Below are 144,179 nucleotides of genomic sequence, written 5' to 3'. Positions count from 1 at the left end.
TCTTAACTTGATATTTCTATTGAGCTGTGCAAAAAAACACAGGTAGATAATGTCTATGGACCTAATCATGAGACTCGCGGTGGCGCAGCGATGGTGGTCCTGCGACTGCCCTATTCACAGTTGGCCATTTGTACCATTCACCACTGCGCCGGCTGTGCCAGGGAACTTCTGTTCCCTGGTGGTGGCGCCGCGCAGAGGGCCATATAAGATGCAAGTCTGTACCGCCACAGTCTGTTAAGCATATATTATGAGTTTCCCCTCCGCCAGCCATTTCATTGCGGCTCACCACCAGGAAAAGACTGGTGAAGGGGAAACAAAGGTGGCCCTACAGGGCACTGCCGTGGGAATACAAAAGAAACGACAAAAAAAAGCACGCCAGATGCGAGTTGTAGTCGTAATCTGGCAAGTCGTCCTTGCACAACTTTGGTGTTGCTGATCTGGCGTGGAACCGGAGCAACACCACCAAATTAGAAATCAGACCCTTAGATTTTCTATTTTACTCACCCACCCTGTCACAGTCCAGCACCTGCACTGAGGTATACCCCGAGCGCAGTTAGATTAGTAATCTTTCCCCCATCACTGTCTAGCACCTGCCCTGAGGTATGTTCCAGGTAGAGTTAGAATAGTTATTTGCCCCCCAAGTCACTGACCAGCACCTGCCCTGAGGTATGCCCCAAGCGGAGTTAGAATAGCAATTTTCCTCCTTAGTCACTGTCCAGGACCTTCTCTCAGGAAAAAGTATATTTAAAAAAAATGTCTTTTATATTTATCTTTTTGAAAAAAATAAATGGTTAATAATTCTAATTAAAATATTGTTAAAATGTTTTGAATCCTGACTTGCATTAATAGACTTCCAGTTAGTGCACCGTAAACAACTAATGTAGATAATCTGTCAGTAATCAGAGAATTTAGAAGAACAAATTGATATATGTTTATCAGATTTAACTGGTTAATTTTATGTGTTTTGTGTTAACATTGCACTGATAGATGGCAGTGTCTCCACAGCAAACTGTCGTTCCTCTCAGAGTCTCGCAGAACGGACTTTTAATTCTTAAAGAATATGTGCTTTTTTCGTTTGGTTGAAAATAAAGTTTTTTGGACTCCCTCATATACATCGACTGCCATTTTACTTTTGAAAAAGCTGCACTCAAAGGGTTAAAGCAAAGAAAGGACTACTGTAGACACAGGATTATTGGAAACATATTTATTTAAGTAATAGGTGTATTGTGATATGTTTTATTAATAATGTTTTACCTAAAATGTGTTTTGGGTAACATTACTATGCTGGCTATTTTTTCGTACTTTTCTAGATTACATTTTTTTTCTTCAAATTTTACTACATTTTGATATTAAAAATACATTTTAACATATAATTTAATGACGTTTTGTAACGGTATGCGTGGTAATAGTATCAATAATCAGTACTTGTAAAGCACAGCTTATCACCCGTGAGGGTATCCAGGCATTGGGTTGCTGGGCTTAGTCGAAAGGTCAGGTCTTGAGTCTCTTCCTGAAGTCCGTCAGCAAGGGAGATGGTGGTGAGGTGGGAGAAAGAGAGGCTTTTGCTGTGGCTATGGCGAATGCGTGGTGTCTGTGCAAGGGTGAGGGAGTCAGAGCAAAGGTTTCTGGATGGTTGGTGGAAGTTCAGGTGGGGGTTCATGTTTGCTGGTCCTTGGTTGTGGAGGGCTTTCTAGGTGTGTGTCAGTAGAATGAATTGGCTTCTTTTTCGGATGGGTAACCAGTGGAGGTTTCTCAGGTGTTAGGTAATGTAGGACCATTTGGGCAATTTAAGGATCAATCTGGACACTGAATTCTGTATTGTCCAGACAGCTGGTGATTAGGACTAGTGCAACTGTTTTTCTTATGCTTATAGGGAGAGATGTGAAGATTCTAAGAAGTATGCAAAGATTGTGGAAGCAGGCAGAGGAGACTGTGTTGACATGTCATTTCATGGTGAATTTTCTGTCTAGGATGATGCCTAAATTGTGGGCATGGTCTTTTGATATTGGGGTGGGTCCAAGTTCAGCAGGTTACCAGGTGTCATAACAGACGGAGGCATGGTTGCCAAAGATCAGCTCTTCGGTCTGGTTCATGTTGAGCTTCAGACAGTTGTCCTTCATCCAGGCTGCAACGTTCCTCATGCAGTTGTGGAAGTTTGTTGTGGTGGCGGTGGGGCCTGCTGAAAGCGAGAACACGAACTGGGTGTTAGTGGCATAGAATATGATGTTGATATTGTGGGATCTGACTATGTCGGCTAGAGGTGTCATGTAGGTGTTGAAGAGGGTGGGGCTGAGGGATGAGCCTTGAAGGACGTCGCAGATGGTGCTTGTGGGATTTGAGGAAAAGGGGGGTAGGTAAATTCTCTGCATGCGTCTCATGAGGAATGGCACAATCTGAGTGCATCTCCCTTGATTCTGGTCTAGTGCAACTTTTTGATGAGTGTGTGGTGGGAGATAGTGTCTGAGACTGCAGAGAGGTCGAGGAGGATCAGGGCTTCCGATTCTTATCTGTCGAGTAGGGTGTGGATGTCGTCTGTTGCAGCGATCAGGGTGGTCTTGGTGCTGTGGTGTGCACAGAAACTGGATTTGGAGGCGTCAAGCAGGTTGTTTTTCTCCGGGTGTTCAGTGGGCTGTTGGTTGATGGCCTTCTCCAGGACTTTGCCGGTAAATGGGAGCAGATCGATGGAGTGGTAGTTCGGTGTTCGCCGGTGTCTGCGAAGGGTTTCTTGAGAAGTCTGACCTCTGTGTGTTTCCATATGCCGGGAAAGGTGGCTGTGGCGATTGATGCGTTGAGGATGGTGGTTAGTTGGTGGCTGCTCTCAATGTTTCCTAGGTTGAAGAGGCGGTGTGGGCATGACTCGGTGGGTGTCCCACAGTGGGATTAGTTCATGATGGCTGTGGTGTCTGGTGGGGTGAGCTGATCCCATGCAGTGACGTGTTGGTCGAGGGAGGCTTCTGTTGAAGTGAGGAGGTCGGTGGTTGGGGGTCAAAGTTCCTGTAGATGGTGGATATCTTGTTGTGGAAGTGATTCACCCAAACTTTGAGGAGCTCCTGTGAGAGAGGAATCATGTTCTCAGTGGCTGTTGGACAGGAGAACTCTCTGAAAGTGGTTTTTGGCATCTTCGAGTAGTTGGTGGTATATGCTGAGGGCTGAGTTGAAGGTGGATCGGTCTTTATTGTCTCTGCTGGTGCACCATCTTTTCTCCAGTTGTTTCAATTGTGTTTCATAGTGCTGAGTACCGGTATGCGTGGTAATGGTATGTTTGGTAATGGTACCTTTAATGTCTCACTATGTGTAAGTGTGACAGTGACATGCGTGGTTAAGATGTGCATTGTGCAGGCAAGTTCGAGGTAAAGACCACGTTGTAAAGGCTTGAGTGGTAAAGACATTCATTGTTCCGCCATGTATCCGAGTGGCCAGAGTTGATTGCAGTGGCATAGATTAGAGTGGCACAGAGGGGAGTAGAATGGCGGGAAGTAAAGTGTCATAGAGTGCAGTGGCGTTGAGTTGATTGTTTCAGAGTAGAGTTAAGTGGTGCAGGGTAGAATTGAGTGGTATAGAGTAGTGGCATAGGGTGTACTGGCGTGGAGTGCTGTGTTGAAGAGTGGAGTGGCATGGAGTAGTGTAAAGCGCTATGGCAAAGAGTGCAGTGGTGCCAGAGTGGAGTAGAGTGCGCTGGCATAGACTAGAGTGATGCAGAGTAGAGTAGAGAGGTGTAGAGTGTAGTGGCGTAGAGTGCAGTGGTGCGCAGTAGATTAGAGTGGCGTAGTGTGCATTAGCGTCGACTGCAGAACAGCGGCGTAAAGTTGTGCAGTGGTATAGAGTAAAGAGGCGCAGAGTAGAGTAGCACATAGTAGAGTGGCGTAGAGTAGACTAGCATAGAGTTCAGTGGCAGAGAGTGCAGTGCTGAAACTAGAGTGTCGTAGAGTGAAATGGTGTATAGTAGAGTGGCGTAGAGTGCAGTGCCATAGGGTAGAGTGTAATGGCATACAGGGCAGTGGTGCAGAGTAGAATGACGTAGACTGCAGTGGCATTAAGTGTATTGATTTTGAGTACAGTGGGTAGGGTGCATTGGCATAGAGTGCAGTGGCGTAGAGTGCAATGGAGTGCCATAGACTGCAGTGACAGAGTAGATTGTTTCAGAGTAGAATGTAGTGGCTTTGAGCGCAGTGGTATAGAGTGGCGTAGAGTGCACTGGTGCAGAGTAGATTAGATGTGGCTGAGAGTGGATTGGCATAGGATACAGTGGCATAGAGTTCAGTGGCGTAGAGTGGCATAAAGTAGAGTGTCAGAGAGTACAGTGTTGCAGTGTATAGTAGAGTGGCGTGGAGTTCCTTGACGTAGAGTTTAGTGGCGCAGAGTAGAGTGCGTAGAATGCAGTGGCACAGAGTAGAGTGGCTTAGAGAACCGTGGTGTAGAGTGGTGCAGAGTCGAATAGAGTGGTGTAGGGTGCAGTGACAAAGAGTATAATAGAGTGGCATGGAGTGCAGATACATAGAGTATAGTGGCGTAGGGTGATTTGGTGCACAGTAGATTGGTGTAGAGTGCATTGGTTTTGCGTAAAGTGGTGTAGAGTGCATTGGCAGACAGTGGTGTGGCATTAGAGTGCAGTATTGAAGAGTAGGGTGGCATGGAGTGGAATGGAACAAAGTGGTGTAGAATGTACTGGCAAAGAGTGCAGTGGTTCATAGTAGAGTAGTGTGAGGTAGAGTGCATTGGCATAGAGGGGAGTGGTGTAAAGTAGAGAGGCGTGGAGTGGTGCAGAGAATAGTGCAGTGACAGTGTGGAGTGGAGCAGAGTGGTGTGAAGTGATGCAGAGTAGAGTGAAGTGGCGTGGAGTGGTGCAGAGTACAGTGGAGTAGGGTAGCGTGAAGTATGCGTGGTATGGTAGAGTACTGCCATTACAAACAGTACATCTTCAATTGAAATGGCCATTACATTTGCACTCACATACAGTTTTACTGATAAAAGTACACAGGGCACATACGATAATATATTGATCATCAGCACAGTACATTTACAGATATTTTAATACTGTTGTGTGCTAGAAAAACAAAATAACATCTGTACAGCCTCCCTCAAGCAGACCCCCAATAGCCAGTACGATTCACACATAAGTCCTCTCACTTTAAAGTCAGAGAAAGAAAAATAAACACTAAGCTCCCTTGAAGAGACAGTCTGACATTTGACCTCCGTCTTTGAAGGCACAGCATATGTGACAAGAAAAGTAAAAGATACTAGCGAGTTGGTGGAAGAATACAGTGAACAAGGTTCGGGCAACGGGAGGGACGTACTTGAGTTGGACAGCCTAAAGCAAATAAAGCCTGCAAATAGAAAGCCGGAAAATATGAGTTACAAACCACAATGCCAATGATAAGCAACGGGTGGAATGCATTCCTAGGTCAACTTTCTGAATGTCTTCAAGATGTCTTTAGCAAACCAGACAGCTGCGCTGTCTGGCAGGCTGCGACCTAAAAAGGGTGCACAGGGCCTGGCCTTCCAGACCACAAAGCCCATTTCGGGTCACAATCCGTGATACCGGAAGCTTTCAGCACACATGTATTATAGTCATGTGTGCTGAAGCAAAAGTCAGAAGCTTACAGGACTTGCCATCATGAACACAAAGCAAGGGCGCATGCTCTCCCAAACCATACAGGGGCATATTTCATTCAAACAATGTGTCTGTATAGATCGGTCTCCATCTGTTACATTCGATCTCACAATGTGTGTCTCTATCGTTCTCTATGTTCTCTGTCTCTCCCTTGCTATCTATATGTTGTTATCTGTTACTATTCATCTGTGGCTATTCATATGTTATCTCTATCTCTGTCTGTCTCTTGCTGCCTCTGGCTATATCTGTCTCTCTATCTCTATCTGTCTCTATCGCAGGCTATCTCTATCCATTTATATCCATCCATATCTAGCTCGATCTCTGTTTCTATCTGTCTCTGTGTTTATCTGCCTCTGGCTTTCTCTATCTCTTCCTGCCTCAGTCATTGCCTCTAGCTAACTCTCTCTAACCTGTCTCTACCTGCCTGCTTCTGTCTCTACCTATCTCACCCTATAGATCTCAAAGCGCTAAGAGACCTGCTGGTGATTATGCGCTATAGAAGTAGCAGTTAACATTAACATATCAGTCTCTATTTCTATCTCAACGATTCTCTCTGTCTCTCTCTATATGTCATTCTCTATCTTTCTGGCTGTCTCTTTCTGTCTGTCACTGTTTACTTCTACATCTCTCTGTCTTTCTTTATTTCATTCTATCTGTCTCTTTGTCTGACTCTATTTCATTCTCAAACACGATTTTCTCTATTTTACTATTTTTACAAAGAAACACAAAAACATTATGTCAGGACCTATTGGATTGTCAGTGTTTGCTGCTGGCTTGGCAAGTAAAACTATTTATATTAAATCTCTATTTTAGAAAATGTAAACTGAGCACAACATAGTTTGTGCACAGTGTGTCCAAGCTATATCTGGCTGATGAACCTTAACAAGGGCAATACCGGTCATGGGCTGCTTGTGATCTGGTTCAGGGAGGACCTGGCCAGGCAGTTCTGGCTGCACTGTTACCATTGAAACAGGGTCAAGACTGATCTGTGTATGTGTGGTAATTGACTCCAGACTGGTAGAGGTATTTCATGAAGATTTATTGTAAGTTGTTAAGTAGCCTGGAATAAGCCCCACCAGGAGCAGCCAGCAGGCAGCTCAGCCCCATCATAACTGTGGCTTATCTTCAACCAGCACCCAACATTCCGTAGTGCATCACAGTGCAGAGGCATTCCACTAGAAGGGCATGAAGTGGGTAAAGGCATACATAGGAATATACAATAGGCAGGATACAACTGTATGGCTGCGGCCAAACTGAGGTGGCATGGTGTGCAGGATAACAGTGATGCAGCCTGAGTAATTAGAAGTGGCTGAGATTAAACCAAGCATTCTATCCATCACTTTTTTGTTTACAACATCATTCTTGAAATCACTGTCAGGAGCTGGAAATTACAATGACAAATCTGTATTATAAAGAATCCAGGGGGGTTGGACCAAAATCTGGGGTGGCTGGATCGAAAGCAGAGGGATGCTCTGTCAGCAAAGTGGGAAACCTCCTAAAGGGAGGCAATCTGAGGAATCCGAGGAGATCTGAAAAAGAGGGGAAGGTTGAATAGTATCATGGAATTGGAAGTGTTGAAAGTGATGTTCCTGATAAGTATGTGATATATAATTCAGATTGGAACTGCCCTGCTGTCATGTGTCTTTGTTCTCCCATTATTCTTTTCAATAAAAAGATATTAAAAAAAAAAGAATTCAGAGGGGCCCATTAGTTACAATTTAGAGCCGGTACCCTCCACCCTGTGAGTATGTTCCTTTACATAAGTACTGATTAAACCCACAAGATGTTGCAGTAATAATCCATACATGCATGATACACCAGCCTGGTCTTTCAATAAAGAGAAAGATACCTTTGTGAGGCCCAACACTCATCAGGAGCCATCAAAGTCTGTTTTGTCGCTGTTTACATTTGGCTCTGTCCTTGTGGAAAGTGAGTTTGCCATTGCTGCCCACCATTGGCGAGTATAAAAGTTAATGCGAAATTGTAGCCTCTCTGTCTTACCTTAACAGTCACAGTGTCCAACTATGAAAATACTTGCATTGCTTTTGACTTCCTGCCACTAGTGCCAAGCTGAGCCTAGCTTATGTATGTATAGTGTTCCTGTCAGAGGTGGGGATTAGCCTGTTTATTCAATCTATATAGTGTGTTATTGTTCGTAGGAAGCTGGTTCTGTATTTGATATACCACTAAGTGGTTATATCATGCTCAGAGTTCAGAGATTCCCCTAGACGTGTACAGGGCTCATTGTTAACCCAAAGTGCTCCATTTGTGGTCGAGTAGCCTGTGGCCTAGCACAGAGGAGTGTAAGACATGTGTTATACACACATTGACTAATAAATGACAGGACTCAAAAAGGAGATCCACACCAATTTGAGAAAAGTAAGCTTCTTTCAAGATCTATTTTAAGACCAAGATGAATGCAAAAAGGTAAGTACGTTTTTCAGGAAATATATTCTTTACACTTTAAAAAGTTGACACAGTGCAATTTGCAGGCTGTGCAATGTTAAACTATGGAGGAAAACAAGAATGCATTTTCAGGTATGTATATGACTTACAGATTCAGTCTTCAGGGTTTCAGGTCAACACCAGGTAAGGTTCAGATTGGCACTGGAACTGCACCACCAGCGTTTCAGGGGTGGCCAGGTGCAGAGGTCAGATTTGTGGTTGGGTGCCCAGTGTTAACCAATGGAGACTACTGGTGCTCGAAGATCCCTGCTTACAGGTGAGTGAAGCAGTGTCAGGGGTCAATGTCCTGGAGTTAAGGTGAGTACAAGGGGGGCCTCAAGGCAGCACCAGACTTACACCCTCAGTGGCACAGAGTGCCAACATAGCGTCGGGTGCACCAAGTGTTAACTAATGGGGAAGATAAGTCTTGAAAAAAGTCTGCAGGCTCAGGCTAGGAGGCAGGACGAAGAAAACCCACAGCTTCCCAGGTAAGCAGAGATGCTAGGGGGCGAAGGGACACCATCGGTCAAGATCCCCAAGGCCCAGGGGCTTCAGGTGCAGAGGTGTCCTTTGGCAATGGGAAACAGCTTACCAGGCAGGTCGTGGTCAGGGGGCGTCTTTGAGTTGAGGCTGCAGGTGTCTAGGTGATGTTCGGCAGGGGTCAGCCCACAGTGGACCCTTGCACAGAAATGCTGGAGAACCTTCACAGGACCAGTGGGCCACTTGGACTCGGGCCGTGGGTGTTGGGTGCAGAGGTGGATCTAGCGATGGTTTCGTGGTTCCTCAGGGAGGAGTTCTTTGTTCTTTAGAGTTGGATTCTTCTGGACAGGTCCAATGTCCACTGGAGATTAGGAGTCTTTTTAGGAGGCAGGTAGTCCTTCCCAGGTTCTGGAGGTTGCTGGGCTGAGGGCTGCAGACAGGCCAAGTCAGTGGGTGTCTCCAGTCTTAGCTGCTGCACGGCTCTTCTTTATTCTCTTCTTTGTAGGTCATCACAATCTGATTTTAGGGTCTGGAGTTGCCACCTAAATACTAGATTTAGAGGTGTTACAGGGGAGTGACTGGTAGGGACCAATGGTTTCCTTACCTGGGGTGTCTACACCCTCTATTATGCCACCCTACTGTGGAAGAGGGGCATAACCCTAGCCCTGTGTGGAAAAGTCCCACCTTGTTCAAGATGGTGGACACTGCAAAATGTGCTTCGCTTCGCCTCCAGCACCTGTGAGGTGGAGTTGAAGACGGCGGGCACTTCTCTTTTCCTCACTAAGGGGCATATTTACAAGCCCCTATCGCCACCACAATGTCACTTTTAGTGACGTTGTGGAGGCATTAGGGGTTTCGCCTTATTTACGAGGCAGTGTTAAGCCACTTAACGTGGCCTAACGCTGCGTTGTAAATAACACAACCTTTCACACTGTACTTGGTGTGAAAGGGGAGGGCTTTGGATGTTGTGGTGGCTGTTCCACTGCAATACCCATTGATTTTGACGCTGCCCCCTATTTACAAATGTGGCGTAAATAGGAGGCAGCGCCAAAATTAAGACCAGGGAAAACCTCATCTTAAACAGGCGAAATGAAGAGCAATGCTTTATTTCTCCACGATTTTGCTGTTTTCATGTTCTGCGTTGTGCCGCACACATAGAAACAGCAAATTGCCATTGATTGTTTATGTGCAGGAAGGTGACCCTTCCTGCACATAAACAATCCCCAAAACAAAATGACGTTTTGCAACTTCTATGTGCGCTGCATTATGCAGCACACATAAAAGTTACAAAACCCCATTTAAAGATTGTTTGTGTGCAGGTAGGGAGGGACACCTTCTTGCACATAAACAATGTTCCCCTCAACGCAGACAGTCTTGCACTATGGTACAAGGGTGCCTAATTTGGCTCTAGGCGGCTAAGTTTAGTGCCGGTACAGGGGGTAAAAAAAGGGTTTCACAATATTGTTGTAAATATGGTACAGTCCTGCGTTTCTGCAGTTTCTGTATGGTCCTCCCACCAAAAGTGAGGGTTTGAACCAGGGCTGCTAGCAGCAAGGGCGGAGTCACATTACAAAAGCAGCAAGGCCCTTAAAGCTTCCCTCTCGTCCTGGGAGAGAATGTGTGACACCTCTGCCCAGGATGGGCTTTGTTTCTGTCCTCAGAGAGCAGGTGCTCTCACCCCGTGGGTCCAGACAGGGCCAGTGCTTGGTATGGGAGTGTGGGCAGCTGCCCAAGGCCTCGCGCTCAGTCCACCAGCATGGGGACCCACACCAGTTTAACACACCACTAACCCTCTTGTACTCTTGTCGATTCAATTGAAAGAAAGTCGTCTCTTTGTAATTGGGCCCATGAGACGGTTGGGACCCTCCCTGGGCCTACTAGGAATGGTGTCCCAGTTGCAAGGAGACACATTTTGCAGGTTTGTCCTGCAATTAGGCCTCCTGCCTGGCTGCCCATTCAGGGTCACTGCAGGACGCCCAATGTCAGCACTTTAGCGCCTTACAGGTTTAACTCTCAGCCCCCAAGCAATTCTCACACCTTCAGCCGAAATGGGCTGTAAAAGAGGTGCTTGTAGGTGGCTGAGAGGAGGAGCTGTGGCCCAGGAGAAGTCGGAAAAAAGCAGCTTCTGGAGCCCTGAATATGTCATGTATGCAAATTAGAGGGGCTTTGCCTATTTCCTTTCGACCCAAGGCCCCAAAAATTCTAGAACCAGCTCTGGGTCCAGAAACATGTCAGGTGGTGGCAGTATACCTAAAGGCTGTCAGAGACCACACAAGGGTTGGTAGGCTTTCAGGGGGCGCATCTGAGTGCCCTCTGGGTACATGTTTCAATAAATCCCATACTGGCATCAGTGTGAGGTTATTGAGAGGGGTTGTTTGGTACCAAACACTCCTGGGTTCAGTGAAGCCATCATGGTGAGGGGCAACTCGAGTTGTCGAATTTCCAGCACATGTACTCTCTTTGGTTTCACTGACACTTACAATATTAAGAATAGATTTAAATATTGTATGGGAATATCTGCTCAGGCAGATATGCCCACACCTGAGATATAGTACCCCTGCTAGAGGGGTGACTTACGCATACTTTAAGTAGTGCTGCTTTGACATGGCACACAGGCAGTGTGCTATGTTGACTTTGTCGTTTATGTCTGTACAAAGGCATGCAGGCTGCAGTTGCAGTTTGCATTGCCTTGGTGATGGTTTCTTAGGGGACCCTCTTCAGTCCCAAAGATGTAGGTACCTGGGGTAACATTTACTAGGGACCTACAGGGGGTCTGAAGTTGCCAATCGTGTTACAGTTTTAAGGGAAAGAACACTGGTACTGGGAACCTGGACAGCAGGGACCCAGTACTCTACAGTCAAACTTTGCATCAAAAGCCAGGCAGAAAATGCAGGGGGACTGCAACAGAAACCCACTTTCCCACATTGTTCCTTTGTAAAATACTAGTCACAATTCAGAGTGGGTTGCAATCTAATCTCCCTCATTATTATTCATGAGGTAGGTCGCAAATTTCAATTGAAGGCCATCAAAGGGATGGGGACCTACTGACCAGCATGTTTGTGATTGCCTTTTGTAAGAAAGTGGGTTATTAGTTGGGAAGGATGAGGGTTCTTCATATGTAAAAGGTCTGAAACCTGTTTACTGGGAACCAAGTACCCCATTATAGCACTTAACTCCCCCAGGGTAGCGAAGCAGAGTAGTCCAAGAGCACTCAAGAGAAGTGATGTGGGCTAGTACCCCAGTCCGCGGTAACACAACAAACAACACCCAATAAATAATTGTCCTGGCAGTGCTTTTAGTTATACCAAGAAAAATGTCTTTATTACACACACACTACACATTTCTACCTCTGGATAGCCTCCTAACAGATAACACTCGCAGTGAGTCCTGAACCCCATGACATCAATAACCCCCACATATATTTGAAGCATATGTGGGGTTTACGGTTATCAAAAGGCAGGCTTACTTGCTTAGTCATGGGATCATCACATTAATTAAAGCATCAGCATGTCATGATAAACCAATGTAACACCATTAAGATCACTAAGGATGGTACCCTCTAACAATGACATTCCTTAATACCTCCAGAAATTCACTCCATGCGCTCCAGCCACTAGGAGTGGGTTCTTCAGGCCTCCAGACACTCCTGCAAGAGCAACCCACAGAAGATCCAAGTAAGCCCTCCTTGGTACCTCCGAGCAGGGCCATCACTCTATTGTCCCTGACGAGAAACAAGTCATCGTTCCCACAGTGCCAACTGAAATTAGAAGTCTTTGAGATCATCTTTGCAGTGGGATCTGATGTCTTCCCTTCTCCAGCTGGACAGTCCTCAGCATCGCTTTTCCCAGGTCTAAACTGTTCTCAAGGAATTTTAAGTGGGAGTGGAAAGATCCTGATAAATGGGAGTGGAAAGATCCTAAAGCCCCTTAGTTCATGCCCTGCCTCAACCCTCCTGCACAAAATCTTTGGAATTTCCAAGATGGCGCGATCAAGTGGTATGTTGAAAGATCTACTCTAAGAGCCTAAGTTCTGCTCCAAACTGTCAAAGCTGCTTGGTCCCTTCCCTCCAAAACTTCAAAGGGCAGAGCCTCCTGTGATATGACTGGCTCCAACGGTCTGGCTACCCTCCTTTGTTTCTGTGGGACTGAGCCTTCCCAGTCAGGTGCAGTAGGAATAGTAACTAGCACATGTATATTCTGTCCCACCCTTTCTTTTACCAAAAGCAGGCCTCATTTAGCGACTAATGGCCATATTTTGTAGGGAGGCCTTTGATCCTCCAGCTGGCCAGCAGGGTATTTACCTTGGCCTGGTAGGGTGTTTCAGATAGCCAAATCTAATTAGGAGTTGAAGCAGTGAAAAATTATAATTCATGAAGTGCCAAAAGGAGGGCAGATATGAGGAAATTAATGTAACATCTGCATTTGCTGTTCTGCATCACACTGGTCTCTGCTCTAAACTATGGCAAAACTATACTTTGGTGCAGAGTGTTAAATAAAGTAAGCACACATTATTTTCATTAATCTCTACAGATGTACATACTCACACTATTAATGCCCACTCATATTATAATGTAAAAAATACTTACAGTAGTTCCATTTGAGTTATTTAAGTAAAAGACTGTCACTTTTCCAGGTGCCTAACCGCACATCAAAGTCCCATGAAAAAGAGAAGCATACATGGATAATAAATTTTAAAACAAGATAAACTTGCATTAATATTTTTCAGTAAAAGTATATCAAACAAACAAGTGCTTCATGTGCAGAAGCAGTACAAGTGACCAGTGAGATAAGTGTAGAAATGCACAGCAAAACAAAAGAGAAGAAAAAGAAACAAACTGTTTACTGCATAAACAATTAATTTGCAAGTGGCAACCAAAATGTTGGTGAAGGCTTTTACACTGCACACTAAAAGTCCAGCCAATAGGTTAAGTATGTTGACATTTCCACCCCAGGAATTATTTAAATAGACTAGAGGGTCTTCATAAGGACAACAAGATGATGGTAGCATCCAACACTACTTAACACAGCAAAACACTTATTACTCTTCTGTGTAACACAAGAATGAAAATGTTGTTAAGGCATACATTAGGGTTCTACCTCTTTGTCTGTAACTTTGTATCAAATACAATCTTGAACAAGTACAGAAACATCTAGAATAGAAATGAAATAATAAAAAAAATGCATTCATATTTAAAATTCAATGCCTGTTATATGTTATTGTATTACATGTATTTCATCAAAATTGTGTCCTTATCTTTCTCAAAGTCAAGTTGTTGATTGAGAGATTAATCTATCTGTTCTGTGCACCAAGACTACTTAATTTGTATAATTTGTCATTATATGATTAATAAAACAGGTGGTTTGTGAAAAAAGGATTTGCTGAATTAAAAAGATGTCATCTGCGACTCTGTTTGGAAATTTCAATTCGAGTAAAATCCGGTATAGAAAAGGAGAAATTTATTTATTTTTGGAGTTTTATATAGCATGACCCTAAGAAAGGGTATCAGAGCACTTTACATTTACATGTCTTTCAACTTGAAACAGCACTTACAATATGTGAATTCGTAGAAATAATCAATGTACAGCGAATTTCTAGCAACAGTTGTGCTATCAGGTCCTGAGTAACTATACATTAATTTGTAGAAGAAACATTTGTGTGTTAACACTCATAAATACCAGTCCAACATAAAGGTTAGGCGACACTGTGGTGCCGATTCGGATCCTGGAAAAATTTCCCCCGTCCGAATTGAATCTGGACTTTTTACCGTCCGAATCGTACAAGAAGCGTACAAACTGCCAAGTACGATTCGCATGGGAAAAACTCCATACGAATCACATCCGGAAAAGTCCCCCACACGTCCTCGGGTCGGAAATTGTGTCCGACACATCCCCGGACGATTTACCGTACGAATCGGAAAAATGAAGTCCGACCGCGCAAGTACGATCACTCCCGTCCTTTCGATTTCACAACTGTATGGAAAAAACACCGTACGGACCGAACTCCCATAGCAAGCATGGAGACACGTGCCCGCATACGCGCTGAACACCCCACCACAGACCCCGCATGTACGGGCAAAATGCCCCCCGGCCACGGATGTACGCACCGAACCCCCACCAGTGTATGCATGGAGCGTACCCCCACCCATGTATGCATGGAGCGTACCAACTCCCCACCCGTGTATGTACGGACCGTACCCACACCCGTGTATGTACGGACCGTACCCCCACCCGTGTATGTACGGACCGTACCCCCACCCCACCCGTGTATGTATGGACCGTACCCCCACCCGTGTATGTACGGACCGTACCCCCACCCCACCCATGTATGTACGGACCGTACCCACACCCGTGTATGTACGGACCGTACCCCCACCCGTGTATGTACGGACCGTACCCCCACCCCACCCGTGTATGTACGGACCGTACCCCCACCCCACCCGTGTATGTACGGACCGTACCACCACCCCACCAGTGTATGTACGGAGCGTACCCACACCCGTGTATGAATGGAGCGTACCAACTCCCCACCCGTGTATGTACAGACCGTACCCCCACCGTGTATTTACGGACCCTACCCCCACCCCACCAGTGTATGTACGGACCGTACCCCCACCCGTGTATGAATGGAGCGTACCAACACCCCACCAGTGTATGTACGGACCGTACCCCCACCCGTGTATGAATGGAGCATACCCCCACCCCACCAGTGTATGTACGGACCGTACCCCCACCCGTGTATGTACGGACCGTACCCACACCCGTGTATGAATGGAGCGTACCAACACCCCACCAGTGTATGTATGGACCGTACCCCCACCCGTGTATGAATGGAGCATACCAACACCCCACCCATGTATGTACGGACGTACCCCCACCCCACCAGTGTATGTACGGACCGTTCCCCCACCCGTGTATGCATGGAGCGTACCAACACCCCACCAGTGTATGTACGGACCGTACCCCCACCCCACCAGTGTATGTACGGACCGTACCCCCACCCCACCAGTGTATGTACGGAGCGTACCCACACCCGTGTATGAATGGAGCGTACCCCCACCCGTGTATGAATGGAGCGTACCAATACCCCACCAGTGTATGTACGGACCGTACCACCACCCCACCAGTGTATGTACGGAGCGTACCCACACCCGTGTATGAATGGAGCGTACCAACTCCCCACCCGTGTATGTACAGACCGTACCCCCACCGTGTATTTACGGACCCTACCCCCACCCCACCAGTGTATGTACGGACCGTACCCCCACCCGTGTATGAATGGAGCGTACCAACACCCCACCAGTGTATGTACGGACCGTACCCCCACCCGTGTATGAATGGAGCATACCCCCACCCCACCAGTGTATGTACGGACCGTACCCCCACCCGTGTATGTACGGACCGTACCCACACCCGTGTATGAATGGAGCGTACCAACACCCCACCAGTGTATGTACGGACCGTACCCCCACCCGTGTATGAATGGAGCATACCAACACCCCACCCATGTATGTACGGACGTACCCCCACCCCACCAGTGTATGTACGGACCGTTCCCCCACCCGTGTATGCATGGAGCGTACCAACACCCCACCAGTGTATGTACGGACCATACCCCCACCCCACCAGTGTATGTACGGACCGTACCCCCACCCCACCAGTGTATGTACGGAGCGTACCCACACCCGTGTATGAATGGAGCGTACCCCCACCCGTGTATGAATGGAGCGTACCAATACCCCACCAGTGTATGTACGGACCGTACCCCCACCCGTGTATGAATGGAGCGTACCAACACCCCACCAGTGTATGTACAGACCATACCCCCACCCGTGTATGAATGGAGCGTACCCCCACCCCACAAGTGTATGTACGGACCGTACCCCCACCCGTGTATGTATGGACCGTACCCCCACCCGTGTATGAATGGAGCGTACCAACACCCCACCAGTGTATGTACGGACCGTACCCCCACCCGTGTATGAATGGAGCGTACCAACACCCCACCCGTGTATGTACGGACCGTACCCCCACCCCACCAGTGTATGTACGGACCGTACCCCCACCCGTGTATGCATGGAGCGTACCAACACCCCACCAGTGTATGTACGGACCGTACCCCCACCCCACCAGTGTATGTACGGACCGTACCCCCACCCCACCAGTGTATGTACGGAGCATACCCACACCCGTGTATGAATGGAGCGTACCCCCACCAGTGTATGTACGGAGCGTACCCACACCCGTGTATGAATGGAGCGTACCCCCACCCGTGAATGAATGGAGCGTACCAACACCCCACCAGTGTATGTATGGACCGTACCCCCACCCGTGTATGAATGGAGCGTACCCCCACCCCACCAGTGTATGTACGGACCGTACCCCCACCCGTGTATGTAAGGACCGTACCTCCACCCATGTATGAATGGAGCATACCAACACCCCACCAGTGTATGTACGGACCGTACCCCCACCCGTGTTTTAATGGAGCGTACCCCCACCCCACCAGTGTATGTACGGACCGTACCCCCACCCGTGTATGAATGGAGCGTACCAACACCCCACCAGTGTATGTACGGACCGTACCCCCACCCGTGTATGAATGGAGCGTACCAACACCCCACCCGTGTATGTACGGACCGTACCCCCACCCCACCAGTGTATGTACGGACCGTACCCCCACCCGTGTATGCATGGAGCGTACCAACACCCCACCAGTGTATGTACGGACTGTACCCCCAACCCACCAGTGTATGTACGGACAGTACCCCCACCCCACCAGTGTATGTACGGAGCGTACCCACACCCGTGTATGAATGGAGCGTACCCACATCCGTGTATGAATGGAGCGTACCCCCACCCCACCAGTGTATGTACGTACCGTACCCCCACCCATGTATGCATGGAGCGTACCAACTCCCCACCCGTTTATGTACGGACCCTACACCCAGCCCCCCTTGTATGTACCGTGCGAAACACCACCACCGATGGACGGTGCGGACCAACACCCTGCCCGTGTTCGTACGCACCCCAACCCAGGCCCACACACCAGCACCCTCACCCAACATCGGGCATGTACGAGTCGTACTAAGCCATAGCAAAGGACAGCACTGTACAACAACATGGCCCATGTACGCACCGTACAGAGGCTAAAAACACTCCTACTGAACCAGAACTAACCAAAAAAACACAAGGACAGTCAATTCGAGGCACACAACACCACAAAACATATCCAACAAGGCCAAATACATCCTATACTCTGGTTCTGATGGGTTGTCAAGGCAAGATTAGTGTATTCTGATTCTTGGAGGAAAAAATTCCAATTCAAAGCAAGTTGATTTAAACGTGAGCTAGTCCTTTATTTGCACTCATACATAGGGGTGGGTATGAGAAAAAACCAAGGGGTGGCACAGCCAACACGTGTTTCGCCCCCTACATGGCCTATAGGCCTGGGGCTTCTTCAGGGCTGTTCATTTTAAGGGTAGGTAAAAAACATTTGGGATATGCGAATGCATATGACATGTTAAGCACAAGAGTTAAAGAGAAAACAGGCCAGTGAGTCAAAATGTAAGAACGTTAATGGGAGAAGAAAACAGAAAGAACAATAAGATACACATTTAGGAGTAATGTTTAACAGCGGAGAATTAGTAGGGAAAAGGATAGTGCGTTTTATAGAAGAAAGCCAAAGGAAAAAAGAAGGGGGGTTTGTTTTAATTATTTGGAGAGGTCACGTGAGGGTTAGTGTGGACGGTACAGTAGGTATCAAGAATAAGTAAGTTAAAGGTACAGTGTGTGACATATTATAGGATACAATACAATATTGTGCATGTCCATTTTAGAGAAAGAAGAATCACAGGACGTAATGGAGGTCATCAAGACCAAAGAAGTCAAAGGTTCCATATGCCACAGATCATTCGAGTGTATAAACAGAAACATTGTCATATATCGAGAAAAATACGTTATTTGTATCAATTTACAGGGTAAATGTAATGTGATCCACATACGCGTAACGGTATGAAATTTTCGACAAGTCATAGAGTATGGAACACGAGAGTGAATAAATAACAGTGCCAAAAAAGTATACATTGGTGAAGAACGGCAATGACGAAACGTATATATGACACATTGTGGGCCAACAAAACATTAAAGTTTGGTGTGTAAATAAGTAAAAGTTATATATTTACAGGTTTGTACCGGGTCATGGGCATCAGGGTGATGAGTTGATATTGCGTCGGTAGGGTTTGTCACGAGAGAGAGGATTTAAATTAGTCTTTATAATGGAACTGGTCGTAGCGCATGCAAGGCGAGTATGGTGATATCTCAATTATAGACGAGAAAAGTGAGAAGGCTTAAAGCCAAGTGGTCGTGATTCAGTGATCAGGTAAAATCAGGTGGCGTGGTTGTTGTGTAATAAAATGCTCGAGGTGAGTATCTTGGTTGGTTGTACGCGAGATCGTGAATAGGGTAATCAAGGAGGGAATTTACAGGCGTCTGAATCATTCGAAAGAGTTCATTAACGTGCACTAGGTATTTCATGCGTGAACTTATAAATCGGCCGTCAAAAAGTCGAGGTCGGCAGCACGGCAAATTGTGGTCCCAAACGGGATAGACGTATTTATATTTACGTGGCGCGGTATTGTGAGGGCATATGTAAAAGGTTTAGCGTGCTCTTGAATGATGAAGTTAAGTAGAAACTGATAATACAGTGGTGACAAGACTTGACGTGATTACAGCAAGACGTGATCAGAGAGGCGTTTTCACTGTGCGTGTTTAATTTTAAATTTAAAAGTATAACAAAATACGAGTATTGTGGTCGTGCAGATTTATATTTTACAGTGATGGTATTCGTGACGAGTGAGGTATTTAAGCGTTAGAGGCAAGGAAGGGCAGAGTAGAGCTTACCGGGTATTACTGAAAATGGACGTTTCCACGATGTGCTAGAAAGATATAGTCGGATTCTAAGGGGAGGGGATCAAAAAGGAGAAAAGAAATCCTTAGTTCAAAGAAGGAGGTAAAGCCGACGGGAGTAACTGCTTCGTTGCAATGCTTACCTCAAATCTTGGCTAATGCCCGGTACGAGTGTTCTGTTTCATTCAGTTCTGTTTGTGCGCTTAGCGGAGGCAGCGTAAATAGCGGGGCTCATGGAAGGACATCCGGGTCGGGACCCGGAAGTGGCCTGGTTCGTGCGGGAGCGCCATTTTGGATAGGGAAGGGGACGGGGGAGGTAGATTGGCCGTTTAAATGTCATGTTAGTAGTCAAGGACAAATAAAGTTTCTAGTAAGAAAAATTATAAGGATTTAGTTGAGTTGAAAGGGGCCAATGGATCATTGGCCATTCAAGAAGGTGCGTAGAAATATAAAGCGAAATTCTAGGGGATACCAAGGGTCGGACTGTGGAATGGTTCTGGATATATAGTGTAGATTTTGTACAAAATACTATTCAGACACATTTCCAGGGGAATGAGAGGAAATTCTAGGTTTTAAGATAGGGATGTTAATCATAATGGTTTCACACCCTAGGGAGAAAAAACAATCAGAAAAGGTGGACATTCAGTTAATACAATTAGTCATCTCCCAGCCATACATGCATTTCTGCATCTTTGTTGAGTCCTAGTTCAGTTGTTTTGAAGTTCATGATCAGCTCGCTTTCGCGTCTGCGAAGTCTCAGTTCTCGGTTTCCTCCTCTTTTGGTCTGGTGTACAATTTCCAGTCCATAGAAGATGAAATCCTTTTTGTGTTGATGTTTGTCTGCAAAATGTTCCGTCAGGGGGTGACCGGATGTGTGTTTGTGGATATTACGGTAATGTTCTTGTATCCGGATACGTAGGGGTCGGATTGTACTCCCGATGTATGGTAGGTTGCATGGACAAAGGATCACATAAATGCAAAATTTGCTATTGCAATCAATCCATTCTTTTATTGTGAATTCTTTTCCTTGTGTCATTGGTATCTTTTTGGTTTTGTCGCGGCTCAGTTTACAGACACTACAGTTCTTGCAGGTATGGTATCCTGGCGGTCTGTCTAGAAAGGTGGTAACTTGTTTGCGTTTATCCTCAAATTCTGATTTGCACAGTATGTCTTTTAGGTTCGGGGCACGTCTGAAGGTTATCTCCGGATAGGTTTTGATTTCATCAGCTAGATTTGGAGTGTGTTGTAGCAGGTGCCAGTGTCTTTTCAGGCTTTGCCTGATTTGGTGATGACCAATGCTGTAGTCTGTAATAAATCTTATTGCTGAGTCATTCTTATTTTTTCTTTTACCATCAGTTGTAAACATCTGTTTGCGATCTAACTTTGATACTGTTGTCATGGTGTTTTTAAGTGTGGACTTCTCATATCCTCTTTCGGATAGTCTTGATATGATCTCATTCCCTTTGGTTTCGAAGACTTCATCCTCGCTACAGTTTCTGCGGGTCCTCAGAAGTTCTCCTTTAGGGATATTTTTGATGTTGTGACGTGGGTGGAAGCTGTCAGCTCGCAGGATGGAATTAGCTGCAGTGTCCTTTCTGTAAAGTTTGCTTTGTAACGTATTGTCTTTGACATAAAGAGTAACGTCCAGGAAATTGACCTCCTTTTTGGAGAAAGTGTGAGTCGTTTTGATTCCCCAGGGGTTTTGGTCGAGTTTTTCCAGAAATCTTTTTAGAAGTGTTTCATCTCCTTGCCAGATGCATAAAATGTCATCGATGTATCGTCGCCAGAGTATTATGTGTGAGGTAAAATCGGCGAAGTTATGGTCCCACAGCCAGAATTTTTCCACGTGGCTCATGAAGATACATGCGTACGGCGGCGCGAATTTGGCTCCCATAGCTGTCCCGCGTCTCTGTCTGTATATCTTCCCATTGAAGCTGAAGACATTGTTTTCCAAGCAGAAGTTCAGCATTTCAAGAGTCATTTTGTTGCATTCCAGTAAGTTGGCTGATTGTGTCCATAATGAGAGTTGTGCTGCAGTTAGTCCATCGCGGTGTTCGATGGATGTGTACAGGCTGACAATGTCAATAGAGACTAGTATGAAATCTGGTTCCCACGTTATATCTTGGAGTTTGTTCAGAATGTCTTTTGTGTCTTGGATGAAAGACGGTATTTCTTTCATTAGTCCCTGTAGTTTTCTGTCCACGTACTCTCCTATTCGTGAGCAGGGCGAATTAATTCCTGCTATGATGGGTCTTCCTGGTGGAGAGTAGGTGCCTTTATGTATTTTGGGAAGGAGGTAGAGGGTTGGCATGGTGGGGTACGGTATGTACAGGAATGATTTTTCTGATTGGGATATAAGTCCCAAGGTATACCATTTGTCAAGTCTGGTTTTAATGGATTTGAGGATGTCTGCGGTTGGATCATTCGTGAGAAGTTCGTAACAGGTGTTATCCCCAAGTTGTCGATTTGCTTCTAGTATGTAGTCATCAATGTGTATTGTGACCGGGTTTCCTCCTTTGTCAGCCTCTTTCACAATCAGGTCTTTCCTGTCTTTTAGTTGTTTTATCGCTCTCCTCTCTTCTGGAGTGGTGTTATGTGGGAGGTATTTTAATTTTCGTTGGTGTTTAGTGTATTCTTTTTCCAGATCACGTGTAACTGCTAAGTGAAAGGCATCTATGTTGTTCCCTGCCGGTAGTTGTGGTAGGAAGGTAGATTTCTTGGTTAATTTGCTGTCTATGGAAATGTTGGTTTCAATTCCTAGTTCCAGCGCAGTTGTGGTCAGTGTATCTGAGTCATTTTCTTCCTCGCTCAGGTGAGTTAGTAAATCCACATTTTCTAGTTCTTGGATTGATAGTTCCGAAGTGGTAGCTATGAGTGGCGCTTCCTGTCTTATGTCCCTGTCTGCAAAGAAAACCTTGAGTTTTAGTTTGCGAATGAATTTGAAGAGATCTATTTGTGTTTTGGTCAAATATCATTGGGCAGTTGGGCAGAATGAGAGTCCTTTGTTGAGTATGCTGGTTTCGTTTTCGGACAGTTGGATGTGGGATAGATTTTTTATTAGGTTGCTGGACATTATGTTCTTCTTTCCATCTCCTTTTTTCTGGATCTCGTAGTTACGCCGATTGTTGGTGTCTGTTGGCGTCCAAATTGTTGGGAACCTCCCATGGTTGTAGTATTTGTGGTGTTTGAGGCTTTCATACCGAGTCGGTAACGTAGTACTTCCTCTAAAAAATTGACCTTGCATCTTGGATTTTCACTTTCCGATGCCGGTGCAGGTGAGTCGATGTCAGAGCTAGTAGTGGTTCCTGGGTATTGCTCAGAATTGTTCGTATTTGGAGTATCTTGTGGTTTCGTGTCGTACTTTTTGGCAAAAGTGTACACTCTTCCGAATTGGTAGTCAAGTTGGTCTCTCCTGAATTTACGATTCTTTCTTTTTATGATATCCTCTTCGTATTCGTCAATGATTTGATTAAGGATCTCGTAGTTCTTCTTTATGAGTTCTCCCCAGTTAGAATCCTCTATGTGTTTGCTTAATGAGTCAACTTCAGTTTTTGCTATATTGTATTCCTCTTCTGCATGATCTATGAGTTGTCTGATCATGTTATTAGAACATTCTTTAAGGTTCTCCTCCCATTTCTTCATGTATTGAGGGTTGGTGGAGTCTGAAGGGGGAAAGATTAGTATTCTTAACCCCCGTGGGATTCGGTCTGCTTCAAGGTATTTTTTTAAAGATTCTGCTTCCCACCATTTGCTGGTTTCTCTTTTTACTGCGCGTTCCAAGTTTTGAAATGTATTTCTTGCTGATGTAGGGTTTGGTTTGGACGTTGTGCTCCTATTGGTTAGAGGTTCAGTTGAGAAAGTTTCCTCAATCCTTGTTGAACGTTGTGCTCGTCGGTCTTGGCACGATGCCATGGGTTCTGTATTTGATGTATTTTACAAGTTTTCCGATGTCACCTGGTAGGTGGTGTTTGTTAGTATCTATTCACAGAATTTCAAGCTTATCGGTTTTCGAGGATATGGCCTTATGGTAAAGTTTTTCTTCGGAAGAGGGGAGAAAGGCCCCTATCCCTTACTCGCCAGGTAATAAGCGTTAGTCGAGAGGTACTGGTTCTTGCCCAATGACAGGGGGAAACCCCTATCCCCCTAGTTTTAGCAAAAGTTCTGATGGGTTGTCAAGGCAAGATTAGTGTATTCTGATTCTTGGAGGAAAAAATTCCAATTCAAAGCAAGTTGATTTAAACGTGAGCTAGTCCTTTATTTGCACTCATACATAGGGGTGGGTATGAGAAAAAACCAAGGGGTGGCACAGCCAACACGTGTTTCGCCCCCTACATGGCCTATAGGCCTGGGGCTTCTTCAGGGCTGTTCATTTTAAGGGTAGGTAAAAAACATTTGGGATATGCGAATGCATATGACATGTTAAGCACAAGAGTTAAAGAGAAAACAGGCCAGTGAGTCAAAATGTAAGAACGTTAATGGGAGAAGAAAACAGAAAGAACAATAAGATACACATTTAGGAGTAATGTTTAACAGCGGAGAATTAGTAGGGAAAAGGATAGTGCGTTTTATAGAAGAAAGCCAAAGGAAAAAAGAAGGGGGGTTTGTTTTAATTATTTGGAGAGGTCACGTGAGGGTTAGTGTGGACGGTACAGTAGGTATCAAGAATAAGTAAGTTAAAGGTACAGTGTGTGACATATTATAGGATACAATACAATATTGTGCATGTCCATTTTAGAGAAAGAAGAATCACAGGACGTAATGGAGCGAGCGAGGAAGAAAATGACTCAGATACACTGACCACAACTGCGCTGGAACTAGGAATTGAAACCAACATTTCCATAGACAGCAAATTAACCAAGAAATCTACCTTCCTACCACAACTACCGGCAGGGAACAACATAGATGCCTTTCACTTAGCAGTTACACGTGATCTGGAAAAAGAATACACTAAACACCAACGAAAATTAAAATACCTCCCACATAACACCACTCCAGAAGAGAGGAGAGCGATAAAACAACTAAAAGACAGGAAAGACCTGATTGTGAAAGAGGCTGACAAAGGAGGAAACCCGGTCACAATACACATTGATGACTACATACTAGAAGCAAATCGACAACTTGGGGATAACACCTGTTACGAACTTCTCACGAATGATCCAACCGCAGACATCCTCAAATCCATTAAAACCAGACTTGACAAATGGTATACCTTGGGACTTATATCCCAATCAGAAAAATCATTCCTGTACATACCGTACCCCACCATGCCAACCCTCTACCTCCTTCCCAAAATACATAAAGGCACCTACTCTCCACCAGGAAGACCCATCATAGCAGGAATTAATTCGCCCTGCTCACGAATAGGAGAGTACGTGGACAGAAAACTACAGGGACTAATGAAAGAAATACCGTCTTTCATCCAAGACACAAAAGACATTCTGAACAAACTCCAAGATATAACGTGGGAACCAGATTTCATACTAGTCTCTATTGACATTGTCAGCCTGTACACATCCATCGAACACCGCGATGGACTAACTGCAGCACAACTCTCATTATGGACACAATCAGCCAACTTACTGGAATGCAACAAAATGACTCTTGAAATGCTGAACTTCTGCTTGGAAAACAATGTCTTCAGCTTCAATGGGAAGATATACAGACAGAGACGCGGGACAGCTATGGGAGCCAAATTCGCGCCGCCGTACGCATGTATCTTCATGAGCCACGTGGAAAAATTCTGGCTGTGGGACCATAACTTCGCCGATTTTACCTCACACATAATACTCTGGCGACGATACATCGATGACATTTTATGCATCTGGCAAGGAGATGAAACACTTCTAAAAAGATTTCTGGAAAAACTCGACCAAAACCCCTGGGGAATCAAAACGACTCACACTTTCTCCAAAAAGGAGGTCAATTTCCTGGACGTTACTCTTTATGTCAAAGACAATACGTTACAAAGCAAACTTTACAGAAAGGACACTGCAGCTAATTCCATCCTGCGAGCTGACAGCTTCCACCCACGTCACAACATCAAAAATATCCCTAAAGGAGAACTTCTGAGGACCCGCAGAAACTGTAGCGAGGATGAAGTCTTCGAAACCAAAGGGAATGAGATCATATCAAGACTATCCGAAAGAGGATATGAGAAGTCCACACTTAAAAACACCATGACAACAGTATCAAAGTTAGATCGCAAACAGATGTTTACAACTGATGGTAAAAGAAAAAATAAGAATGACTCAGCAATAAGATTTATTACAGACTACAGCATTGGTCATCACCAAATCAGGCAAAGCCTGAAAAGACACTGGCACCTGCTACAACACACTCCAAATCTAGCTGATGAAATCAAAACCTATCCGGAGATAACCTTCAGACGTGCCCCGAACCTAAAAGACATACTGTGCAAATCAGAATTTGAGGATAAACGCAAACAAGTTACCACCTTTCTAGACAGACCGCCAGGATACCATACCTGCAAGAACTGTAGTGTCTGTAAACTGAGCCGCGACAAAACCAAAAAGATACCAATGACACAAGGAAAAGAATTCACAATAAAAGAATGGATTGATTGCAATAGCAAATTTTGCATTTATGTGATCCTTTGTCCATGCAACCTACCATACATCGGGAGTACAATCCGACCCCTACGTATCCGGATACAAGAACATTACCGTAATATCCACAAACACACATCCGGTCACCCCCTGACGGAACATTTTGCAGACAAACATCAACACAAAAAGGATTTCATCTTCTATGGACTGGAAATTGTACACCAGACCAAAAGAGGAGGAAACCGAGAACTGAGACTTCGCAGACGCGAAAGCGAGCTGATCATGAACTTCAAAACAACTGAACTAGGACTCAACAAAGATGCAGAAATGCATGTATGGCTGGGAGATGACTAATTGTATTAACTGAATGTCCACCTTTTCTGATTGTTTTTTCTCCCTAGGGTGTGAAACCATTATGATTAACATCCCTATCTTAAAACCTAGAATTTCCTCTCATTCCCCTGGAAATGTGTCTGAATAGTATTTTGTACAAAATCTACACTATATATCCAGAACCATTCCACAGTCCGACCCTTGGTATCCCCTAGAATTTCGCTTTATATTTCTACGCACCTTCTTGAATGGCCAATGATCCATTGGCCCCTTTCAACTCAACTAAATCCTTATAATTTTTCTTACTAGAAACTTTATTTGTCCTTGACTACTAACATGACATTTAAACGGCCAATCTACCTCCCCCGTCCCCTTCCCTATCCAAAATGGCGCTCCCGCACGAACCAGGCCACTTCCGGGTCCCGACCCGGATGTCCTTCCATGAGCCCCGCTATTTACGCTGCCTCCGCTAAGCGCACAAACAGAACTGAATGAAACAGAACACTCGTACCGGGCATTAGCCAAGATTTGAGGTAAGCATTGCAACGAAGCAGTTACTCCCGTCGGCTTTACCTCCTTCTTTGAACTAAGGATTTCTTTTCTCCTTTTTGATCCCCTCCCCTTAGAATCCGACTATATCTTTCTAGCACATCGTGGAAACGTCCATTTTCAGTAATACCCGGTAAGCTCTACTCTGCCCTTCCTTGCCTCTAACGCTTAAATACCTCACTCGTCACGAATACCATCACTGTAAAATATAAATCTGCACGACCACAATACTCGTATTTTGTTATACTTTTAAATTTAAAATTAAACACGCACAGTGAAAACGCCTCTCTGATCACGTCTTGCTGTAATCACGTCAAGTCTTGTCACCACTGTATTATCAGTTTCTACTTAACTTCATCATTCAAGAGCACGCTAAACCTTTTACATATGCCCTCACAATACCGCGCCACGTAAATATAAATACGTCTATCCCGTTTGGGACCACAATTTGCCGTGCTGCCGACCTCGACTTTTTGACGGCCGATTTATAAGTTCACGCATGAAATACCTAGTGCACGTTAATGAACTCTTTCGAATGATTCAGACGCCTGTAAATTCCCTCCTTGATTACCCTATTCACGATCTCGCGTACAACCAACCAAGATACTCACCTCGAGCATTTTATTACACAACAACCACGCCACCTGATTTTACCTGATCACTGAATCACGACCACTTGGCTTTAAGCCTTCTCACTTTTCTCGTCTATAATTGAGATATCACCATACTCGCCTTGCATGCGCTACGACCAGTTCCATTATAAAGACTAATTTAAATCCTCTCTCTCGTGACAAACCCTACCGACGCAATATCAACTCATCACCCTGATGCCCATGACCCGGTACAAACCTGTAAATATATAACTTTTACTTATTTACACACCAAACTTTAATGTTTTGTTGGCCCACAATGTGTCATATATACGTTTCGTCATTGCCGTTCTTCACCAATGTATACTTTTTTGGCACTGTTATTTATTCACTCTCGTGTTCCATACTCTATGACTTGTCGAAAATTTCATACCGTTACGCGTATGTGGATCACATTACATTTACCCTGTAAATTGATACAAATAACGTATTTTTCTCGATATATGACAATGTTTCTGTTTATACACTCGAATGATCTGTGGCATATGGAACCTTTGACTTCTTTGGTCTTGATGACCTCCATTACGTCCTGTGATTCTTCTTTCTCTAAAATGGACATGCACAATATTGTATTGTATCCTATAATATGTCACACACTGTACCTTTAACTTACTTATTCTTGATACCTACTGTACCGTCCACACTAACCCTCACGTGACCTCTCCAAATAATTAAAACAAACCCCCCTTCTTTTTTCCTTTGGCTTTCTTCTATAAAACGCACTATCCTTTTCCCTACTAATTCTCCGCTGTTAAACATTACTCCTAAATGTGTATCTTATTGTTCTTTCTGTTTTCTTCTCCCATTAACGTTCTTACATTTTGACTCACTGGCCTGTTTTCTCTTTAACTCTTGTGCTTAACATGTCATATGCATTCGCATATCCCAAATGTTTTTTACCTACCCTTAAAATGAACAGCCCTGAAGAAGCCCCAGGCCTATAGGCCATGTAGGGGGCGAAACACGTGTTGGCTGTGCCACCCCTTGGTTTTTTCTCATACCCACCCCTATGTATGAGTGCAAATAAAGGACTAGCTCACGTTTAAATCAACTTGCTTTGAATTGGAATTTTTTCCTCCAAGAATCAGAATACACTAATCTTGCCTTGACAACCCATCAGAACTTTTGCTAAAACTAGGGGGATAGGGGTTTCCCCCTGTCATTGGGCAAGAACCAGTACCTCTCGACTAACGCTTATTACCTGGCGAGTAAGGGATAGGGGCCTTTCTCCCCTCTTCCGAAGAAAAACATCCTATACTCTGACCTGCAACTGACAAACAGAGAAACAGAGGCCCAAACCACTACCACTCCTTATAACACACCCACCCAAAGTTCAAACACAGCCACACCCACAAATGGACCAATAAAAAGGCACAACACACACAACCATGATCCTTTGCAACAGATCCACTGCTGCCAGACCCCAGAGACAACGCACTGCACCATACTTCAACCATCAATACACCTTACACTTGCACTCCTTCACACAACCACCATCACAAACACACCCTCATCACATTCACACACACACACCCACACACCCACACACCCACAACCATCCACACCCACACCCATCCACACCCCCACCCCCACAACCATCCACACCCACACCCCACACCATGCCCAGCAACAAGAATCCAAAGCCCACAAAGGACGAGCTGGAGTCCCTTGTCGACTAAATCATCAGAGTCGAGCCACAGCTCTTTGGAACATTGGTCAGACGGACCAGCATATCAGAAAAAACTGCCATGTGGGAGAGGATAGTCAATTCCGTGAATGCTGTTGAGGCCACCAGAAGGACCAGGCATGAGTGCCAAGCCAGGTGGTATGATCTGCGGAGGACAGTCCGCCGCAAAATGACGGACGAGCACAACCAGGCCAACATCACTGGAGGAGGGCCGCCCCGCAGACCGGTACACTACCATCCCTGGGAGGAGAAGGTGATGGCCACGCTGCCGCCGTTGGTAGTAGACGGACTAGAAGGAGTCCGAGAGCCTGGTGAGTACACAAACAACTCACCTCACATGGGGGGAACGCCATATACAACCCAAATACCAATCATGCACGCAACCCCCCCAAAGCCAGCACCGGACACAACCACACTCAAAAAACACACACATGCCACTAGCGCCTCCATGCCCCATGCCCCAAGCAAGCCCATGCCAAGTCACAGGCCACACAAAACACCAACACAAGACAGGATGTCCCTGATGCCGGGAGAGTGGGCCTCAAAACTAACATAGAGCAACTCTGAAGCACACAATAATGCCCTCAGCCCATATGGCTTAGGGCACAGCCATACCAACAGTGTGTCCCCACACAGTACTGTTTTGCCAGCTAATGGTGGCCGCGTTGCAGGACGACATGGGTATGAAGGCACAATTTGCACATAACAGCAGCCAATGAAGAGGCAGCACACTGAAAGAGTGTCAGCACACACCGCCACAGCAGCAGCGCAGACTCAGACACTCCGCCCAATGGGTGCCGGCAGAGAAGAAACAAACCCACATGAACAAGCCAATGGCCTTTGTAAGACCTGCAAACTGTGTGTGCCCAGGAAGCTGGGCTGAGGTGACAGAGGGTGACACACAGAGCGAGGGAGAGGGGCAGAGAGAGGGACAGAGACAGAGGTGGACACAGGGAGACAGACAGAGGGAGGGAGGAGGCTCACAGAGGGAGGGAGAAGGGGAGACAGAGGGAGACGGACAGAGGGAGGAGGCTGATAGAGGGAGAAAGGGAGACGGACAGTGGGAGGAGGCTGACAGAGGGAGGGAGAAAGGGAGACGGACAGAGGGAGGAGGCTGACAGAGGGAGGGAGAAAGGGAGATAGAGGGAGACAGACAGTGGGAGGAGGCTGACAGAGGGAGGGAGAAAGGGAGATAGAGGGAGATGGACAGTGGGAGGAGGCTGACAGAGGGAGGGAGAAAGGGAGATAGAGGGAGACGGACAGTGGGAGGAGGCTGACAGAGGGAGGGAGAAAGGGAGACGGACAGAGGGAAGAGGCTGACAGAGGGAGGGAGAAAGGGAGACGGACAGTGGGAGGAGGCTGACAGAGGGAGGGAGAAAGTGAGACGGACAGAGGGAGGAGGCTGATAGAGGGAGGGAGAAAGGGAGACGGACAGAGGGAGGAGGCTGACAGAGGGAGGGAGAAAGGGAGACCAAATCACCCTTGGGTGGTGTGGCCATGTCCGCTTGTCAGCAGGTGGACTGTGTGCATGTAGACAAGGTTTGGCAGTGCCTTAACCCCCCCTTCAACCTTTGATAAACACTAGGCCATGTGTCAATCTGTGCACGAGTACCTCCGTGCTGCAGGCACAAACAGAACCTTACACCCAGTATACCTACCCACTGTGTTCGTCAGAACCCTGTCAAAAATTGTTAAGTTACCTACCTGCATTCTCAAATAGCATGGAATAAACACCATTTGGCCACGTACAGTGCAACACGTAAGGCGGCTCTGCATGGCTTGCTACGCCCGCTCACTACACTGCTGACTGCGTTCCCAAAAGATGCATCAACTAAGACTGTGTCACACATAGGTAAAGTGTCAAAAGCTGTGGCCAAGGGACATACCCATGCACAAGTGCACTGTGTGAGGAATGCTAGCCAAATCCAACCACCCAGAGGAACTGTGCCAAATCAAAAATGAATGAAACATGGATGTCGCATGTAACACAATTAACACTGTCTCTCGCACACACAGGTCAACGTCATCGATCTCCCCCCAACACTGGGGGGAAGACTCACAGGACCAGGCTCTGCGTGAAGAGGACCCCACCAGCAGCGACGACTCTCACCACTCCGTGGATGACCCAGACCAACCTGGCCCGTCTAGTGTCCAACCACCTGCAGCACCTGCGTCAGGTACAACTGTGACAACCACCACCCCCATTCCTGCCACATCCCAGGAGAAACCCAGGAGCCCTGCCCACACACAACAATGCAGCCAGTCTGTCCAGGAGGGACAAGGTTCTCCGGGCACCCAGGAGGAGGCAGGCGACACCGCAAATGCCATTCCTCAGGGGTCCCGGAGACCTGATGTGCCCACAACGGCAGGCCAGACGCAAGTGGGCAGGGGTGGTGGGAGTGGAGGACGGCGGAGGTGCGAACCTGACCAGTTGGCTCAGGACCCGGCTATGGGTCACGTCAGAACCATCCTGGACGCATACCGGCGTGATTCCAGAGGCATCGCCCAGGTAGTGGGGACCCTCAATGAGATGAAGGCCCTGCAGGTTGAGCATCATGCCAGGATGGAGGCAAGATTTGCAGAGCTCTTGGCGGTGCACAGGGACGTAAGCCAATCCCTCCATCAGATCGCCCAAAGCCTGGCAAACCCTCCCTGTGCCACCAGGCGTAGAGCAGCACCAGACACAGGGAGGGAGGAGGAGGAGGATACATCTGATGGAGCGTCCCTTGCATCGTCAAGGCAGGCGTCTGAGGGTCCCCGCAGGAAGGTGGGTCGTCCATGAAAAAGATCGTGAGAGTCAGCGGAACATCACCATCTCCCAGGTCACCTGGCCTGGCACCTGACCCTCTGGCCCAACAGCAGCACAGCAGCAAAGGACATTCTCTGCCACATGGCCTTGCTGGTCACTGTCTGACCAATGTTGACAAAGACTGTGGCACAGACTCTGATGACTGTCAATGGCAAGGACACCAACTCCCCCTGTGAACTTTGGATTCTACACTCCCGCCAAGCACCTCTTGTCACCCCCCCCAAACCGGTCCCCCAGCACTAATAAAATTCATCACAATCACAAGATGATGCCGTCATTTAGCATTATTCCACTACATGTCTGTGTTGTAAAGTCAAACCCTGCCTGATTACTGAATTAACTCCAAACATCCATACCCTGGGGTCTGAGTCTGGCACAGGACACACATGGGTCACAACGTACCATCCAAGACAGACATGGAGCACCATACTCACCCGTGATGGGCCCAACCAGCTGAGGGGGTGCCCGCACAACTGTGCCCACAGACCTATTTAGAAGAGCAACAGTCATGCGCAGAGGTCAGGGATCATGTGGAGTGTCCTGGGGTGGGAGTCCCAGGTATGTGTAGACACGTGGCAGAACCATGTCCTGCATGCTTGAGTCAGGTGGATGTGGAGAATGGTGGGCCAGCCAAGGTTGGATGCATGGAGATGGCACAATTGGGTGTTGGATCACAAGGTTGTGTTGTGGGTGTGGGCTGCATCCTGAGTGTGTGCGTGGATTGAGAAGGTCATCCTGCAGCTGGCAGTGATCCACTCCCCCATCTCTGTTGGACGTTGATGTGGCCTGGTCGCCGGATGTAGTAGCAGAGCTGTGCAGATGCACCCTGGATGTGGACAAGTATCATGGGATTTCTAACGCACATGTCCGTAGAGTGCAGGGTAGGAGTAGACACGGATGTCATAGTTGACCTGGGGGATGGTCTCCCTCTTGCCTTGAGGTGGATGGAACTGGGGATCTTGTGCACAATGCAGAGTGTGCTGCCGCACGAGGCACAGATGCTGCTGCAGCATAGCACATGTCAGCAAGCAATCCATGATGAACACCAGCTCGTTTGCGTGGACACTGGGTGCCCTTGCAGCAGGGCCTGCAGCAGCATGCGCCATGTCAAGGAAACAATGCCACAAGTAGCACACAAAGACAAGGATCTCAGGAAGGAACCATGCAAAAGGTGTATGTCAAGGAAGGAATGTCTGGTTCAACATGGCATACACACACACAATGGATTCACATGCGGCACAGTGGCTGTCGTGGAGACTGACATGCCACAAAACCTACACAGCCATGGACATCATGCACAATACAGAATCTAATCCCTGACAAACAGCTTGCATCTTGCTACTCTACACATAGACTCATATGCACCATCGCTGAGAACAATGCCAGACATGCCGCATGCACAGTGGCAACAGACCACCATTGACAGAGATGAGGCACCTTGGAGGCAGAGGGACACCTTTATTACTCATGTGTGTCGGAATGCTAATGCAACTCTGTCAACACATACACAGGTCATGTGGATGAACACGTGGGACCAACACTGGCACCCCCCTTACCACCACAGATGCTGGAAATCCATGGCACTGGCACACAAGTGACTGATTACAGCTAAACACCCCCTGCTGCTCACGGAGAGCCTTCTATACACCATTGAGCCCCTAATGGGGAATTCACACACCATGTCAACCCGGTGCAACCCGTATGTTTCCGAGGCCAGTGTTACACACATTGATGGCTCCATCACAATCCCATTACAGATGACTGTCACCAAGTCTGACCATCAATTCAGGTGAATTCTGCTCCAGGTCATGTGCCCCATGGTGAATCTATATGTATGTGAAGTATCCAAACATGAACAGGAGCAGTGCACACACATTCAAAACAAATACCACTCCCAAAAAGCCGTGCTGCATCCCTTACCCGAAGGTGATTTTCGAACTTGGCCGTGCATGTCACGCTGATTCAGCACATGTTGCTGTGTTCATGAGGAATAGCAGGAGCACAACAATGCCACCAGCAGACAGCATGCGCAAGTACCTGTGGATGGGAGACACACCAGAAGTCAGCCAAAAGAAGCACATCCGCATGCATGTGCATGTACTCGACACGTATTAGGTTGTCAACATGCGAGGTGACAATGATGACTCTGGAACAACATTATTCTATTGCACCATCACTCGAGTGACACATCCAAACACCTCAGACTCACTTGGAAGACATGCAGATGGACACACACATTGCAACACATGCCACACACAGCCAAATGCGTGCACACTCAGACACTGGAACTCAATACTAAGCAAAGAAGTCGCGTATGAGCCGACTCCGCATGTCCTCTACCGCCTCCTCCTCCTCCACATCACTTGCCTCGTGCCCAAGCCCTTCATCCTCCACGGGTGGATGGTCCTGCTCATCTGGATCCAGGATGAGTGGCACAGCTTTCTCCACTGCCATGTTGTGCAGCATGCAGCACACGAGGAATATCTTGCAGACCTTCACCGGTGCATATGGGAGTGCACCACCGGTCTTGTGGAGGCAACGGAATCGGCTCTTCAGGAGGCCAAACGTCCTCTCTATCACTCGCCTGGTCCGCCCATGGGCGTTGTTGTAGCGGTGATCGGCAGCCGTGCTGGGGTTGCGGAGAGGCGTGATCAGCCATGGCATGTTGGTATAGCCAGCGTCCCCTACATGGAAACATCATGGACAAGAGTGGGTCAGGAGAAGCAGTAAGACAGGAAGATGAGGTTAAATACAGGACTAGCAGAGTATACCCACCAACAATACATGCCCGTTCGTTGCGCTGCTGCAGCATCATTTCAGGCACCCTGCTACGCCTCATGATGTACGCATCATGTGCTGATCCTGGGAAACGAGCACAGACATGTGAAATCACCATGTTGGCAAGACACACCGCAAGGGCATTAATGGAGTGGTAATGCTTGCGGTTACGGAAGGCTACCTCCTGTGCCTGTGGTGGTACCAAAGCCACATGTGTTCCATCTATGGACCCAATGACATGGGGCATCCCTCCCAGGGCATAGAACTCACGCTTGACAGCTGTCAACTGCTCAGGAGTTGGGAATTTAATGAACTCATCAAGGTGCTCCAACATGGCCTCTAGAAAATCATGCAGAACACGGCTTAACATGGTTTGGGACATCCCACCGACATGGGCAATGGTATGTTGAAAGGTACCCGTGGCCAAGAAATGTAGGGCTGCCATCACCTTCATCTTGGGTGTCAGTGCACCAGGATACCTGTGTAGCGGTTGGAGGTGTGCTGCCAGCCGTGTCGTCAAGTCCACAATCAAACATTGGGGGAAGCGGTAGCGGCGTATACAGTCATTTTCCCGCATGTCAGCCAAGTCCGGAATTACTCGAGGGAGAGGCGGAGCCCTGCAGTGAATTAGAAGGGACAACGAAGAGTGAGTACAGTACACCACCAATGTCAATGTACTGAGCACATGGTCAACAGGCAATACACATTTGCTACATACAGAGTCAGGTCTGTGCAATATGCCCTGGACACGTATGCCAGCCATGTGACACTCCTACCAAGAGACAGCTCCAAACGTTGATTCTCAACCTCATTATGCCATGTCATGAAACTAGCTGTGGGCCAGTGTAAGTGAGCAGGCAGACGCATTACAGGAGTTACAGACTACCAAATATGTGCAGAGGAAGGATGTTTATTGTACAGACAGGTTGCGGAGCACTAGAGGCACAGGTCACATGTAATAGAAAAAGGACAGACCACACACCTTGCCATGAAGGATTACATGTCAAGAATGATCACACATACATTGAGAGTATGCAGATATGTCCTTGTTTTGAAACTCCGTGTCGATGCATACATACACACCTTACGTCGGATTCCACATGTGGCCTGGTATGCGTAACACTGTGCCATGGCCATCTACACACAGACACATGTTGGTTGCAGCAACTGCAGATGCAGTTGACCAAACACCTACAGCAAGCTAATGGGAACACATGACACATACATGACATAGTCACATCGTGCAACGCGGGTGGTCACATGTCAGGTGTGAAAACCCCTGTAGCTGGCATCAGGGGACAGTTGCGTGTGTTGTTGACTGTGCCATGGCAATGACGCTTTTCACAAGTGTTCTGTACTATATGCACACATGTCAAAGGAGTGAAGGGGATGTCTGGCACATAGTCCACCATCACACATGACATCTGTACACATCTCATCATACATCTATTGCCTTCACAACTCAGGAGTAATGTGCCACATTACAGCCTGACACACCTGTGCCCCACACATGTAGTACTGCACAGACAATGCCTTGATGTCCAGCCTTGGACAAGTATGTCAGCTCTATTCCTTTCTGTGTGCTGCCTGTCACCACTGTCAGGTGTGAAATGCACCGTACATGCACTCTGAGGGCGTGTGTACGTTCCTCATCACTATGGGAGTGCTGCCGTAGGCCTACCCATAGTGATACGGAGCGTACACGCGTGTGTATGGGGCGTATCACTATGGGTACACATACGCGAGCAAACCCATAGTGAAACGGCTCGTACACGCACGTGTACGGGCCGTTTCACTATGGGTTTGCTCGTGTATGCGTACCCATAGTGATACGCCCCGTACACATGCATGTACGGGCCGTTTCACTATGGGTTTGCTCGCGTATGCGTACCCATAGTGATACGCCCCGTACACACGCGTGTACGCTCCGGGTACACATACGCGAGCAAACCCATATTGATACGGCCCGTACACGCGCGTGTACGAGCCGTTTCACTATGGGTTTGCTCGCGCATGCGTACCCATAGTGATACGCCACGTACACGCGTGTGTATGGGCCGTTTCTATGCATTTGGGGTGCCCTAGGGCCCTGGAACTCACCGTACCTGTGTGTGAATGTCCAAATTACATAGGGGACACATGAGGGACAAGTATAAAGCCCTACATGCATGCTGGTTGTCATGGAGACCGAGTTTAAAGTTTGAATTTTTTTCATCAGGTGACCAGCTAAAGTCGGTTTGAAAGAATCTACTTTGTTGCAAAGTGGTAGTTGAGTTGACATCATGCTCAATAAAAAAAAGCAAAGCCACTGACTGTGGTAGGTTTAAAGGGATTGGAGGAAACATAGGATGCAAATGTGAGTGACCAATCACTCTGTACTACTTTGAATGAAACAGGGCAGCAAGGCAGATATAAGGCAGCCACGTCCCATGAGAGAGCACTTGCCTGCACATCCTTTGATTCCACAACACTGCTGCTGCTTGTGAATCCTCTGGCACCATGTCCAGGTCTGTGGAGAGGGCCCAGCCTTTCACCCACGAGGAGAACCAAGCCCTGCTGGATGTGATCCTCCCACAGTACACCATGCTGTATGGTCCACCAGGGGTTCAGGTGAGTGCTGAGTCCACTAGCAAAGACAGTGCCCCTTTTTTGTGACTGTGACTTCTGCCATTGTGTCCAGGTGTAACACACATGCAATGTACTGTAGGGTGGGTCCCGGGTGGGTGAATGCCTAATGTCTCCCAGCCAGAGCATGCTGTGGTGCATGTCTGCTCTCCTCACTTGCATTGTGTGTACTGTGACAATCACTGCATGTGGCATTACACATTCTGCCTGTCTAATCCTCCTGGGAATGTTGTTACTACAGTCCTTATGTGAATCTGTGGTCCCCCCAGTGTGACAGGTGGCAGTACCCACAGATGTGTGTTTGTTTAGTGTACCTGTGCTGAGAGTGTACAAATGATGTGTTTGTCCCCTGGACATTGGTGTGTGTGTGTAAGTCCCCTGTCATGTGGGTGAGTGCATATGTGGAGTGTAGCACCCCAGCTGCATGAGGGATGGATATACCCTGCCCATCTGATGTGAGCAGGGGGCAGTGCTGTGTGTCTGCGGTGATGGGCCAGCCCCACACCTGTGACACCCCCCAGTCTAGTGGCACATGTGCAGAGTGAGGTGTGTAGCTGCAGTTGGCAATGGCAGGTGATTGTCCTGTGGCTGTGTGTGTCTGTGTACTCTGCTGAGGGCGCCTCAGTTGCCTGTGGCATGTGACTGCTTTGAGGTGCTGCACATAATCCTGGTGTCGCTTGTGATGCACAGTGTGAGCCTGGATGATTGATTGTGTCGTACCCCTCATGCCACCTGTGTACTCTACAATGCCACCTAGTGGATTTTGCCTTCCACAGAGGAAAATGTCCCTATGACACAGGTGTAATGAGTTTGATGCATTCTATGCCCTGTTAAAACCAGCCAAATTGTTCTAATGTGTGTCTCTGTGACATGTCGCAGGTGTATTGATGTTGTCTCACTTTTTCATCCTCACAGGTAGGCGCCTGTGCCAAGGAGCAGATCTGGAAGGACGCCGTCAGTGCCTTGAGGAAGACGGATGGTCGGAAGCGGCGCCTAGCCCAGGTGAGTAAACGCTGGCAGGATATCCGGTGCTGGACGCGGAGGATCGCACGGGTCCTGCTGGGGGACTCACCTGTGAGCCAAAAGAACCATGGGCGCCACCGTCTGACCCACATCCACAAGCGTGTGCTGGCGGTCGTCTTCCCTGACATGGACAGGCGCTTACGGGAAAAGCAGCAGCAGGAAGGGGGTAGGTACATGTGTGTTTGTTGTGTGTCACCAGCATTTGTAAGTGCACAGTTGCATGGATACACTGCCAGGATTTACATGTGCAGTGCAGTTCCTGGTCCCCAAAGTGTAGCGGTGCTGTTCTTCCTCCCTTCCCCTCCTTGCCATGTGTACCCTGGTCTGTGTGTAGTCACACTTGCACAAGGTTATCTAGGCTGCCAGTTTATCGATGTGCCCAATGCTTGCAGCTTCATGTGTGGGGGTGGTGTGTAACAGGTTTTGGGACCTTGCCTGTGCCCTGTCCAGTTCATTACTTGTGGGGTCCATGTCAGTTGTCACTGATGCTGAGTCCAGACATAGGAGTGTGTCTCAAAAGTGTATTGCTTTACAGCATGCATGTCCTATTTTGTGGCCTGTGACATGATGTGCATGAGTGTGAGATATGCAGAGTGCAGGGATGGTGGCTTGTGTTGCAGTCATTACCATTCAGGACCATGGAGTAGTGTGGCCACTACTGTCCCCTGGGGCATCTTTTCCTAGGTATCATGTGTGTAATCCAAAATATGTCGACAATCTCTGTGTCTACAGCATAGGTTGTGCTCTGTGCCATTGTACCCTGGCACCATTTGTATTTACGTAAACTCTGCTACATGTGTCCACTGTACAGGCTGACCAAATGTCCCTTGTTCATACTCACGGGGGCCAGTGCCTGTGTGTCTTGGTAAAATGATCTGATGATGGCCATTTGTAGATGATGTATTTGTACCGGTGCACCAGGGGTATTTTGTGTCCAATCAGGATTTCTTGCAGGCCATGTGTTTTTATTCCAGACTAAGAGATGTAAGTGCTTCCTGTGTCTCAAAAAATTGTCTCATGTAGGGGGTGGTTGGTGCGGGCAAGGCCTACATGTCTAAACCTGAAGTCTCCTTGCTAGGTCTGGCCAGTGTGTGATGTTTGTCTGGACATACACTCAAGGTGCAGTGACCCATTAATGTTGGGCATGTTTTTAAGTATTACCTTTGCAGCATGTGGCTACAGTTAATAGACATGGTTCCTGCTCATCCCTTTTTACGCCAACGCTGTGTGCTGCAGATGCTGTGCTGGATTGTCCCCAGTGCCTGGCTCCTCTGTCCAAATCCATATCATGTTATTTGCTTTTGTGTCATGCTCTCCATAGTTGGTCAGTGGCATGGTGGGTCAACCAACTGTGTGTTGCAGGGCCTACATATGTACCTTGTATTGTAGATGTTACTCATGTTGCTTTTCAGGCTATGCACTGTGACCTATGTGGATTTGACTCATGTGACATATGTACACAGGTGTCTGATTATTTCCTGTCTCTTCACCTTGCCCACAGCATCGTCGGGGGACACCGAGGGAGACACTGGCACGGACCGTGAGGAGGGAGCGAGCACCAGTGCCAGCAGTGCAGAGTTGTCTGGCACATCGAGTGGCACGGAGGCCGACGGGAGTGCAGCGGAGGACCTGTCCAGTCAAACCACCACCGACTATGACACAGACGGGTCCGAGGCTGAGCACTCCGAGGGGGCGGAGGCTGGTCCCACAGCTGACACCAGCACTCCATCACTATCCGCCCCCTCCATTCCGATCACCGGCCTCCCACTTGCTCGTGTCCCTTCCCGCCGTGCTCGGTCACCACGTGTCTCCTTCTTGCCAGGCACCGCACCCCCTGCCCCTGTCTCCACTGCTGCCACCAATGCCGAGTCTGTGGACATCCTGCGGCAGTTGCGGCTTGGTCAGACTGCGACGCTTAATGTCCTCCATGGCCACAGCCGAGTGCTCAACCAGATGGAGGCATACTTGGAGGGCATTTCAGCCGCGCAGTCTGACCAACGCAACTTGCTGAGGTCCATAGACTCGACACTGACTGCAGCAGTGGGTCTCCTGCAGCGCTACGTCCCACCCCCTACCCCTGCCCCGTATACCCAGACGTCAGCATGCACGCACCCCACCAGACACAGGCACCACACCAGCAGGGCAGGGCAAGCGCACACCTCCTGGCACGCACACACAGGGTGATGTAGGCACACCCACTGGGTCGGGGGGCAAACGTAAGTCACGCAGCCAGAGTGGGAGTCCGCATTCCGCAAAATCCACTCCCTCCAAATCCACTCCCCTCAGCTCTCCTGGCCACGAATCCAGCAAAGATTCCTTCATGGCCGCTCTGTCTCTGAGCCCAACAGTGACACCATCCCGCAAGCGGGCAAAGGAGTCCCCGGTCAGGGTAGTTGAGTGCCCCCCCCTATCCACACCCTCCCCCAGTAGCGCTGCGACCCATCCCTCCGCCCCCCCCTCCTTGGGGCCTGTGGTTCCTTCGGGTGCAGGGGAGACGCTGGGGGACCTTGCTGACGTGTGCAGCGCCATCCTCACCACCTCCTTTGGCGCTGCCCCACCCCCTGTGGTGGAGTCCTCCGTCCCTGCACCCACAACGCCTACCCTTGCCCCTCCTGTCCCTGCGGTGCCTGGTCCTTCCCCCCCACATGATGCCCCCCCTTGTGGAAGACAGGGTGGTCTGAACTGTGTAGGCAAGCTAGGGGACACACGTCCCACTGTGTCCCCCATCCAGCTGTGACTTATGGACTGCTCTATGGGCTTTGTAAATATTGAACTTTATCCAAACAAACATTTTTTGATCATGCTGAATAAAGCAATTTTTTTTTCCTTAGAACACTACTGCTTTTCTGGTATTGCTGTTGGTGGGGCTGCTACATGATTTTGGGTGGTGATCATGTGTTGGGTGTGTGGGAAATGTAGTAGTGTGCTGGTCATAGGGGGACCCTCGTATCTGTGTGCCATCACAAGGTGTTAGCTAAGTTTCTTTGTTCATGTAAGCAGTTACTGCATGGTGAAATTGTCCCAAGGTGTGTTCCTTCCTCTGTGTACCCTGACATCTTCCCTGCAGGGTGTTTCCAATATGTTGTGCTGAGCTGTGTCTACATTAGCTGGGTGTGTGACGGACCCCTTCAACTTTGGCCATGCATGCAGAGCGATGTCTCCACCTGCATCGTTCGTGGCATCCTTGGTGATCACTGTACTTGTGTATGTAGTCTGTTGACATGACTTCATGTGGACATGTTCCCTTTTAGGCAGTATGCATGTGTGTACACCCAGCCTCGCACACATGTGTTACATGTACTGCAGGGTCTTTGTGCACCTGACTGACAATTGTGGCCATTGGATCTGTGGGTACTCCACCCTTTTTCTTTCCATGGGCACTGCTGGGGGCCTCTGCACCCACCCCTCCTGTGTCTGGGCACTGCTGGGAGTGATAGGCACCCACCCCTCCTGTGTCTGGGCACTGCTGGGAGTGATAGGCACCCACCCCTCCTGTGTCTGGGCACTGCTGGGAGGACTCTGCACACACCCCTCCTGCGTCTGGGCACTGCTGGGAGTGATAGGCACACACCCCTCCTGTTTCTGGGCACTACTGGGAGGACTCTGTACCCACCCCTCCTGTGTCTGGGCACTGCTGGGGGGACTTTGCACCCACCCCTCCTGTGTCTGGGCACTGCTGGGAGTGACAGGCACCCACCCCTCCTGTGTCTGGGCACTGCTGGGGGGACTCTGCACCCACCCCTCCTGTGTCTGGGCACTGCTGGAGGTGATAGGCACCCACCCCTCCTGTGTCTGGGCACTGCTGGGGGGACTCTGCACCACCCCTCCTGTGTGTGGGCACTGCTGGGAGTGATAGGCACCCACCCCTCCTGTGTCTGGGCACTGTTGGGGGGACTCTGCACCCACCCCTCCTGTGTCTGGGCACTGCTGGGAGGACTCTGCACCCACCCCTCATGTGTCTGGGCACTGCTGGGAGGACTCTGCACACACCCCTCCTGTGTCTGGGCACTGCTGGGAGGATTCTGCACCCACCCCTCCTATGTCTGGGCACTGCTGGGAGGACTCTGCACCCACCCCTCCTATGTGTGGGCACTGCTGGGAGGACTCTGCACCCACCCCTCCTGTGTCTGGGCAGACTCTACACCCACCCCTCCTGTGTCTGGGCACTGCTGAGAGTGATAGGCACTCACCCCTCCTGTGTCTGGGCACTGCTGGGGGGACTCTGCACCCACCCCTCCTGTGTCTGGGCACTGCTGGGGGTGATAGGCACCCACCCCTCCTGTGTCTGGGCACTGCTGGGGGGACTCTGCACCCACCCCTCCTGTGTCTGGGCACTGCTGGGAGTGATAGGCACCCAACCCTCCTGTGTCTGGGCACTGCTGGGGGGACTCTGCACCCACCCCTCCTGTGTCTGGGCACTGCTGGGAGGACTCTGCACCCACCCCTCCTGTGTCTGGGCACTGCTGGGAGGACTCTGCACACTCCCCTCCTGTGTCTGAGCACTGCTGGGAGGACTCTGCACCCACCCCTCCTATGTCTGGGCACTGCTGGGAGGACTCTGCAGCCACCCCTCCTATGTCTGGGCACTGCTGGGAGGACTCTGCACCCACCCCTCCTGTGTCTGGGCACTGATTGGGGGATCCTGCACCCACCCCTCCTGTGTCTGGGCACTGCTGGGAGGACTCTGCACCCACCCCTCCTGTGTCTGGGCACTGCTGGGAGGACTCTGCACACTCCCCTCCTGTGTCTGGGCACTGCTGGGAGGACTCTGCACCCACCCCTCCTATGTCTGGGCACTGCTGGGAGGACTCTGCAGCCACCCCTCCTATGTCTGGGCACTGCTGGGAGGACTCTGCACCCACCCCTCCTGTGTCTGGGCACTGATTGGGGGACTCTGCACCCACCCCTCCTGTGTCTGGGCACTGCTGGGAGTGATAGGCACCCACCCCTCCTGTGTCTGGGCACTGCTGGGGGGACTCTGCACCCACCCCTCCTGTGTCTGGGCACTGCTGGGGGTGATAGGCACCCACCCCTCCTGTGTCTGGGCACTGCTGGGGGGACTCTGCACCCACCCCTCCTGTGTCTGGGCACTGCTGGGAGTGATAGGCACCCACCCCTCCTGTGTCTGGGCACTGCTGGGGGGACTCTGCACCCCCCCCTCCTGTGTCTGGGCACTGCTGGGAGGACTCTGCACCCACCCCTCCTGTGTCTGGGCACTGCTGGGAGGACTCTGCACACACCCCTCCTGTGTCTGGGCACTGCTGGGAGTGATAGGCACCCACCCCTCCTGTGTCTGGGCACTGCTGGGAGGACTCTGCACACACCCCTCCTATGTCTGGGCACTGCTGGGAGGACTCTGCACACACCCCTCCTGCGTCTGGGCACTGCTGGGAGGACTCTGCACCCAACCCTCCTATGTCTGGGCACTGCTGGGAGGACTCTGCACCCACCCCTCCTGTGTCTGGGCACTGCTGGGGGGACTCTGCACCCACCCCTCCTGTGTCTGGGCACTGCTGGGAGTGATAGGCACCCACCCCTCCTGTGTCTGGGCACTGCTGGGGGGACTCTGCACCCACCCCTCCTGTGTCTGGGCACTGCTGGGGGTGATAGGCACCCACCCCTCCTGTGTCTGGGCACTGCTGGGGGGACTCTGCACACACCCCTCCTGTGTCTGGGCACTGCTGGGAGTGATAGGCACCCACCCCTCCTGTGTCTGGGCACTGCTGGGGGGACTCTGCACCCACCCCTCCTGTGTCTGGGCACTGCTGGGAGGACTCTGCACCCACCCCTCCTGTGTCTGGACACTGCTGGGAGGACTCTGCACACACCCCTCCTATGTCTGGGCACTGCTGGGAGGACTCTGCACACACCCCTCCTGCATCTGGGCACTCCTGGGAGGACTCTGCACCCACCCCTCCTATGTCTGGGCACTGCTGAGAGGACTCTGCACCCACCCCTCCTGTGTCTGGGCACTGCTGGGGGGACTCTGCACCCACCCCTCCTGTGTCTGGGCACTGCTGGGAGTGATAGGCACCCACCCCTCCTGTGTCTGGGCACTGCTGGGGGGACTCTGCACCCACCCCTCCTGTGTCTGGGCACTGCTGGGGGTGATAGGCACCCACCCCTCCTGTGTCTGGGCACTGCTGGGGGGACTCTGCACCCACCCCTCCTGTGTCTGGGCACTGCTGGGAGTGATAGGCACCCACCCCTCCTGTGTCTGGGCACTGCTGGGGGGGACTCTGCACCCACCCCTCCTGTGTCTGGGCACTGCTGGGAGGACTCTGCACCCACCCCTCCTGTGTCTGGGCACTGCTGGGAGGACTCTGCACACCACACCCCTCCTGTGTGTGGGCACTGCTGAGAGTGATAGGCACTCACCCCTCCTGTGTCTGGGCACTGCTGGGGGGACTCTGCACCCACCCCTCCTGTGTCTGGGCACTGCTGGGGGTGATAGGCACCCACCCCTCCTGTGTCTGGGCACTGCTGGGGGGACTCTGCACCCACCCCTCCTGTGTCTGGGCACTGCTGGGAGTGATAGGCACCCAACCCTCCTGTGTCTGGGCACTGCTGGGGGGACTCTGCACCCACCCCTCCTGTGTCTGGGCACTGCTGGGAGGACTCTGCACCCACCCCTCCTGTGTCTGGGCACTGCTGGGAGGACTCTGCACCCACCCCTCCTATGTCTGGGCACTGCTGGGAGGACTCTGCAGCCACCCCTCCTATGTCTGGGCACTGCTGGGAGGACTCTGCACCCACCCCTCCTGTGTCTGGGCACTGATTGGGGGACTCTGCACCCACCCCTCCTGTGTCTGGGCACTGCTGGGAGTGATAGGCACCCACCCCTCCTGTGTCTGGGCACTGCTGGGGGGACTCTGCACCCACCCCTCCTGTGTCTGGGCACTGCTGGGGGTGATAGGCACCCACCCCTCCTGTGTCTGGGCACTGCTGGGGGGACTCTGCACCCACCCCTCCTGTGTCTGGGCACTGCTGGGAGTGATAGGCACCCACCCCTCCTGTGTCTGGGCACTGCTGGGGGGACTCTGCACCCACCCCTCCTGTGTCTGGGCACTGCTGGGAGGACTCTGCACCCACCCCTCCTGTGTCTGGGCACTGCTGGGAGGACTCTGCACACACCCCTCCTGTGTCTGGGCACTGCTGGGAGTGATAGGCACCCACCCCTCCTGTGTCTGGGCACTGCTGGGAGGACTCTGCACACACCCCTCCTATGTCTGGGCACTGCTGGGAGGACTCTGCACACACCCCTCCTGCGTCTGGGCACTGCTGGGAGGACTCTGCACCCAACCCTCCTATGTCTGGGCACTGCTGGGAGGACTCTGCACCCACCCCTCCTGTGTCTGGGCACTGCTGGGGGGACTCTGCACCCACCCCTCCTGTGTCTGGGCACTGCTGGGAGTGATAGGCACCCACCCCTCCTGTGTCTGGGCACTGCTGGGGGGACTCTGCACCCACCCTCCTGTGTCTGGGCACTGCTGGGGGTGATAGGCACCCACCCCTCCTGTGTCTGGGCACTGCTGGGGGGACTCTGCACCCACCCCTCCTGTGTCTGGGCACTGCTGGGAGTGATAGGCACCCACCCCTCCTGTGTCTGGGCACTGCTGGGGGGACTCTGCACCCACCCCTCCTGTGTCTGGGCACTGCTGGGAGGACTCTGCACCCACCCCTCCTGTGTCTGGACACTGCTGGGAGGACTCTGCACACACCCCTCCTATGTCTGGGCACTGCTGGGAGGACTCTGCACACACCCCTCCTGCGTCTGGGCACTCCTGGGAGGACTCTGCACCCACCCCTCCAATGTCTGGGCACTGCTGAGAGGACTCTGCACCCACCCCTCCTGTGTCTGGGCACTGCTGGGGGGGACTCTGCACCCACCCCTCCTGTGTCTGGGCACTGCTGGGAGTGATAGGCACCCACCCCTCTGTGTCTGGGCACTGCTGGGGGGACTCTGCACCCACCCCTCCTGTGTCTGGGCACTGCTGGGGGTGATAGGCACCCACCCCTCCTGTGTCTGGGCACTGCTGGGGGGACTCTGCACCCACCCCTCCTGTGTCTGGGCACTGCTGGGAGTGATAGGCACCCACCCCTCCTGTGTCTGGGCACTGCTGGGGGGACTCTGCACCCACCCCTCCTGTGTCTGGGCACTGCTGGGAGGACTCTGCACCCACCCCTCCTGTGTCTGGGCACTGCTGGGAGGACTCTGCACACACCCCTCCTGTGTGTGGGCACTGCTGGGAGTGATAGACACCCACCCCTCCTGTGTCTGGGCACTGCTGGGAGGACTCTGCACACACCCCTCCTATGTCTGGGCACTGCTGGGAGGACTCTGCACCCACCCCTCCTGTGTCTGGGCACTGCTGGGGGGACTCTGCATCCACCCCTCCTGTGTCTGGGCACTGCTGGGAGTGATAGGCACCCACCCCTCCTGTGTCTGGGCACTGCTGGGAGTGATAGGCACCCACCCCTCCTATGTCTGGGCACTGCTGGGAGGACTCTGCACCCACCCCTCCTGTGTCTGGGCACTGCTGGGAGTGATAGGCACCCACCCCTCTTGTGTCTGGGCACTGCTGGGGGGACTCTGCACCCACCCCTCCTGTGTCTGGGCACTGCTGGGAGGACTCTGCACCCACCCCTCCTGTGTCTGAGCACTGCTTGGAGTGATAGGCACCCACCCCTCCTGTGTCTGGGCACTGCTGGGGGGACTCTGCACCCACCCCTCCTGTGTCTGGGCACTGCTGGGAGTGATAGGCACCCACCCCTCCTGTGTCTGGGCACTTCTGGGAGGACTCTGCACCCACCCCTCCTGTGTCTGGCCATGTACGCTCCATACATACACGGGTGGGGGTACGGTCCGTACATACACTGTTGGGGTGGGGGTACGCTCCATACATACACTGTTGGGGTGGGGGTACGCTCCATACATACACTGTTGGGGTGGGGGTACGCTGCATACGTACGCGGGTGTGGGTACGGTCCGTACATACACGGGTGGGGGTACGCTCCGAACATACGCGGTCTGGGTACGCTCCATGCATACACGGGTGGGGGTACGGTCCGTACATACAATGTTGGGGTGGGGGTACACTCCATACATACACTGTTGGGGTGGGGGTACGCTCCATACGTACGCGGGTGTGGGTACGGTCCGTACATACACGGGTGGGGGTACGCTCCGAACATACGCGGGTCTGGGTACGCTCCATGCATACACGGGTGGGGGTACGGTCCGTACATACACTGTTGGGGAGGGGGTACTGTTAGAAGGCGACCTCAGAGGGGCCCGGAGGGGGCCCTGACTGCCCTGAGACCCACCCTCGAGGTATCGTAGCCGGGCACTGGCGGGAGACTCCTCAGGGGAGGAACCTCGTATCTAGGATCGCACACTCGGCACCACATGACAGAGAGACACCACACGAGGAGTTCTTAAGAGCAAATCTTTATCAGATCGGAGTGGTAGGATCTTTATGATCAGCAAGGCAAAATATATACAAGTAGAGTGCGGGCTCGCAAAGTCTTGGAGAGGGGTTAGGAGGTAGCGGGACAGTCTTTGGGGATATGGATCAAATGCAGGAGCGTACCCGGCGCACAGCTCACAATCCTCGAGCTGGGGGATACGCTTGTCGTCGTGGGGTCCGGCGGGACCAAGAGAGTCTGTGGGCGCTGCGAGATACTCAGCAGGGCTCGAGCACAAGTTCGGAGGTCTTACGATCTTCCGGGAGCCGCGAGTCACTCAGCAGGGCTCAAGCACGAGTTCGGAGGTCTTACGATCTTCAGGGAGCCGCGAGTCACTCAGCAGGGCTCAAGCACAAAGTCGGGGGTCTTACGATCTTCAGGGAGCCGCGAGTCACTCAGCAGGGCTCAGGTACACGTTCGGAGGTCTGACGATCTTCAGGGAGCCGCGAGTCACTCAGCAGGGCTCAGGTGTTTCCAAGGCGAATCTGCCCGATAGTCCCAGAGCACCCCTTGTTATAGGGCGACTCCTCTTTGATGTCAGGAGTCTGTGCAGGCAGGGGTCTTGTCACCTGGGGGTCGCTTGTTGGGGGTTTCCTGCCATTGTCCTTTGATCCTTTCAGGGCCGGGTCGGGAGGAGCCCCAGACACCCAGCAGGCGTGGAGCCAGCCCTCGGGGAGGCCGGCGGGTCGATCGAAACCCACCTTCCCAGGGAAGCGCAGAGGTGTGAGGGAAACTGCTCCTCCCTTTCTCATCCCAAGGGGAGCGCGATGTCCTCCAGCCGGAGTGGCGCCTATAGGTTAGGGTCACGCTGGGGCCGTGCGGCCATCTTGGTGCATGAAGTGGGCACGCGGGCCCGGGGTGGCCGAAGGAGGAAGGCCACGGACGGGGGAAGTCCGGGTCGGGTGTGTGTGTTCTGGTGGGAAGGATCGGCTAGGCCGTGGGCTCGGGGCTGGTGTGAGGTGCAGGGGTCAGGTCTGTCTATGTTACGAGGGCCGGGTCTAACACGCGTCCCCCCCAGCTGAAAGCCGGAGAGAACTACCCATCTTCTTGGGGGTTCTCTTCGCTGAGGCGGAAGTACCGGGAGAGGCCATCGGCGTTGGCGTGGTCCGTACCAGGGCGATGTTCCACGGTGAAATCCATCCCCTGGAGGGAGATTGACCACCGCAGAAGCTTGGGGTTTTTTCCTCGCATCTGCATGAGCCATCGCAAGGGGCGATGGTCGGTTTGGACCCTGAAGTGGGTGCCGAACAGGTAAGGGCGTAGTTTCTTGAGGGCCCAGACTACGGCGAACGCCTCGCGCTCGATGGTACTCCATCTCTGTTCCCGGGGCAACAGCCTTCGGCTGATAAGGCCACGGGCTGGTCTAGACCCTGGTCATTTACCTGGGAGAGGACTGCCCCAATGCCATGCTCGGAGTCATCAGTTTGTACCACAAACTCTTTGGAGTAATCGGGGGCCTGGAGGACGGGGGCCGTACACATGGCCGTTTTCAGGGCTTGGAACGCCTCTTGGCAGGCAGGGGACCACTGCACCTTCTTGGGCTGCTTCTTGGACGTGAGCCCCGTGAGGGGACCGACCAGGCTGCCGTAATTCCGGATGAATCTTCGGTAGTAGCCCGTGAGGCCCAGAAAGGCTCGGACCTCTGTTTGGGTAGTGGGGCGTTCCCAGGCTAGGATGGCGTCGATTTTGGGCTGTAGGGGGGCGACCTGCCCGCTTCCGACCTGGTGCCCCAGGTAGGTTACCGAACCTTGCCCAATCTGGCATTTGCTGGCTTTCACGGTGAGGCCCGCCTGGCGTAGGGCGGTTAGCACCCTCCGGAGGTGCTGGAGGTGCTCACTCCATTCGGAACTAAAAACTGCAATATCGTCGAGATATGCAGCGCTGAATTTTTCCAGGCCGGCCAGGACTCTATTTACCAGTCGCTGGAAGGTGGCCGGGGCATTTTTCATCCCGAAGGGCATCACGCGAAAGCGATTGTTAGACGGACCGGGAGGGTCGGCCGAGGACAGGGGGAGAGGTCTCCGGGGAGAGCCGTCTCTAGCGATCGTACAGACAAATAACTCCCCCCCCCCACAGACAGATACCACACAAGAAGAAGGTTTAGCGTTCTTTATAAGCACTTCTTAAGGTACGATGGAATGGTACAAGGAGGTCTGGACTCAGGGGTCCCCTCGATTCAAGTCTCTCAAGGTAGGAAAAGGGGGTAGCGGGACAGTCCGGTTACCAGTCTGGTAGTTGAGATGGTCTGGTGGTTAGCTCACAATCCTCGAGCTTGGTGGTTTAGCTGGTACGGGCCGCGGCAGCGCCAGCAGGTCCCGGTAGAGATGGTCGATACACGGTCCGCGGCAGCGCCAGCAGGTCCTGGTGAAGATGGTCGATGTACGGTCCGCGGCAGCGCCAGCAGGTCCCGGTGAAGATGGTCGTTACAACGGGCCGCGGCAGCGCCAGCAGGTCCCGACGAGGATGGATGTTGCAGAAGGCCGCGGCAGCGCCAGCAGGCAGGACGATAGTTCGCAAGATAGGGCTACGGTAGCGCCAGTAGTCCGTCAAGGCTGAGTTCTCTCGGTGTCTCTCGACTCCAGGATACAACTGCCTTCCTGCTCCAGAGCTGCTCCAGTTATAGGGCAGGCGCCCTTTGATGTCCGGACCCTCGCACTTGGAGGTCGGAGGGTCCGGGATGAAGGTGTCCAGACACCCAGCAGGGGGTGGAGCCGGGGCTTGGGGGAGCTGGAGGCGATCGACACCTGGCGGGGGAGAGTCCTTGGCGCTTCGTTCTCTCATTGACCTGCCAAGTGGTCCGCTCACCTCCTGGGTGGATGGTGGTGCCGGGATGTCGGGGCCGGCCAGGCCCAGGGTTAGGGTTGGGTGGAGGCCACGCGGCCTCGTGGCGCAGGGCCCAAGATGGCGGCTTGACCCGGCCGGGGGAGCCGGTGGGGGCTGGGGCCCGTGATACATGGAGGTCCGAGGGCAGGAGTTCCGTCGGGAGACGGGGTGCGGGTGATTTCCGTGCGTCACGCCTGGCGGGCCGGGGCTTGGGCCCTGTCATGCGGGGAGGAAGCAAGCCCTTCGTGTGGCCTGTCCAACATGCGTCCCCCCCAGCTGAAGGCGGGGAGAGTCACCCATCTTCTTGGGGACTCTCCTCGTCGAGGCGGAAAAAGCGTGACAGGCCGTCTGCGTTGGCGTGGTCTTGGCCCGGTCGGTGCTCCACGGTGAAGTTCATTCCCTGCAGGGAGATGGACCAGCGCAATAGTTTTGGGTTCTCCCCCCGCATCTGCATCAGCCACTGCAGGGGTCGATGGTCGGTTTGTACCCGGAAGTGGGTATCGAAGAGATAGGGCCGGAGCTTTTTGAGGGCCCACACCACTGCGAAGGCATCCCTCTCGATTGTGCTCCAGCGCTGTTCTCGGGCCAGGAGACGTCGGCTGATGAAGGCCACCGGCTGGTCATGACCTTCGGGGTTCAATTGGGAAAGAACCGCTCCGATGCCTTGGTCGGAGGCGTCTGTCTGTACCACGAATTCCCGACTGTAATCGGGGGCCTGGAGCACAGGGGCGGTGCACAGGGCGGCCTTCAGCTTCTCGAAGGCCGCTTGACAATCGGGGGTCCAGCTAATCCGCTTCGGTTGGTTTTTGGACGTGAGACCCGTGAGGGGCCCCACGATGCTGCCGTAGTCCTTCACGAACCGCCGGTAGTAGCCGGTGAGCCCCAAGAAGGCTCGGACCTCGGTCTGGGTGACGGGGGGCTGCCAGGCCTGGATGGCAGCAATCTTAAGTTGCAGCGGGGCCACCAGCCCGCTTCCCACCTGGTGCCCAAGGTAGGTCACGGACCCTTGACCAATTTGGCATTTGCCGGCCTTAATCGTGAGGCCGGCCCGCTGGAGGGCCTGTAGGACCTCTTGGAGGTGGAGGAGGTGGTCGGACCAGTGGCGGCTGTATACAGCGATATCGTCCAGGTAGGCAGCGCTGAACTCTTCGAGCCCCGCCAAGACCTGGTTCACAAGACGTTGAAACGTGGCGTGGGCGTTCTTCATGCCGAAGGGCATCACCTTGAATTGGTAGTGGCCATCGGGAGTAGAGAAGGCTGACCGTTCCTGAGCCCGGGGTGTGAGACCGATCTGCCAGTAGCCCGCTGTTAGGTCGAAGATACTGAGGTAGCGGGCGGCCCCCAGCCGGTCGATCAATTCGTCCGCTCGGGGGATAGGATGAGCGTCGGTCCGGGTGACAGCGTTCAAGCCCCGGTAGTCGACGCAGAATCTCAGTTCAGGTGTGGCGCCGGGGGCAGCGGCTTTGGGGACTAATACAACCGGGCTGGCCCAGGGACTGTCCGAGGGCTCGATGACCCCGATCGTGAGCATTTTGGCCACTTCCTCTTGTATGCAGGCCCGTACCCGATCTGGTACGCGGTAGGCCCGGTGTCGGATAGGGGGACTGTCCCCGGTGTCCACGTCGTGCAAACACCAAGGGGTGACCCCGGGGGTGAGGGAGAACAGGGTAGCGAACCACAGCAGGAGGTCCCGGCAGCCCTGGCGTTGCTCCGGGGTGAGGGCATCAGAGAGCCGGACCCCGTCCACGGAACCGTCATTCTCCTGAGTCTTCAGGAGATCCGGGAGGGGTTCGGAGTCCTCCTCTGCCCCACTGTCCGTAGCCATCAGGAGGCTGAGTTCTGAGCGCACAAAGTGTGGTTTGAGTCTGTTGGTGTGGAGGACCCGAAGGGGGTCCCGGGGGGTCCCCATGTCGATGAGGTAAGTGACGGGGCTTTTGCGCTCGACCACTTTGAAGGGCCCCGTCCACTTATCTTGCAAGGCACAGGGTTCGGTGGGGGACATCACCCACACTTGTTGACCAGGCTCGAACTCGACGGAGGAGGCATTGTGATCATACCATCTCTTCATGTCTTCCTGGCTGGCCTCGAGGTTCGCCTTGGCCATCTCCCTGAAGCGCCGGGTCTGATTGCGTAGGGCCAGGAGGTACCTGAAGACGTCTGGAGGGGTCTTTAGGGGGGCCATCTCCCAACCTTCTTTGACTAGGCTGAGGGGCCCTCGCACCGGGTGCCCGTACAGGAGTTCGAAAGGGCTAAAACCGAGGGACTTCTGGGGAACTTCTCGGTAGGCGAAGAGGAGGCACGGGAGTAGTACATCCCACTGGCGACGGAGGGGCTCTTCCAATCCCCCAATCATCCCCTTGAGAGTGCGGTTGAATCGCTCCACTAGTCCGTTCCCTTGGGGGTGATAGGGGGTCGTGAATCTGTAGGTGACCCCGCATTGTTGCCAGAGGGACTTCATGTATTTGGAGATGAAGTTTGTGCCTCGGTCGCTGACGACTTCTCGGGGGAAGCCCACCCGGGAGAAGATCCCCATTAGGGCCCGGCCAACCACCGGAGCTGTCACAGTTCGTAGGGGCACCGCCTCGGGGTAGCGGGTGGCGTGGTCCACCAGTACCAGGATGAACCTGTGTCCTTGTGCCGTGCGGGGGTCCAGGGGCCCCACAATGTCTATTCCCACCCTCTCGAACGGGGTGGTGACCACTGGGAAGGGTTGCAGAGGGGCTTTCAGCTTACGGCCACTCTTCCCGCTGGCTTGGCACGTGGGGCAGGACCGGCAGTGGTTCAGGACGTCGTTCCTCATCTTCGGCCAGAAAAAGTGGGTCACCAGGCGACTGTAAGTTTTGTCCTGGCCCAGGTGTCCAGCCAGGGGGACATCGTGGGCCAGGTTGAGCAGGAAGTCTCTGAAGCGGAGAGGTACCACCAGCACTCGACCGGCCCCTAGCTCTGCGATTCTTTGTTCGCTGTATAGCAGGTCGTTATCCCAGTAGACCCAGTGAGATCCGGTGGAGTCCCCTGCGCTCTGGGTGCTGGCTTGTTGGCGGAGTCCCTCGAGGGAGGGGCAGGTCTTTTGTTCCTGGCGGAACTGTTCTTGGGTGGGCCCCCCTTCTTGACGCCACTGAGCCAGGCCGGGAAGGTCCGGGGGTTGCGCGTCCCCTTCGGTCGTCGGTTCCGTGGGGTTGGCCTCGTCGTTGTCTCCTACTGGGGCGACCGGGGGCGGAGGTGCTGGCCATTCCGGTTCTTCTGATCGGGGGACGGCACGGGCGGCCATGGACCGGGTGGTTATGCAGGCCCAGTCCGGGAGGCCCAGCATCCCCAGGTGCTCTCTTCTCTCGACGGTGGCCCACGGGGAACTCTCAAGGTCATTTCCCAGGAGGCAGTCCACGGGGGCATCGTCCCGGACCGTCACTTTCAACAGGCCGGAGACCCCTCCCCATTCGAATGGAACACAGGCCATTTGGCACAGACTTTCAGAATTGTCGGCTGAGCGGACGGGGCAGAGAATGTTCGGCAGGATCTGCTCGGGCTTCACCAGGTGACAGCGGACGGCCGTCACACTGGCGCCTGTGTCACGCAAGGCCTCGGCCCGATGTCTATTAATGGTCACCCACTGACCGTATTTCCTGGTGTTAGCGGGTAGGGGAGCCCGCGGGACCATGTCTTTTCCCCCTAGGCACGCCAGAACCATGGCGGCCGGTTCCCACTCTTGCTGGGCCGGCTCATACTCTTCCTGTTCCTCTGATAGTCGCTCTTCCCCCAGGGCGGCGGCAGCTACCTGGCGGGGCTTGGGCGTTTGGTTCTGCGGGCAGCTCGGGTCATTGGCGTAGTGGCCGACTCGCTGGCATCGGTGGCACGTGACGTTGGCTCGGAACCCAGGACGCATCGGGGGGTTGCCCCGGCCGGCCGGAGGCGGGGTGCTGGCCACGGGTGTTGCCGGTAGGGGGTCTCTCCCTCGCCCCTGGCCTCCTCCTCCTCCCCGAGGACGGTGCTGGCCTTGGTTGCTTCGGTTTTGCTCGTGTGGCCCTCTCCGGCCCACTCGGGTGCTTTCCCATCGGTCAGCTTCGGCGGCGAGCTGCCGGGGGTCAGTCAATTTACTGTCGAGGAGGTGCTGCCTGAGCTCGACGAAACAGTTGTTCGACAGGTGTTCCCATACCATAAGGTTAAAGAGTTGTTCGTAGGTCGTTACATGGTTCCCCTTGATCCAACCCTCGAAGGCTCGGCTGAAATAGTTAACATACTCCACCCAAGTTGTACCCGGGATCCGGGTGCAATCTCTGAACCTCTGGCGGTACATCTCGGGTGTGAGGCCGTAGCGGGTGAGGAGGGCAGCCTTCATGTGGTCGTAGGACGTCATTTGGTGATCTGGGAGCTGCAACAGGGCATCGCGACCTTCGTTGACGAACCTCCCCCATAGTCCGGCTCCCCAATCACTCCGGTCAATCCGGTGGGAGGTCATGGCGATCTCGTAGGCTTTGAACCACTGTTGTATGTCGTCTTCTCGGACATACTCTCGGACAACATCCTTGGGGATGTGGACTTTTTTCTCGGTTGGCCCCGGGGTGTGCGGTCGCTCAGGCACCCCCGGTTCTTTATTCTGTTTCCGAAGTTCTATTTCCGCCAGTTTGCGCTCGTGATCGAGTGTTATTCTTTTTTCCTCAAGCTCTCTCTGTCTCTGCTTTTCTTCTCGTTCTTCTCGGAGCCGCATATGCTCTAGATTTAGTTTCTGCTCGGCTAATTTTAGTTCACCGTCCATCTTGAGTCGTGCCATTTCCAACTCGTGTAATCTGGTTCTTTCTCTTTCTTGGATCTCCTCCTGCGAGAGGCCCGTACCCCGCTCCTCGGGAGCCGTGGCGCTCCCCTCTGGTGCGACACTGTTTTGGTCGGAGGATCCGGCGATCCCAGTTTCTGCCCACAACTCAAGGGCGCGCTTCAAATCGTCTTTGGTACTCAGGCCGGTGGTAGCAATGCCTAGTTCCATACAGAATTGTTTAAGTTCGCGGTGGCTATATTCTTCCAACTTATCCATTTGGAACTTTTCAGTGGAACCGCTATCTTTGGCTGACATCGTGGTTTTGTCGTGGGTTGAGCTACTCTCTGTACGATTACGCGTTGATTCGGATCGCGCCGCTGGCCACCAATGTTAGACGGACCGGGAGGGTCGGCCGAGGACAGGGGGAGAGGTCTCCGGGGAGAGCCGTCTCTAGCGATCGTACAGACAAATAACTTCCCCCCCCCACAGACAGATACCACACAAGAAGAAGGTTTAGCGTTCTTTATAAGCACATCTTAAGGTACGATGGAATGGTACAAGGAGGTCTGGACTCAGGGGTCCCCTCGATTCAAGTCTCTCAAGGTAGGAAAAGGGGGTAGCGGGACAGTCCGGTTACCAGTCTGGTAGTTGAGATGGTCTGGTGGTTAGCTCACAATCCTCGAGCTTGGTGGTTTAGCTGGTACGGGCCGCGGCAGCGCCAGCAGGTCCCGGTAGAGATGGTCGATACACGGTCCGCGGCAGCGCCAGCAGGTCCTGGTGAAGATGGTCGATGTACGGTCCGCGGCAGCGCCAGCAGGTCCCGGTGAAGATGGTCGTTACAACGGGCCGCGGCAGCGCCAGCAGGTCCCGACGAGGATGGATGTTGCAGAAGGCCGCGGCAGCGCCAGCAGGCAGGACAATAGTTCGCAAGATAGGGCTACGGTAGCGCCAGTAGTCCGTCAAGGCTGAGTTCTCTCGGTGTCTCTCGACTCCAGGATACAACTGCCTTCCTGCTCCAGAGCTGCTCCAGTTATAGGGCAGGCGCCCTTTGATGTCCGGACCCTCGCACTTGGAGGTCGGAGGGTCCGGGATGAAGGTGTCCAGACACCCAGCAGGGGGTGGAGCCGGGGCTTGGGGGAGCTGGAGGCGATCGACACCTGGCGGGGGAGAGTCCTTGGCGCTTCGTTCTCCCATTGACCTGCCAAGTGGTCCGCTCACCTCCTGGGTGGATGGTGGTGCCGGGATGTCGGGGCCGGCCAGGCCCAGGGTTAGGGTCGGGTGGAGGCCACGCGGCCTCGTGGCGCAGGGCCCAAGATGGCGGCTTGACCCGGCCGGGGGAGCCGGTGGGGGCTGGGGCCCGTGATACATGGAGGTCCGAGGGCAGGAGTTCCGTCGGGAGACGGGGTGCGGGTGATTTCCGTGGGTCACGCCTGGCGGGCCGGGGCTTGGGCCCTGTCATGCGGGGAGGAAGCAAGCCCTTCGTGTGGCCTGTCCAACAGCGATAGTGCCCATCCGGGGTGGAGAAGGCGGACCGCTCCTTGGCTCCCTCTGTGAGCGCAATTTGCCAGTAGCCGCAGGTGAGATCGAAGGTGCTGAGGAACCGAGCAGCCCCGAGCCGGTCAATGAGCTCGTCGGCTCGGGGAATGGGGTGGGCATCGGCTCGGGTGACTTCATTGAGTCCCCGGTAGTCCACGCAGAAGCGGAGTTCTGGAGCGACACCGGGGGCAGCTGCTTTTGGGACCAGGACCACGGGGCTGGCCCAGGGGCTGTCTGAGGGTTCGATCACGCCTAGGGTCAACATTTTCGAGACTTCGGCTTGGATACAGGACCGGACCCGATCAGGGACTCGGTATGCTCGGTGTCTCACTGGCGGGCTGTCCCCGGTATCCACATCATGGAGACACCAGTCGGTGACCTTGGGGACCAGGGAGAAAAGGTCCAGAAACTGCCCTAGGAGCTGGCGGCAATCCTCACGTTGCTGGGGAGTGAGAGACGGGGAGAGGTTCACTCCCTCTACGGAGCCGTCCTTCTCCTTGGTGCACAGAAGATCAGGGAGAGGATCCGACTCTTCTTCGGACCCGTCATCAGTGGCCAGTAGGAGGCTCAGCTCCGTCCGCACAAAGTGGGGCTTGAGGCGGTTCACGTGGAGGACCCGGAGGGGGTCCCGGGGTGACTGGACGTCTACCAAGTACGTGACCGGGCTCTTCCGCTCAACTACTTTGAAGGGCCCGGTCATTTATCCTGGAGAGCGCAGGGTTTCACGGGGGCCATGACCCACACCAGCTGGCCCGGCTGAAACTCGACCAGCGCGGCGTTCTGGTCGTACCAGCGCTTCATCTCCTCCTGACTCGCCTCCAGGTTGGCCTCTGCCATCTCCCGGAATCTCCTAGTCTGGTTTCGGAGGGTCAGGACGTAACGGAACACATCTCGGGGGGGGGCCTCGGGGCGCCGCCTCCCATTCTTCCTTGACCAGGCTGAGGGGCCCCCTGACGGGGTGCCCGTAGAGTAACTCAAAGGGGCTGAAACCCAAGGATTTCTGGGGAACTTCTCGGTATGCAAATAGGAGGCAGGGGAGCAGGATGTCCCACTTACGCCGGAGGGGCTCTTCCAGGCCCGCGATCATCCCCTTCAGAGTCCGGTTAAACCGCTCTACCAGGCCGTTTCCTTGGGGGTGGTACGGGGTGGTGAACTTATAGGACACCCCGCACTGTTGCCATAGGGACCTCATGTATCGGGAGATAAAGTTGGTACCGCGATCGCTCACGACCTCGCGGGGAAAACCCATGCGGGAGAAGATCCCCATCAACGCCCGGCCTACCACGGGGACCGTGACGGTGCGCAGGGGGATGGCCTTGGGGTAACGGGTGGCATGGTCCACCAGGACGAGGATGAACCGGTGCCCCTGGGAAGTTGGGGGATCCAGAGGTCCTACAATGTCGATCCCGACCCGCTCAAAAGGGGTACTGACGACAGGGAAGGGTTGGAGGGGAGCCTTGCGCTTCCCTCCACTCTTCCCACTGGCCTGGCACGTGGGACAGGACTTGCAGTGGGCTTCCACATCCGCTTTCATTCTGGGCCAGTAGAAGTGAGTCACGAGGCGACTGTATGTTTTGTCCTGACCCAAGTGGCCTGCGAGGGGAACGTCGTGGGCCAAGCCCAGGAGGAGGTTTCGGAAGCGTAGGGGTACCACCAGCACCCGGCCGGACCCTAGCTCCACCGACTTCTGTTCGCTGTACAAAAGGTCATTCTCCCAATACACCCGGTGCGTCCCCGTCTGGTCGCCTGCGGCCTGGACCTCTGCCTGTTGCCGGGGCCCGAACAGGGAGGGACAGGTAGCCTGCTCCCGGCAGAACTCCTCTCGGGAGGGGCCCCCCTCGTGGCGCCACTGGGCTAATTCGGGCAGATCGCCTAACTCGGTGACTGGGGTGGAGTCGGAAGGCGGGGGATCGTCACTGGTGATCGACTCTTCTGGTGGGGGAATGTGGGGACCCTCGGCCGGGACCATCCTATCTTCAGGGGTCGGGGCGTCGTCGACTTCCCTCAGGGGGGTCAGTCGAGCCGCCATGGATCGAGTGGTGGCGCACACCCACTCAGGGAGGCCCATCATCCCTAGGTGGGTCTTGCGCTCAACTTGTCCCCAGGGGGAACTTTCCAGGTCGTTCCCCAGGAGACAGTCGACGGGCTGGGAGGTTCTCACTGCGACCTTCAGTTTACCGACCACCCCTCCCCACTCAAAGGGCACCAGGGCTACCTTACATAGGCTTTCTGTGTTGTCGGCTGAAATGACAGGGCAAAATACGTTGGGGAGGAACTGGTCTTCGTGGACTAAATGGCTGAGGACACCGGTGATGCTGGCCCCGGTGTCACGGAGGGCTTCTACTTGGTGGCCATTGATCGTTACGAGCTGCCCATATTTCTTTGTCTTAGAGGGTAGGAGGCTCCCAGGGAGCATCTCTCTATCTCCTAAGGATACTAGGGCCATAGCGGCGGGTTCCCACTCCTCGGCCTCCTCAACCTCCACCCCAGGGCTACATTGGCTATCTGTCTAGCAGGGGGTGCTGTCTGGGTGGTGCGTGGGGCCATGGGGCATTCAGGGTCGTTGGCGTAATGCCCGGGCTTCTGGCAACGGAAACAAGTGATGGTTACCCGGTGCCCCCGTCTCAGGGGGGGGCCGGATACAGCTGGTGGGGGTGCCGGGAGAGGTGGAGGTTGGGACTTCGGGGGACTAGCCTGGGACTCTCTCTGCCCTCCCTGGTTTCCCCCCCCTCTCTGGCGGGGTGGTCCCTGACTGGCTCGGGGGTACTCTCCTACAGGGCCCCGGGAGACCTGGGTGTTGGTCCAGCGATCCGCCTCGACAGCCAGCTTTCTTGGGTCCGTGAGCTTGCTGTCGAGCAGATGCTGGTGTAGTTCCACAAAGCAGTTGGCAGCCAGGTGTTCCCACAACATAAGGTCGGTTAGTTCTTCCAGGGTGGTTACCTTGCTGCCCTTGATCCACCCATCGAAGGCGCGGCTGAAGAAATTCACATAATCCACCCAGGTGGTACCCGGGATCTTCCTGCAGTCCCGGAACCGCTGGCGGTACATCTCCGGGGTGAGGCCGTACCTTGTGAGGAGGGCCGCTTTCATGTGTTCATAGGAGGTCTGCATGGAGGTGGGTAGGTCGAGCAGGGTGTCTCTCCCTTCGCTCAGGAATCGTCCCCATAACCCAGCCCCCCAATCCTTCTGCGGGACCCGATGGGAGGTCCTGGCGACCTCGTAGGCCCGGAACCACTGCTGAATGTCATCATTTTTGTAATATTCTTTGACCACATCCTTGGGGATGTGGACCTTCTGCTCCGTCGGGGCGGCCGCCTCCCGGTTCCCCGGGGGCCGCGTTTCTTCGCTTCTTGCTTTCAGTTCTATTTCCTTCAGGCTGCGTTCATGTTCCAGTTGAAGTCTCCTTCCCTCGTGTTCTCGTTGGAGTTTCTTCTCTTCTAGTTCTCCTTGTACTTGCAACTGTTCTACTGCTAGTTTTTTTTCGGCTAATTTCAACTCGCCCTCAATTTTGAGTTTGGCTAATTCGAGCTTGTGATGGCGACTTTTTTCTCTGTCTGCGAGTTCCTCCGGGGATAGGCCCCCGTCTGGTACGAAGCCTCGCACCTGGTTGTTGCTGCGTTCTCCTTGGGAGGGTCCAGCTTCGTCGTGGGGCTCCCCCGCTCCTTCTGGGCGGGAGGCTCCAGAGTCCACCCAAGTTTTTAGTGCCTTTTGCATATCTTCTTTGGTGTTGAGACCAGTGGTAGCGATTCTGAGTTCCTTACAGAATTGCTTTAGTTCTTTATGAGTGTACTCTTCCAGCTGTTCCACCTGGAACACGGTACTGGCGTCGTTTTCTATGAGAACCACGGCGTTTCCTTCTGCCATCTTTGTCGGTAGTGCGTCAGCCGTTCACGGTACGATCTCTAGATTATGGGCCCGAATCCCACCGCTGCCACCAATGTTAGAAGGCGACCTCAGAGGGGCCCGGAGGGGGCCCTGACTGCCCTGAGACCCACCCTCGAGGTATCGTAGCCGGGCACTGGCGGGAGACTCCTCAGGGGAGGAACCTCGTATCTAGGATCGCACACTCGGCACCACACGACAGAGAGACACCACACGAGGAGTTCTTAAGAGCAAATCTTTATCAGATCGGAGTGGTAGGATCTTTATGATCAGCAAGGCAAAATATATACAAGTAGAGCGCGGGCTTGCAAAGTCTTGGAGAGGGGTTAGGAGGTAGCGGGACAGTCTTTGGGGATATGGATCAAATGCAGGAGCGTACCAGGCGCACAGCTCACAATCCTCGAGCTGGGGGATACGCTTGTCGTCGTGGGGTCCGGCGGGACCAAGAGAGTCTGTGGGCGCTGCGAGATACTCAGCAGGGCTCGAGCACAAGTTCGGAGGTCTTACGATCTTCCGGGAGCCGCGAGTCACTCAGCAGGGCTCAAGCACGAGTTCGGAGGTCTTACGATCTTCAGGGAGCCGCGAGTCACTCAGCAGGGCTCAAGCACAAAGTCGGGGGTCTTACGATCTTCAGGGAGCCGCGAGTCACTCAGCAGGGCTCAGGTACACGTTCGGAGGTCTCACGATCTTCAGGGAGCCGCGAGTCACTCAGCAGGGCTCAGGTGTTTCCAAGGCGAATCTGCCCGATAGTCCCAGAGCACCCCTTGTTATAGGGCGACTCCTCTTTGATGTCCGGAGTCTGTGCAGGCAGGGGTCTTGTCACCTGGGGGTCGCTTGTTGGGGGTTTCCTGCCATTGTCCTTTGATCCTTTCAGGGCCGGGTCGGGAGGAGCCCCAGACACCCAGCAGGCGTGGAGCCAGCCCTCGGGGAGGCCGGCGGGTCGATCGAAACCCACCTTCCCAGGGAAGCGCAGAGGTGTGAGGGAAACTGCTCCTCCCTTTCTCATCCCAAGGGGAGCGCGATGTCCTCCAGCCGGAGAGGCGCCTATAGGTTAGGGTCGCGCTGGGGCCGGGCGGCCATCTTGGTGCATGAAGTGGGCACGAGGGCCCGGGGTGGCCGAAGGAGGAAGGCCACGGACGGGGGAAGTCCGGGTCGGGTGTGTGTGTGTTCTGGTGGGAAGGATCGGCTAGGCCGTGGGCTCGGGGCTGGTGTGAGGTGCAGGGGTCAGGTCTGTCTATGTTACGAGGGCCGGGTCTAACAGGTACGCTCCATACATACACTGTTGGGGTGGGGGTACGCTCCATACGTACGCGGGTGTGGGTACGGTCCGTACATACACTGTTGGGGTGGGGGTACGCTCCATACATACACTGTTGGGGTGGGGGTACGCTCCATACGTACGCAGGTGTGGGTACGGTCCGTACATCCACGGGTGGGGTGTTGGTACGCGCCGTACATACACGGGTGGGGGTACGGCCCGTACCCAGGCCTTTAGAACGTGGGTACGGGCCGCCATTATTGGGGTGACGTAGGGGTGGGCGTGGTATGACTCGTACCCACCCTCTTAAGGTGTGGGTACGGTACGTACCGGACTTGTTGTGTTGCCGGTTCGCGTCTACATCCACTTCCATTGCTGGACACGCCCCCACCCCCTCGAAGTGACCAGGCCCTGAAGGTCAGGTATGTCCAGGGCATGTATGATTTGTGACTTGGGTGGGGGTTTTGTGTCCTGCCCCTGCCCCCCCTTTGCCCCTGGGTGTTGTTCTGACCTTCTGCGGCGTCTGCGTCGGTTCCTGTAGAGCAGGTGGACTGCTATGAGGGCTGGGATGACACGTAGGTTCGGGTCCATGGCTGTCCGTCGCGTACAGGTGCTCCTTGCGTGCGTCGTCCTGATTTCCCTGCAGTTTTTGGCAGTCGGAAAAGATAATCCGTGCGGGGTGACGTCGGTACGGATCGTACTTCCTGGTTCGTGAAACGCAGCCTGCATGCGTCCCGACGTCACGTCGGCGCTTTCCCGGATCACATTTGTATGTATATTTTCGTCGGTCGGTGTTTTGTACGGATCGCACGGAAATGGTGTTTCCATACGAATCGTACTTGCATTTTTGTAATGTTTTTTCACCGGGTACGAGTCGGACGGAGAAAATGCTCCGTCCGACGGTTCGTACCCGGTTTCTCCAGGATCGGAATCGACGCCTGTGTGTTAGCATATGTGTGAGAAAAGAAGGATCTCTGAAAATATGAAGTCTGCTGAAATTAAAGAAGGAATTTGCTCATAAAAAAAGAATTTGGCTTCCTTTTTGAAAGCAGAAATGGACGATATTTTTCTGATGTTACGGGGGAGTGCGTTCCAAATTCTTGGTGCTGCACCAGAGAAGGCTCGGTCATAAATTCTTCTCTTTCGGAAGAGGGCCGGTTGCAGTAATAGATCTCCTTGACTCTGGGAAACTCGGCATCCTCCTGATAGTGTGATATTTTGGGCTAGGTACATTGGTGATTTGTAATGTATCACTTTGTGAGTAATACATGCCATTTTTAGGTGTATGATTGCTTTGTATGGCAGCCAGTTGTGCGCTTTCATGTGAGGGGTGAAGTGGTTGAATTTTCTGGAGCCCGTTATAAGTATTGTGGCTGCGTTGAGAAGCTTTTAGGGGTGCTGTTCAAATGAAGATATACTCACCTAAAGTATGGCGAAATGAATTCAGACTTAGCAGTATTTCACTATCTACAACAAATATTTTAGAAAAACAATTAGTGCACATGCAATGGCATTAGCTAAATCTAATGGTGGCATCAGAGAAAACATTGAGGAATTCACTGGGGCTGCTTTCTACTTTCAAGACACTGTCAGACTAAATAAGCGCAAGTGTGTCTTTCCTTTAAAACAATGGCCGGTGATACATGTACCTTGTCTTCTAAAACAAATTTTTTAACAAAGGATTCTCATAAAAGAAAAGAGTCATAACCATATTTTTCCCAAAGAGTTGAAGTAGCTACATACTCCCCCTCTCTAATGACACCTACAATACTGAGGCAAAGTTCATCATGTGCATGTCCGAATTTGCATTCTGTAAGAAGACCAACTGTTTGAAGCTCAACTCTGACAAGGCAGTGGTGGTATTTTAGAGAAAAGACATCTCTCTCCAGTCCTTGGCCTATTGGGCCTCAGAACAAGCACTGCCACGCAGCTCCTTGAACTGAGCCAGGAACCTAAGGATCCCGATCAACAATCAAAACTCGATGATCAACTCGGTTAACACATTTGCTTCCTCCTGTTTCCACATCCTCAAGCTGCTCACGAAAATCTTCATATGGCTCCAACTCAACACCCGAAGAACCATCACCTAAGCCCTGATCACGAGCAAGCTTGACTATGGAAACTCACTCTGGGGCATATTCACAAGCCCCTATTGCCACCACAACGTCATTCAGTGACGTTGTGGTGGCGATAGGGGCCTGGCCTTATTCACAAGGCAGAGTAAAGCCACTTAACCTGGCTTTACACTGCCTTGTGAATAAGGCCCCCCTTTCACGCTGTGTTTAGCGTGAAAGGGGTGTGCAGTGGGCGTTCAACCGCAACACCCAGTGAGTTTGACGCTATCCTCTATTCACAAGGGCAGCATAATTAGGAGGTAGCGCCAAAATTAAGATCAGGAAAACCCTGGTGTTAAGATGGCGAAACGAGGAGAAATGCTTAATATCTCCTCGTTTTTGCTTTTTCCATGTGTGCTGCCTTGTGCAGCACACATGGAAAAAGCAAAATGCCATGTTTTGTTTATGTACAGGAAGGTGTCTCTTCCTGTACATAAACAAACCTTTTTTAGAAATGCTGTTTTGTAACTTACATGAAGCAGCACACATGTAAGTTACAAACTGGCATTTTAGGTTTGTTTATGAGCAGGAAGGGATACCTTCCTATACATTAACAAACCTTCCTGCTTGCAGACACCCTTGCACCAGACTGGTGCAAGGGTGCTTGCGTTGGGGCTGAGTTGTGAAACTTAGTGCCATCGCAGGGGGAAATGCAAGGCTGCACCATATCCTTGTGAATATGGTGCAGCTTCGCGTTTCCGAAGTGGCGGAGAGAGGCGTGAAGCCAAGAAGGCTAATGCCTTTCTCAGCCACTTCCATTTCAATATCTCCCTCTATGTTTTCATCAATGCACAGCTCACCGAGAGACTCCAGGTCATTCAAAACGCTGCAGCCAGATTCATTCTCAAATTTCCACCTCACATATCCACACACCTCAAACACCTCCACTGGCTCCCCATTCACAAGCATGCTCTCTACAAGCTCCTCACTAACACACACAAAGGTCTGCACAATCAAGTTCCTGCATACTTGAACAGTCGCACCAGATTCCACACACCGACCAGACTTCCCTGCTCTTCTGGCCTCCTGCTCACCCACGTCTCCCAAGAGCCAAAGCCAGAAATCGTTCCTTTTTGTACCTGGCTCCTAAAACCTGGAAAGACTGCCATCTGAATATCAGAGCCACCCACTCAGTCCTAGAATTCTGTGAAAAATCTGAAAATCTAGCTTTTTGAATATGTCAGAGTCAGGGCAACCCCCTCCTTCTAACGGTGGCACGACACTGTCCTAGGTGATATGTGCTCTATACAAATACACATAACATATCATAATATATCATACCATAACATAGCAACATAACATAGTTGCCTTCTGGAGGATTGAGATCAATTAGTTCAACAACCTGCTATCGTATGTCCTCAGTGGAATGCCCGTTTGAGTGGTAGTGCCAACTAGCGGTGCTCCAACAATTCCACATTTTATACTTCTTCGAGGCTAATAAGTTCTGGCCGATTCCAAAAGTACCATAAGGAGAATATCGCACCACTAGTAATGCAATTAGTTAAAGACTTTAACTTGCATTTCAAACCATTGTATTAAAAACATTTGGTCTCAACAAGGTATTTATATGGTCTTGATTGGCTGCATTTATAATGATCTCTGAAAGGTGGCTGACCCTCTATGAATTATGAGCTGGTTGTTGACAGACTGATAGGGCAGCCTGACCAAAGAATTCCTTATATTAACACCCTTTTTAAAGGAGAATATGGGTTTCTGTGGAGATTACAAGACATCATTTACTATATCCCAATGTTTATTAACAATACTTTTTATGCAATTACTTACCTACTGTAGGTGCTGAGAAAGATCAGTCTGCCATCTTTATTATTCCTTATTTTATAATTAAGTAGATATCCTCTGGGATAAAACCATGCTTGTTTTTTCCTGCCTGTTTCTATAGTCTATTGAGATAACCCCTCTTTAACAGCATGTTGATCAGAATATCAGATTCACTGAAGTAATCTTCCTTCTTTGTGCAATTACAATTGATCCATGAAAATTTACTAAAAGGTAAGTTATCTCCTAGGTGGATGGTGGCGAATAGATATGTCAGACGCACAAAAGGTGATGGGAGGATGCTTGCAATAAGTTTAACAACTGGCAATCATTCAGAGTAGCATTCATACCCATTGTTCTTTTGCTCACTATACCACCTCAGATTAGACCCCGTAATATGCAAATCAGTCTTGACCCTGCTCCAAAAACAGTCCAGCCCGAACTGCCAAGGCGCGTCCTCTCTGAACCAGAACACAAGCAACCCAAATCCGGTTTCACCATGACTGGGGGCTCTTTGGTCAGGTGTAGCTCGGTTCCAGTGGCACACTGAGCAAGGAACCCTCATCTGGGCATACCCATGGCCACTAAAAGCTGTACATCAAACACACAAAATGCAATGGAAGGACACTTGCAATAAGTGTAACCACTGGCTATCGCTCATGGAAGTATTCCGGACCATCATTCTTTTGCCCTCATACCACCTCCCACAAATGCGTGGAATGTATACAAGTAGGATTCCAGACGAGTGGATTTGTCTTGAATGTTTGTGAAAGCAGATGTAGAGGTATGCTGAGCCAGTGTTACATAGTGCCTTAAAAGTGTGCTTGTGTGTGTCTGGGGAGACACTGGTGCTCCTTCATGTGTGATGTGCTGTGAGTGCAGAGTGTGTGTTTGAGAGTGACTCTGGCTGCTGAGTTCTGAATGGTCTGCAGCCTTCTGTTGAGTTTTTTGTTGATTCCAGAATTTAGGGGATTCCTGTAGTCCAGCTTGATTGTTATGAGGGTGTGTATGACAGTTTTCCGGGTGCTGAGTGCAAGCATGCGGAGGTGAAGGCATTGACATGAGCTGTCAAATAGAGGTTGCTGATGAACCCGAGGTTCTTGGCATAGGTAGTCAGGGTGAGTGTTAATCCTAGCTCTGTTGGCCACCAGATGGAGTCTCACGGTGAAGTACTCTTCATGAAGATTAAGATTTCAATCTTGTTGGTGTTCAGCATTAGGAAGTTGGTCTTCATCTAGTGGGTGATTTCAGTCATGCGGGCATTGAACTTGATCCGGGTAATAGGTGTCTTGTCCGTGAGGGAGAGAATGGGTTGTGTGTCGCTGGTGTAGGAGAGGACATTGAGCTTGTGAGAGCAGATGATTTTGACTAGAGGGATCATGTATGCATTGAAGAGGGTCAGCTCAGGGAGGATCCTTGTGTTACTCCGCAGATGTGGTTGCGGGTTTCCGAGGTGTGCCAGGCTGACTGACTGGGTCCTTCCGGTCAGGAAGGAGCAGATCAATTGGCATCCATGTCCTTGGATTCCGATATCATGCATGCATTGGATGTGTAAAACATGCAGCCATACTTAAAGATATCTTCCTTGGAGGATATAATCCAGTTACACAATACTATAGCTAAAACCCGAACCTGTCTCACATGAAACCACCTCAAGCTGAACGCCCTTAAAAATTAAATGCTCCCACCTACGCGCCTTTCAATGTAAACCCCTCATCATCGAATCAACAAACTCCCTGGGGATAACTCTAGATAAACACCTCAACATGCACATCAGCTCATTCAAAGACAGTGCGCTTCAAGCTCAGCCTCCTCAAGAAGGTGAAACCATTCATAACATCACCAGACTTCAAGGCTGCAGCGTATTAAATGGTTGAATCCAGACTAGATTATGGAAGTGCTACTTTATTGGGAACACCCAAAAAATGTTTAGCACCACTCATGGCTCAGCAAGACTGATAACGGGAATGAGATGTTTCAACCACGTCACACCCTCACTCATGTCTCTCCAAAGGCTCTCAATGAAAGCCAGGAACCTATTGAAGATAACATGCCTGAAGTACAATGCACTGCACTATGGCACTCCCAAGTACCGAGCCCACCATATCACTGTGTCAGGAGGCAGCCGATTTCTATGGAGTGCAAGTTCCTTTCTACTGGAGCCACCAGGATTTCAAAAAGGAAGAGCCACGCCCGCACGTTCTCTGGATCAGCCCCCAGAATCTGGAACTACCTCCCAGTGGAGGTCCGCGCAAACCCATTGACCATCATCTTCAAGAAGGAGGTCAAAATGAATTTTTGAACAGATTCTTCTCAGGTCAAGGATTCCTTCCAAAGTAGGAAGACCTAGACTCATGGCGCCCACCCATTTCAGCATCTTGTCCAATAGACTCACCGGAAACCCTCTCCCATCAATCAAACTGCATTAAGTAGTTCGCTGGCACACCAACACAATAGTATTCAGGAACTAAGGGCCAGATGTATCAACATTACAATTTGTGAGTCTATAATAGCAAGTTTTACCGATTCGCTATTATAGACTCGCAAAATGCAATGTATGTAGGAATCTGCTAATATTTAGCGATTCCTACGCATTCCTTATTTGCGACTCGCAAATTGCGAGTTGCAAATAAGTAATTACTTCCCATTCATTGAATGAATGGGAATTGCATACGCAATTTGCGAATACCCAATAGGTACTCGCAAATTGCTCATGCAATTTCAAGGCTGCAAGGGTTCCTAAAGGATACCCTGTTGCACCCCTGAAATGTGCATGTGTGCACATGGGGCACACATACATGCCCTAAGGGCATAAAATTGCATTTTTCAAGGAAATCGCAAATTAACACCAACCTGAAGTTGGTGGTAACTTGAGATTCCTTACAGCAAAATCGCAATTTGCGATGTCTACCAGAATAGCATTTAGGGAATCGCAAATTGCGATTCTCTAAATGATTGCGCAAAATAGGGAATCGCAAATTTTGCGATTCCTTATTTTGCGAGTGGATTTCTACTTACCTGCATTGCACACAGCTAAATTGCGATCGCAATTTACCTTGATACATCTGGCCCTTAGTGTTGAACTTTATGTTAGACATTATTTAAAGTTATTTTGATCATGATGTTACGTTATGAAACCGTTTAAACTGTACAGTGCTCTGATGCCCATGGGTCAAAAAGTTCAAAATAAATAAAAGACAACCACAACCAAACACGATTGGTCTTCCAGGTGGATTCGGAAACCTGATGTACATTTAAGTTGATGTGTAGATGATATGTATTCTGCGGTGTTTCTCATTAAGAAAATCAAAGTAATTTTTTGGCCAAACCCAAGCTCCAGTTCTTCTTCCATGGTACCCTGAATCAGGTTCCTAATCTCACAAATAAGGTCCACAGGAGCTTGCTGCTTAGAGTTGAGCCAAAATGTCATCGGGGTAATCAATTGTTGTGTCTTGTAACACCACTCCAACATTCTGATCAGCTGTTTTGATGACAATTTTGGTGTTGTTTTTCAGAGTGACAATAGCATTGTGCTGTTATTTTGATTTGTTTTACTTAATGTAACGCGTTCTGTGACTTAGAAGGTCAATATGTCTGGTGACAACTTTCTCAAATGCAAGGATTTCAACTAGCAATGTTTATAAGGGAGAACTGAACATTTTGGACCTTATTTACAAGGAATTAACGTAGCGCCGTACCACAAACCATTTGGCTGCGCCACGCTGCATTAATTCCGAGGCAAAGAGATGCGTTGTATCTACAACAATATGATGGATCCCTTTGCTCTCCCCTGCGCTGGTGCGCAATTAGCTGCCATGCGCCGATGCGGGCACCCTTGCACAATGGTATAAGGGTGCCTGAGTTACAGGGATGATTGTTTTTGTGCAGGAAGGTCTCCCTTCCTGCACAAAAACAATCACAAGAGGTAATTTCCTCGAGCACGCATAGAAAGAGGAAAAAAACGAGGAGAAATGAGAACATTTCTCCTTGTTGCGCCTCCCTATGCTTCCCCTGGGGAGGCAAAGCATTCTGACGCATTTCCCGGTTTACAATTTCTCATAAATCTGGAAATGGGGCAGAAGCCATGGGTGTTGCATGGGAACACCCACAGCAACACCCATGGCACGCCCCTTTCATACAAAGTGTTGTGTGTAAAGGGGCCATATTTACAAGGACATGAAAAGCCACGCAGGGTGGCTTTACATGTCCTTGTGAATACGGTGCAGCAGGTTGTGCCACTGGTGCGTCACAGCGCACCGGCGGCACAAGGGGCTTTTAGACAAGCCCCTTATTGTATACATAAGCCTGTAATATCACAATGTCCATTATATGGGTTGTGTGCAAAGAAATACTTTAACCAGATTTTCCAAAATAATTTCTGTAGTTCAACTTCAACTCTAATGTTAAAAAAGTTTAGTTAGGATATTGCGCCGATGCTGAGACTCAAATCTGGTTCCCCAGCTCCCTAGTAAGGAACTCTGGCCGCAGCGCCACATCCTCCCCCCTGCTGTGCAGCAGTGTGCCTGATTTTAAAAGACAGACACTTACACTTAGCACTCCTAATCCATTATAACAGAGCCAGTTTACAGGGAGTGAGATTCAGGTAGTGAGACTCACAGCAGGAGTCCATAAATCTGGTAGTCCAAAAAAGTGAAAACTCCAGGGGGGATGAACTGGGAAAAAAACCATTTCTCACATATTTTAATAAAGTAAACTAAAAAAGGATGCAACCCATGAAACAGGACTACATTTAAAAAGAAAGGTCGATTGTTTTGTGTTTTTTGAGGGTTGGCAGTAGCTATGTGAATGACTACTCATTCCCCAGCAAACATTTTTTTTATATTTACAAAGGGGAAGGGGCTCAGCGGGGGCCTTTTGCAAGTGAATTACCACCCCAAATTGTGGTATGTAAAATTTCAATGGTTTACTGCTGCGCTTTTAGCCCCATACCATTGATATATATGGATTGGAATTGCTATTATTAAGGTCTACCGACACACGCGCATTCCAAACTGCGAATGATTATCTATTTCTAAACGCATTTTAGGAAAAAGTTACTGACTCTAAAATGGCTGTAGCGCATTGCAAAATAGTTTTTGTGGCCACAAACTGTTAATTAGCACATTTGCGACAATGAAGATGCTCTGTACGTCTGGTCCAGAATTTGAACCGTTTAGGCCACCATACATGCCTTCGTCTTTCGGAAGGCCTTTGAACTTTGGCCTGTATGCAATGGTATGCTTTATTAGAGCAAAGCCTGGTGTAGGCTGGCTTGATCCCATGGCAACCATTGCAGGTCATATAATATGCAGCCAATCACGTAAAGGAAGTGTGTGGAGGTAATGACTGATCAGCTGCCCCATCGAGCAGATCTTTCATTTCCTGTTGGTTAATGACTGTCTGGCTTTTATAGATGATTCAGGAACTCCTCCCTGCCTTATCTCCCCATCATGCTTGCTATTCAAGGAACCTTTTAATGCCTCTGTCAAGAAGGATTTTAAGAAGCATCTGCTGCAGCAGTAACATTTCCACGAGATGAGTCTCAGCACTTACATATGCGCGTGCCAAGTCTCAGCACTTACATATGCGCGTGCCCATAGACTATGAACATAATATTCACTCAAAAACTTGCCAAAGGAAAGTCATTGGGCTTTTTCCGGATTTGACCTATGCAGTCACCTTTGTCCCAGTGCACCCTTCATAGCCTCACATAATATCCCAGAGGGCAACACACGTGGCATTCTCAGTATCATCACTGGATTACAATACATTCCCTTCAAATGAGGTTTTCTGTTATTGTGACAGACATTTTCAGATCGGAGAAGAGCGCCACGAACTTTATTTAACAAAGTGCATTGTGTTTGAATTGTTTTGGTTTACTTATGATGTTTTTTGTCCACAGGCCAAAGTAAGAACATGCTGTGCACAGCCTTTAGTCATGTAAGGCCCTTCATCCTAGCCCACGATCTCCTGAACTCCTCTTCGGCAGTGTGCAGAAGGCACTGTGGTAGGAAGTGCAGACAGTTCAAGTGCTCTTAAAACCTGCCTTTGAAGGAGCACTGTGTGCTCTGAACTAAGGCTGTGCTCTTTGGCCAACCCTGGCCACAATCTCACTGTTCCCAAAAAGGTTTGAACTTAGCATGACGTACCCTGTACACAGCCTCCATGACTAAACTCTCATTTTAGAGCTTAGTTAACATCTTTGTTACAAAAGGGGGTGGTGATGGACGGAGCATCAGAACCAAACAAACACTCACACCCAGTCAACAGATCTGGGTTTGATCCATCACCGTTCTTTAGCCCACTCTGCTAACCCAGTTCAGACATGGCCATATGCAAATCAGTCTGACCCTGTGCCTCATGGGAACAGTCCAGCCCGAACTGCCAAGCCATGTCTTCCCTGGACCGGAAACAAGCTTCCTAGGACCGGCCAAAAACAGAAACAATTGGCAAAAATTGCTGTAATCCTGCAAGTCACCATGGATGGGAAAAAAATGGCAGCCCGAAGCATTGTTCAATTATAGGCCCCCGGAAGCCCACCCCCAGGGCCGAAATCATCAAAAAAGGAAAGGGGGGTCACGCAGTCCCCCTCCCCAAGCCATTAAAGGCACTGGGGAGCCCACCCTTGGGCCCGTTTAATTAATTAAGGAGACGTGCCATGCAATCCCCCCACCGAGCCATTATAGGCCCGAGGGAGCCGTACCCGGGATCCAAAATGCTCCAAAAAATGGGAGGGGCCCCCGCACCAAGCCTTTAAAAGGCCCTGGGGATCCCAACCCCCAAGGATACTGCGGCCCCCCCTCCCGAGCCTTCTATGGCCCCAGGGACCCCATCCACTGGGCCTACTCAATAGCTATGTCCCGGGGAGACCACCTCTGGACATAGTGTTTCCCTGTGTTAGCTGATGCCTGAAGCATTTTTTAACCTGCCACCACATGGCAGCAAACACAAGGTCTGCTCCCAAGCTTCGGGAGCTTTGAAAATGCTCCCAGCCTTCGGGAGCTTTGAAAATGCTCCCGCCGCTGGGAGCAGACTTTTGATCTGTTTCCTTGCCCGCACTGATGCAGGCAGGAAAACAGATCAAGAGGTTGCTAACGCCCCGAGGGAGCAGCAGAAATAGATGCGCCCTGTGGACAGGAGTAATGCTGGCTCCAGCAGCATGTGGGGAGCTGGCTGGGGCGCTTCCCGTAACCCCCAATGTTGTTAATATTGGGTGCCCTGTGTGGGCACCAACCTTTAATATTGTGGGCCCCAGGGGATGGGGTCCCAGGGAGCGGAAAAAACTTGGGGGGCGCACAGCCCCCTTCCCCTTAAACCTAAGTAGTGGCCTTATGGAATGGGGTCCCAAGGGCCTTTTAAAGACTCAGGAGGGCGTCTCGTGCCCCCCTATTCGTAATTATCACATTGGACCTCAGAGGATAGGGTCCCTGATGCCAAAATAGGATCTGGAGGGGGGTTGCGGCCCCCTTCCCCTTTAAAAAAAGAACAGCCCTCGAGGATGGGGTCCTCAGGGCTTAATAGGGGTTGGGAAAGGGGGTCACTTGGCCTTCCCCTTGAAAATATAGAGGGCCCGGGGAACCCCAGATCCCAATTGGGCGTGGGGAGGGGGGCCATGCGTCCCCCCTTTAAAAGAGATATAGCCCTGGGGGATCGGGTCCCCAGGGCCTCTTACAGACTCATGGAGGGGGCCCACACCCCTCAACTTAAAAAACACAGCCCTGAAGGTTTATTAAAGGCTCTGGGAGATGGGCCAAGTGCCCCCCTTCACCTTAAAAAAAATCGACCCTAGAGAATGGGGCCTAGTGAGGATCAGGGAGGGTTGTCAGTTGGTCCCCTCCCCTATAAAAAACATAAGGGGGATGTGGTCATCAGGGCCTAATTGGCTCAGGGTAGGGGGCCACGTGCCACCCTGCCCTTTAAAAAAAGGCCCTGGGGGATGTGGTCCCCATGGCCTAATAAGGCAGTGATGTCATCAATTATGTCATTTGAGATGTCATCAGTGATGTCATAAATGATGTCATAGAACATGCCATGAGTGATGTAATATGTGAGGTCATAAGCAGTGCATGGCAGGGGCTGAAGTTATAGTTAGCTGATGAATTTGAGTGTTTTTTTAGTTCACAAACTGAATGTTGTCACCGACAGATTCACGTAACTATAACTTTACTTTAACCTTTGGTTAAAGTGAATCTCTAAGGTTTTTTTATTAAACAAAAACAGATGTATTTGATCACACCTAACTATAATGTTACATTAACATTTGTTTATTTCAGTAAGTATGTATGTGTGTATTACCTACTGGCGGTCGCCAGTAGGTAGTTATAGTTAGGACCTTGTTTCTATTCAAAAAGCGTTTTTTCTTTTGCCAATATCTTTGGCGCCGCTTTATGAATCTTTGCAAAATTTTCAATACTAATGGCCCGCTCCTGTCTTGAAAGTTTCGGGGCGATTCGTCAAGCGGGGGCCGAGAAAAAAGGGGAGTCATAAAATGCATTTTCCCCATGTTAATTTCAATAGGAAACTTTGAAACAAGCTACAGCCCAAACTGCTGAACGGAATTACACCAAATTTGGCAAAAAGGTAGCTCTTGTTTCAGAAAGCGACCTTTTATTAAAATGGTGTAAATCCGTTCAATAGTTGCTGAGAAATTTAAAAAATATCGATATCTGAGCACCGAGGAGAAGTCGCGACTCCTCCCCAGCACAAGCTCAATTCTGATTGGCTGCCAACACTCCAAACCAGAATGTGTTGGCAGCCATCTTGTGACTCGGTAACCGAGTCACAAGAAAAAGGGAATAAAAGGTGTAAAAAAAAAAAGAAAAGGGGGCAGGGTAGAAACACCCTGACCCCCTAGGGCTGCTTAGGGGAAACCACAAGGACCCCAAGGCTTCAAAAAGCATTTTTTTTAAATGATTTTGGCCAAATTCGCGCTGGATGCGCGAATCCATCTGAAATTATAAAAAAAATGAAGCATGGTCTCCCGTGCTTTGTTTGTTAAAAAGCCCCTGGGTGGGCAATTCTAAATTAAGGTGTGGGTGCCCCCACAGCCCTAGGGACTGCCACCTCCCTGGGGCTTCATAATTTATGCGTGGGAGCACGCTGCCCCCTGCTACCCCGGGGACTGACAATTCCCTGGGGCTTTAATTAAATAAGGGCGGGGGGCTCGCGGGCCCACCCCAAGCCCCGGGGGCCGTCACCTCCCCGGGGCTATAAGTAATAATTAGTGTGGGGGGGCTCGAGCCCCCCAACACTTCTCCAGGGACCACCATCTCCCCGGCGCACTAAAAATTCAAATGCAGGGGGTCCGTTGTGGACCCCCGGGCCCCAGGGACCACCACCTACCCGGGGCTTTGAACAGTTGGGAGGTGGGCCACGTGGCTACCCTCCTGGAACCCTTGATTGCCCTGGGGACCGCCACCCCCTAGGCCCGGCTCCTGCAATGTCCCGGGGTGCCCACCCCCGAGACATTGCTGTTTGCTATGACAGGGCGGGAGCATGGCTCCCACCCTGCCATAGCAATCCCTGCTTTGGATTTTGGACGTGAGAGCAGGAAACCTGCTCTTGCTTCGAAAAACCAAAGGAGATTGCTTTTGCACAAGAGGAGCTGCATGTCTGCGGCTCCCCTTGTGCAAAAGCAATGCTGGCTCCCGCAGGAGACAGGGAGCTGGCTGGGACTGTGGGGGCGTTGGGGCTCCCCCCATGGTCCCCAGCGGTGAGGCCAGGCCTCGAAGGATGGGGTTCCTGGGGCCAGAAGAGGCCCGGGAGGGGGCCACATGGCCCCCTCCCCTTTAAATAAAATACAAAACCTCTCTGCAATCCATCTGTATGGTGCTTACTGCAGGTACCTGGTGGGCTACTTGGCCCCCAGTGACCCTCAGTATTCAAAGGGACTTAATCCCCCAACTTAGAACTTGCCAAGGGGCGCGTTTGCAGAGTGGTGCAGAAAGGGGTTGTGGCCTGTGTCCACCTCTCGGCAATCCCACTGTCTGGGGCTTACTGAGGGTAAGAGGTAGGCTAGTTGGCGCTTAAAGAACCCCCAGCAGCAAAGGGCACTTCAATCCCCATCCAAGAGCGTGCCTGGGAGTGGGTTTGCAGAGTGGTGTGCAAAGGGGGCGTGGCCTGTTAAGAGAACTTAGCAATCCTGCTGTGTGGTACTTACTGGAGGTAATAGGAGAAGTAGTTGACCCCCAAGGATGTTCTTGGGCCGGTTTCGACCGATTTTGTTACAGGGCTGATATTGCAGCCATGCTGCAAAAACATCCCTGTAACAAAAATGGCCCCCCAGGGACCCAAATTCGGCCCCCACCCTGGTGGCCCACCGGGGAAACGCTCGGTGCCCGCCACGGCCGGTCCAGCCCTGGTCAGAGTCCCAGCACCCGTTCTCCACCACTCTGCAAACACGACTACTAGTTAAAGAAGTGTTTGCAATGTAACAGGTTTCGCATTTGCGAGAGTTTGAGCTATTGACGTTCTAAATATAAAAGTTTTTTACTAATGTTTTTTGGAGTGGAGTGAATGTACGTTGTGTGTAGTGGAATTATGTGGTATGTTGTGCAGTGAAATTATGTAGATAGAAAGTAAGTGGTATTTAGTGAATAGGAATTATGTAGAGTGGGATTATGTGTTATGGAGAGTAATTATGTGGTATGGTAGTCTGTGTTGTGGAGTGATAACCTCAGGTTTAGTCTTCCTCGTTTCCATAGAAGCTCAACTATGAACTCAGTGAGACAAAAAAAAGAAGGAATCACTGAGGAGCACTTGTGGACCTAGTCAGAGGTATGAGCAGGGCCACTGGAATTATGCGACTGTTTGGTTGCACTGACTTTCGCACAATTATACATTTTCTGCATTTGCCACATAATTCTGCATCTGCTCCCTAATCTGCAGATTTGAACAAAAAAGCCTTGTTTCTGGCTCAAACGTTACCAAAAATGCAGCGACAAGTGTTACAGCATAGTGGAAGGCCCTTTGCAAACCTAGAATGGTCACCTGCTACTTATTGCTAAATATGGGTGTTAAATTGGTAATAATGATGTACAAAGCACTCTTGCTTCCTTCTGCACCTCTCATGCCTCTTTCTGCATTTCTGTTGTTTCTTTCTGCACATATCTTTCTTTTTCTGCACTTCCCTTGCCTTTCTGCAAATATCTTCTACTTTCTGCACCTCTCTTCACTCTTTCTGCACGTCTGTTGCCTCTTTCTGCACCTCATTTGCTTCTTTATGTACCCCTCTTGTCTCTTTCTGAACCCTTCTTCCCTCTCTCTGCACCTCTCTTGCCTTTCTCTGTATCCCTCTTACGTCTTTCTGCACTCTTTTTGCCTCTTTCTGAACCTATGTTACTTCTTTCTGCACATCCCTTCCTTCTTTCTGCACCTCGCTAACTTCTTTCTGCACCTCACTTGTCTCTTTCAGCACCTCTGTTGCTTTTTTCTGCAGATCTCTTGCCTCTTTCTGCACCTCACTTGCCTCTTTCAGCACCTCTGTTGGTTCTTTCTGCTCTGCTCTTGCTTCTTTCTGCAGCTCACTTGCCTCTTTCTGCACTTCTCTTGCTTGCTTCTTTCTACACCTCTGTTGCTTCTTTCAGCAATTCTCTTGCCTCTTTATCCACTTTTCTTACTTCTTTCTGCACCCATCTTGCCGCTTTTTGCACCTCTGTTGGTTCTTTTGCACTGCTCTTGCTTCTTTCTGCACCTCACTTTCCTCTTTCTGTACTTCTCTTGCTTCTTTCTACACTTCTGTTGCTTCTTTTAGCAATTCTCTTTCCTCTTTCTGCACTTCTTTTCCTTCTTTTTGCATCCCCCCTTCCTCTTTTTGTACCTCTCTTGCCTTTTTGTGTACCTCTCCTACCTCTTTCTGCACCCCTCTTGTCTCTTTTTGCACCTCTGTTGGTTCTTTCTGCACTGCTCTTGCTTCTTTCTGCACCTCACTTGCCTCGTTCTGCACTTCTCTTGCTTCTTTCTAAACCTCTGTTGCTTCTTCCAGCAATTCTCTTGCCTCTTTCTGCACTTCTCTTGCTTTGTTTCTGCACCTCTCTTGTGTCTTTTTGCACCTCTCTTGCCTCTTTCTGCACTTCACCTGCTTCTTTCTGCACCTCTCTTGCCTTTTTTGACACCTCTGTTGCTTCTTTCTGCACCCCTCCTGCCTCTTTCTGCACCCCTCTTCCCTATTTGTGAAACTCTCTTGCCTCTTTCTACACCTCTCTTCCCTCTTTCTGCAGCACTTGTGCCTTCTTTTGCACCTCTGTTGCTTCTTTCTGCATTTCTCTTAGTTCTTTCTGCACTGCTCTTGCCTCTTTCTGCATCCCTCTTGCCTACTTTTGCACCTCTGTTGCTTCTTTCTTTACTTCTGTTGCTTATTTCTGCACTTATCTTGCCCCTTTCTGCACCCTTCGTGCCTCTTTCAGCACCTCTGTTGCTTCTTTCTGCACTTCATTTTCTTCTTTCTGCACGCCTCGTGCCTCCTTTTGCACCTCTGTTGCTTCTTTCTGCACTTCTATTGGTTCTTTCTGCACTGCTCTGGCCTCTTTCTGCATCCCTCTCACCTCTTTGAGCACCTCTTTTGCTTCTTTCTGCACTTCTCGCTCCTCTTTCTGCACCCCTCTTGCCTCTTTCTGCACCTCTGTTACTTCTTTCTGCACTTCTATTGCCTCTTTCTGCACCTCTCGTGCTTCTTTCTGCACCTCACTTGCCTCTTTCAGCACCTCTCTTGCTTTTTTCTGCAGATCTCTTGCCTCTTTCTGCACCTCACTTGCGTCTTTCAGCACCTCTGTTGCTTTATTCTGCAGATCTCTTGCCCCTTTCTGCACCCCTCTTTTCTCTTTCTTCACCTCTCTTGCCTCTTTCTGCACCTCTGTTCCCTGTTTCTGCACCTTTCCTGCCTGTTTATGCACCTCTCTTGCCTCTTTCTACACCCCTGAGTTAGAGGTACTTTTAATCCCATTGCCTTATTATGTACTAAGGCCTTACAAGGGAGGTAATGCCAATCACAGGGATACCCCAACCCATAGTGTACCCTACTGTATGTAGGTGTTTTCACTGTATTCTAAGTGTCTTTCAGCAGAGCACTGGCTCCGGGCCTGGTTAGTCAGAGTAAGTTACCACCAATACCAGTCAGTAAAACATTGGGGGCACAGGATGACTTTGAAACAAGGGCTCTTTCTGCACCTCAGTTGGTTCTTTCTGCATATCTCTTACTTCTTTTTGCACTTTTCTTCGTCTTTCTGGACTTCTCTTGCCTCTTTCTGCATTTCTCTTGCTTCTTTTGTGAGATGGATTAAGCCACGCCCTATTTACAACACTAAGTTAGCATAAACGAGTTCATTGTTGGCAAGCAAGCTTGTCGTTTCTGCTGCGCTGCACACGACACTGTTGTTATGTGTTATTCATTTTAGAAATGCTGACTCGACTTTGCCTTACAGGATAACAAACTGTTGTTTCACATTCTTAACCGTGAAATGTGCCCTTGGTCTGTACATCATGCAAAGAATGCGTCTGGGTCACTAGAAGGTACAGAGTGTTGTGTTTAGATTGATTGTACCACTTGTTAGACATATCATTCATACAGCTGCCAATATCTGAAGGACAAGCGTCTTTAATATTGCAGAACAGTTTGGTTTTACATTCATTCGAACAGAAGAGCTGATGCATGAGAGAGCTGATCCTTTGATGTGATTCTACTAAGCTGATCTATACGGTATGGGGTCCCCCCTGTTAGCCTAAGAGACCTTCTAATAGTCTAATAATAATAATGTATTAGATTTTAGTGAAAGGAGTGTGGCTGTATACCACTGTCATTATTAGTATGATAGCTCCTTTCATTTTGTATGGTATTATAATAATGCTTATGGTTCTGATCTGTACTGTTAGTCTGCTAGTGTTAGCCAAAGTACTGCATCTTAGGACGCGAGGTTTATAAAATAAACTCTTTTAACTTTACCGTGTCTGTATTATTATGTTGTGGACTAACAAATAGATACGAACAGGTATTTTGGATTCCCACCACTCCTGAGAAATATCTAAGTCGCTTGTTCTGGTTTGTCTATACATTGGGACCACCTAGCTAGATCTAGGTTAACGAATGGGATACTAAGCTAGTCGGATAAGGGGTTCTGGGTTCTGAGGGGAGTTTTCTGGTACACCACAATTCTCTGAGGTCCTGGTCTCCTGCGCATAGTTCTGTGCAAAAGCAGAATCCCTGCAACATGGCGCACCTAACGTTTGGTCTTATGATCTGAGACGCTTTAGTAGTACTTAATTTTAGTCCACAGCTGCCCTCACTCTCGTTTCCGGAAAACAAGAGTGACGGTTTAACCTACCTAGGTTTTGACTAAAGGTTCTATCAAGCTTGAAAATTAAAAAGGTTATAATTTTTGAGCCCAAGTGCTACTATAAATATCGTTGTTACTCTTTAGGGTGTCCTTATGGCGGTTAATATTCCCGCTCATAGTAGGGTTCCTCTGCGCACTCATTTGAGGGCTTATGGGGTACCTGATGACGGGATGGCCGTGGTCTTTGTGGTCAGTGCTGATACCACCTACCCGTATGAGTTGTTTTACTCATGGGTGACCTTTGAGGAGGTGGATACAGACGATAATTTGTTCCACAACTATACAGCGTCGCCTGTACCTGCGGCTTATGCCCCATATCGGACTCTAGAAATTCCTATTTCTGCCTGGCAGCATACAATTTGGTTTAATGGCGCCCTCCCCCATGAGGTCGTATCGGCGAGAATGGGCCCGTTGTCAATTGCAGGGGCCACATGGCCGGTACTGGCCGGATATACTCCACACCCACGCTACATGACGTTGGGAGTGGGTGATTTACGAACGCTACACACAGCCCTGATTACGGTCCATAGGGCTTTAGTGCAGTATGTGTCATGCACAGTTCAGGTGGGAGCACCTGCGGTTGCTGGACACGGGGCGGATCACCATCACGCGGTGGTGATTAGCCCTGTTATGGTTAACGCGGTTGTCGGCAAGCGCCCCCTCAGTAAGGATGAATTTCCTTACTGCCTTGCGGAAAAATTTGATCAATTAGAAGCCGTGTTTCCAAACACTACACCTGTGGATAAACACAGGATACTCACCATTACTTTGCCGAAGGACCTGGTCCCTGAACTTGTTGATTGTGACAACTGGGGCAAGGTCTTTGCTGCGACATATTCGAAGTGCTACGGCACTCCGTCTATGGCTGTACTTCCCTCCGTCATCAAGAAAGTCCAAGAAAGTCATGGTGCGGAGGCAGCTATTGAGTTAGGATTACGGCTTGTCGACAGTTTCGATGTGGTTTGTTCCATGGTAATGGGCAACCTCAAAGGAGATGCCATGCAGTTCCAAGTTGGTAATATGCTGGAGCTTGTGGCTGATGCCGATAAGCCAAGCCTATAGGATGGTTGGACGTAGTGCCTTAGGCGTGAAACCCACCATCAAAATTCCTGATGTAGTGCAGCAAACTAAGGTGAGTTCGTCTACAAAAGACGAAAAGCCCAACTTTCCTAAACAAAGTTGGCGTGCCAAGAAACAAGAGAAGCAGCAACAGAAACAGGTTTCTCGTCCTGCCTCACCCGTTCAGTCGTATAGTGAACGCACTTATGATTTGCGCGATCGTACTCGTATTAAGTCACCTGATAGATTTCAGGTTTCTGAACAACGCTCTCCTCGTTCTTCACAGGAAACATCGACTTCGCACACTGGTGGTGGAGACCGTGGGAGAGGACGGGGTGCTCAAGGTCGAGACCAGCCCCGCCAGACTGACGGTAAAGGCAAGCAGGAAGACGCTGCCAGACCACGTCCACCGTTTCAGAAAAAGAAAGTTGCTGCTATCTCAGCGAGATATGCCTCAGATGGTCAGGACACAGCTTCGGAACCTGACATGGGCACTAACGCTGCTAGACAGCGCGGCGGAGGTTACAGTAGTGCGGGAAGCATTGCGTCCATTTCTGGAGGCGACAGCAACTGACATTTATGTGACAGTTGAAACTGCTGATACTCGCGTAGCTCCCCCAGAAAGATTATTTGAAATAGTCCTTAATATTGAGGGTGACATACAACGCAAAATTAAAGTGATTTTTTGGGAAAATCTTACCACCACATATGATATTCTTTTGGCGGAGAAAGATTGGCCTCCGGCTTTCATTTTGGACGCCCCAAGGGGAGAGGAAGTTATACTTCCTTCCTTTGGGCACGCAGTGCCCATGGAGGAGTCTACTAGGTTAGCCGGGGAGTGGGCTCAGGTGCTTGCGCCTGCGTTATATCGTAATCGGGTTGGCTGGGATAAATGTTCTCCCAATCACGAGATTCCATTGCGATCCGATCCCCAGCCTCAACCCCAATATCCCATGCGTCGCGAGGCAAGACCTCACGTCGCGTCCATCCTTGAACAATTGGAATATCAAGGAGTGATTGAGACATGTGTGTCACCCATGAATAATCCTTTATTCACTGTGACGAAGCCTGACGGGTCGTACCGCCTAGTTTTGGATTACCGGCATTTAAACTCGCATTGCCGGACGTGTGCGGTACAGAATACTCATAGTTCGGCTCTCGTCGATAGTCTTGTGAGAAAACGTTTCAAAACTACGCTCGACTTATCAAATGGCTTTTATTGCCATAACCTGGCCCCTCTTAGTTATGAGTGGACAGCATTCACCTCGGGTGGCAAACAAAAATTGTTCAAACGGCTCCCAATGGGCTATAAAAACAGCCCTGGAGTTTTTGCCGCTCTCGTGGTCTCTCTCTTGGAGATGGTAGACCCGGAGGCATACTCGTATGTTGATGACATCTATCTGACAGACGACGAGTTGCTTCCACACCTTGCTCGTGTGGATAACATAGTGACTATGTTTGCGGACTTCGGTTACAAGTTTAACTTTAAGAAGTCCCACATTGCTGAATTTACAGTGTTGTTCTTGGGGTACGAACTCAATAATGAGGGTCGAGGCTTGGCACCGCAATTCCTTGAGAAATGTGCACGCCTTCGTATCCCTACGACACTGAAAAAACTTCAATCCCTGCTGGGTTTTCTGAATTTCGGTCGATCCTACATTCCTGATTATGCCCAGCGTATCAAGACGCTTTATGCCTTGATACAACCAACTTTTACCAGATCTTGCTGGCTGCCAGAGCACTCATTAGCATTGTATACTTTGCAAACTGATCTTCTTACAGCTAAATATCTAAAAACTCGTGACAACCACACCAACCTGGTCATTAGAATTGTTCCAGGCGCGGAAGGTTTCACGTACTTAACGTTCAATGAGGGCGACACAGTCCTCATTGCTTACAAATCTCATCTGTACACTTCGGCTGAGCTGCGATTTTCCACTGTTGAAAAAGTCTTGACGGCAGTTCAGATGGCGATCCTGAAAGAACGAGCGCTATCACAAGGAAAGCGCATGCTGGTGGTAACACCGTTTCCTGCTCTCGAAGCAGTCACTAAAGCTAGTGTACCAAATTCTAAGGCATTGCATCCAAGGTGGATACAATGGGCGACCTCCTTAGCCTCGCCTGACGTAGAATACATCTTTGACGCGGCGTTGCAGACTCAAGAGAGTTTGGAGTATGAATTCGTTCATCCCGCTCCTCTGTCATTGCGCCCCATCGAGGAATACCATTGTGTCATATACACTGACGGGTCGGCGCAACCCGCAGCTGGATCAAGCCACGCTTATTCAGCGGCTTGCGCAATTGTAGTCGGTACTTTCGTAAATGGAGAGTTCCAATCTGATGCAGTGCATACGCAGTCATTGGGTGATTGTACCGCGCAGTTGGCGGAGCTTCGTGCTCTAGTGCTTGCACTTGAGTTTGCTGATCACAGGGTCACTACTCTTATAGTGAGTGATTCTTACTATTGTGTTCAATCTTACAACGACAATTTGCTTTTTTGGATTATGAATGGTTTTCGTGACTCCAAAGGTGGCACTTTGAAGCATAAAACGCTTTGGGCTCGAGTGGCAGAACTTAAAGGGAGTCTGCCACTTGTGAATGTAATTCACACTCTTGGTCACCAACGAGTTGGGATCCATGCTGTCGGTAACAGTTTGGCTGACGAGGCAGCTAAAACAGCAGTGGCAACATACTTAGTAGCAGCAGTTACAAGATCAAAATCTAAGATAGATGCTGACATCTTGGCAGCTATTGCTGCTTCTGAGACAGGGACAAACTTCCCTAGAGGTTTCCCTTCTCGATACCATTATCACTTAAGTCCTGATAACGTCCCGTTAGTGAGGATTTACGACGTTGGTGATAGATTGATTCCCAACGCGGACTGCAGACCAGATTTGATAACAGCTGCCCACGAAGGTGTTGCGTCTGCGCATGCTGGAGTGTCAGCAACTGTGTCTCTTTTACAGCAACGTTACTGGTGGTACGGTTTGTATAAACAAACGCGGGCTTATGTACTTAATTGTGACATTTGCCAGCAGATTAAACCTTCTTCTGTTGCGCGTCCACCTCCAACGCAGCTGCATATATCTAATCAACCACTTGCATGTGTTTATTTAGATCACTGCGGTCCTTTTACCTCTGATACTGCGTACAAGTATATCTTGGTTGCAGTGGATTCGTGCACACGTTTTTTGTGGGTGTGGCCACAAAGGAGTGCTGATGCCAGGACTGTCATCAAAGCATTGCGTGTCTTTATAGGGAGTTTTGCGTGTGGTACCATTCACTCTGATCAGGGCCCGGCGTTCGCCTCTAAGGCGTCCAAAGAGGCAATGAGAAGTTTGGGGGTCCAAGTCAAATTTCCATCTCCATACCGGCCTGAGGGCAATAGTGTTGTGGAACGGATGAACCGTGACCTAAAGCAATCGCTGACAGCCAAGGTGTTAGGTACAGGCCGGAACTGGCTTGCCCACTTGTATGACGTCCAACGTGCACTTAATAACCTCCCTAGAAGGTCTCTGGGTGGGCGGACCCCGTACATGATGCTCTTTGGAGTGAGAATGTTTGTTCCGGACCTTGATTGTCTAGACATGGCGGCGGCTGCCGCGCCTTTTGACCTAGATGACCACTGTGCTGTATTGCAGAATATACAAGAAGCAAGAGACACTCTGCCAAAGGAACACGTGCCCTCTACATCTGAAGAAGCGCTCCTGATTCCGGTAGTCGGCTGGCTGCCTCGAGTTGGTGACCTGGTCCGTGAGAAGGTGGAGAACAAGAAGGAGTTTGGCCCCTCTTATCCAGCACCAGTCCCGGTGCTTGGAGTATTGGGTACACGTACAGTTGTTTTACCCCCACTTCCTGGTCGCAAGGAAAACAGGTACATTTCAATTGAAAATGTCAAGCTACACAGGGTGGCCGATTCTCCATAGTATGACACCTTCGGTTTCCTGCCCTTCGATGCTGAGAAACTCTGTTGTGGTGCCACCCTCTATCATCGTGCCTGAGGTTTCCGTTGAGATGATCACAGTTACTGATCCGCCACCTACTGCTGGTGGTTTGCCCGCTGATCCTGAGTATGCTTATCCTGCAGAAGTCGCTTTGCCCCTATTACATACAACAACACTTACCCAGTCCCAGTCTTCCTTTGAAACTGAATCATTGACTTCCACTGCCCCTTCCAAAATTTCTATATTTTTTGCCTGGTTCAAGAGACATTTTTTGGTTGCACCTTGGACTTACATCTGGCTGGTGCTGATTTGTATTTTTTTATTCATGACAATTGGCTTTGTGGTAGTGTTTTTTAGACTTATCAATGGACACTACCTGAATGAGCGTTCTACAATTCAATTAATTGATGGAACTTTGGCCCCCCATTCCTCATCACACATCATGAAAAGAGACCAGACGTTTGTGAACATCACCGCCTGGCCTGTACGTGATGGGATTGCTTGGGATGCAGTGAACTTTCAAATTCATGGTCCTACCGAAGTTATTAATGTGCCAACTGTTTTTCGTGTTTCTATGGGTGATGTAGTTAAACAAAACATCCGTTCAGATGATTGGGATGTACAAGCAATAGAAGCACTGTTTTCTGATTTAAAATATTATGCTGCAGTTGATGCTGAAGATCTGTATTTAAATACTGCAAACTACGATGAACAATTTTGTTTTCAACATTATGGCACACATTTCCTACACAGAGCAAATACTTTTCGAAATTTTGTTAATTTCACTCAATGGGAACATTGTCCTGTCCCTATGACTGGCAGCTCTGCTACTTTATTGAAAAAATTCACATATTTTTCGGATTTTAGTGTGTCAGACCCTGCTTCTTTTTATTTTAAGGTGGCGGTAGAACCCACTTCTAAGGTTAGATTGACACACACAAAATTATTATATTCCAAATCCTTTATGGATGAATTGGCTATTGGAGGTTATGACGTATGGAAAGCTACTATCGATCTTAAATCGGTTTGGGGAACTAAACCGTGGCAGGTACAGGGAACGGAGGCTTTGCATCGTGCCTGTCTTATCCCCAACCATATATTATTTTTAAATTCGTCTATTTTTCAGACCACCTGTTTTGGATTGGCTATATCTAAAAAATTAATTTCCCCCTCGATCCCTGATCTGGGTGCTTATCCTGGTTGGGAAAATCACTCAGATCTGTCCCTTACTATGTTGCAGTCCCTTGTTTCCAATGGCACCTTCAATATTTCAACATTGAATCCTGAGGGTTGGTTGGTATGGCAAACAAGCTCAGATTCCTGTCAACGTCGGTTTCTGGATTTGGATCCAGGGTATACACAACTTAGGGTTGACCCTCGTTTCACATCTTCACACACGGTGACTACCTACTCTGTAGGTAAGTTATGTCAGTCATGGCTGCAACATTCCACGTTAACTTCAGTTAAGCTTCATTTATCACGATTAAATGACAAAATAGATTTGAATGATTTTATTAAGGGTCCTGCAAATGGCAGGTCTAAACGATGGGCTTATGCTATTTACAATGAAATTTGGAAATTGTCGCAAATTGAAGCTGCTTCTAGATTACGTACCAGGCCAATATGGAAAAAGTATTGGCTGTGATAGATAATAGTATTTATACTTTGTCTTCTAGAATTTATACATTAGATAATATTGTTTCTTCTGTCGTAGACATTGTGCAAGATGATGTATCTGTGTTGTATCATGGCCAAAATCAGTTGCGTTCAATGATGCAGTTTGCATGGACATTACAAACGTTAAAGGCAGGGAAAGTCCCTTGGGATTACATGAATATTTCATCGTTGTTCCTTCCTTTTAATTTGATAGCAAAACAGCAGTTCATGTCCATGAAAGACGCAACTTACGCATTGCTGCACATTGAAAAATTAGAACCTTTACCTTTTTCTGTAGCTGAGTTGAATTTAGCCGGGTGGCTTGTACACGGATTAGTCACTTTACCTTTTAGTTTGTTCAAATTTAGTTCATGCATAAAGCATTATGCCATTGGCAGATATGAACAACTTGGCGATGCGTTCCTGCATGAAGTTTGGTCACTTCCGTTCACTTACAGATGCGTAAGGGATGGCAAGGAGGTTTACTTAAAAGGTGAAGACTGCACTTCCGCTCCTGATCACTCTGTGATTTGTAAACATATACAATTATATGGCGCTTGCAATATACACGCTCCTAATTTAGCTTGTGTCCTAAAGGGGATTCCAATACCAGTTATAACGTCTTCTTTTAAGCTGCTTGCCAACGGTAGTTATTTGCTTTTAAATAGTGAAGCTTGCTGTGGGATGCTTGTGGGTATTCCTTACATAGTCACTATTTCGCAAAAAGTAGTTTGCTGTAATAACGTCCTTTTCCCACCCCCGCAGGGCCGACTCGATATATCCATCTGGCCAGAGATTCCAACCTTGAACGCAGAGTTCAATAGGATGAGCAGAATAAGGGCTCTTTTGTCTAAAAAAGAGGTTGCGTTGACTTCGTCCCGTGAAACATTTCTTCTTAATGTGGCGAACACACGCACTGAGGTACAAGCTCTTTTAAATACCGACCTCCCCCTCCATTTTGGAACCTTGATTCAAACTATCTTTAATGCTTCATCTACGACTGGCCTTGTTCATTTTTTTAAAATTGTGGGCTCGGGCCTCGTGACATCTTTCCAGTTTTTGGTGTGATTCCCGCATTTTTACATTCTATTTTTTCAAGTGTCTTCGGAGGGTTCCCCTTGCTCCTCGCTTTGGTGGCTGGGATCCTCTTGTTGATTTGCGCACTTCGGTATGGCTGCACACCGGGAGTTGCAAGACAGAATGCTGCGCTTGCTCCATCTTCGTAGCCGTAAGCTTGATTTCTACGGCGCCTTACCACTGGCGGTATTAAGCGTCAAGTATGGATTGTCTTTCCGGTTTCCCTTTTTTACGTGTGTGCATCCTGTTTTTCATTGCCTAGATTGTCCCTTCCAATGGGCTCTGAACTTGTGCCTGTCAAACTTGGCGTCACCTGACCCGGATTTTGATGAACTAATGTGTCCCTTAGTGGCTCATGAATTTGATTGTTCTGGTGTCGGGTTTATGGCTTTGGGTGCTGCACACGGAGTCCTTGGAAACTGGGATATCGGAGAGGCAGCTATTGATTTCCTTGAAAGGAGTTATATTGAGGAGACTGACAGTTGTCCTATCATGGTGCTGGATGCTCCGATACTTGATGAACATGTGTGTTCCTTTCCCTTGCTCAATTGGATGGCAGATACTTTTGCGGGATTGCTCCAATGATTTCCTCTTGGAAGCAGTTGCAACTTACGGTGCATATACATTCATGGATTGACTGTTTGACATTGTCACTCCAGGGTGCATCCAGGGTGTGTCCAGGATTGTTAATTTTCTACGAAAGTTTTGCTTATTTTTGAACATATCCTTTTTCATTTTTTAAACGAAATTTTTTTTATTCTCGGACTTTACACTTCCTTATATGGACTTATAGTTCATGCCCTTGGTTCTGTTCTGAATCACTTGAACCCTGCGTTCTTGATAAGTGTATCCCTATTGGTCAGTGCTCCGATCATGGGAGGGTGTGAGATGTATTAAGCCACGCCCTATTTACAACACTAAGTTAGCATAAACGAGTTCATTGTTGGCAAGCAAGCTTGTCGTTTCTGCTGCGCTGCACACAACACTGTTGTTATGTGTTATTCATTTTAGAAATGCTGACTCGACTTTGCCTTACAGGATAACAAACTGTTGTTTCACATTCTTAACCGTGAAATGTGCCCTTGGTCTGTACATCATGCAAAGAACGCGTCTGGGTCACTAGAAGGTACAGAGTGTTGTGTTTAGATTGATCGTACCACTTGTTAGACATATCATTCATACAGCTGCCAATATCTGAAGGACAAGCGTCTTTAATATTGCAGAACAGTTTGGTTTTACATTCATTCGAACAGAAGAGCTGATGCATGAGAGAGCTGATCCTTTGATGTGATTCTACTAAGCTGATCTATACGGTATGGGGTCCCCCCTGTTAGCCTAAGAGACCTTCTAATAGTCTAATAATAATAATGTATTAAGATTTTAGTGAAAGGAGTGTGGCTGTATACCACTGTCATTATTAGTATGATTGCTCCTTTCATTTTGTATGGTATTATAATAATGCTTATGGTTCTGATCTGTACTGTTAGTCTGCTAGTGTTAGCCAAAGTACTGCATCTTAGGACGCGAGGTTTAAAAAATAAACTCTTTTAACTTTACCGTGTCTGTATTATTATGTTGTGGACTAACAAATAGATACGAACAGGTATTTTGGATTCCCACCACTCCTGAGAAATATCTAAGTCGCTTGTTCTGGTTTGTCTATACATTGGGACCACCTAGCTAGATCTAGGTTAACGAATGGGATACTAAGCTAGTCGGATAAGGGGTTCTGGGTTCTGAGGGGAGTTTTCTGGTACACCACAATTCTCTGAGGTCCTGGTCTCTTGTGCATAGTTCTGTGCAAAAGCAGAATCCCTGCAACACTTTCTGCGCCTTTTTTCCTCTTTTTTCACATGTCCTACCTCTGTAGGCATAGTTAGAAATTAGCATTTAAAAAACCTTAGAAATTCACTGCAAAAAAACATAGCTTTCAGGGACGTTATAGTTAGAAATTATCAATTAAAAAACCTTTGAAATTCACTGACAAAAACATAGGTTTCAGGGATCTTATAGTTAGAAATTATCATTTAAAAAACCTTTGAAATTCACTGAAATAAACCATAGGATTCAGGGACGTTATAGTTAGAAATTATCATTTTAAAAAAACCTTTAAAATTCACTGAAAAAACCATAGGTTTCAGGGACGTTAAATTTAGAAATTAGCCTTTAAAAAACCATAGAAATTCATTGAAAGAAACCATAGGTTTCAGGAAAGTTATAGTTAGTTGGACATTTCACTCATACAAAACCAGAGAAATTCAGCCTTTACAGTTAGTTGAGCTAATTATAACTCACGCCCCTGCAATGCACTGCTGATGATGTCACATATTCCATCATTCATGAGTCCATTCAAAGCAAAATCTACCTTTGTTCCAACTATGCCAAAAGATGCTATAGATATTTTTCATGAATGTGTTACAGGAGAAATTAAAAAGTTGCATCATCAGGTGAAACACAAAAAACGAATTAAAACACATCAAGATAAACTATACAGCAATCTAATGAAAAAACTGAGTGACAATCAGGAGATAGTAGTCACCAAGTCAGACAAAGGTGGAAATATTGTGATTTGGCCTTGAAAAGATTATGTCATAGAAGCCCATAGACATCTGGATGATACAGCATGCTATGAAAAAACCAGTTACCGAGAATACAACCTAGCAAAAGAAACTTTGAGTAAACTTCTGTCAAAATGGAAAAGGGAAGGAATGATATCTAACGACGAGTATAAATATTTGAAGGTGGATTTTCCTAAAATATCAAGGTTATATTTCATCCCCAAGGTCCACAAAAATTGTTCACCCATTCCAGGTAGACCAATTATATCAGCCATAGGCAGTATGGGAGAACATGTGACAGAATACGAGGACTATTTTCTCCAAAACTTTGTCAAAGAACTTCCCACGTATATAAAGGACACTGGAGATTTTTTGACTAAACTAGAAAATATTAGATGGACTGAAGATCTGATGTTTATTGCTCTAGATATAGAATCTTTATATGCGAGCATTCAACACAGTACTGGTTTAAATGCTGTTAAATATTTTCTTGACACTAGACCAGCAGAGTGTTATAATCATAACAAATTATTGATGGAGTTAATCTCGTGGTGTCTGAACAATAATTTCTTTGTTTTTGGTAATGAGGTATATGTCCAGAAGAGAGGCGTTGCGATGGGGCCTGCTTTTCTCCCAGCTATGCGTGTTTGCACGTAGGCTGGTGGGAGGAACAGGTCCTCAAGCGTGAGCACTCTAAGGACTTCAACAACCATGTATGCCATTGGTTTAGATTCATTGACAATATTTTTATTGTATGGAGTGGAAACACTGAAAATGCTACTGATTTTGTTCATAAGATCAATCAAAACACTGCTAACCTGAAATTTACTTCCCAGATGAGCAATGAAAGTATTGAATTTTTGGATGTTAAGGTGTTTGTAAAAAATTGAAAAATTGCCACTTCACTGCATAGAAAAGTCACTGCTGGCAATTCTATATTGCATGCCATCAGTGCACACCCCAAACACATTATTGACAATATCCCCTATGGGGAATTGTTAAGGCTCAAAAGAATCTGTACTGATCATAAAGATTTTGAATCATGCTGTGAAGAAGCTTTGAGCAGGTTCAGAGAAAGAGGATACAATGAAAAAAGATTACAAGAGACAGTAAACAAGGTCAATCTGAGATCTAGGGAATCTTTACTTCCGAAATGACAATGATGTAATTTTAGAAGATCAAATACCTAGACTTATTACTACTTATAACAAACAGGAGAGAAAAATGTGGTCGATTGTTAAACACAATTGGCCTATAATAATGACGGATGGCGTACTAGCCTCTAGACTCCCTGACCAACCCACCATCAGCTTTAGAAAAGGGCCCTCGATGCGCACACAAATTGTGAAAAGTAGCCCAGAACTCCCTACCTCTAGTATTTGGTTAACAACCAAGCAAGGGTTTTTCAGATGTTCCTCATGCCGGGCATGTAAGTTTGGGGTGAATACCACTGAGTATTTTCCCCCATTCAGCCCAAGGGGCAAAATTGCAATTAGGGGCAACTTTGTTTGCAGGACTGAATTTGCGGTCTATGTTCTGACATGCACCTGTGGCCTACGATATGTAGGCAGCACTAAACTACAGGTGCATGTCAGAATATTACAGCATTTACGAGCAATTGTGAATAATGACCCAATGTACCCTGTGGTACGACATTTTAAGACAGAACACAACAATGATCTTAATTGTCTTAATTATTATGTCATCAAAGCGGTACCAAAACCACGCAGAGGTGGAGAAAGGGAAAAAATACTGTGGAAACTGGAATCTACAACTATATTAGAATTGGATAGTAAGGTCCCTAATGGGTTAAATAATACTGAGGACCTTCACCATTTCCTATAAACTTATAAACCTGTCAAATATAAGGATATGACCATTTAAATACTCTGGTATATGCATTAATGCAGTGTAAATAGAAAACGAAAATGAGAGAAAAACTGGGAAAAACTTTTTTTACGCTTCTCGTCACATCAACTATTTTAGTACACTACGTATATTTGGAGAAAACATTTTTTTATTAATTTTTATCACAATTATTAAGTTAGCACTGGCACTTTATTTAGGATAATGTTGGTATTTTTGGAAATTTTCATTAATACATAAATCCTTAGATTCCATTAAAACATTTCCACATTTCAACAATATTGATAAATGTATGATAGAGTCATAGTCTGTCTTAGATTATATTCTAAGTTACACTAAGTGTAAATTATTTAATTTATTTTCACTTAGATTTTTTTCAGGTTTACTCATATAGCGATTTTGCACATATAAAATATTTAACTATGGTTTTAACCAATGTTAATTCGTGGTTTCATTACTTTTGCTGTTGGAACAATATCATTTATGGATAACAAATAATATTTATATATTTATTGAAATATTTATGTATTTATGTTTCTATATATATATATTTAAACTGCAATATTTTATGGTATTTTACTGTTATTTCAAATGTGCTTTTATCAGCTGATGAAAAACAGACAACATACATATACAAAACGTAGGAAATGTTTAAAAAGTATTTTTACTATGTCTATTAATCACGTGGTGTTTCAACTGGTTAAAAAAATGGCGAACAACATTTCCCCTGTATGTGAACAAGGACTGTTCCAGTCCGAAACGCGTCATCTTTGAGGAAAATAAATAATAACAGCCATACCTTCCAGTGGTCCGTCTCTCTCTATTCGCCTAAATTGGAAGTTGGAGAGATACCTGTTCTGCATATATATATATATATTCACTGAAAAAACCATAGGTTTCACACATGTTATAGTTAGCGGAAATTTTACTGATAAAAAACCAATGAAATTCCCCCATTATAGTTAGTGCAGGAAACTATAACTCACGCGACCGCAATCCTCTGCTGATGCTAATACTGTATTTAGACACTTATTTGCCCATGTCTTCTTCCATAAATTTTTAGCTATACATATATTACAAATATTTTTTTTTCATAAAGACACATATGTCATCAGCAGAAGATTGCGGTCGCGTGAGTTATAGTTTCCTGCACTAACTATAACGGGGGAATTTCATTGGTTTTTTATCAGTAAAATTTCCGCTAACTATAACATGTGTGAAACCTATGGTTTTTTCAGTGAATTTGTAAGGTTTTTTAAATGCTAATTCCTAACTATAACGTGTGTGAAACCTATGGTTTTTTCAGTGAATTTGTACGGTTTTTTAAATGCTAAGTTACTTTACGCCATTCGTGGCGTGGCGCCCACTTAACGCAGTTCGTTCCGTGCGCGCACGGTGCGCTTCGCGCACCGCGCGCCCACTTTACGCAGTTAGTGCCGTGCACGCACGGTGGGCACGCGGTGCGCTACGCGCACCGCGTGCCCACGTTACGCTAGATGGGCCATGTACGCACGATGCGCTTCGCGCACCGTGCGCACATGGAGGACATATTATGCGCTTCCTTGTGATAGGTAATCTGTTGAAATTTTTTGGGGAAATGCTGTGCTCTTATATGCCATGCACAAATGGTGGCCTGCGGCCACCATTTGCTCACGGGGTGGAGAGAGTGTGGATTTTTTTTGAAATTTTTTTTTTACCGTACGCGTACGGTAAGCGTACGGTAAGCGTAATCGGCGAAATTTTCGAAAAATAAAAAATTACCGTTTTTTGCCTTGGGGGATCTTTGAAGACTCAACTAACATGGTTATGTGCATGGGCGCTGTCTAAACAGCCCCTTTATATGTTTGTGGCATTTGTTTATCAGCTCCCCCCTCAGAGTGCGAGAGAGAAAATGGCGGCCGCCGCTTCCTGGTTTCGGCCGATTCGAATGTTTACTAAGATCTAAGAGCCAATCAGAATCGTGCTCGCGCACGCCACCGTACGCGTACGGTAAGCGTACCGTAAGCGCACCGTAAGCTGGCTCAGATATATATATTGATTTAAAGGCTATTTTCTCAGAATCTACTGAACAGATTTACACCAAACCTACAAAAGGAACTTCCTTGACCTGAGGACTACCTCTCTGCCAAATTTCTAGTAATTCTGTTCAGCCGTTCGGGCTGTAGCTGTGTCTAAAGGTCCTATGGAAAAATGCATTGGAAAAACGCGTTTTGGGACCCCCCTTTTATCTCAGCCCCCGCTTGACGAATCCCCCCGAGACTTTCAGGGTAGGAGCGGAGCGTAGCGCCCCACCTATTTTGAAAAATTCGCGAGGATTCGTCGACCGGCGCCAAAGTTATTCAAAATAGAATGTTGCGGATTTCCTATGGAAACGTGGTCCTAACTATAACTACCTACTGGCGACCGCCAGTAGGTAATATATATATATATATATATATAATATATATCTCGCACTGAGAGTGTGGATTAAAATACAAAGCACAAAAACATGTAAAGGGGCTGTTTGGACAGCTCCAAAACACCTAGCCATGTTGAGGTAGTCCTCAAAGATCCCCCCAAGGCCAAAAACGGAATTTTTATATTTTCGCTAATTTTGCCGATTATGCTTACCGTACGCGTACGGTAAAAAAATATTTTAAAAAAAAAATCATCCACACTCTCCCCACCCCGTGTGCAAATGGTGCCCGAAGGGCACCAGTTGTGCATGGCTTATAAGAGGTGTGAAAAAATAAAATATTACCTTTCAAAACGAAGTGCATCATATGTCCTCCATGTGCGCACGGTGCGCGAAGCGCATCGTGCGTACATGGCCCATCTAGCGTAACGTGGGCACGCGGTGCGCGTAGCGCACCATGTGCCCACCGTGCGTGCACGGCACTAACTGCGTAAAGTGGGGGCGCGGTGCGCGAAGCGCACCGCGTGCTCACTGTGTGCGCACGGTGCGCAAAGCGCACCGTGCGCGCACGGAACGAACTGCGTTAAGTGGGCGCGCACGCCACGAATGGCGTATAGTAACTTAGCATTTAAAAAAACGTACAAATTCACTGAAAAAACCATAGGTTTCACACACGTTATAGTTAGGAATTAGCATTTAAAAAACCTTGCAAATTCACTGAAAAAACCATAGGTTTCACACATGTTATAGTTAGCGGAAATTTTACTGATAAAAAACCAATGAAATTCCCCCGTTATAGTTAGTGCAGGAAACTATAACTCACGCGACCGCAATCTTCTGCTGATGACATATGTGTCTTTATGAAAAAAAAATATTTGTAATATATGTATAGCTAAAAATTTATGGAAGAAGACATGGGCAAATAAGTGTCTAAATACAGTATTAGCATCAGCAGAGGATTGCGGTCGCGTGAGTTATAGTTTCCTGCACTAACTATAATGGGGGAATTTCATTGGTTTTTTATCAGTAAAATTTCCGCTAACTATAACATGTGTGAAACCTATGGTTTTTTCAGTGAATATATTTATATATATATATATATATGTGTGTATATGTATATTCACTGAAAAAACCATAGGTTTCACACATGTTATAGTTAGCTGGACATTTTACTGATAAAAAACCAATGAAATTCCCCCGTTATAGTTACTGTAGGCAACTATAACTCACGCGACCGCAATCCTCTGCTGATGCTAATACTGTATTTAGACACTTATTTGCCCATATCTTCTTCCATTAAATTTTAGCTATACATATATTACAAATATTTTTTTTTCATAAAGACACATATGTCATCAGCAGAGGATTACGGTCGCGTGAGTTATAGTTGCCTACAGTAACTATAACGGGGGAATTTCATTGGTTTTTTATCAGTAAAATGTCCAGCTAACTATAACATGTGTGAAACCTTTGGTTTTTTCAGTGAATTAGCAAGGTTTTTTAAATGCTATTTCCTAACTATAACGTGTGTGAAACCTATGGTTTTTTCAGTGAATTTGTACGGTTTTTTAAATGCTAAGTTACTTTACGCCATTTGTGGCGTGCGCGCCCACTTAACGCAGTTCGTTCCGTGCACGGTTTTTATCAACTTTAATAAGCCCTGTACATTTGGTGGCCTTCGGCCACCAAAAGCACAGGGGGTGAGGTCAATGTGGATAGTGTTTTTTTTATTTCGATTTTATAATTTCATGTTGCCAAAATTACGTTTTTTTTCTCTATTAATAAGCCCTGCACATTTGGTGGCCTGCGGCCACCAAAAGCACAGGGGGTGGGGTAAGTGTGGATAGTGTTTTTTTTATTTTTATTTTTTTACCGTAAGCGTACGGTAAGCTTACGGTAAGCGTACGGTAAGCGTACGGTAAGCGTACCCCGCGAAATTGCCGAAAAAAAAATAAAACCGTTTTTGCTCTTGGGGGATGTTTGGGGACTCCCTCAACATGACTATGTGGGAGGGAGTTGTCAAAACAGCCCCGTAACATGTTTTTGGCCATCATGTTTGATAAACAACACTCAGTGCGAGAGACAAAATGGCGGACGCCGCTTCCTGGTTTCGGCCGATTCGAATGTTTACTAAGATCTAAGAGCCAATCAGAATCGCGCTCGCGCACGCCACCGTAAGCTTACGGTAAGCGTACGGTAAGCGTACGGTAAGCGTACCGTAAGCGGGCTCAGATATATATATTGATTTAAAGGCTATTTTCTCAGAATCTACTGAACAGATTTACACCAAACCTACAAAAGGCACTTCCTTGACCTAGGGACTACCTCTCTGCCAAATTTCTAGTAATTCTGTTCAGCCGTTCGGGCTGTAGCTCGTTCTAAAGGTCCTATGGAAAAATGCATGGGAAAAACGCGTTTTGGGACCCCCCTTTTATCTCAGCCCCCGCTTGACGAATCCCCCCGAGACTTTCAGGGTAGGAGCGGAGCGTAGCGCCCCACCTATTTTGAGAAATTCGCGAGGATTCGTCGACCGGCGCCAAAGTTATTCAAAATAGAATGTTGAGGTTTTCCTATGGAAACGTGGTCCTAACTATAACTACCTACTGGCGACCGCCAGTAGGTAATATATATATATATATATATATATATATATATATATATATATATATATATATATGTATATATATATATATGTATATATATATATATATATATATATATATATATATATATATATATATATATATATATATATATTATCTACTGGCGGTTGCCAGTAGATAGTTATAGTTAGGACCGTGTTTCCATAGGAAATCTGAAAATTCTATTTTGAATAACTTTGGCGCCAGTTGACGAATCCTCGCGAAATTTTCAAAACTAATGGGGCGCTCCGCTCAGCTCCTACCCTGAAAGTCTCGGGGTGATTCGTCAAGCAGGGGCTGAGAAAAAAGGGGGGTCCCAAAACGCATTTTCCCCATGCATTTTTCCATAGGACCTTTAGACACAGCTACAGCCCGAACGGCTGAACAGAATTACTTGAAATTTGGCAGAGAGGTAGCCCTCAGGTCAGGGATGTGCCTTTTGAAGGTCTCGTGTAAATCTGTTCAGTATTTCCTGAGAAAATAGCATTTAAATCAAAATAAATATCTATAGGCGCGCTCCGAGTGCGTACCGTAAGCTTACCGTACGTGCACGCCGCCGTGCACGAGCGCGATTCTGATTGGTTGTTAGATCTTAGTAAACATTCAAATCGGTCGAAACCAGGAAGTGTCGGCCGCCATTTTGTCTCTCGCAGTCTGAGGGGGTGAAAAACAAAGGTGGAAAACGTGAAAAGGGGGCAGGGTGGACAGTTCCTGACCCCCTAGCCTTTGTCAGGGGGTCCCAGAAGGACCCCCAAGGGCAAAAATTAATTGTAATTTTTTTTTGAAAAATCGCGGAATGCGCGTAGCGTACGCGCACGGCGTAAACTGAAAAATTCCGCGAGAAAAATTCCGCGAACTTCGCGTAACTATTCCGCGATTACGCGTACCGTACGCGCACGGCAAAAAAAAAATTTCAAAAAGGAAAGCTTAAAAAAAAATAGAAAAAATTGTGAGGTAAGGTTGGCTCTTAAAAGAGCCGTTGGGTTAATACAGGGATAGAGGAAAGAAAGAATGGGAATATTATGAACGTCTACAAACGTGCTGGTCTATCTTATTGTTAATAAGGGAAACACTGGTCTCCCCAAAAACAATAAGACCACAACACGTTGTACACCTCATTGAAACCCTCCGAAATCGAGGGTTAATGTCCAGAGGAGCTGAAGAAGGTGATGCTCCCACCTCAGAGGAAGGGCTCAGCTGAGCTGCCGATGATGTAATCGGCTGAGCTTCTGAGGTTGGGCTCCGGTGACTTACTGAAGAGTTTTCTTCAGTATGTCGAGCAAAGGTCCTGGGATGTTTATCCCTAAGGTGTCTCATCATAGAATGATTTCCAAAGGAATACTTCTTCCTTGGATCTCCTCTAGATAAAACACGCTCACAAAGTCTGCAAGTGACCAATGGAGCATTGACCTTTTTCTGCCCCTCTGGAAAAGTAAAATACTCCCACACAAAAGAATCCTTTTGTTTCCTCCTTCTCTGTCTGATGATGGTGCTGCTAGGCTCACTCTCAGAAGAGGTCTGCTGCTCTGCCATTGTATCTCAATGTCAATTCAGCTCCTTCTCCTAGGGGATCTCAAGCAGTAATGAGGGGAATGGGTGTGGTGTGGGAAGTTTCTGGAACTGAAAGTAGTTTCAACCAATGAAAAGTGTTCTTTGTGGATCACATGACCTACCGTGCGCGCTCCGTAAGCTTACGGTACGCGCTCGTAAACAAGTACGCATGCGCAAACGTGACGCTTACGGAGCGCGTACGTAAGACGCACTCGCGCATGCGCATTACACGCCCCTGCGTAACTGCGACGTTGCTTCTGCGCAACGCGCATGCGTGTACGCGTACGTCACGTACGTATCACGTAAGCGCACCGTACTTATGACGTACGGAGCACGTAGCGTCAGCTTAACGTACGCGCATCGTATCACGTAAGCGCACCGTACTCATGACGTGCGGAGCGCGTAGCGTCAGCTTACCGTACGCGCACGACAAAAAATGCATAAAAAAAAAATACAAGTTTCAAGAGTTGTAGAAGATAATAACTGTGATGTACAACTGTATGTAAACATTAGTTTTTAAAAAATTAACCATTCCATAATGCAGGATATAGTACATATATTATTTTATACATAGGTTGGATATTATTTTGTACCAAAAATCTCAAAAAAAAATTTGCATTTAAAAAACAGTACAAATTCACTGAAAAAACCATAGGTTTCACACACGTTATAGTTAGGAATTAGCATTTAAAAAACCTTGCAAATTCACTGAAAAAACCATAGGTTTCACACATGTTATAGTTAGCAGGACATTTCACTCGTGAAAAACCAATGAAATTCCCCCGTTATAGTTAGTGCAGGCAACTATAACTCACGCGACCGCAATCCTCTGCTGATGATGTCAAATATTACATCACTGATGACAACTGTGTCTTTCTGAAAAAAAATATTTGTAATATATGTATAGCTAAAAATTAATGGAAGAAGACATGGGTAAATAAGTGTCTAAATACAGTGATGTAATATTTGACATCATCAGCAGAGGATTGCGGTCGCGTGAGTTATAGTTGCCTGCACTAACTATAACGGGGGAATTTCATTGGTTTTTCACGAGTGAAATGTCCTGCTAACTATAACATGTCTGAAACCTATGGTTTTTTCAGTGAATATATATATATATATATATATATATATATATATATATATATATATATATATTCACTGAAAAAACCATAGGTTTCAGACATGTTATAGTTAGCGGAAATTTTACTGATAAAAAACCAATGAAATTCCCCCATTATAGTTAGTGCAGGCAACTATAACTCACGCGACCGCAATCTTCTGCTGATGCTAATACTGTATTTAGACACTTATTTGCCCATGTCTTCTTCCATAAATTTTTAGCTATACATATATTAGAAATATTTTTTTATCATAAAGACACATATGTCATCAGCAGAAGATTGCGGTCGCGTGAGTTATAGTTGCCTGCACTAACTATAACGGGGGAATTTCATTGGTTTTTTATCAGTAAAATTTCCGCTAACTATAACATGTCTGAAACCTATGGTTTTTTCAGTGAATTTGCAAGGTTTTTTAACTGCTAATTCCTAACTATAACGTGTGTGAAACCTATGGTTTTTTCAGTGAATTTGTACGGTTTTTTAAATGCTAAGTTACTTTACGCCATTCGTGGCGTGCACGCCCACTTAACGCAGTTCGTTCCGTGCGCGCACGGTGAGCACGCGGTGCGCTTTGCGCACCGCGCACCCACTTTACGCAGTTAGTGCCGTACACGCAAGGTGGGCACGCAGTGCGCTACGTGCACCGCGTGCCCACGTTACGCACCGTGCGCACATGGAGGACATATTATGCGCTTCCTTGTGATAGGTAATCTGTTAAATTTAATTTGTAAGTGATGACAATAATATGCCATGCACAGAGAGTGTTTTTTTTTTTTATTAAAATTTTTACCGTAAGCGCACCGTACGCGTACGGTAAGCGTAATCGGCGAAATTTTCAAAAAATAAAAATTTACCGTTTTTGGCCTTTGAGGACTCAACTAACATGGCTATGTGCATGGGCGCTGTCTAAACAGCCCCTTTATATGTTTTTTGCCTTTATTTACAGCCCCCCCCTCAGAGTGCGAGAGAGAAAATGGCGGCCGCCGCTTCCTGGTTTCGACCGATTCGAATGTTTACTTAGATGTAACAGCCAATCAGAATCGCGCTCGCGCACGCCACCGTACGCGTACGGTAAGCTTACGGTAAGCGTACCGTAAGCTGGCTCAGATATATATATTGATTTAAAGGCTATTTTCTCAGAATCTACTGAACAGATTTACACCAAACCTACAAAAGGCACTTCCTTGACCTGAGGACTACCTCTCTGCCAAATTTCTAGTAATTCTGTTCAGCCGTTCGGGCTGTAGCCCTGTCTAAAGGTCCTATGGGAAAATGCATGGGAAAAACGCGTTTTGGGACCCCCCTTTTATCTCAGCCCCCGCTTGACGAATCCCCCCGAGACTTTCAGGGTAGGAGCGGAGCGTAGCGCCCCATCTATTTTGAGAAATTCGCGAGGATTCGTCGACCGGCGCCAAAGTTATTCAAAGTAGAATGTTGCGGATTTCCTATGGAAAAGGGGTCCTAACTATAACTACCTACTGGCGACCGCCAGTAGGTAATATATATATATATATATATATATATATATATACATATATTCACCATGATAATTCCCAACAAACATCCACTTGTTTTGGACAGATAGGCACGGATTCCAATAGAATATGTGCGTATTTTTCTTTATTCGTCGCAACAACTTGTCATTACACATTTCGGTCACTACACGTGACCTTGATCACCCACAGAGATATATATATGTATAGAATGCACAGAAAAAAAATAAAAAACTTTTTGGCCCCAGGCAGCCCCATCACCAGACCTAGGGAGTCAGGGTATTCCTACCCTAACCCCTTGTGTGTTTTGTTCCCTTTTCTTAGGACTCGGGACTGCGTCCTGAGTCCTAAGATGGCTGACACCCCTTCCTGGTTGATGTAGGGGCAGCCAAATGAGACCTCAGTTCAAGATCTGTCTGGATCTGCAGAACCTCCATGTCCCTAGATAGAAACCTGAGCTAGCTACTACTTACGCCCCCGCAATGCACTGCTTATGACATCACATATTACATCACTCATGACATGTTCAGTGACATCACTGATGACATCTCATATGGCGCATAAGCTATACTTAGCTCAGGTAACTATAACTGCTGAACAGCACTGGTTTCGTATTAGTGAAATGTGAGCCTAACTATAACGTCCATGTAAACGTTGGTTTTTTGAGTGATATATATAAGGTAATATATTATAAGGTATATAAATATATTTATATATATATATATATATATATATATATATATATATATATATATATATATATATGGTAACCACAATCCTTATTTGCCGAATCCTTAGCAATAAATAGGTGCGGACCACAGCGTAGAGTTTCAGTGCAGTGCTTTATTGCAGACATATGTGCATCCAGAAATTAAAGCAGCAAGTGCCCAGCCAGGCGCATTTCGACCGCATTTCCACGGTCTTTATATATATATATATATATATATATATAAACTTACCTGCAAGATACTTACATTTTCATGGTCAAGGCATATTCGTTGTAAAATACTGCATGGTAAAGGCATGCGTGGTAAAGATGCATGCATTGTATTGTAAAGCCTGCGTGGCAATGGCATTACGGGATCGAGACGTCATGATAATTTAATTTATTTAAGGGAATCCTATCGAAATCTACTGGGAAAAAAGGTCTAGCAAATACAGGCACATATCTATTTTTGTGCTGAGAACACCAAATCAACATTTCGTTCCCCATTGCAGTAGGTAAACTCGCAATAGGTGCTATCATCCCCCTGATCCCCCCGGTATCAGTATTTAATAGGTGCAATAAAAGGCATCTATTGCTCCGAGGCACTACCACAGAACAACAATGTCCAGGATCTCATTATAGGAGAGAGCTGGACAAAGCTGCAAATATCCACAGATGATGGGAGTAATAACATGATTGCTGCAGGTCAAATGCTGCAGTGACTTTGTCCTAGACTTGTGCTCGCCAGTGTACCCAGGAGGGCATCAAAATTACCTGGGTGCAATAGGCAACAAGAAATCTTAAAAAGTAATACACAGAACGCTCACTGGAAGGACTGCAGCTAGGTGCTTCATCTTTCAGACAAAAGGGGAGATTTACTAAGATTTTACACCGCGTTTGCGTCACAGAAGTGATGCACATCAGCGCAAAATCTTTTTTTTCTGATTAACTTTCCAGCGCTAAACTTGTTTAGCACTGTAACTAATGTGAAAGTAAAGTAAAGCAAGCAATAGCGCTGCTTTGCATTACTTAGCCCCAAGGGGGAGTACCATGGGTGGTGCATAGGCGTTCCAATGCAACCACCCAAGGATTCTGATGCTAAATCCAATTTACTAAATAAAGTAGTCAGGGTTTAGCGTCAGAAAACTGCGCCCATTTAAAGTAGGCGCAAGGAAGGAGAATTGCTTTCATTTCTCCTTCCTTTTCCGACTTTGTATGTGTGCTGTAGTGTACAGCACCAATACAAAGAGGGACAATGGTTTAAGTCAGTATTTTGTACTGGAAGGGTACCTTTCCAGTACAAAACCTATTCTAGATTCACAAATACACACTTGCACCATGGCACAAAGGTGTCACCGTGGTGATTTCGGCACCAGCACTAGGGAAAAGGAAGAGCCGTATTTCAGTAAATGTGGTGCTCTCCTCCTCCTCTCCTTTTCCCGCAGCGCAGCATTTGCGGCTGCTGCACTGCGCAGCATGAAGAAGTAGTAATTCTGCTCCAAAATGTGCTGTGAATGCCGTATGGTGATGTTTGAGGTGTTTGCGATGGTACAGCAGGAGATACGCCACAGCTGTAGCTCACTCTGCATGTTGCAAAGTCAGTTGATGATGTGATGTAATTTATGTGCCACTGGCTGACGTAGTTTATGACTGGCATTTCAAAAGAATGTAAAGACAAGACTTGGGCATTCTGTATTCAGGAAACACTGAATTAACTGGTGGTGACATGTGGTTACTGATGTTCAATAGAGGGACTTCATCTGGGCAGCCACAGAACTGCAGATGAGACCACTCTTTTGCTGCTGAGTTGTTTCAGAACCCAGGTGTGCCAAACATATTTTAAACTAAATGGTCACGCCACAAAAATGGTGGGCCCGTTTGATGTGTCCACTTGGCGTCTGAGGATCTATGAATCCTCAGTCATGTAACATACAACATGTAACTTCAAAGGCAGTCGCCTGGGCAGCCGCCTGCAGTTGAGCCATGGTAGATACTTCACGCTGGACAAGTGTGGGATACCATGAGTGGAATGACATGGCCAGTTCTCTCAGTCATGCCTCTATGCACAGGGATGAGCTTCAGGTTGACCAGTGAGGACTGTAAGGTCACTTATTTCTCATCCTTTTCAATGTTTGGATGCGGTGCCGTCTTCAACTCCAAGACAACAGGGCCTTAGAGTAAGACTGGTCATCTTGACAGCGAGGCATCAACCCCCCCTCACCTTTGCTGGGGAACTAAATTGTCCCTTGCGGTTTCTTGCGTTTGTTCTACCTCCACGAATGGCCTTTGGCTTCCAATTTCAAGGTCTGTGAACAGAGATAGCAGCAGGAGCAAGGACTGCAATCTGGCGTAGCTTTGTGGGACTACAACAGGGACAAACAGTGGGGGCCTGGACGGAGAATTCCGGTGAGGAACTTCAGCTGAGGAACAGTGTGGTCTTAAGGATCTTTGGGGCCCCCGGCAGGACATTTATTGGGGCCCCCGTTTGTAAAAACGTTGAATTTCATTATCCACGTTTATGCTAATTGTAGCCTGCAGGATGCCAATCAAACTTTTGGAAACAGGTTTCACACAAAAACAGTTGAAATATGTCTTTCCGAGGACCCCAAACATCATTAACATGACACTGGGCAAATAGAGAGAGAGGTAGTGTGAGGCAGAGAGAAGAAGAGAGGTTCAGATATAGAAATAGACAGAGGTGAGCTAGACAGAGATAAAGTTTACTTTCCCAGAGGGCCCCTTGGAAGATGGGGCCCTGGGCAATTGCCCACTTTGCCCATGTCTTAAAACGACTCTGCTGAGAAGAGGTCTCTGGTTTCTCTGTGGGCTGGGGTTGGTAGCTCCCTGCTGTGCTGGGGTACACGAGGACCTGGCTTGCCACTAGTACAGATTATACTAGGCACCGACTCTTCCAGAGCCACCCCTCCTTTCTAGTCTTTTTGCATTTGGAGGCCAGGGTGTCGTTGTGAAACAATTGGCTGGTGGAGGTCACCTGGACATGGAGGCCCTTCCTCAGTCCCTGTTGTTAAGTGACTAATAGGTGTGGAACCAAAAGGCATTGCAATTGATAGTGACTGGCAGATTGTTCCGGGGTGAGCTGGCATTAGTGGGCCACGGCTCAGCAGATCTCCTCGTGCCTGTGGGAGCGGGTACAAGGTGGCGTGGGGCCTCCACGAACCAGCTCTTCTGCCATTCGGGTCTGGTTCAGCCTTGCAACAATCTGGTATTTGGTCCTTGTCGCTTTAAGGCCTAGCACTGTGGAGGCTGACCTTCAGCGCTCTCCAGTCCCCACCTCTCTCTACGTTTCAGTGGGAGGCTTTCACTGTGGAGGCTGAGTGGTGGCTTCCATTGGGACACCATGTGCATGACTTCAACAAGATGCCGATCAATTTGCAGGCTGTCCTTCATCCACTGTGGACATGACCTGGGCTTTAAGTGGGATGAAAAAACTGCGGGGTCTCTCAATGTAATTAAGTGTGTGGCAAAACACATAAGTTAAAAATCTGTGCTTAGTGCTTAGTGCACCGCCTGAGCGGTATTTTGCTGCTTCTGCCAATCCAACCAGATATACAATATAACAAGTAATATTGCACTTACAACAAGCCAGGACTATTGGCTTTATCAATGGTTGTTAGTTGCATAAGAACAAAAAGCAACAACTACGGCTTCATTGTATATTACACTGAAAAGGCTTCAGTTCTGAAATGGTGAGACTGTGAAAGAGCTGCACCGAGTCTCTTTGATGTTACATCAAAGGCAGTGATGGGTGGCACTGCTGCAGAGGGAAGATTTTTTTTCACCCTGAGGATGAGGACAAAAAAGAACACTTAGAGCCCTGGACATGACTATGCACATGTCTCTTTGCTAAAGACACTGTCCTTGAAAATTGAGTTATTTGGTAAGTGAGAGGGCAACTCCCCTTCGATGGTTCAATGGGAGTTTCCCCACTAATTTACAACTCATGCCTCCCTCCTTTTGATTAGCTCCTGCCCTTCCCTACCGTTAGGGTGACTCTCTCTGCCAATCTACGTCAACTTGAAGATGAATTTTCACCAGTGGCGGCTCCTCCGCATTAGTCGCCCCACTGCTATTGCAGCAGTGCAAAAAAAAAAGGATAATATCAAGATTTTATTATCATTTTCTTTTTTTTTCGGGAGTTGGGGAGGGATGGCTCCACGGCGCCAGAGCAGGGGAGGAGTAGTTTGCACGTCTCTCTAAGTCCGGCCTCTAGGGCCGGCTAAACCATCATGCGCACTTGGCATGTTCTCCATTGTGCTGTGTTGCACAGCCCCGCGGAGAACGTACCCAGCCTCCGCAGGCCCTGCCTGAGCGTCCAAACAGGACTCTCAGGCCAATCACAACGCTGCTCCCGCAGCGTCATGATTGGCTGGAAGAGCCCGGAAACCTGAGTGCTTCTGGTGCTTCCAGCAGAGGCGGAGAGGCGTGCGGCGGAAAAGATATGTTTTTAATTTTTTGTTTAATTCTCCCCCCCCCCCCCGCCTCACCATCCCAGTTCCGAGCAAGCCGCTGCTGAATTTGACTACTTCAGACTATACTGCCCTGTGACAGAACTGTGGCTGTGCAAGGCCTAATTTAAGTGACATGCAAATCAGACATTTAGCTCTGTAGTTTGGTGTGAAATGCATTCTTAAGTCAATTTTTGACACTAGGACATATCACGCTGGCAAATACGGCAAATAACAAACGAAAGCACCGTGAACAACAGCCGTTTGTTTCTGTTTTTCGTTGTAAATTACTACCACGATTGGCTTGTCTGCGGTGAATTATTGTTTAAAAAATGTTTATTCATTTTCTTAAATATAATTATTTTATTGGTTAATACATATTTAATTTTATGAGTGAATGTGCTGCAAATTAGGTTTTTTATCATTAGCGGATAATAATGAATATTTAACATTTAGATTATGCATTTAATTATGTAAAATTTCTACAAAAATAATAAACTTTATAAAATTTCCCAACACTTTCGCATATGAAAATCTCCATGGGGCATATTATCAAGCCAGGCGATAAAATTATCGCCGCTTTAGCGCCAGAAAACGGCCGCTAAAACGGCGATAATAGGCTTGATAATAAGCTCTATGGAATTCCAATTGAAGTCCATGTTAGATGTCCTTTACATCTAACATGGGCTTCAATTGGAATTCCATAGAGCATATTATCAAGCCCATTATTTAATTTGCATTTAAAAAACAGTACAAATTCACTGAAAAAACCATAGGTTTCACACACGTTATAGTTAGGAATTAGCATTTAAAAAACCTTGCAAATTCACTGAAAAAACCATAGGTTTCACACATGTTATAGTTAGCAGGACATTTCACTCGTGAAAAACCAATGAAATTCCCCCGTTATAGTTAGTGCAGGCAACTATAACTCACGCGACCGCAATCCTCTGCTGATGATGTCAAATATTACATCACTGATGACATCTGTGTCTTTCTGAAAAAAAAATATTTGTAATATATGTATAGCTAAAAATTAATGGAAGAAGACATGGGTAAATAAGTGTCTAAATACAGTGATGTAATATTTGACGTCATCAGCAGAGGATTGCGGTCGCGTGAGTTATAGTTGCCTGCACTAACTATAACGGGGGAATTTCATTGGTTTTTCACGAGTGAAATGTCCTGCTAACTATAACATGTGTGAAACCTATGGTTTTTTCAGTGAATATATATATATATATATATATATATATATATATATATATATATATATATATACATATATTCACCATGATAATTCCCAACAAACATCCACTTGTCTTGGACAGATAGGCACGGATTCCAATAGAATATGTGCGTATTTTTCCTTATTCGTCGCAACAACTTGTCATTACACATTTCGGTCACTACACGTGACCTTGATCACCCACAGAGATATATATATGTATAGAATGCACAGAAAAAAAAAAAACTTTTTGGCCCCAGGCAGCCCCATCACCAGACCTAGGGAGTCAGGGTATTCCTACCCTAACCCCTTGTGTGTTTTGTTCCCTTTTCTTAGGACTCGGTACTGCGTCCTGAGTCCTAAGATGGCTGACACCCCTTCCTGGTTGATGTAGGGGCAGCCAAATGAGACCTCAGTTCAAGATCTGTCTGGATCTGCAGAACCTCCATGTCCCTAGATAGAAACCTGAGCTAGCTACTACTTACGCCCCCGCAATGCACTGCTTATGACATCACATATTACATCACTCATGACATGTTCAGTGACATCACTGATGACATCTCATATGGCGCATAAGCTATAGTTAGCTCAGGTAACTATAACTGCTGAACAGCACTGGTTTCGTATTAGTGAAATGTGAGCCTAACTATAACGTCCATGTAAACGTTGGTTTTTTGAGTGATATATATAAGGTAATATATATATATATATATATATATATATATATATATATATATATATATATGGTAACCACAATCCTTATTTGCCGAATCCTTAGCAATAAATAGGTGCGGACCACAGCGTAGAGTTTCAGTGCAGTGCTTTATTGCAGACATATGTGCATCCAGAAATTAAAGCAGCAAGTGCCCAGCCAGGCGCATTTCGACCGCATTTCCACGGTCTTTATATATATATATATATATATATATAAACTTACCTGCAAGATACTCACATTTTCATGGTCAAGGCATATTCGTTGTAAAATACTGCATGGTAAAGGCATGCGTGGTAAAGATGCATGCATTGTATTGTAAAGCCTGCGTGGCAATGGCATTACGGGATCGAGACGTCATGATAATTTAATTATTTAAGGGAATCCTATCGAAATCTACTGGGAAAAAAGGTCTAGCAAATACAGGCACATATCTATTTTTGTGCTGAGAACACCAAATCAACATTTCGTTCCCCATTGCAGTAGGTAAACTCGCAATAGGTGCTATCATCCCCCTGATCCCCCCGGTATCAGTATTTAATAGGTGCAATAAAAGGCATCTATTGCTCCGAGGCACTACCACAGAACAACAATGTCCAGGATCTCATTATAGGAGAGAGCTGGACAAAGCTGCAAATATCCACAGATGATGGGAGTAATAACATGATTGCTGCAGGTCAAATGCTGCAGTGACTTTGTCCTAGACTTGTGCTCGCCAGTGTACCCAGGAGGGCATCAAAATTACCTGGGTGCAATAGGCAACAAGAAATCTTAAAAACTAATACACAGAACGCTCACTGGAAGGACTGCAGCTAGGTGCTTCATCTTTCAGACAAAAGGGGAGATTTACTAAGATTTTACACCACGTTTGCGTCACAGAAGTGATGCACATCAGCGCAAAATCTTTTTTTTCTGATTAACTTTCCAGCGCTAAACTTGTTTAGCACTGTAACTAATGTGAAAGTAAAGTAAAGCATGCAATAGCGCTGCTTTGCATTACTTAGCCCCAAGGGGGAGTACCATGGGTGGTGCATAGGCGTTCCAATGCAACCACCCAAGGATTCTGATGCTAAATCCAATTTACTAAATAAAGTAGTCAGGGTTTAGCGTCAGAAAACTGCGCCCATTTAAAGTAGGCGCAAGGAAGGAGAATTGCTTTCATTTCTCCTTCCTTTTCCGACTTTGTATGTGTGCTGTAGTGTACAGCACCAATACAAAGAGGGACAATGGTTTAAGTCAGTATTTTGTACTGGAAGGGTACCTTTCCAGTACAAAACCTATTCTAGATTCACAAATACACACTTGCACCATGGCACAAAGGTGTCACCGTGGTGATTTCGGCACCAGCACTAGGGAAAAGGAAGAGCCGTATTTCAGTAAATGTGGTGCTCTCCTCCTCCTCTCCTTTTCCCGCAGCGCAGCATTTGCGGCTGCTGCACTGCGCAGCAGGAAGAAGTAGTATTTCTGCTCCAAAATGTGCTGTGAATGCCGTATGGTGATGTTTGAGGTGGTTCCGATGGTACAGCAGGAGATACGCCACAGCTGTAGCTCACTCTGCATGTTGCAAAGTCAGTTGATGATGTGATGTAATTTATGTGCCACTGGCTGACGTGGTTTATGACTGGCATTTCAAAAGAATGTAAAGACAAGACTTGGGCATTCTGTATTCAGGCAACACTGAATTAACTGGTGGTGACATGTGGTTACTGTTGTTCAATAGAGGGACTTCATCTGGGCAGCCACAGAACTGCAGATGAGACCACTCTTTTGCTGCTGAGTTGTTTCAGAACCCAGGTGTGCCAAACATATTTTAAACTAAATGGTCACGCCACAAAAATGGTGGGCCCGTTTGATGTGTCCACTTGGCGTCTGAGGATCTATGAATCCTCAGTCATGTAACATACAACATGTAACTTCAAAGGCAGTCGCCTGGGTAGCCGCCTGCAGTTGAGCCATGGTAGATACTTCACGCTGGACAAGTGCTGGATACCATGAGTGGAATGACATGGCCAGTTCTCTCAGTCATGCCCCTATGCACAGGAATGGGCTTCAGGTTTACCAGTGAGGACTGTCAGGTCACTTATTTCTCATCCTTTTCAATGTTTGGATGCGGTGCCATCTTCAACTCCAAGACAACAGGGCCTTAGAGTAAGACTGGTCATCTTGACAGCGAGGCATCAACCCCCCCTCACCTTTGCTGGGGAACTAAATTGTCCCTTGCGGTTTCTTGCGTTTGTTCTACCTCCACGAATGGCCTTTGGCTTCCAATCTCAAGGTCTGTGAACAGAGATAGCAGCAGGAGCAAGGACTGCAATCTGGTGTAGCTTTGTGGGACTACAGCAGGGACAAACAGTGGGGGCCTGGACGGAGAATTCCGGTGAGGAACTTCAGCTGAGGAACAGTGTGGTCTTAAGGATCTTTGGGGCCCCGGGCAGGACATTTATTGGGGCCCCCGTTTGTAAAAACGTTGAATTTCATTATCCACGTTTGTGCTAATTGTAGCCTGCAGGATGCCAATCAAACTTTTGGAAACAGGTTTCACACAAAAACAGTTGAAATATGTCTTTCCGAGGACCCCAAACATCATTAACATGACACTGGGCAAATAGAGAGAGAGGTAGTGTGAGGCAGAGAGAAGAAGAGAGGTTCAGATATAGAAATAGACAGAGGTGAGCTAGAGAGAGATAAAGTTTACTTTCCCAGAGGGCCCCTTGGAAGATGGGGCCCTGGGCAATTGCCCACTTTGCCCATGTCTTAAAACGACTCTGCTGAGAAGAGGTCTCTGGTTTCTCTGTGGGCTGGGGTTGGTAGCTTCCTGCTGTGCTGGGGTACACGAGGACCTGGCTTGCCACTAGTACAGATTATACTAGGCACCGACTCTTCCAGAGCCACCCCTCCTTTCTAGTCTTTTTGCATTTGGAGGCCAGGGTGTCGTTGTGAAACAATTGGCTGGTGGAGGTCACCTGGACATGGAGGCCCTTCCTCAGTCACTGTTGTTAAGTGACTAATAGGTGTGGAACCAAAAGGCATTGCAATTCATAGTGACTGGCAGATTGTTCCGGGGTGAGCTGGCATTAGTGGGCCACGGCTCAGCAGATCTCCTCGTGCCTGTGGGAGCGGGTACAAGGTGGCGTGGGGCCTCCACGAACCAGCTCTTCTGCCATTCGGGTCTGGTTCAGCCTTGCAACAATCTGGTATTTGGGCCGTGTCACTTTAAGATCTAGTACTGTGGAGGCTGACCTTCAGCGCTCTCCAGTCCCCACCTCTCTCTACGTTTCAGTGGGAAGCTTTCACTGTGGAGGCTGAGTGGTGGCTTCCATTGGGACACCATGTGCATGACTTCAACAAGATGCCGATCAATTTGCAGGCTGTCCTTCATCCACTGTGGACATGACCTGGGCTTTAAGTGGAATGAAAAAACTGCGGGGTCTCTCAAAGGGGCGTGGCCAATGTAATTAAGTGTGTGGCTTAAAACACATAAGTTAAAAATCTGTGCTTAGTGCTTAGTGCACCGCCTGAGCGGTATTTTGCTGCTTCTGCCATTCCAACCAGATATACAATATAACAAGTAATATTGCACTTACAACAAGCCAGGACTATTGGCTTTAACAATGGTTGTTAGTTGCATAAGAAAAAGAAGCAACAACTACGGCTTCATTGTATATTACACTGAAAAGGCTTCAGTTCTGAAATGGTGAGACTGTGAAAGAGCTGCACCGAGTCTCTTTGATGTTACATCAAAGGCAGTGATGGGTGGCACTGCTGCAGAGGGAAGATTTTTTTTCACCCTGAGGATGAGGACAAAAAAGAACACTTAGAGCCCTGGACATGACTATGCACATGTCTCTTTGCTAAAGACACTGTCCTTGAAAATTGAGTTATTTGGTAAGTGAGAGGGCAACTCCCCTTCGATGGTTCAATGGGAGTTTCCCCACTCATTTACAACTCATGCCTCCCTCCTTTTCATTAGCTCCTGCCCTTCCCTACCGTTAGGGTGACTCTCTCTGCCAATCTACGTCAACTTGAACATGAATTTAACCAGTGGCGGCTCCTCCGCTAATGCGGAGGGGCGTCGCCCCACTGCTATTGCAGCAGTGAAAAAAAGAAAAGGATAATATCAAGATTTTATTATCATTTTCTTTTTTTTTCGGGAGTTGGGGAGGGCTGGCTCCATGACGCTAGAGCAGGGGAGGAGTAGTTTGCACGTCTCTCTAAGTCCGGCCTCTAGGGCCGGCCAAACCATCATGCGCACTTGGCATGTTCTCCATTGTGCTGCCTTGCACAGCCCCGTGGAGAACGTGCCCAGCCTCCGCAGGCACTGCCTGAGCGTCCAAACAGGACTCTCAGGCCAATCACAACGCTGCTCCTGCAGCGTCATGATTGGCTGGAAGAGCCCGGAAACCTGAGTGCTTCTGGTGCTTCCAGCAGAGGCGGAGTGGCGTGCGGCGGAAAAGATATGTTTTTAAATTTTTGTTTAATTCTCCCCCCCTCGCCTCACCATCCCAGTTCCGAGCAAGCCGCTGCTGAATTCGACTACTTCAGACTATACTGCCCTGTGACAGAACTGTGGCTGTCCAAGGCCTAATTTAAGTGACATGCAAATCAGACATTTAGCTCTGTATTTTGGTGTGAAATGCATTCTTAAGTCAATTTTTGACACTAGGACATATCACGCTGGCAAATACGACAAATAAAAAACGAAAGCACCGTGAACAGCCGTTTGTTTCTGATTTCGTGGTAAATTACTACCACAATTGGCATGTCTGCGGTAAATTATTGTTTAAAAAATATTTATTCATTTTCTTAAATATAATTATTTTATTGGTTAATACATATTTAATTTTATGAGTGAATGTGCTGCAAATTAGGTTTTTTATCATTAGCGGATTATAATGGATATTTAACATTTAGATTATGCATTTAATTATGTAAATATTTCTACAAAAATAATAAACTTTATAAAATTTCCCAACACCTTTGCATAAGAAAATCTCCATGTTCGCGGTGGAGTTCTCCACCTTCGAGACAAACATGTCCGACAACATGACGGAACGTAAAACATAGTAAAAATAATTACCTGTTGTACCTTTCAGGGTTGTTAATTCATGCATAGAAGCCCCCAACCCCTCAATGGCGTGGGTGGAGATATGTAAATATACACCATTCTGAAACTGTGAATAGCAAAGAAGTGGAGCATTATACCTTGGCGTAGTACAATGTATATTTACCTTTATGAACCGGGACTATAGAGGGTGCAAAGGGTTCATTTTAAGGATTATTGAAGCAAGAATTGCCACACGTGGATCAGCATATTTACCCTGCTCTGCCCACCACTGCCTTTTCAACTGACTCATGATGCAGCCCACAGATCAAAATTACCTTTTGGCATATACAGTAATCTCATAGGCCAGATTGCTTTAGCACATTTGTGCATGGCAAGCACAAATATACCCCCTTAGATATTTGGGACCTGTGGAGATGGACTCAATTAAAGTCCTCCAATTGACCAGCAGTGTGTGACCGATCACTTCCAAGCCTTTTCACTTGGCGATGGCTGGTTTACTGTGTGCCCAGTACTGGTGATGGACAGCCCTCGTAGCCGATATGTCTTAAGACATTTAAGTAACAATTGGCTGCCCAATGCTGAGTATTATGGTCAAAGTATTATTATGGGCCATAAATCTTATATGAATTTACATAACTATATAATTCCCAGTGAAAAATAGGTCAGCTTTCCCTAACTTGCCTGCCTATCGAAAGTAATTGCTAGTTAGTTTGTTTCCAATCTGTGGACTGTAAACTGAAGAGTGATTTTGAGGGAGCAACAGTCTTTCCGGGTTCTGTTGGTAGGATGTGCGGTGGTGTAGTTATTGTGGAAAAAGACATGTTTTCAACTGTTTTGTGAAGTGCATATGCTCCTGTATGCTTCACATGCCGGCTGGTACAGAGTTTCAGAGCTTGGCAGGTTGTACTGAGAAAGCAGAGCCTCTTATGATTTTCTATGGAAAGGTTGTATGATAAGTGATGCAAGTCTGGAGCGCAGTGTCATGTTTTGTTTGTATTGGTTGAATTTAACTTGTTGGTATAGCTGTCCTTTTCCTTAAGAGACTCTGTAGACAGTGCAAAGTGCCTTGAACCTGTTACCACTAGGATTGTGACTTCTCTTGATATTGTTAAAGCAGCCTCATGTTCCTTATTCCATATGGCGTGGGCTGGAATTTTTGCCATTGTCCACAGGTCATCATCTCTGTCTATGCAGTATTAAGCATTATATGTTTATTCATCATCCATGTTTATGGCCTGAAGTCAGTCACTATGTTTTAATTTGTAGAGTCTTCCAGCCCATCCATTTTTAAAATGATTTGAGTGCCATCTGCGTGTGAGGTTGAATCATTTAATCAGGTTTGGTAAAAGAGATGTTGAATAAAAGAGGGGATATGATGGATCCCTGAGGGATACCAAAGTGTTGAGTGTGTAGAGCTTAAGTGAAATATGGTACCAACAATAGTTCACAGTCACAGCTGAGAGCCAAATAATTCAATGGGCATTAGTTGAACTCTCTTCTCGCCTTTCACATATGTGGAAAGATTGCACAACTGTGCAGGATATGGAGTCATGTTGTTCTTAATCTAAAATGCAAAACTTTAGTGTGAAATAAACCACCAAGGCCACTATAATTGTAAATGTGTTATTTTTAAAGCGAAATATTATAATTTGACTAGAGCACCCAGACACTCATTGTAGTTATCACTTTATAAGAGGCCCAGTCGGGGTGCTATTCATAGGCCCAACTCCCTATTTTTACATGTTCTTAATCCAGCAGCTTTTCATGACATTTCCTGTTTCTGATACCTAAGTGGCTGTTGCTACCTAAAACTACCAGCCATTCAGAAGCAATGTCCAATCGCAAAATCTCCAGATTCCATTATGGCATAGTACCTTGATTAGCCTATTCAGCTGGGCCACAATCATCACTAGTCAGATAAGGCTTACATTTGGCTGACATTGCTCCAGCCTACTGAGGAGACTAGCCTGTTGTGAAATATTACCAGATGAGATAATGTATCTGCTCTAGAGATCTTTATTTTGTTTGCAGGAGCCAGATAGTTTATTAGATTAACATGCCTGCTGCCGAGTGCTGCAAATACCCTTACCATCTGTAGTGTGAATCTGAAATAAACCAATATAGCCTGTCATGCCACAAAGGGCTGCATTAATGGACTATCTATGTTTAAAAAATGGTTTAATATCTAAATAACCCTTTCAAGGTCAACACACTCGTTCATGGAGATAAATCTTCAAACATTGTTGAAACCATAATAAGAGCATCTGAGCCTATAAGCATCTGAGTTATAATTGGATTCTCCAGACATCTTTGGACAACATAGACAAACGTTTTCTGATTTTTATATATTGTAATCTTAGATATGTGTAGTATGAATCTGCATTTTTAAAATGTATTGACTCCTTTGAAATTCTGCCTTCTGTTTATCTAAATTATGGTTATAACAAATACATAACTATTATGAGGTATGAGGTAATGATGTACTTAATACTTGAATATATGGGGTACTGATTTTATTGGTAGAAGTGTGGGAACGCTTGGTGGTAGGAATTATATGGATTCTCACAGAGTCTGGATTTTTTCTTTAAAGAAATATGAGGAAAATCTGTGATTTAGACAAAGTTTGGTGTTTTTGGGGCAATCTGTGAAAGAAACGTTATTGGGATCCTCACAAGAAACACGCCTGTGACTACCCGAGGTGCTTGGTTTTCAGAAATTTCTGGGCTTGGCAGGTTTCCCTGGGTGCCGACTGAGCCCTGGCCCAAATACTACAGCTACCCATCAACACAATGGATCACTTAGCGAAATCTTGAAGTATCGCCTTTGTTGTGTTTGGGCCCTTTCCTTTCACAGGAGATAGCGCAGCCACATAAGTGGGGTACTATTGTATTTGGGAGAAGTGTAGGAACGTTGTGTGGTAGGACTCTTGTGGCTCCGTGCAGATTTCAATAGAGTGGTCTAGTTACACTTTTGTTTTACTGTGACATTAGCACACACAGCGTACTATGCAATGCAGCAAAACAAAAACAATCTGACTCAAGCGAAGCATTTCCATAGCATTTTAACTTTCATTTTGAAAAAGAAACTGTCTATTTTTTTACTGGAAACATTTTCTTTTCCAGTACTGTGGACGATCTATTGAAGTCCACCGCACCATGAAGGTAGGGCGGTGGATGTCAACGGGTTGTTGTAAAAATCCTCCAAACAGAGTTGAGGGTATTGTAGAAGATTCTTTATTTAAGTTGTAGGTAACACCTCAGCCTCAAGTATCAGCTCCAGGGCATCTCTTTGAATCACAGTGCCAGTTTTAAAGATATACATTCTATCTTCAAGCTAGGCTATGACAATTCCAGAACTCTGAATCATGAGAGATCCAATGGAACTACAATGGCTGACATAATGTATTAAGGCAATAGACATGCACAAAGTACCGAATATCACACATCTCCCTCTCAATGACTAAACATAAACAGTAGAAGATGCCATTATCAATGACAACCTAATCTTGTACACAGTCATAAACACAAACAGTAGAAAGTGCCATTATCAGTGACAATCTAATATTGTACAAAATCATCCAGATAGTTTGGCTTGAACCTTGTTCTCTCACTTCTCCTAAGTAGCATATCTTTTTCCCCACACATTTTGTTATCTTCTGAACCAATATCAGAGAACATATCAATAGGAACATTAGACAGTTTAGCAACCCTATTGAGGTTCCAGACCCTATGATCCTCTGTTCTTATGGCATTCTTGAACACCTTGATAACACGCATTGGGCGCAAAAACCTAGAACCTCCAGACACAGATGTCTTACGAGGGTTGCGAATCTTGACAAAATCACCAACCCTCATTATGGTTTTCTTAACCGCATTTCTCTTGTCAAAAATTCCTTTATTCTTATACATGTTCTTTACCTCATTCTCAATGCGTTCTTTATCCTCATCCATGCACAAAGCATGAGAAGAACTCTTGGGTACCCAAGAAGGACACAACAAGGTGTAGGGTTTCCGCTTACGGAACAATTCGAAGGGTGTCTTACCTGTCGAAGAATGCGGAGTTAATCTGTAATTTTTTACTTTATTATGGATTTCTACTTCCCAAGAGATATGACTGGTAAATGCTCTCTGAATAGTCTCTTTGAGCACTCTGTTGAATCTTTCTACGATACCATTAGTTTCTGGATGGTAGAGTGCCGACCTTTTGTGTAGAATTCCTCTACCATTCAAGAAACTAACCATATCCTTGGATGTGAACTGGACTCCATTATCTGAAAGTAGGGTTGAAGGCAAACCCTCCCTTTCGAATTTCTTTTCAAGAAACTGTATTACATCCTTAGTTTCTATGGAATTAGTTATCTTTATCTCAGGCCACCTAGAATATACATCAAGAAGAACTATAACAAACTTATCCACACTAGTGTGTTTGATAGGTCCCAAAATATCAATAACTACTTCCTCCCATACATTTTTAGGAAGATTTCTCACACACATAGGTTGTACACGTGGTTTTAAAATCTTATCACTTTTGTTGCAGTCAAAACAATCTCTAACCACTCTCTCCACAAAAGTGTCCATGCCAGGCCACCAATAGGTTTGCCTGAGAATCTCTTTTGTTTTAGAAATAGCTGGATGACTCTCATGAGCAAAATCTACAAGTTGTGATCTCAAGGAAGTTGGTGGGATGAGTCTCATGCCTCTCATCAAAATTCCATCTTGACATGCTAATTCATCTTTGACATGAAAAAACCCACTAAGAGTTTCATGAACCTTAGCATTTTTGTCCCAATTTCCGGCAATACCCTTACACACCGATTGAAGCATCTCATCATTTGCCAGCTCATTTTCCCATACTTCTTTCTTGATGATACTCTCATTAACCAGACACACAGCAAAGTTCTCTAAATCATCACTGTCCTCCTCCAACTCCTCATCCTTGATATTTCCAGTGTATACCAAGCGTGAACAACAATCTGCTAAATTGTTCTTTGTACCTGGGACATACTCAACAGTAAAGTTAAACTCTTGTAGCGATACAACCCATGTCCTAATTCTAGAGGAGATGTTGTCTAGACCCTTTTTTGAGAAGATTTCTTTCAAAGGTTTGTGATCTGTTTTTATTGTGAAATGGGTGCCCCAAAGAAACTTACGCAATTTCCTTATAGACCAGAATATACCCAGAGCCTCTTTCTCAACTACAGAATAATTCTGTTCAGCTCCCCTTAGGCATCTGGACAAAAACAATATAGTTTTCTCTATGCCTCCATGATTCTGTAACATAACAGCACCCAAACCAGCAGAGCTGGCATCAGTCATGATTACAGTCTCGTGGCTAGGCTCAAAGCTGCTCAGACAAGATGCTTTGGACAACAATTGTTTAATCAACACAAATTCATTCTCACACTCATTGTTCCATGTGAAGGTTGCCCCTTTCTTTAAAAGTAGTCTCATATTTTGTGTCTTGAGTGCAAAATTAGGAATGAATTTTGCGTAGTATTCAGTCATACCTAGGAACTTCACCACTTGCTCTTTATCACCGGGACTGGCTAAGTGACTTATGGTGTCTACTAATTCTTTCTTGGGCTCTATCCCTGAACCAGAAATTTTGTGACCAAGATAGTCTATTTCCGTGAGATTGAATTTACACTTCTTTGCTTTAAGAGTGAGTCCATTAGACTCAAGTATCTTTAAAACTTGTCTCACTCTGTCATCATGTTCTTTCTTGTTGCACCCATACACAAGCATATCGTCTTGGTATATCTTTATCCCTTTGACCTTACCAAAAATGTGTTCCATCATTCTCTGGAAAACAGCGGCAGCAGATATTAGCCCAAAAGGCATCCTTAGGAATTTGAACGTCCCAAAGGGTGTAATAAATGCCGTTAAATCTTGTGAGTCTGAGTGTAATTTCACCTGATGGTATGCTGAAGCCAGATCCAATGAAGAAAAGAATTTGGCTCCCTCTAATAAGGACAACATTTCCGAGATATTTGGTAAAGGATAATGGTCCACCACAACACACCTATTCAGTTCCCTCAAGTCTATGCAAAGCCTTGCCTCTCCATTGCTTTTAAGTGCCATGACAACCGGAGATAACCACTCCGTGGCTTCGACTTCTGTGATGATACCTGCATTGAGAAGTTTTTCTAACTCTAGCTTAATGTTGTCTTTTACTTTGATAGGAACACCTCTGACTTTACTGATGACAGGTACAGCATTTTTTTAAAAATGATTTTGTGAGAATACCCTTTTAAACAACCTAAGCTTTCATTAAAAACTTGAGGAAATTCTTTTTCAAATGAAATGTTCGAACTGTAGGACTTGACCTGGTCCGTGGGAAGTTGAGAATCATTATTGTTAAAGGGTTTTAATAGAACTGAGGGTGTCTCATTAGGGTCCAAAATAACCCTAAGATCTTTCTGATGGATCCAACTAACTAATGAATCTCCCCTTTCGGAGATATAAACTTTCCCACCGGTACTTCGATCCTTGAACGCAATGACACCATTAAAATACCCAGAGAGTTTTATAGGTTCTCCACCATAACCTTTAGCTTTGATATCTGGTTCTTTTAAAGCTACACACGCTTTTAAATGTTTATCAAAGATTTCCTTAGGAATGAGAGTAATCTTTGCCCCAGAATCAAATAACATCCGTACCGGAGTATTATTAATGTATGCAGTTTCAAACGGACCGCTCTTATCGCCATCGGAAGTTCTGAGTATAATTTCTTCCACATTGCAATCTTCAGAGTAACCAATTTCTTGTACCTGTTTTTTGTTTAAACTAAAGCGACAACACTTAGTTAGATGCCCCTTTTTTTTACACTTCATGCACGTTGTTTTCCATCCAACACACCCTTTAAAATTAGCAACATGACCATGTTCCCCACATCTATAACAAGTGACTTGAAACTTTTCAGTGTAAAGAGGATTTCTGTTGGAAGTAGTCTTGTTTGACAAAGATTTGTTGGTGTCACTCTTGTTTTGGTGAGTGTTCGTAACATGGTTAGGTTTATTCTTTGAATCATAAACTCTATCAACTTTATCTTCCTTATGTCCCTCTCCATTTTCTTTCTTAAGTTCTGCAACACATGCCTTGGTGTGTTCACACAATTTGGCTATTGTAATTACTTCAGACAAAGAAGGATTATCTTTATCCCATCCTCGTCGCCATTGTAAAAATCCTCCAAACAGAGTTGAGGGTATTGTAGAAGATTCTTTATTTAAGTTGTAGGTAACACCTCAGCCTCAAGTATCAGCTCCAGGGCATCTCTTTGAATCACAGTTCCAGTTTTAAAGATATACATTCTATCTTCAAGCTAGGCTATGACAATTCCAGAACTCTGAATCATGAGAGATCCAAATGGAACTACAATGGCTGACATAATGTATTAAGGCAATAGACATGCACAAAGTACCGAATATCACAGTTGTCCTCTGCCCTAAAGCAGCTAAACTCCACCAAAAACCATGCAGCCTGATGTCCTGTCCAACAACAATGTACAACATGCTGCAGGCACATGATGGCCACATTGAACTAACATCTTTGTTCCATGGTCGTAGGGGACTTCTCCAGTTCCAGAAGGCCTCCAGGATTGTGGGCGTTTCTGGGACTGTAGAACAGCAAAAAGCACAGTGGCCAACGTGTTAGCTGCTGCTCATGGCCAGGCACAGGCTAGAGAATCTTTCAGTTGCCATACATGGTCTCTGGAGAAGAGGGCTAACAAGAGAATAAAACCATATTAAGAAGAACAGAGAAGATAGACAGAATAGGATCTGGAAAAGGACAAGAGAAGGAGAGAAAGAAAGGAGAATAAGTAGAAAAAGCAAGAGAAAGCAGGAGAGTGAGTAAGGGGAAGGTAGACAAGGGTAGTGTCAAACAGAAAAGGGTAGTGGAAAAAGAGTAAGAGAGGCAGTGGGGACAGAGATTAGGAGAGGAGGAGAGAAGAGAGAAAGTAAAGCAGGAACAAAATGAGAGCTACAGACTTGTGAAGAAAAGGTGATTGGAGATTTTAAGTGGACGTTATAGCCTCTCGTGTTTTTGCTAATACAGATGGCCAAATGTGATTTCAATCACAGCTGTGCACCTATTTTCTAAAACATATCTTAGAGTAAGATCCAAAAATCACCTTGCACCTTGCATAGTGGTCTTTGAAGTCCTATTAAGAATTAACGATTTTAAAATTACTAAAAGATGGCACCCCTTAATATTTGTCACTACATGCTTTTGGTGAGAAGTGCTCACACTTTCCCTTTTAATGTACTTCAGCCATGTCTACATTTGCTGGTATAGTCGCTGACTTATATCGCACATTATTCTGCCTCGCTACTGCTGCAGCTTTGCTGCGTGCCATTTTCCTGCCGGTAAAGCCCGTTGTGCTACTGTGCTCTTTTCACTCTCTGCAGAGTGGACTGAGACATCAGTGATATCATCAGTGATGCCACTGACCATGTCATGAGTGATGTAATATGTGAGGTCATAAGCAGTGCATTGCAGAGCGTAAGTTATAGTTAGCTCGGGTAATTATAACTGCTGAATTCCACTGGTTTTGCAGGAGTGAAATCTGAGCCTAACTATAATGTCCCTGTAACCTTTGTTTTTTTTCAGTGAATTTCTAAGTTTAAAAAAATTATATTTATTAACTATAATGTCCCTGTAACCTTTGTTTTTTCAGTGAGTTTCAGTTTTGTTTTTACGTTGATGCCCATCGCAATGCACAGTGGGGGGAGGGAGGGTTATGCAGGGCCTGGCCTGGCATTGTGCTGCCCCCACACAAGCTTGATGCTCCTACCCCCTTCTCCTTGCCATCCAGTGACCAAGTCCATGCCCCTGCTCCCTCATTACAGCACTGTGTGGCCATTGTCCTGCCACTGCCCTTCCCTCCTGCCCGGAACAGTTAGCTTTCTGCCCCATCCACCTTCTACCTGCCCTCTGTTGTCTGAGTTAATGCACCAGCCGCTCTCTCCTGCCCTGCATGGTCTGATTTGCTGCCACTGCCCTCCATTTAGCTTGATGTCCCCGTCCACTCCTCCTACCCTCCATTGCCCAATTCTATGACCCATCATCGCCCTCCTTGCTTATCCTCTGGGCTTAGCTTTCTACCCCTACTCTCCTTCCCCTTGTCATTCGATGTCTGTGTGCATGTCCCTGCTCCCTCCTTTTTGCCCACCATGTTCCACTGCCCCTCCTATCTACTCTGAGTGTACTGTCAAGCTGCCACTGCCTGTTTCACCTGCCTAGCATGGTCAAATGGCTGCTGCCTGTCCCTGCCACCTCCCCCTGCCTGTCTGATTTCAATGCCTATCCCCTCCCTCCTGTCCTCCGTGGTCCATTTTGTTGCCACTCCCTTCTGCCCTTCATGCTCTGTTGTGCTGCAACTGCTCCTCCTGTCTGACCTGCACAGTCTGTTGTGAAGCCCATTCCCCTGTCCTCTCTTGTCTGTGTCCAGTCACTACCCATTTCTTGTGTCCTTCACGGTCCTTTGTGCATGCCCCTGCACCCTCCCTCTTGCCCACCATGGCCATTGTGCTTCCACTAACCCTCCCGCTTGCAATGCATGGTCTTCTGTGCTTCCTGGGCCCCTCCCACCTGCCCTGTGTGGTCAGCTTGCTGCCCATGACCCCACTCCCACCTTCCCTCTGTTGTCTGTGTGTATGCCATTATGGTCTCACTGTTGCCCTCCATGGTGTGTTGTGCTTCTTTCTGTCACCTTGCCCCCTGCCATGTGTTTTCCATGTGCAGACCTCTATGCCCTCCCTCCTGCCTTGTCTGGCCCGTTGTCATGGCCCTGCCCCCTCCCTCCTGACCTTCATGGTCTTTCATGCTACAACTGTCTTGCCTGTCTGTTCGGTATGATCAGCTTGCTGCCCTTGCCTATTTCCTCTCTGCTCCCTGTTGTCCATGTGCATGGCCCTGTCCCCTCCCTATTGCTTTGCATGGTCTGTTGTTCTGCACTGCCATCCCATTTGCCCTGTGTGGTGTATTGTGCTGTTGTAACCTTGACGCCTGCCCTGTAAGGTCAGTTTGGTGCCCCTGCCCATATCCCTCCTGCCCTCTGTTATTCAAGTCCATGTCCGTACCCCATTCCTCCTGCCCTCTGTGATCCAATGTGCCATACTTGCCAACAATTTGAACTTGGTAAGAGGAAGATATTGAAAATAAATCTCTGGGGAACTGATTTTCCCCATTGACTTACATTGAAAAAGAGGAACTTTTAGGCAGGAGACAGATAAAATAGAGCCCCTTTGGGATTAAAAACATCAGGAGTCTGCTGCCTGAATCGGGTCTGTTGGCATGTATAGTTGTACTGCCACTGCCTCTTCCTTCTACCCTCAATGGTCTTTCATGTTGCTACAACCTCTCTTGCCTATCCTGCATGGTTGGTTAATTGCCCCTGCCGTCCATTGGTCTGTTGTGCTGCCACTGCCCCTCCTGCTTGCACAGCGTGGTCAACTTGTTGCCACTGCATCCTTCTCCCTGCCCTCACCTCTGCCTCCCAACACTATTCTAATGAACAACTAGATTGCTAACATTCTATATTTATCACAACAGTGCGCCACACATGACATCATCTTGATGTAATCAAATCTGTAATACTTAATGCATTTTCTTTAGAAATTATAAAAATGAGAGGGTCGCTTGATTATATGTTACATTTAGGAGAGAGGATGTGGCGCTTTGGCCAGAGTTGCAGACTTTTGCAACTGAGGAACCACGTTTGCGTTTCCTCTTCAGCTTAACATCCACTGATTCTGGGCAAATCACTTAATCTCACCATGCCTAAAACCAAAATGAATGTGTCCTTGTGTAATGTAACCAAAGCACTCCAAAACTTTCGGGTCAAGTCTGCGCTATACATACCTACCAACTTACAAATTAATGCCACCATGTGAAGAGGGGGCGGGGGCTTGAAGGTGGCCTCGTGCCGAGACCTATCTAAGAGGAACTCTGCCCCTCCCCAAGCCTCTCCCCAAAAATTCAAAACAAAGCATTGAGACTGTCGCCGATGTCCTGGGGTGTTTTTACACCTCTTAAAGGATATTGGCCGATTACTGCCTCCGAAAATGGACTGAAAATCCACTGATTTTGGCTCCTCACCGTGTGAACGTGTAAAGAGTGACAAAACTGTGTGACACCTGGTGGCCTACGTGTGAGTTGGCAGGTCCGGCAATATAAAACTGCACAAAAATAAAAGAATTACATGTTTTGCACAATTCTGTCATTGGCTTATACTTGTCTATATTTAGGTGATATTTTTGCTACATTTGGGCTCTTTTTTCTCTGGTGGCCTTCTTGGGAGACTTATTTGTTATGAAGCTCCCTAATTTCCTCATTTACTGCATTATCCTCAGTAGAAAATGCTTTCAGTTTTTCACTTTGATTCCATAAGGATGGTGTTCAGATGTGCCACACTTTTGGCATAAAGCCAGAATATTAGCATTCTAGTTGCTCATTAGAACACTATAGTAAAGCTGCTGATCACCTGGGAGTTAACTGGCAGTCTGCTACTGGTGTCAAAAGTGTATGTATGAGTCTGTATGTCAGAATGTTTTAATGAAATGGAAGAGGAAAACATTTGAGAAGTCACTTAAAAAGTGTCCTATTTTTTCTTTTTACAGCACTAACAATAATTTGTACGACAACATGAACCCCCTCATTTTGTTCCCTTCAAAATTAAATGTTTTATGTTCTACCAGTTTGATTCAATTAACATGGTGTCAGGTGTGCCATACGTTTGTCATAAGTAAAACTGTTAGCGCTCTAGTTGTTTTTTCGAAGACTCTGGGAGCAGTGTTGCCAGATTGGGCTATTACCCACACAAATAGGCAACATTTTTCTCTTTTGTGTGGGAAAAAGCACATGTGGCAGGTGACTGATTGTTGGACTGGGTTGTGTCCTGTGCGCGTGTTTTTCTGAAACAAGGTGGCGCCCCATCTGTTGTTACACATTGAAGGTAGGCACATTGCCTTCCCCACTCCCCAAGCCAGCGTTCACCTCCAGCTCTGAAGCAACAGACTGTCATATGCTCACGCAATAATGATACAAACAGTTACATTAAGGTGTGATGACACGAGCGTATTAATGTAACTACTTTTATCATTTTTGACATCACCCCCCAGTAGTGTATAGTTGCAGGGCGTCAATCTACTTCAGTGCACGAACGTGTTTCTAGCGATGGCCCTGTTCGAAGAATCGCAGATGCCACGCTCAGCTCGCGTCCAAGCCCCCCAATGAGCAGGGGTGTGGGTGAGGGGCTGTTATGTTATGTTAATATCATTTATAACACGCACGGCTACTCAAGAGTGTCAAGAGAGAATGGGGATTCAAGCATGGTAGCACCTCAGTGACTGAGCTTGGAAGGGAAAGTCTTCTCTCTGGCTGGTCGTGCTTGACGGCCTCCTGACATGACTGGTGATTAAGGGTCGCACTCAGGCACTAGAGGCTGAAGTGGCAAAACACTAGTAAAATATCTGGAGCTGTGGGCGAGACTGACCGCACCAGTACACGACTGGTGTCCGTGCTGCTGTTCATCGCCAGCATAAGTCTTCTCGTGACGCCTTTTCCAAAAATACAGAACACCTGCAGGCAAAGGGGGAGGTGCTCGAAATTCTGAAGCGTAGGTACTCACTATCCCAGAGTACTTAGTACTGCTTGAAAGTACTAGTACTCTCCCCTTTAAAGTATTGCGCCAGTGCCGACCGGTAATGGTGCACCCTCTTTCAATTTAAAGAAGTGACGGTACTCAGTATCTGACAGCACCTGCCCAATGCAAGCACTGCATTAAAGTCAATTAAAGTCAGGGACACTGGTATTATGTGGTAGAGGAGGACCGAATTATGCTGCAGGGTCGACTAAAGTATGTGCATATAAAAGGCCAATCATGCGGTGTTAATGTTGCAGATATTGTAATATGATTACTTCCCATTTTGTAATATTACTTTTGTCATTGTTGCACTTGTTAACCCTGTCTGGGCACCCAAACATAGCAATAAACAACAGAAAGGTAACTAGTCAACCTTTGCAAAAGGTGTTGCCCTGCTCAGCAACACGCATCACTGCATTCACACTAACCTTTGAACCCTTTGAGATCGAAATCATCTTTTGTTGTTCAAATCTGCATCTTATGCAACAGATGATGAATTATGTGGCAAATGAAGCAAATCCATAATTATGTGAACATCGCTGTGACCGCACAATAACACAATTCCAGAGCCCCAATTAAAATACCAAAAAGATTTTGTTTGGATAGTAATAATATCTTTTTTGTATAGACAAACCTAATGACTGCATCATGTGTTCAATTCAGGCCTTGTATTTCTCCAGACTAAAGACCTTTAAGGTATAACGTGTACTAATATGGTTGATATATGACACCTACACCATGTAACCCTCATTGTCTTATGGTACATTCCGTGTACATTGATTTGCACACCTCTATGATTTATTGTATAATATGTGAGTGCGATTTAAAGCACTCTGAACGCCTACCTTCACCCTGGGATGAGAAGCGCTACAAAAGAAATTAAACACAAAGTACTATTTGGAGAACTGCTAGTGTCAGTATTCATAAAAAGAGATACACCTGAAATTCTTTCAGTGCATGCATAATATCTATTACATACATACGGAGGTTGAACGGATCAAAAACATGTCTCCAAATCATAGTTTCTGTGAAGCGCTTGTGAAGTGATGACAAGATGAATGCTTGTTTCCCTTCCTCGCATTGCCAGCTAGACTTTGAGCTCCAGATGACTCCCGGCCAGGATGAGATGCCAGCAAAGGAAGGCTGGTGGCCTTTAAAGCGACCTTTATGTTGGGCCCAGCTGGCAGTGACAACAGGGACAGCCCCCCCATACTCTGCAGGTTGCTGCTTTGAAAGGAACACAAAAAGGCTGTGGGTGCTGCTGAGTGAGTCCTAGAGTCAGCAAATTACACTGGGACAAATGTGTCATATTTCACTGATGATGGCCCAGAACCAGATCCATATTTGCTGCTTAATGAAAGGGAATACATAAAGAACAGAGTGAAATACTGGACCTGAAGGGAAAAGCAACACGTTAGGGTGTCGATTACGATCATGGAAAAACCGGGTACGAACCGTCGGTCGGAGGGTTTTCTCCGTCCGACTCGTACCCGGTTGTAAAACTGTACAAACATGGAAGTACGATTCGCACGGAAACACCATTTCCGTACGAATCGTACAAAACACCAACCTACGAAAATAAACATACCAATGACATCCGGAAAAGCGCCGAGGTGACGTCGGGACGCATGCAGCCTGCATTCCACGAACCAGGAAGTACGATTCGCACCGACGTCATCCCGCACGGAGAATATTTTCCGGCAGCCAAAAACTGCCGGGAAAAAGGACGACGCGCACAAGGAGCACCTGTACGCGACGGACAGACATGGACCCGAACCTACGTGTCATCCCGGCCCTCATAGCAGTCGACCTCCTCTACAGGTACCGACGCAGACGCCGCAGAAGGTCAGAACAACACCCTTGGGCAAAGGGGGGGGGGGGGGGGGGGCAGGGGCAGGACACAAAACCCCCACCCAAGTCACACAGCACACATGCCCTGGACATACCTGACCTCCAGGCCCTGGTCACTTTGAGGGGGTGGGGGCGTGTCCAGCAACACCAGCGTCCGCCAAAATGGAAGTGGGCCACGACGCGAACCGGCAACACAACAATACAGGTACGTACCGTACCCACGCCTTAAGAGCGTGGGTACGAGTCGTACCACGCCCACACCCACGTCACCCCAACAATGGCGGTACGGCCCGTACCCATGTGCCAAAGGCCTGGGTACGGGCCGCACAAGCATTCCACAGCGTGGGCACGGGTATGTACGAACCGTACCCCCACCCGCGTATGTATGGAGCATACCCCCACCCGCGTATGCATGGAGCGGACCCCCACCCTTGTATGTATAGAGCGTACCCCCACCCCAACAGTGTATGTACGGACCGTACCCCCACCCGTGTATGTATGGAGCGTACCCCCACCCCAACAGTGTATGTACGGACCGTACCCCCACCCGCGTATGTATGGAGCGTACCCCCACCCCAACAGTGCATGTACGGACCGTACCCCCACCCGTGTATGTACACCAGTGTATGTACGTACTGTACCCCCACCCGCGTATGTATGGAGCGTACCCCCACCCCAACAGTGTATGTACGGACCGTACCCCCACACGCGTATGTATGGAGCGTACCCCCACCCCAACAGTGTATGTACGGGACATACATGCCCAGACACAGGAGGGGTGTGTGCAGAGTCCTCCCAGCAGTGCCCAGACGCAGGAGGGGTGGGTGCCTATCACTCCCAGCAGTGCCCAGACACAGGAGGGGTGGGTGCCTATCACTGCCAGCAGTGCCCAGACACAGGAGGGGTGTGTGCAGAGTCCTCCCAGCAGTGCCCAGACGCAGGAGAGGTGTGTGCAGAGTCCTCCCAGCAGTGCCCAGACACAGGAGGGGTGGGTGCAGAGTCCTCCCAGCAGTGCCCAGACGCAGGAGGGGTGTGTGCAGAGTCCTCCCAGCAGTGCCCAGATGCAGGAGGGGTGGGTGCCTATCACTCCCAGCAGTGCCCAGACACAGGAGGGGTGGGTGCTGAGTCCTCCCAGCAGTGCCCAGACACAAGAGGGGTGTGTGCAGAGTCCTCCCAGCAGTGCCCAGACGCAGGAGGGGTGTGTGCAGAGTCCTCCCAGCAGTGCCCAGACGCAGGAGGGGTGGGTGCCTATCACTTCCACCAGTGCCCAGACACAGGAGGGGTGGGTGCCTATCACTGCCAGCAGTGCCCAGACACAGGAGGGGTGTGTGCAGAGTCCTCCCAGCAGTGCCCAGACACAGGAGGGGTGGGTGCCTATCACTCCCAGCAGTGCCCAGACACAGGAGGGGTGGGTGCCTATCACTCCCAGCAGTGCCCAGACACAGGAGGGGTGGGTGCAGAGTCCTCCCAGCAGTGCCCAGACACAGGAGGGGTGTGTGCAGAGTCCTCCCAGCAGTGCCCAGACACAGGAGGGGTGGGTGCAGAGTCCTCCCAGCAGTGCCCAGATGCAGGAGGGGTGTGTGCAGAGTCCTCCCAGCAGTGCCCAGACACAGGAGGGGTGGGTGCAGAGTCCTCCCAGCAGTGCCCAGACACAGGAGGGGTGGGTGCAGAGGCCCCCAGCAGTGCCCATGGAAAGAAAAAGGGTGGAGTACCCACAGATCCAATGGCCACAATTGTCAGTCAGGTGCACAAAGACCCTGCAGTACATGTAACACATGTGTGCGAGGCTGGGAGTACACACATGCATACTGCCTAAAAGGGAACATGTCCACATGAAGTCATGTCAACAGACTACATACACAAGTACAGTTATCACCAAGGAGGCCACGAATGATGCAGGTGGAGACATCGCTCTGCATGCATGGCCAAAGTTGAAGGGGTCCGTCACACACCCAGCTAATGTAGACACAGCTCAGCACAACACATTGGAAACACCCTGCAGGGAAGATGTCAGGGTACACAGAGGAAGGAACACACCTTGGGACAATTTCACCATGCAGTAACAGCCTACATGAACAAAGAAACTTAGCTAACACCTTGTGATGGCACACAGATACCAGGGTCCCCCCTATGACCAGCACACTACTACATTTCCCACACACCCAACACATGATCACCACCCAAAATTATGGAGCAGCCCCACCAACAGCAATGCCACAAAAGCAGTAGGGTTCTAAGAAAAAAAAATAAGGCTTTATTCAGCATTAGCAAAAATAGTATTTGTGGAGCAAGTTCAATATTTACAAAGCCCATAGGGCAGTCCATGAGTCACAGCTGGATGGGGTACACAGTGGGACGCGTGTCCCCTTGCTTGCCTGCACAGTTCAGACCACCCTGTCTTCCACAGGGGGGGGGGGGCATCATGTGGGGGGGAAGGACGAGGCACCGCAGGGACAGGAGGGGCAAGGGCAGGCATTGTGGGTGCAGGGACGGAGGACTCCACCACAGGGGTTGGGGCAGCGCCAAAGGAGGTGGTGAGGATGGCGCTGCACACGTCAGCAAGGTCCCCCAGCGTATCCCCTGCACCCGAAGGAACAACAGGCCCCAAGGAGGGGGGGGGCAGAGGAACGGGTCGCAGCGCCACTGGGGGAGGGTGTGGACAGGGGGGGGCACTCAACTACCCTGACCGGGGATTCCTTTGCCCGCTTGCTGGGTGGTGTCACTGTTGGGCTCAGGGACAGAGCGTGCATGAAGGAATCTTTGCTGGATTCCTGGCCAGGAGAGCTGAGGGGAGTGGATTTGGAGGGAGTGGATTTGGCGGAATGCGGACTCCCACTCTGGCTGCGTGACTTACGTTTGCCCCCCGACCCAGTGGGTGTGCCTACCTCACCCTGTGTGTGTGTGACAGGAGGTGTGCGCTTTGCCTTCCCTGGTGGTGTGGTGCCTGTGTCTGGTGTTGTGCGTGCATGCTGACGTCTGGGTGTACGTGGGAGAGGCATGGGAGTGGGAAGTGTGGATGGGGCAGGGGTAGGGGGTGGGACGTAGCGCTGCAGGAGATCCACTGCTGCAGTCAGTGTCGAGTCTATGGACCTCAGCAAGTTGCGTTGGTCAGACTGCGCAGCTGAAATGCCCTCCAAGTATGCCTCCATGTTGTTGAGCACTTGGCTGTGGCCATGGAGGACATTAAGCGTCGCAGTCTGACCAACCCGCAACTGCCGCAGGATGTCCACAGACTCGGCATTGGTGGCAGCAGTGGAGACAGGGGCAGGGGGTGCAGTGCCTGGCAAGAAGGAGACACGTGGTGACCGAGCACGGCGGGAAGGGAAACAAGCAAGTGGGAGGCGGGTGATCGGAATGGAGGGGGCGGGCAGTGATGGAGTGCTGGTGTCAGCTGTGGGACCAGCCACCGCCCCCTCGGAGTGCTCAGCCTCGGACCCGTCTGCGTCATAGTTGGTGGTGGAGTGACTGGACAGGTCCTCCGCTGCACTCCCGTCCGCCTCCGTGCCACTCGATGTGCCAGACAACTCAGCGCTGCTGGCACTGGTGCCCGCTCCCTCCTCACGGTCCGTGCCAGTGTCTCCCTCGGTGTCCCCCGACGATGCTGTGGGCAAGGTGAAGAGACAGGAAATAATCAGACACCTGTATACATATGTCACATGAGTCCAATCCACATAGGTCACAGTGCATAGCCTGAAAAGCAACATGAGTAACATCTACAATACAAGGCACATATGTAGGCCCTGCAACACACAGTTGGTTGACCCACCATGCCACTGACCAACTATGGAGAGCATTACACAATAGCAAATAACATGATATGGATTTGGACAGAGGACCCAGGCACTGGGTACAATCCAGCACAGCATCTGCAGCACACAGCGTTGCCGTACAAAGGGATGAGCAGGAACCATGTCTATTAACTGGAGGCACATGCTGCAATGGCAATACTTAAAAACATGCCCAACATTAATGGGTGACTGCACCTTGAGTGTATGTCCAGACAAACATCACACACTGGCAAGACCTAGCAAGGAGACTTCAGGTGTAGACATGTAGGCCTTGCCCGCACCAACCACCCTCTACATGAGACAATTTATTGAGACACAGGAAGCACTTACATCTCTTAGTCTGGAATAAAAACACATGGCCTGCAAGTAATCCTGATTGGACACCAAATACCCCTGGTGCGCCGGTACAAATACATCATCTACAAATGGCCATCATCAGATCATTTTACCAAGACACACAGGCACTGGCCCCCGTGAGTATGAACAAGGGACATTTTGGTCAGCCTGTACAGTGGACACATGTAGCAGAGTTTACGTAGACACAAATGGTGCCAGGGTACAATGGCACAGAGCACAACCTATGCTGTAGACACAGAGATTGTCAACATTTTTTGATTACACACATGATACCTAGGAAAAGATGCCCCAGGGGACAGTAGTTGCCACACTACTCCATGGTCCTGAATGGTAATGACTGCAACACAAGCCACCATCCCCGCACTCTGCATATCTCACACTCATGCACATCATGTCATAGGCCACAATATAGGACATGCATGCTGTAAAGCAATACACCTTAGAGACACACTCCTATGTCTGGACTCAGCATCAGTGACAACTGACATGGATCCCACAAGTACAGAACTGGACAGGGCACAGGCAAGGTCCCAAAACCTGTCACACCACCCCCACACATGAAGCTGCAAGCATTGGGCACATCGATAAACTGGCAGCCTAGATAACCTTGTGCAAGTGTGACTACACACAGACCAGGGTACACATGGCAAGGAGGGGAAGGGAGGAAGGACAGCACCGCTACACTTTGGGGTCCAGGAACTGCACTGCACATGTAAACCCTGGCAGTGTATCCATGCAACTGTGCACTTACAAATGCTGGTGACACACAACAAACACACATGTGCCTACCCCCTTCCTGCTGCTGCTTTTCCCGTAAGTGCCTGTCCATGTCAGGGAAGGCGACCGCCAGCACGCGGGCTTGTGGATGTGGGTCAGACGGCGGCGCCCATGGTTCTTTTGGCTCACAGGTGAGTCCCCCAGCAGGATCCTTGCGATCCTCCGCGTCCAGCACCGGATATCCTGCCAGCGTTTCCTCACCTGGGCTAGGCACCGCTTCCGACCATCCGTCTGTCTCACGGCACTGACGGCGTCCTTCCAGATCCGCTCCTTGGCACAGGCGCCTACCTGTGAGGATGAAGAAGTGAGACTACATCAATACACCTGCGACATGTCACAGAGACACACATTAGAACAATTTGGCTGGTTTAACAGGGCATAGAATGCATCAAACTCATTACACCTGTGTCATAGGGACACTTTCCTCTGTGGAAGGCAAAAAGCACTAGGTGGCATAGTTGAGTACACAGGTTGCATGAGGGGTACGACACAATCAATCATCCAGGCTCACACCGTGCATCACAAGCGACACCAGGATTATGTGCAGCACCTCAAAGCAGTCACATGCCACAGGCCACTGAGGCGCCCTCAGCAGAGTACACAGACACACACAGCCACAGGCCAATCACCTGCCATTGCCAACTGCAGCTACACACCTCACTCTGCACATGTGCCACTAGACTGGGGGGTGTCACAGGTGTGGGACTGGCCCATCACCGCAGACACACAGCACTGCTCCCTGCTCACATCAGATGGGCAGGGTATATCCATCCCTCATGCAGCTGGGGTGCTACACTCCCCATATGCACTCACCCGCATGACGGGACTTACACACACACATCAATGTCCAGGGGACAAACACATCATTTGGACACTCTCCGCACATGTACACTAAACAAACACACATCTGTGGGTACTGCCACCTGTCACACTGGGGGGTGCACAGATTCACATGAGGACTGTAGTAACAACATTCCCAGGAGGATTAGACAGGCAGAATGTGTAATGCCACATGCAGTGATTGTCACAGTACACACAATGCAAGTGAGGAGAGCAGACATGCACCACAGCATGCTCTGGCTGGGAGACATAAGGCATTCCCCCACCCAGGACCCACCCTACAGTACATTGCATGTGTGTCACACCTGGACACAATGGCAGAAGTCACAGTCACAGAAAAGGGGCACAGTCTTTGCTAGTGTAATCAGCACTCACCTGCTCTCCTGGTCGACCATACAGCATGGTGTACTGTGGGAGGATCACATCCAGCAGGGCTTGGTTCTCCTCCTGGGTGAAAGGCTGGGCTCTCTCCACAGACCTGGACATGGTGCCAGAGGATTCACGAGCAGCAGCAGTGTAGTTCAATCAAAGGATGTGCAGGCAAGTGCTCTCTCATGGGACCTGGCTGCCTTATATCTACCTTGCTGCCCTGTTTCATTCACAGGAGTACAGAGTGATTGGTCACTCATATTTGCATCCTATGTTTCCTCCAATCCCTTTAAACCTAGCACAGTTGGTGGATATGCATTTTTTTTTCTGGAGCATGATGTCAACTCCACAACCACTTTGCAACAAAGTAGATTCTTTCAAACCGACTTTTGCTGGGCACCTGATGAAATACATTCAAACTGTAAACTTGGTCTCCATGACAACCAGCATGCATGTAGGGCTTAATAATTGTCCCTCATGTGTCCCCTATGTAATTTGTAGATTCACACACAGGTACGGTGCGTTCCGGGGCCGTAGGGCACCCCAAATGCATAGCAACGGGCCGTACACGCGTGTGTAGGTCCGTTTCACTATGGGTACGCATACGCGAGCACACCCATAGTGATAGTGAGCGTACAGGCGTGTGTATGGTCCGTATCACTATGGGTTTGCTCGCGTGTGCACCCATAGTGATACGGACCGTACACACGCGTGTACGCTCACTATCACTATGGGTGTGCTCGCGTATGCGTACCCATAGTGATACGGACCGTACACACGCGTGTACGCTCACATCACTATGGGTGTGCTCGCGTATGCGTACCCATAGTGATACGGACCGTACACACGCGTGTACGCTCACATCACTATGGGTATGCTCGCGTATGCGTAGCCATAGTGATACGGACCGTACACACACGTGTACGCTCACATCACTATGGGTGTGCTCGCGTATGCGTACCCATAGTGATACGGACCGTACACACGCGTGTACGCTCACTATCACTATGGGTGCGCTCGCATATGCGTACCTATAGTGATACGGACCGTACACACGCCGGCCTACGGCAGCACTCCCATAGTGATAGGGAACGTACACACGCCCTCAGAGCGAATGTACGGTGCCTTTCACACATAACAGTGGTGACAGCCAGCACACAGAAAGGAATAGAGCTGACATACTTGTCCATGGATGGACATCAAGGCATTGTCTGGGCAGTAATACATGTGTGGGGCACAGGTGTGAAAGGCTGTGATGTGGCACATTACTCCTGAGTTGTGAAGGCAATAGATGTATGATAGGATGTGTACAGATGTTATGTGTGATGGTGCACTATGTGCCAGACATGCCCTTCACTCCTTTGACATGTGTGCATGTCGTACAGAACACTTGAGATGAGCGTCACTGGCATGGCACAGTCAACAACACACGCAAGTGTCCCCTGATGCCCGCTACAGGGGTTACCACACCTGACATGTGACTACCCACGTTGCACGATGTGACTATGTCATGTATGTGTGGTGTGTTCCCATTAGCTTGATGTTGGTGTTCCCTCAAATGCATCTGCAGTTGCTGCAACCAACATGTGTCTGTGTGTAGATGGCCCTGGCACACTGTTACGCACACCAGGCCACATGTGGTATCGGATGTAAGGTGTGTATGTATGCATGGGAGACGGAGTAGCGTAACAAGGACCTGTCTGCATCCTCTCAATGTATGTGTGGTCAGTCATGACATGTACACCTTCATGGCAAGGTGTGTGGGCTGTCCTAGTGTAATGTCATGTGACCTGTGGCTCTAGTGTTCCGCTCCCTGTCTCTGCAATCAACATCCTACTTCTGCTGATATGTTGATGTGTGTCACTCCTGAATTGCGTCTGGCTGTTCACTTACACTGGGACACAGCTAGTCCCATGCCATGGGATGTGGAGGTTCACAATCTCCGTGTGTAGCTGGGTCTTGGTAGGAGTGTCACCTGGCAGCCATAAGTGTCCAGGGCATGTGGCACATACCTGACTCAGTATGTAGCATATGTGTATTGACAGATTAACATGTGCTCAGTACATATAAATTGTTGTTGTAGTGCACTCACTCTTCCTTGTCACTTCCAAATTACTGCAGAGCGCCGCCTCTTCCCCGACCAATTCCAGACTTGGCTGACATGCGGGAGAATGACTGGATACGCTGCTACCGCTTCCCCCAACCGTTGATTGAGGAGTTGACGGCAAGGCTGGCACCACACCTGCAACCGCTGCACAGGTATCCTACGGCACTGACACCCAAGCTGAAGGTAATGGCAGCCCTACATTTTCTTGCCACGGGTACCTTTCAATATACCATAGCTCATGTTGGTGGCATGTCCCAGAGCATGTTCAGCCGTGTGCTGCATGATTTTATAGAGGCCATGTTGCTTCACCTGGATGACTTCATCCATTTCCCAACTCCTGAACAGTTGACAGGTGTCAAGCGTGGATTCTATGCCCTGGGAGGGATGCCCCATGTCATTGGGTCCATAGATGGGACACATGTGGCTTTGGTACCACCACAGGCACAGGAGGTAGCGTACAGGAATCGCAAGCACTACCACTCCATCAATGCCCTTGTGGTGTGTCTGTCCAACATGGTGATTTCACATGTCTGTGCTCGTTTTCCAGGATCAGCACACGATGCCTACATCATGAGGCGTAGCAGGGTGCCTGAAATGATGACGCAGCTGTGCAACGAACGAGCATGTGTTGTTGGTGGGTACATTCTGTCTGTCCTGTATTTTGCATAGACTTCCAGCCCGACTGCTTCTCCTGTCCTACTTATGACCATGTGGTTTCCATGTAGGGGACGCTGGCTATCCCAACATGCCATGGCTGATCACACCTCTCCGCAACCCCATCACGCCGGCCCAGCTCCGCTACAACACCGCCCATGGCCGGACAAGGCGAGTGATAGAGAGGACATTTGTCCTCCTGAAGAGCCGATTCAGGTGCCTACACAAGACCGGCGGCGCCCTCCCATATGCCCCGGTGAAGGTCTGCAAAATCTTCATTGTCTGCTGCATGCTGCACAACATGGCAGTTGAGAAAGCTGTGCCACTCATCCTGGATCAAGATGATCAGGACCATCCACCCGTGGAGGACGAAGGGCTTGGCAATGGGGCTAGTGATGTGGAGGATGTGGTTCCGCAAGAGGACATCCAGAGTCGGCTCATACGTGACTTCTTTGCTTAGTGGTGAGTACCAGTGTCTGAGTGTGCACGCATTGGTCCTTGTGTGGCATGTGTTGCAATGTGTGTGTCCATCTGCCTGTATGCCACATGAGTCAGAGGTGTGTGTGGATGTGTCGCTCGAGTGATGGTGCCAGTGATGAGTGTATTTCCACAGTCATAATTGTGACCTAGCATGTTGTCATCCTTACATGTGTCGAGTACATGCACATGCAAGTGGATGTGCTTTTTGTGGCTGACTTCTTGTGTGTCTCTCATCCCCAGGTACTTGCGCATGCCGTCTGCTGGTTGCATTGTTGTGGCACTGCTATTTCGCATGGACACATCATCGTGTGCTAACTCAGCGTTACACGCACGGACAAGTTTGGAAGTCTCCTTAGGGTAAGGGATGCATCAGGGGTGTATTGGGTGTGGCAGTTGTTTATGATGTATGCACACTGCCCCTGTCGATGTTTGGTTCCTCTGCAGACATGTCGCATCACCATGGGACACATGACATGTAGGTGGATACACCTGAATAGATGGTCAGACTTGTTGACAGTCATCTGTAATGGGATAGTGGATTGTGATGATGGCATCAATGTGTGTAACACTGCCCTCGGACACATACGGTTTGTATTGGCTTGACATGGTGTGGGACTTCCACATCAGAGGATCAATGTTGTATGGCAGCCTCTCCGTGAGCAGCAGGGGGTGTTTAGCTGTTACCCGACACTTGTGTGCCAGTTCCATGGATATCAAGCATTTGTGGTGCAGAAGGGGGGTGCCAGTGTTGGACCCACATGTTACTCAACATGACCTGTGTATGTGTACTCCGAGTTGCCTCTGCATTCAGGAATACATGACTAATAAAGGTGTCCCTATGCCTCCAAGGTGCCTCTTCTCAGTCAATGCTGGTGTGTTGCCACGGTGCATACGGCATGTCTGGCATGGTTTTCAGTGATAGTGGCTATGTGTCTATGTGCAGAGTAGCAAGATGCAAGCTGTTTGTCTGGGATTAGACTCTGTATTGTGCATGATGTCCATGACTGTGTGGGTATTGTGACATGTGCCATCCCCATGCATCCAACTTTGGCCAGGCCACCATTCTCTGCATCCACCTGACTCAAGCTTGCAGGACATGGTTCTGCCACCTGTCTACACATACCAGGGTGCCCCCCAGGACACTCCACATGTTCCCTGACCTCTGCGCATGACTGTTGCTGTACTCACTATGTCTGTCGGCACGGTTGTGCGGCCACTCCCTCAGCTGGTTGGGCACATCACGGTTGTGTCTGGTGCTCCATGTCTGTCTTGCCTAATACATTGGGACCCTTGTGTGTCCTGTGCCAGACTCAGGCCCCAGGGTATGGATGGTTGAAGTCATATGAGAACTCAGGCATGGTTAGACTTTACAAGACACATGTACGGTAATAATGCAAAATGTAGCCATCATCTCTTGATCGTGTAAGTTTTTATTTGTTTTGGGGTACGTGTTGGGGGGGGGGGGGTATGACAAGAGGGGCTTTCCGGGTGTGTGGAATCCAAAGTTCACTGGGGGAGTTGGTATCCTTGCCATTGGAAATCATCAGAGTCGATGGCACAGTCTTTGTGAACATTGGTCAGACATTGACCAGCAAGTCCATGTGGCAGAGAATGTCATTTGCTGCTGTGCTGCTGTTGGGCCAGTGGGCCAGGTGCCAGGCCAGGTGTCCTGGGAGATGGTGCTGTTGCGCCGACCATCACGGTCTTTTCTGTGGACGACCCGCCCTCCTGCGGGGACCCTCAGAAGCAGGCCGGGACGATGTCTGGGATGCTCCGTCGGATATATCCTCCTCCTCCTGATCCCTCCCTGTGGGTGGTGATGTTCTTCGCCTGGTGGCACAGGGAGGGTTTCCCATGTTGTCGGCTATCCGACGGAGTGAACGGTCAATTACCGTGAGCACCGTCACGAGCTCAGCCTGTCTGTCCTCCATCCGTCCATGGTGTAGCTGTTGACAGGCATGTTGCTCCGCATGTTGCTGGGCCTGCTGGGTTTTGATCTCCTCGAGGGTCCCCTTCATCTTGTTGAGGGTGGACACAACCTGGCTCATGCCCGTGGTGTCCTGCCGGTATGTATCCAGGATGTTTCTTACATGGGAATATACAGGTTCCGCAGCCAACTGGTCAGGCTGGCGCCTCCGCCATCCTCCACTCCCACCACCCCTGCCCACTTGCACCTGGCCTGCCCTTGTGGGCACATCGGGTCTCCGGGACCCCTGAGGGGTGGCATTTGCGTTGTCGCCTGCCTCCTCCTGGGTGCCCGGAACACCGTGTCCCTCCTGGTCAGCCTGGCTGCGTTGTGGTGGTGGGGCAGGGATCCTGGGTGTCTCCTGGGATGCGGCAGGAGTGGGGGTGGTGGTTGGCCCAGTTGTACCTGACGCAGGTGCTGCAGGTGGTTGGACACCAGAGGGGCCAGGTTGGTCGGGGTCGTCCACAGAGTGGTGAGAGTCGTCGCTGCCGGTGGGATCGTCATCCGGCAGAGCCAGGTCCTGTGAGTCTTCCACCCCAGTGTTGGGGGGTGATCCACGACATTGACCTGTGTGTGAGAGAGACAATGTTATTTTTGTTCCATGCAACATCCATGTTTCATTCGTTTCAAAGTTGGCACATTTCCTCTGGGTATTTGGATATGTCTTGCATTCCACTCACAGTGCACTTGTGCATGTCCCTTGGCCACAGCTTTTGAGACTTTACCTATGTGTGACACAGTCTTACTTGCTGCGTCAATTGTGACTGCAGTCAGCAGTGGAGTGAGCAGGTTTGGCGAGCCATGCATTGGCGCCTTCTGTGTTGCACTGTACGTGGGCACATGGAGTTGTTCCACACACTTATATGATGCAGGTAGCTGGCGTTGTGCTCGTGCACAGGTTGAGACATGGCCCAGTGTTTTGCCAAGGAGAAGAGAGGGGGATTCAGGCACTGGCCACCCTTGTCTACATGCACGCAGTCCACCTGCTGACGAGCAGACATACCCACACCACCCAAGGCTGAATTGGTCTCCCTGTGTATCCCTTTCCCACTCCCTCTCTGTCCCCCTCTCCCTCCCTCCCTGTGTCAGCCTCCTCCCTCTGTCCGTCTCCCTGTGTCTCCCTCCCTCTCTCTCCCCCTCTCCCTCCCTCTGTGTGTCACCCTCTGTCACCTCAGCCCAGCTTCCTAGGCACACACATTTTTTTGCAGATCTTTGAATGGCCCTTGGCTTGTTCATGTGAGTTTGTTTCTGATCTCCAGGCACCCATTGGGTGTAGTGTCTGTGTCTGCGCTGCTGCTGTGGTGGTGTGTGCTGCCACTCTTTCACAGTGTTGGCTGTTCATTGGCTGCTGTCATGTGCAAAAAGTGCCTTCACCCCCATGTCTTCATGCAAGGCGTCCGCCATTTGCAGGCAAGTCTTTCCTGTGTGGGGACACACTGTTTGTCTGGCTGTGACCTAGGCCATATGGGCAGAGGGCATTGTTGTCTGCTTCTGAGTTGCACTATGTGATTTTTGAGACGCACACTCCCGCCATCCGGGTTACCGTGTCTTGTGTTGGTGTTTTCTGTGGCCTGTGACTTGGCATTGTCTAGCTGGGTGCATGGGGCATGGTGGCGCTAGTGGCATGTGCGTGTTTATGGAGTATGGTAGAGTCATGTGATAGCTTTGGGGTGGTTGCGTGCATGATTGTGAGTTTGGTTGTGGATGACGTTCCCCCCATGTGAGGTGAGTTGTTTGTGTACTCACCAGGCTCTCGGAGTCCTTCTACTCCCTCCACTGCCACCACCGGCAGTATGGCCATCACCCTCTCCTCCCAGGGATGGTATTGTACGCGTCTGCGGGCCGGCCCTCCTCCAGTGATGTTGGCCTGGTTGTGGTCGTCGGTCATTTTGCGGCGGACCGTCCTCCGCAGATCGTACCACCTGGCTTGGCATTCATGCCTGGTCCTTCTGGTGGACGCAACAGCATTCACAGCATCGACAACCGTCTGCCACATGGCTGTTTTTTCGGAAATGCTGGTCTGTCTGACCAATGTTCCAAAGAGGTGTGGCTCGACTCTGAGGATTTCGTCAACAAGGACCTCCAACTCTTGGCTAGTGAACTTTGGATTCTTGTTAGTGGGCATGGTGAGGGGTGTGGGTGTGGATGGTTGTGGGGGGTGTGGGTGTGGATGGTTGTGGGGGTGTGGGTATGGATGGTTGTGGGTGTGTGGGTGTGGTTGTGCAGGTGTGTGTGTGTGAATGTGATGAGGGGGTGTTTGTGAAGGTGGTTGTGTGAAGGTGTGCAGGTGTAAGGTGTAGTGGAGGTTGTAGTATGGTGCAGTTGTTTCTCTGTGTGGTCTGGCAGCAGTGGGTCTGTTGCAAAGGATCATGGTTTGTGTGTGTTGTGCCTTTTTATTGGTCCATTGGTGGGTGTGGCTGTGTTTGAACTTTGGGTGGGTGTGTTATAAGGAGTGGTTGTGTTTTGGCCCTCTGTTTGGGAGTTTGGAAGTTGCAGGTCAGTGAATAGGTTGTATTTGTGCTTGTTGGACATGTTTTGTGGCTTTGTGCGATTCGAATGGAGTCTTCTTGTGTTGTTTTGCTTTGTCCTGGTTGTGTACGTGTGTTTTTGGCTTCTGTACGGTGCGTATATCGGCCATTTTGTTGTACAGTGCTGTCCTTGTCTCTGGCATGGTACGACTCGTACATGCGCGATGTTGGGTGAGGGTGCTGGTGTTGGGGCCTGGGTTGCTTAGACTGGTGGAGTGTGTGTTCGCTCCGTACATACACGGGTGGAGGTACGGTCCGTACATACACAGTTGGGGTGGGGGTACGCTCCATACATACGCGGGTAGGGGTACGGTCCGTACATACACTGGTGTACATACACGGGTGGAGGTACGGTCCGTACATACACAGTTGGGGTGGGGGTATGCTCCATACATACGCGGGTGGGGGTACGGTCCGTACATACACTGGTGTACATACGCGGGTGGGGGTACGGTCCGTACATACACTGTTGGGGTGGGAGTACGCTCCATACATACGCGGGTGGGGGTACGGTCCGTACATTCACTGTTGGGGTGGGGGTATGCTCCATAGACACACGGGTGGGGGTACGGGCCGTACGTACACGGGTGTATGTACACGGGTGGGTGTACGGTCCGTACGTACGGGGGTGTACATGCACGGGTGGGGGTTCGGCGCGTACATACGAGGGCTGGGGGGGTGGTTGTGCACGTACATACGGGGGCTGGGGGGGTTGTTCGGCGCGTATGCGGGCACATGTCTCCATGGTTGCTATGGGAGTTCGGTGCGGACGGTGTTTTATCCATACGGTTGTCACATCGGACGCACGGGATGGATCGTACTTGCGCGGTCGGACTTCACTTTTCACATTTGTATGGTAAATCGTCCGGGGATGTGTCGGACACATTTGCCGACCCGAGGACGTGTGGGGAAATATTCCCAGTGCGATTCGTATGGACTTTTTCCCATGCGAATCGTACTTGGCAGTTTGTACGGCACTTGTACGATTCGTACGGTAAAAAGATTGGATACGAGTCGTACGGGGAAATATTTTCCAGGATCGTAATCGGCACCTAAATGTGCAGTTGGAGGATTTCAAAAAGAGGTGGGGAAGAAAAGAGACCCTCTTTCCCTAGCTTCACTATGCGCACAAAGATGGGCATATGAAACTCACTGTGACTCAGCTTCCAGCTGCAGGGGTGCAGTGTACATATGACCAGCGTTCTGTGTGCATCCCAGAAAGGGCAAGAATTGAATGTGCATGTATTCCAAAAGCCCTTACTGGCACACTGGCACACTGGCAGGCACTGTGAGAAACTCGTACTGCTTTCAGCACTAGGACTCAGCTGTGCTCCATCACAAACACCCACCCACAATCTGAACTCACTCAGACCACTGGAGGCTACTCGGCTCACAATGTGCACTATACAAGAGCCATATGCTGCATGAAAATGAAACTACCGACACACATCTAAAAACAGCAAGTTCTTCTAGGAAATGAAGGATGGAATGAAAATGTAGATACAATGCTTTGCTGAAATGAATTACCTAATTTTTATTTTTAAATGCATTACTGAGAAATAAAATCATGTTCTTGCCTTAAAATTTAAATTTGAGGATATGAACAAAGGCCCCTAGTTACCCATTTCAAAGTTAGTTTTAGGAGCTGCCCCACTTAAAGCCCAGGGTGGGTGATAGGTGCAGCATGAGACTGCACAGGTCAGTGGTACAAAGTGAGCGGGGCAGTGGTAATGATGAAAGAGATGGAAAAAGGGGAGTGATGATGGTGTCAGCAGATTTGAGGGGCTGTTAGTGTTGCGATGTTAGGGGAGAGTATCACTAAAGGTGTTGGGAAAGGGGTCTTTTTCCTTTATGCTTCAGCTTTAGTTTACTCTGTGCTGCAAC

This window comes from Triturus cristatus, chromosome 2_1, assembly GCF_964204655.1.
Source record: "Triturus cristatus chromosome 2_1, aTriCri1.1, whole genome shotgun sequence".
Classification (NCBI taxonomy): domain Eukaryota; kingdom Metazoa; phylum Chordata; class Amphibia; order Caudata; family Salamandridae; genus Triturus; species Triturus cristatus.
This window is presented reverse-complemented; position numbering follows the sequence as displayed.